General features: G+C 51.5%; 3 protein-coding genes across 9 annotated transcripts; 1 reads left to right on the top strand and 2 right to left on the bottom strand.

Moving 5' to 3' along the window:
- Nucleotides 1–332: 332 nt before the first annotated feature.
- PDE8A (phosphodiesterase 8A) lies at nucleotides 333–66596 on the top strand. The gene is made up of 24 exons (XM_045573437.1): nucleotides 333–432; nucleotides 465–690; nucleotides 36926–36982; nucleotides 38410–38600; nucleotides 40520–40576; nucleotides 41745–41796; nucleotides 43389–43477; nucleotides 44804–44882; nucleotides 46693–46830; nucleotides 47921–48003; nucleotides 49466–49508; nucleotides 49587–49629; nucleotides 54639–54716; nucleotides 55626–55696; nucleotides 55877–56041; nucleotides 57034–57082; nucleotides 57254–57407; nucleotides 58454–58652; nucleotides 59021–59238; nucleotides 61210–61342; nucleotides 61848–62015; nucleotides 63078–63207; nucleotides 63957–64071; nucleotides 66174–66596. Coding segments are annotated over exons 2-24 (2529 nt in total). The 5' UTR covers nucleotides 333–432; nucleotides 465–474; the 3' UTR covers nucleotides 66175–66596.
- Nucleotides 66597–80881: 14285 nt separating this feature from the next.
- On the bottom strand, nucleotides 80882–84256 carry RPS17 (ribosomal protein S17). The gene is made up of 5 exons (XM_036415672.2): nucleotides 84096–84256; nucleotides 83698–83849; nucleotides 83056–83161; nucleotides 82226–82291; nucleotides 80882–81007 (listed from the first exon to the last, which is right to left on the bottom strand). Exons 1-5 carry the CDS (start codon nucleotides 84096–84098, stop codon nucleotides 80927–80929), a joined length of 408 nt encoding a protein of 135 aa, XP_036271565.1. The 5' UTR covers nucleotides 84099–84256; the 3' UTR covers nucleotides 80882–80926.
- Nucleotides 84257–87469: 3213 nt separating this feature from the next.
- Nucleotides 87470–139359, bottom strand: CPEB1 (cytoplasmic polyadenylation element binding protein 1). 7 transcript variants are annotated; one of them, XM_036415652.2, is made up of 12 exons: nucleotides 137972–138190; nucleotides 125654–125828; nucleotides 110856–111047; nucleotides 99849–100072; nucleotides 97482–97758; nucleotides 95473–95586; nucleotides 95152–95256; nucleotides 94146–94282; nucleotides 91626–91824; nucleotides 90368–90462; nucleotides 89825–89905; nucleotides 87470–88662 (listed from the first exon to the last, which is right to left on the bottom strand). In XM_036415652.2, the coding sequence occupies exons 3-12, from the start codon at nucleotides 111007–111009 to the stop codon at nucleotides 88552–88554; spliced, it is 1497 nt and encodes a 498-aa protein (XP_036271545.1). In that variant the 5' UTR covers nucleotides 111010–111047; nucleotides 125654–125828; nucleotides 137972–138190; the 3' UTR covers nucleotides 87470–88551. The 7 variants fall into 7 exon arrangements, with proteins under 7 accessions (XP_036271545.1, XP_045429421.1, XP_045429423.1 ...); XM_045573465.1 differs by having other exon boundaries at nucleotides 110856–111044; nucleotides 137972–138189; XM_045573467.1 differs by lacking the exons at nucleotides 125654–125828; nucleotides 137972–138190 and adding an exon at nucleotides 139011–139359 and having other exon boundaries at nucleotides 110856–111044.
- Nucleotides 139360–141654: the final 2295 nt, after the last annotated feature.

The following is a 141654-nucleotide window of genomic DNA, read 5'->3' on the forward strand; positions in this document are numbered from 1 at the left end:
TTCCCTCAGCCCCGCGGCCCTCAGGGCGGGCGCGGCGAGGCGAGGCCGCCGCCGCCGGGGGGGAGGCTTCTTTTCGGGGTCGGAGCAGCGAGGTGACAGGAGAGAACGCGAATCTCCCGCCCGGAATCTCCCGGAAGCGCGGCCGGCGGCGAGTGGGCGATGTGAGGGCGGCGGGGCGCCCGCCCGGAGGAAGGCATGTCCGGCAGGGCGTCCGCGGCGCCCCCGCCCCGACGCCCGCGATAAAAGCCGCCGCCGCCGCCGCCGCGCTTCCTGACGGGACACACGCGCTCCCGCCGCCGCCGCCGCCCGCCCGCGCGCCCGCCCGTCCGTCCGTCCGTCCGTCCGCCCGCCCGCCCATGACCCGGCGCTGGCGGCGGCCGCGAGGCGCCGGGCGGGCCGTTTGCTGACCGTTTGCGGAGCCCGGAGAGCAGCCGCCGCCGCCGCCAGCGTGTCCGCCCGCCGCGCGCCGCCGGCATGGGCTGCGCCCCGAGCATCCACATCTCCGAGACCCAGACCGTGTACCCCGGCGCCCGGGAGGCCGAGGCCGCGCCGCAGGGCCCCGCCGTGGCGGCCGCGCTGCTGCCCCCCACGCCGGGCCGGCCGGGCGCCCAGCTTCCGTCCCCGGAGCCCGAAGCCGCCGCCGCCGCCGCCGCCGTCGCCGCCCCCCCCGCGGAGCCGCGCGACTCGAAGGTAAGGGCGCCGGGCGGGCGGGCGGGAACGCTCCCCAGCCCCGGGTCCCCGGTTCTGGGGGACTGACGGGGCGCCCCGCTGCCTGTCTTGCGGGGTGGCGACCCGGGCCTGGGCCCTAACGAAGGGTGTTTGGGGGTGAGGGCGCGTCCGAGCCGCGGCGGAGGTTTTGGGGAGACATCAGGGGTCCTCTGTGAACTTCTCTCCAAGGCGCTTGAGGCCGCTCGCTCCCTCCCTTCCGAGCGGGACGGGGGAGCCCCCTCCGCCCCCCAGGCTTGTCGGGGTGAACTTTGTTCTCGGTGGAGGGAAGCGAAGCGAAGGGAAGGGGGCGCCCCGCGGCCCGCGCGTGGCACCCGCTGTCCCGCGCGGGGACCATTGACTTTGGGATATTTGAGGTTCGCGTCTCTTAGCGCCCATGTGTGTGCAAAGTGCACGGGATCGCACAGTCCGGCCGGGAGCGCAGCTTTTGAGCCGTCAGAACAAAGTTGATTTTCTTCATGAAGCGATCCGGCTTGGCGGAACACATTTGTGACTTGTCTTTTTTTTTTTTTAATTGCATGTCTTCTCTCCAACGTGTGTTGCCTTGGCTGTGTTTTGTCAAAGTTTCTGGGCTTTAATCTTTGCTAAGTTTATTTTTTAAAGAATTATCTTTTTTATTTTTTTACCCCATTTTTAAGGCATTATATGTGTACATATATAGCTTACCATTGCCCCTCCCCCAACTCCCTCACCCCCCCAGTGTTTTGCGTCCATTGGTTCTGCTTATATCCATGCATACAAATCCTTCCGCCGATCTCTTATCAACCCCACAAGAATGATCTTTTTTTTTTTTTTTTTTTTTTTTTAAGAAAAAAAGCCGAAACCGGTGTGGCTCAGTGGATAGAGCGTCAGCCTGCCGACTGAGGGTCCCAGGTTCGATTCCGGTCGAGGGCATGTACTTTGGTTGTGGGCACATCCCTGATGGGGGGTGTGCAGAAGGCAGCTGGTCGATGTTTCTCTCTCATGGATGGCTCTAGCTCTCTTCCTCTCAGTAAAAAAAAAAAAAAATCAATAAAATATATATTTTTTTTAAAAAGAAGAAAAAAAAGTTCAGTAGGGCACGCAGCAGCAGTTTTCCAGGGCTCTGACTTGCAATATTGCAGCTGGAACGCATGCGTTGTTGATGTTTTACTAAACGAGGGAAGACCGATTGGCGCGTTTGGCCACAGGTGGTTGAAAGCATCCCTCTCTCCGCCACGCCCCTGCTCGAGTGGTTTGCAAACTTAACCTGCATTTCTTTGTAACGGAGGACTGCCAGACCTCCTGAGCCTGAGGACTGCAGTTCAGTTCGCTTTGTGTCTTAAGTTTGTATCAGGAGTCATGATACTTTTTTTTTTACCCCCTGTAACGTAGGTGGAAGTGATTTTCCCCACCCCCTCCCGTACATCACGTGACAACTCACCTTTTTCTCATCAGAAGGTGCGCGCTCTTTCCGTAGATGCTTCAAAGGCACACACCGGCAGTGGTTTTAATTGAGGCTGTTGACCCGAGCTGCTCTGAATATCCGCATCATGCTTATATATTAAGCCTACCTAACTGGCTTTAAAAAAATTATATATATATATATATATATATATAGTTGATTTTTTACAGAGAGGAAGAGAGAGGGATAGAGAGTTAGAAACATCAATGAGAGAGAATCATCCATCAGCTGCCTCTTGCACACCCCCTACTGGGGATGTGCCCACAACCAAGGCATATGCCCTGGAACCTGGGACCCTTCAGTCCGCAGGCCGACGCCCTATCCACTGAGCCAAACCGGTTTCGACTTTTCCTTTTCTTTTTAAAGCATTACACAAGTGAGGTTGAATCTGGAAACTTTGAACAGCTGGTTTATCTTAAAGCATTAACTAACAGTAAGCTTTTAGGTCATTACAGTAGTCTTTTTAGAAAGAGGCCTTTTTGTGGTGGTTTGGATGTCTTTAAATTCGCCTGGTGTCTGTCTTACAAGCTTCTCCAGTGCAGCAACTTACTCATCTGTTATCCAGTGTCCCGATGTTTCCTGAGTTTCTGTCCTACTGTCAGACCGTTGTCTTGATTTGGGACCCGCAAAAGTCCATTTACCATGACAGTGCTTAATCCAGCGGCATGCATATACTAGGTGCTAAATAAGTGTTGACAGAGTTTGTATGTGTTTTTTGTTTTATTATTATTATTATTATTATTATTATTATTGGTAACTGAATGATGAAACATTTTCAGTCACTGGAATTCGATTCTATGTAAAACCTCCAACACTAAAGGGTCCTGGGTTCGATTCTGGTCAAGGGCATGTGCCTTGGTTATGGGCACATCCCCAGTGGGGAGTGTGCAGGAGGCAGCTGGTCGATGATTCTCTCTCATTGATGTTTCCAGCTCTCTATCCCTCTCCCTTCCTCTGTAAAAAAAAAAAAAAAAATCAATAAAATATATATTTTTTAAAAACCCCTCCAACATAGGCTTTAAGACTGTATTATATTTTTATATCCAGAGGAGGGATCAAGTGGTAAGTAACAGCATCACAACCACGGAAATCCTAGTCTCATGCTTGCTCAGTGGATAGAGCATCGGTCTGCGGATTGAAAAGTCCCAGGTTCGATTCCGGTCAAGGGCATGTACCTTGGTTGCGGGCACATCCCCAGTAGAGGGTGAGCAAGAGGCAGCTGGTCGAGGTTTCTCTCTCATCGACATTTCTAACTCTCTATCCCTCTCTCTTCCTCTCTGTAAAAAAATCAATAAAATAAAAAAAAAAAAAAGAAATTCATTGGGGGAAGTTTTTATATTCCTATAGCAGTTCATCAGCATGCTTGGGAGAGGGATAATTAATTGCATTTTCAGATTAGTTATTAAGCAGCGTATCCCATATATTATAGTGTATCCCACATGTGTTCCCTGAAGCAAGTTGTGTGCTCTTAATAAATATTAGATTTAAAAAAAATGGTTCATGGTCAAATAAGTTTGGGAAATACTGGCTCAGACTAAGTTCTGCAGCATTCTTTCATGCAGGATTTGTCCTAAAACTGAATTTTCAAAAACACACTGTGAATCCCCAAGTCATTTAGAGCGTGCCACATTCCCCAAACTTGCTTTGATTATGGCACCCTTCTGTTGAGGTGCACCTTAGGCAGGCCGCGTATTGGGACACGAGTATTCAAAGTACAAGGAATATACCTTACAGTCAAGCTCCATAAACATAACATGCCCCTTAATGATTCCAAAGGTACTTTAGGATCTTGTAATCCACTAGGCTGGGTCATCTTTATGAACTTTATTTAAATATATCGATAACTAAAAACACTCTGTCACTGTTGATTCATTTCGGGAGTTACAGTCTATGTGGTTGCTGAACGCTGTGTTCAGTTTTGTTTTGTTTTTTATTGGAATGAGCATTCACTGTGACATTTCCGTGTTTTCTTGTCAGTCTTTGGATTTCCTTGGTTTCCCCTTTCCTTAGCTAGGACTTGAGTTGCCCTTAAAGGAGCCGAGTGTGGGGCAGGAGTGTCAGAGAGACCCTATGCTTACCCCCCCCCCCCCCATTTTCCCCCTCCCTGTCTCTAGTCAGCTGTCTGTTTCATTCACTGCTGTACCCGAAACCTCTGACAGGTCTTCCCAACCATTTGCTGAAGTGGAGACTTGAGTGCACCAGGCTGTCTGGTGGAAAATCCACCCAGCCCATAAAAAAAGAGAAATAGAAACCAGCGTTCACCAGAGTGGAGGCTGCAGAATTTGGATCTGATTTTGAGGAAATCTCTGGTTACTTGTACCCAGGGAATACTCTGTTTTCCCCTTGACAAGCAGAGTGGATTTTCCTATAAAGATTAAAATATATATATATATATATATATATATATATATATATATATATATATATATATATTTTATTTTTTTACAGAGAGGAAGTGAGAGGAATAGAGAGTTAGAAACATCAGTGAGAGAGAATCATCGATCAGCTGCCTCTTGCACACCCCCTACTGGGGATGTGGCTGCAACCAAGGTACATGCCCTTGACCGGAATCGAACCTGGGACCCTTCAGTCCGCAGGCCGACGCTCTATCCACTGAGCCACACCGGTTTCGGCTCCCTAAAAGGTTTAAGGGTTAGTGTAGTTGGCTGAACAGGATACAAACAGGTGACAGATAATAGCACAGCCACACACGAACCCAGGGTCACTGCCTCCAGCATGTGGAATCCTCTCAGATGGATTTCTGTTTGGGCCACGTCGAGTCTTTACTTCTGTCATTCTCTTTTCCTCGCCTCCTGTTCTCTCTCTCTTTTCCCCTCACCAGCTTCCCCATCTTCCACCCTGCCAGCCCCACCTGCCTCCACAAAGCTGGCCAAACTAACCATCTTAGTCAACCAACCTTGAGTAGTTTCTCAGTGTTTCTTGGCTACGGGATAAAAATCTCTTTCCTGCTCTTAAAATACCAAGTGGATTAATCAGATCTTTATATTTCCCTAAACTAAAGCAGATGTCTCTTTTTATGGGACCTGAGTGATCCCCCCTCCCCCAAGAGGTCATGGATCCTTGGTAGATTATATGGGAGTATAGAAAATTTCCCTCTGGAAATATAATTGAGAAAAGGAGGCACCCTCCTATTTCAGAAATAAGTAATTTATCTCTGGAGCTCATGGGCTGTGAGTTCTCTCATTATTGTGCACTTATACCTTTTGGTATGCAGACCAGGCGTAGTTATAGAGATTTGGCTTTTTATACGTATATTCTTCAATATCTATTATATGTATTTGTATTACATATTATTTTAGTATTATATTACCACCATAATTTTAACTCTGGCTTTTAAGATAGATGTTACAAATGCCACAACTCTTTTTTAAATTTTTTAATTTTTCATGTATTTTATTGTTTTTTTTACAAAGAGGAAGGGAGAGGGATAGAGAGCTAGAAACATCGATGAGAGACAAACATCCATCAGCCGCCTCCTGCAAACCTCCCACTGGGGATGTGCCCGCAACCAAGGTCCATGCCCTTGACCGGAATCGAACCTGGGACCCTTCAGTCTGCAGGCCGATGCTCTATCCACTGAGCCACACCGGTTAGGGCTGAATGTCACAACTCTTAGCAGCTCAGACCTGCCCAGGCTGGCCTTGCCCCTCTCCTCGCTGAAGGGGGACCACAGGCCCTTCTGGCACAAGTGTTCCCTATAAAGTGCTTAGGACGCTGGTTTTCCCTTGGGTGGCTTGCCCATTTGGCTTGGGTTCTTCCATAGAGAAGGTTCCGGATGTGAGGCCACAGGGTAAGGCAGACATCTCAGAATAACCTAGAATGCCTTAAAGGACCAAATATTTTTTTTTAATAATAAAAAAAGTAAATCAAAGAACAGAGAGAGAGGTTGCTTAGGACTTGAGTAATCCCCCGGTCTTTTCCAAGGTCAGTGGCTTCAGCCTGGTTTCCCAACGCACTGACAGCCAGAGGCACTGGACTTCGAAGTTCTTCGAGTGCAGACTCTTCGTATTAATAACACCCACCATTTCTTGGATGCCTTCTCTGCAGCCGCTGGGCTGGATGCCTTACAGATATGTTACCTCATTGAATCCTTGCCGCCCTGGGAGGCGGCTGCTACCACTTCCCTCTTGCAGGCCGACAGCTGATGTTGGAAACTCACCCAAGGCCACAGCCTTAGGCTGAGATTCAGACCCATTCTCACCCGCTGGGTTGTTGCTCTCTCTAATTACCTATCTCCACTCCATCTTCATCCTCCATCCTCCGGAGGGCCACAGATGTCAAAGGTCACCTGGGTTTTAAGCAGCTGTCCTCGTCTTTTTAAAAATATATTTTATTGATTTTTTACAGAGAGGAAGAGAGAGGGATAGAAAGAAACATCGAAGAGAGAGAAACATCAATCAGCTGCCTCCTGCACATCTCCTACTGGGGATGTGCCCGCAACCAAGCTACATGCCCTTGAGCTGAATCGAACCTGGGACCTTTCAGTCCGCAGGCTGACGCTCTGTCCACTAAGCCAAACCGGCCAGGGCAGGATTTTGTTAAGTCTTGACTTCCTGGGGAACTTGGTTCCAGCCCTATGTTTGTGGAAGTCCAAGCTGTATTCCGCCGTGTGCCAGCAGAGAGAAAAAGATAGAAACGTCGATCGTGTGCCTCCTGCATGCTCCCTGCCAGATATCCAGTCCGAAACCCGGAAATGTGTCCCAACCAGGAATTGAACTGGTGACTTCTTAGTGCAAGGGTCAACACTCAACCACGGAGCCACACCAGCTGGGCTTATGTTTTTTTTTAACAAAAAGCCAGTATACCCTAAGCCAGTGATGAATCTGGGGTGGATAGTAAAGTTTTGCCTCTAAAATTTTGGTCATATAAGGGTTGAGCATTCTTCCTACAAGTGGGGTTGAACGTGTTGTCAGAGAGCCGCTTTGACACGTTTTTTTTGTTTGTTTGTTTGTTTCTTTTGACACGTTTTATATGGCAGCTTCTCAGCTGCAGGCCCATCCACACAGACAGGAAGGATGTCATAAATTTCCCCCGACTTTGAGGGTGGCCCCGAAGAACCCAGTGCTTGCATTCTGTACGGGCTGGAAATAAACCTTCTGTGTGTTATATAGATCCACACTTCCTTCGTGTCTCTGTGTGTGTCTCCCTTTTCATGGGCCGCTAATGAATACAGCAGCCATTCAGTTCTTCTCACTCTGCTCCTGGGACAGCCCGGAGGGCTGGTGCCACATCAGTGTCCACTTTGTCTTCAAATGTTTGGAGCTGATGGCAGCTCCCCACAGAGCTGTGTTTGTAAGGATACAGGTGAAGGAAGAGCCAGAGACAAAGGTTCAGGTCCATCAGGCCTTGGTTGTGGGGTGTTTGCCCAGTTCTGACCGTTTTTTCAAGCTTAAAATGGGACTAGAATAGGTGGGTCTCGACGAGGGTCACTTAGGATAACCTGTGTGAAAGTGTATTTATTGTAAACCCCGAGGCACTATTTATTACGTGTAAGGATTGGTCCTTTCTTTCAGGTATCTTTCTCAAAGGCAAACTTGGTTCGAGTACATTTGCTTATTTAAAAAAAGAAAGTAAATTTTTTATTGTTTAAAGTATATTTGCTTATTTTTTTAAAAGCAGATCTCTTCCTTTTTAAAATGTATTTTTGTTGTGTGGCTAAATTAGCTGGTTCAATTCCCAGTCCAGGCACATGCCTAGATTGCAGGCTTGATATCTGGTAGGGGGTATGCAGGAGGCAGCAGATCCATCTTGGGCTCTCACATCGATGTTTCTCTCTCCAGCCTCTGCAGCCAGCAGTAAGGACATCTGACTGCTGGCTGCTGGTTTAGGCCTGCTCCTTGGGGGTATCGAGACTAAGCCATCAGTCAGACTCCCCTGAGGGCTCCCAGACTGCGAGAGGATGCAGGCCGGGCTGAGGGACCCCCTCCCCAAGTGCACGAATTTCATGCACTGGGCCTCTAGTTAAGAATAAAGCTGCTATGAATATTCTTACATGTGTTATTTTGTGGACATATGCTCTCATTTCCCTTGGGTAAGTACCAAGAAGTGGAATTGCTGGGTATAGGATATCTATCTATTTCGTGTTTTAAGAAATTGCTTGAACTTTTTCCAAGATGGTTGTACAATTTCAATTCCTGCCAACAATGTATAATAAAAGTTCTGTTGCTCTACATTCTTGCCCCCATTTGGTGTTGTTATCAGTCTTTTAATTTTAGCCATTCTAGTGGGTGTGTGATGGTATCTCGTGGTTTTGATTTGCATTTCCTTAATGGCTAATAATTCTGAGTACTTTTTATGTGCTTATTGATCATTTATATAACTTCCTTTTGAAATTTTAATTTTAACACTTTTTCAATTAAAAAGAAATGTAAGTATTGTCATGACCTCTGGGTACAGAAGGACTTATTGAACAAGTTACATAAACTATTTACCAGAAATAAAAGGGTTCATAAATTCAACTACCTTAGACTAAAGAACTTCTCATCAAAAGAGAGTGAAAATGAAGGAAAGCCATAGACAGGAAGAAGAAATTTGCAACACGTAATACCAATAAATATGAGAATCCAGAATATACACAGAATCCTAGAAGTCAATAAGAAAAAGACAGCCCATTTGAAAAACAGACAAAGACAGGCATGTCATTGAACAGGCATGTCAGTAAAGAGGAAGCCAGATGGCTAATGTATGCAAAGATGTTCATCCTCACTGGGGAAATCCAAATGAAAACCATGGTGATGTAACATTTCACACCCGTCAAATTGGCAGACATTAAAAAGCCTGACAGTGTTTTGAGGAACTCTTCAGCACTGTCAGTAGAAGTGTCAGTCAGTGCTACCACTGGGGGAAACCACTGTCATTATCAAGTCATGAATATTGGATAATTCTTATACGTATTATTATATGTATATGAGTTGAGCATATGACCTAGCAGTGTCACTCCTAGGACTGCTAGGTCACTTACACAAATGAACTAGAAACATGTATAAGAATGTTCATAGCAGCATTCCTTTTATTTATTTATTTATTTATTTATTTAAAATATTTAAAATATTTATTGATTTCAGAGAAGAAGGGAGAGGGAGAGAGACAGAAACATCAATGATGAGAGAAAATCATCTATCAGCTGTCTCCCCTCTTCCCCCACTGGGGATCAAGGCCCAGTTGGGAACTGAACCTCAACCCTCCCAAACCACATTGGCTGGGCAAGCAAACTTTTCGATTAAACCCAGATGTCCATCAACCACGTAAATAAGTTCTGATACACTTAAACAGTGGACTGACTAGTTTACAGCTTTGGAAATGAATGGATTGTAGCCACAGGCATCAATTTCAAAAACTTAATATGAGAGAAGTTACGTAAGAATTTATGAAGCATAATTCCTTTTATTTAATTTTTTTAATCTTTTTTAAATCTTTTTAATTTTAATTTTCAATTGTTTTTTCTTTTATTTAAATTTTAATAAACTATATTATGTGGGGTTACAGATAATATACACATAGATATTAAAGCTATAAAGAAAAAAATTACTACGAAATTCAGTTAGGTAAAGAAACTTTATTTCAGCCCTAACCGGTGTGGCTCAGTGGATAGAGCATCGGTCTTTGGACTGAGGGGTCCCAGGTTCGATTCCCAGCAAGGGGATGTACCTTGGTTGTTGGCACATCCCCAGTGGGGGGGGGGGGGTGCAGGGGGCGGCTGATTGATGACTCTCTCTCATCGATGTTTCTAACTTTCCCTCTCCTTTCCTCTGTAAAAATCAATAATATATATATATATATATATATATATATATATATATATATATATATTTTTTTTTTTTTAAAGAAACTTTATTTCAGGGACTAAAATGATTAGCAGGTTGATTTGCCTGCCTAGTACAGAGAGTATCTGAGGGCTGTACCAGGCCCTGCCTATCTTGGCAGTGATGGTGGTGCCACTGGCATGGATGGGTGCTCAGAGAGCAGCCAGGAGCTCAGTCAGGATTGGTCCTAAGGTACAGAGACAGGAGGGAGGACTGTGACCTGGGTAAGAAGGCTGGGGGACCTGGATGGGTAGACCAGTGTGGGGGTGGAGGGGTGGTTTGCCTTGCAGACTGGGAGGGGCTGACCAGGAACAGGATGGAGGGCCTGAAAGCCAGGTTGATGAGGCGTTTGAAGTCCATCCTGTAAACCTTAGAGAACTCGTGAACATATTTTTTTAAATATATATTTTATTGATTTTTTTACAGAGAGGAAGGGAGAGGGATGGAGGGTTAGAAACATCGATGAGAGAGAATCATTGATCAGCTGCCTCATGCACACCCCCCATTGGGGATGTGCCCGCAACCAAGGTACATGCCCTTGACCGGAATTGAACCCGGGACCTTTTAGTCCGCAGGCCGATGCTCTATCCACTGAGCCAAACCGGTCAGGGCCTCGTGAACATATTTCATGAAGATCAGGTTTCAGAGGAAATGGCAGTGCTTGGCGTGAGGACGAGCTCAAGGTGGGCCCTGCTGTAGGCGCGAGGCGTGACCAGGCACAGCTGATGCCGTGGGGTGGCTTGGGCGAGGAGGGAGCGAGGAAAGGAAAGCTGGCAGGCCGGAGGCAGAGCGGGTTTGGGGAGAGAGGGATGAGGTAACCGGAGGGCGACTGGGAGGCTGAGTTTTACCAGCAGAGAAGGACAGAGAGATAGCATGCCACAATTTGCGCAGCGCTTTATGGTTTACCAAGCGCTATTTTTATACAGCATCTCATTTGATGTTCCCCAAACCCCGGTGACGTAGGAAGGAGGGATTTGATTTTCCCTCTGGAAGACCTAAAGCAGCAGAAATTGAAGGAGATCAAATGACTTGCCCCGGTTTGCGGTGGCCGCTTCCAGAAACAGGTTCACTGTAATAGCAGAGGGCAGAGCCAAAGGAGAGAGGTTAGGGAGTTCTTTAAAAAGCCTTTCTGGTCTCTCGGTTCTGGGATCATTTTGTAAAAGTAAACTTTTAATTTTTTCCCCTTATTAAGACAGTAATGTTCATTGTGGAAAACTTGAAAAATACAGAAAGGAACAAGGATCACTTCAATTGCACAGTCACTTAAGCTGCGTATTCGGGAGAGAGCGTCCCATACAATGGTGGCATGCTTCCTCCCTCCATGTAGATTATTTTAAATAACTATAATTCAGAATGATTTTAAAAATTTGTTTTGTTCATTAGTTCTAGGAAACACTTAGCTGTTATTTCCTCAAATGTTCCCTTTCCATTTCCTCATTTTCTTTCTTTTGCAGCTCCCTCCAAATGATAGGGTTTTTTGTTTGTTTAATATATTTTTATTGATTTCAGAGAGGAAGGGAGAGGTAGAGATAGAAACAGCAATGATGAGAGAGAATCATTGATCGGATGCCTCTTGCACACCCCCCGCTGGGGATCAGGCCCCACAATACAGGCATGTGCCCTTGAGCAGAATCGAACCCAGGACCCTTCAGTCCTCAGGCCAATGCTCTTATCCACTGAGCCAAACCGGCTAGGGCCCAATGACACATCTGGGCCTGCCCTCCATGTCTCTGCACCATGATGTGAGAGGATTTTTTTAGTTCACTCTTCCAGCTACTGACTCATTCCTCAAGGTCTGCATAGCCTTCGAGCCCACTGAGTTTTAAAATTGGGCAGTTTTTGTGTTCAAGATTTATGGTTCTCTTTATAACTTATACTAGAGGCCCAATGCCCAAAATTCATGCATGGGGGTGTGTCCCTCAGCCCAGCCTGCACCCTCTCCAATCTGGGACCCCTCGAGGGCAGTCGGACATCCCTCTCACAATCCAGGACTGCTGGCTCCCAACCGCTCACCTGCCTGCCTGCCTGCCTGATTGCCCCTAACCACTTCTGCCAGTCAGCCTGATTACCCCCAACCGCTCCCCTGCCATCTTGATAGACTGCCTAACCGTTCCCCTGCAGGCCTGGTCACCCCTAACTGCCCTCCCCTGCAGGCCCAGTCACCCACAACTGCCCTCCCCTGCATGCCTGGTTGCCCCCAACTGCCCTCCCCTGCAGGCCATCTTGTGGTGGCCATCTTTGACCACATCAGGGTGGCTATCTTGTGTGTTGGAGTGATGGTCAATTTGCATATCACCTATTATATAGGATTATTACATAGGATTTTTGTTGTTGTTGTCTCTCTCACATCGATGTTTCTCTCTGTCTCTCCCTCTTCCTTCCATTCTCTCTCAAAATCAGTGGGAAAAATATCCTCGGGTGAGGACTAACAACAACAAAAAGATTAGGCTTCCTTTTGGATGATGCACTCATTGGAGAGAAGACTTGTCTCTAATTGCCCTGTCCCCCGATTGCCCGGGGCCGGCTCAGAAATCTGAACATACCGTTGACTGTGGTACAAAGAGGGCAGGGGAGGTGGAGTCAGACGGCTTGGGTTCGAAATCTGGCCTTGGTAACTTGTTTAACTGTGAGCTGGGCAAACCACTCGCCTGCCAGCCCCGGCTCCTTGGATGTAAGATGAGCATGTACACGAGGAGGTGCGGGAGGAGCCCACAGAAGTGTCCGACTTCCCCTGTCTTCCTGTGGTTATTAATCAGAATTGTTTTCCCACCGCCGGGTCCTTAGAGAAGGAAGCTCTGTTCCGCAATCCGTTCAGAGCGGCTAAATATACTGATAACGGAAAAATAAACAGGAGTGTCTGCTTCGCTGGCCTGTAAACCAGAAAACAGTCACCGGAGCCAAAGCCGGGTTTGTCTTGCGAGGCCGAGAATATTTCTGCCGTGTCGGTCAGCCCCAGAGCCCACGCTGACTCCCGGGTCATCGCGCGGTTTGGTATCGGCTCAGTTGTTCCCAGGGCTGGCTCTGCCACAGAGCGAGTTTGGTTACCGTGCTGTCTCTGCCGGAGAACAGGGGTGTGGGCCGGCCGGAGGCGGGCTGCTGGTCAGGGCTGCTGGTCAGGGCTGCTGTGGACTGAACTCGCACGCCTGCTGGAGCAGCCTGAGGTCCCACACTGGGCTCCTTCCCAGCAGGCTGCTTTGGAGTGAGCCGTGTCTAAATGAGGGCTTTGCCCCCGTCCTCAGGGTTCTTAGCTTTTGCTGAGAACAGCTGGATTGCTAAAGTGATCTATCTCATTGTTATTTCTCCCTCGTGAGAACACTTTTTAGAATGTCTACCCCACCTAAGCTATTCTTTGGAAAAACATATGTTTAGACCTAATTAAAAAAAAATTATTTATTTATTTGTTTGTTTGTTTATTTATTTATTTATTTATTTGAGGCCTGGTGCATGAAAATTCATGCATGGGGAGGGCTCCCTCAGCCCGGCCTGTCCCCCTCTCATGGTCCGAGGCTTGTCTTCACCTCGGGCCAGCCTTGGCGGCTTGGCAGCCATCATCAGTGGCTTGTCTGTGCCTGGGGCCGGCCCTGAGCATCTGGGCAGCTGCCATCTGAGACTTGCCTGTGCATCAGACTGTCCCTGGGTGGCTGGGAGGCTGAGGGGACTGGGGGACTCCGGAGGAAGGCACGTGAATCAGCCAGTCCCAGCTGGGGGCGGGCCTGGCTGTGCTGCATGCCTGCCACCCTGGTGGGGCTGAGGGGACTGCCATCTTGTGGCTGTGGGTGCTGCCATCTTTGAGGGTGTGGCATTCAATTAGCATATTCCCTCCTTATTGGCTGCAGGTGACATCTTTGTGAGGGTATGATGGTCAATTAGCATATCCCCGCTTTATTAGACAGGATATTATTGATTTCAGGGAGAAAGGGAGAGGGAGGGAGAGAAACATCAATGAGAGAGAATCTGCTATTGGCTGCCTCCTCCATACCCCCCACTGGGGACGGAGCCCACAACCCGAGCAGTGCTCCAACCTTGAATTAGAACATGACCTCCTGGTTCCTAGGTTGATACTCAGTCACCGAGCCAGGCCAGACCTCAGATTTTAGTTCCTAGACAATCGGACCCCGTATGCGAGAGGTCCAGATTTGCTGCTCTAGAAGCGGAGTTTCTAAGAAGGGGAGCAGAGTGATCAGATGTCCATCCAGCTGTGCCATTTCCTGCTCAGAGCCCTCTGCAGCTCCCTGCGGGCACATCCAGACCCCTTCCCTTGACCTTGAGCGCCCAGGCTGACATGGCTGCTGGCCCTCCCCAGCGTTCGCCCAGGCCTTACACACCCACCTCCTCCAGCACCCGCCCGTCAGGAACTTGGTGCCCTCTGGACTTTTGACTGGGCCATTTCCTCACCAGCGCTCCGCTGAGAATGTCTCCCCAGCGGAATCAGCAGAATTAGAAAAAGAACCCGGTGAAGGTGGAGTCTGAGAAGGGAGTAGGTAACTGCTGGAGGAAGTATTTTACGTGTGGAACAAATGCCCTCGGTTTTCTGTGTCTGTGGAATTCATTCCATTAAAAACAGATTAAGATAGGATGCAGGGTTCAAACGGTCAAGGTCATGCCTGCTCCGAGGATAGAGAGGTCCCTGTGGGCTGCTCTGGGACAGCGCTGACCCTCCCGGCTGTTCTCGGTGCCCTGAGGCCCCAGGGCGGTGAAGGACTTCCTTCCTTCCTTCCTTCCTTCCTTCCTTCCTTCCTTCCTTCCTTCCTTCCTTCGGCAGAGAGTGGACATCCTAGGGACCAGAGGAGCACGCTGGGGCTGGCACAGCTTCTCCTCGCTGAGCGCCCGGAGGGGGTCTGACTGCAGAGAGGTCACCCAGGACGGACGGAAGGGCTTCTGGGTTTGGTGGTGCCCGCCAAGTGCCCGGTTGTCTGGGCCAAGCAGGCTTTCCTTTGATCACCTGGACATCTATTTATGTTCATCCGGCTTGTTACACTGAAGCCCACAAAGACTGGTCACCAGCCTGGACATCTCAGATCGCTGTCACAAACAGGTGACCAGGTGTTGGGTGTTCACCACATACCAGGCACTGTGCTAAGCTACTGCCATGTGTTACTGCCATGTGAACCCCTAAGAAAACCCAGTGGGCTTGGTATTCCCTTAGTGGCTCTCCTTTACAACGAGAAGACGGAGCCAGTGGGGGTGGATTTGCCCAGGGTGTCCTAGCTAGCAGCCCGGTTTCTGAGTCCGCACTAGATTTTGCTATTTCTGTCGTTTTCATTTTACTTTTTGAGATGCATGAGATGCCATGAATGGTTTTGTTTGTTTTTTTGTTTTGAGACAGCTCTCCTGATTATATCGGCCAGGATGCTTTTTACCGCAGGTGACAGCGACCTAATCTAGCTGAGGCCAAAAGGGACATCTGTGGGCCACTACAGCCTGCCTCACGTAACCACACCCAGGGAAGGACAGGGGCCCGCCAGCCCTGGGACAGATGAGACCAGGACCCTTTCTCCATCTTCCTCTCTCACTTGCTGTCCTGCTCGGCAGGAAACTGCCCAACAGCAGCTCCCACTTCCCAGCTTCAGCGGAGAACCTCTTCCTTTCATTCCCCGTGAAAGTCCTGGGAAGGACCAGGACGGCCCAGCTTAGGTCACCTGCTCATCCGCGGCCACTGGTGGCGTCTGTGATGGGAGCAATGGTGGCGTCTGTGATAGGGGCAATGGTGGCGTCTGTGATGGGGGCAATGGTGGCATCTGTGATGGGGGGCAATGGTGGCGTCTGTGATGGGGGGCAATGGTGGCGTCTGTGATGGGGGCAATGGTGGCATCTGTGATGGGGGCAATGGTGGCGTCTGTGATGGGGGCAATGGTGGCATCTGTGATGGGGGCAATGATGGCGTCTGTGATCGGGGGCAGTGGTGGTGTCTGTGATGGGGGGCAGTGGTGGCATCTGTGATGGGGGGCAATGATGGTGTCTGTGATGGGGGGATTGGATGGGGAGGAGCTCTCAGAAGAAGGGAAGGTGCTGGTCACAGAACAACCCATGCTCCTGCCCTGGGGTTCAGCACAAGCCCCTAGAGCCATGGTCTGCAAACTGCGGCTCCTGAGCCACATGTGGCTCGTTGGCCCCTTGAGCGTGGCTCTTCCACAAAATACCATGGCCTGGGCGAGTCTATTTTGAAGAAGTGGCGTTAGAAGACGTTTAAGTTTAAAACATTTGGTTCTCAAAGGAAATTTTAACCATTGTACTGTTGATGTTTGGCTCTGCTGACTAATGAGTTTGCCAACCACTGGCCTAGACGCTTTTCATCTTAAGAATTTATACCACGTTTATGTGTAATGAGAGTTGCTCCTAATTCTGATGGTGAGACAGTTTGTGTTCTGTGTTATCAGAGGAACTTTCCATTTATTCTGTTTGCTAAGAGAAGAGAATTTCAACAAGTTTTGACGTAGAAAACGCTTCCCAGTTGACTCTCCCCCCTGTGTATTCTGCTTAAGGATGTTTAATGACTCTGTTGCGCATTACTTCTCTTTTGATCCGTTGCTTTCAGGGTTATCACTTGTTTTCAATTCTGTTTTTGCCTCCCAGTGGTGAGATCATCGCATCCTGTGTTTAGGGATTTCTTTTCATCTTGGTCGAGCCACCCAACCCGTGGGCCTTAATCTCTTCACCTGTTAGGATAGGCTGTGGGTCAGAGGTTCTTAGGGGCCAGCCGTGGCCGTGGCCGTGGCCGTGTGTTCCGTTGGACCCTTGGCCACGCCTGGTGCCCCTGAAGTCTGGGAAATGGGAGCTGTGCGTGTGCCCAGGGAGAAGAGGAACTGGGCTGAAACAGCCAGCCCGTCTGCCACCCTCTTTGGTAACTATTTTGATTCTTCCCCTTTCCCCCTCTCCCTGGCACAGCCTGTGTGAAGGTTGGTCCCTGGCAGTGTCTCATAACAGACACATAACCCAGGCCTGAGTCAGGCGTGAAATTCCTCTGCTCCCAGTTCCCAGTCCTGTTGAATCTCGCCTGAAGCTCACAAGATCTCACTCTGGGCTTTGCATCTTACATGAGTCAATAAACCCACCTTATGGCGCAGTAATTTGAGGTACAGATTTTTTAAAATATATTTTTATTGATTTCAGAGAGGGAGAGGGAGAGAGAGAGAAACATCAATGATGAGAGAGAATCATTGATCAGCTGCCTCCTGCACGCCTCCCACTAGGCATTGAGCCTGCAGCCAGGGCATGTGCCCTTGATTGGAATCGAGCCTGAGACCCTTCAGTCTGCAGGCCAATGCTCTATCTACCGAGCCACACCGGCTAGGGCAGGCCTTTTTTCTTTTGAAAGTGACTGTTAGAAAGTCATTTTTGGCTGCAGGTGATATCAAATGTTTTTAATCAGGCCAACAAAAAACTATACCTGCACGTTTGTTTTCTATGACCTGGGAATAAGGATGTTACCATCTCTTTTTGTAATGGAATTTATTACCCATTGTCAAATTTAGGCATTTTGAGTGGCAGATGATAAAATGCACCTATTTTCGGTGGTTTCAGGGTGGAGAAGGATCCTTAGCCATTGTTTTTACGTGGCCAGTTTTCATCAAACGTTTAGATTTTCTCCAGACAGTGGTGGGGTATCGTGTCTGTTGCAAAAACCAGCCAAACAACAAACAAAAAAAACAGATGTCACATGTATTGGTAGGAATGTAAATTAGTGAGGTTATTTTGGAAAACTGTTAGGCAGTATCTGCTAACATTGAACACACGCGTATTTTGTCTCCCACCAATTCTGCTCCTCAGACATATACCCACTAGAGGTGTGTACATAGGTTTGCCACAGTCGCATGCTGGAGTGTTCATAGCAGCATTATTCACAAGAGTGAAAAACTAGAATTCCAAAGTCCACTCAAGGGAGAATAAGTTGTGATAAAAGTATACAGTGAAATGCTCTGGAAATAGCAGTGGAAATGAAAGAACTATTGTTATAGGCAGCAGCATGGGTGAATTTCACAAGTGAAGTGTTGAATGAATGAAAGAAGCCAGACAAAAAACCATCCCATACTCCTACATGGTTTGATCTACGCCAAGTTCAAGTTCAGGCCTAGGTGGGGTGCTGGAGCTATGATGGCCCTGGTCTTTTGGAAAGAACACGAGGGCTTCCGAGTCTGGGAAAACTGTTTCTTGACCCAGATGGTCAAGCTACACACTTAGGATTTATATACTTTTTTCCCTGTATGTTAACTTCCAATGAAAGTGTGTGTTATAGCTGAGACCGGTTTGGCTCAATGGATAGAGCATCGGCCTGTGGACTGAAGGGTCCCGGGTTTGATTCCGGTCAAGGGCATGTACCTTGGTTGCGGGCACATCCCCAGTAGGGGTGTGCAAGAGGCAGCTGATCGATGACCCTCTCTCATCGATGTTTCTAACTCTCTATCCCTCTCCTTTCCTCTCTGTAAAATAAAATAAAATAAAGAATAAAAAGTGTGTGTTAGAAATCTCAGCATGTAGCATGCTGGAGCCAGGATTTTTCATGAATTTCCGCTTGGCCTCTGGAGGTGGCATGTGCCTTTCCCTGGATCTAAAATGTCTTTACCTGCTTCTCACTCAGTTCCTACTCATGCTGGGGGTCTCCCCTGAAAAGCTGTTTCCCTCTTGCCCCACACATGCAGGGTCTAGTTTCCTCGTATGTGCTCCGCCAGCACCACGTCCTGGAGCCCAGCACGGATTTTACATGTCTGTGTGTGCATGATGGCCTGTCCTGATACGTGTACGGTCCAGGAGAGGGACGGGGCCTTCCTTTGCCAGCCACATGTCTATACCTCCGGGTATTTGTCGAATGAATGAACCGGGTGGGCTGACTTCATAGGGAGCAGCCTCAATGATTCTCTCTCATCATTGATGTTTCTATCTCTCTCTCCCTCTCAAGTTCAGGGAAGTGTGAGCTAGCAGGAGTCCTGAGGTGGAAGCCTCCGTGAAGATGATGGAACATTCTGGAGAATATACATAGTGACTTTATTATTATTATTCTTTTATATATATTTTATTGATTTTTCACAGAGAGGAAGAGAGAGGGATAGAGAGTTGGAAACATTGATGAGAGAGAATCATCAATCAGCTGCCTCACGCACACCCCCTACTGGGGATGTGCCTGCAACCAAGGTACATGCCCTTGCCCGGAATCGAACCCGGGACCTTTCAGTCCGCAGGCCGACGCTCTATCCACTGAGCCAAACCGGTCCCAGCTATACGTAGTGACTTTAATAGCCTTAAAGTGTGGCCTGTAGGAAAACGTCCCGGCTGGAAGAGCGAGGCAGGGTCAGTTAATCGGTCAGTGTCCCTTAACCTAGTACTGTGTTCTGTGTCCACTAGTCATGTGCTTGAGAACAAACAGTTTATATGTGACTTAATTTGTTCTGCCTTTTCTCATGACAATTCTAAGGTCAAGCCTATTTTAAGCCTGAGATACACGCCCTGGAAGTTAGCTCCCGAGTCCCTACTTCCTTTTTCTTTCCTCGGCATGCAGATCTTGGCTAAACCCCCTCTCCCCTCCCCACGAAACTCTTCTCAGAAATAGCTCTGAAAGTAATGGATATATCTTCTAAATTCACTTTGTCTGCTCTTCCGTTGTTCTTTTCCACCTAAATACGGGAAAATGGCATGTTCTCATTTGCCATTCTGTCCTGATGGAATCAAGTGGAAAGTGGTCAGGAGCCATAGTTGGTGTGGCTCAGTGGATAGAGCATTGGCCTGTGAACTGAAAGGTCCTGGGTTTGATTCCCGGTCAGGGCATATGCCTGGGGTTGTGGACTCGATCCCCAGTAGGGGGCATGCAGAAGGCAGAGAATCAATTATTCTCTCTCATCATTGATGTTTCTATCTCTACCTCTTCCTTCCTCTCTGAAATCAATAATATATATATATATTTTTAAAAAGAGTGGTCAGGAGATGGGCTTTGGAGCCAGACAGTGTGGTTCGAGCCCCTAGCCCTTGACCTATGACAGGTCACATAACCTCTGTGGGCCCAAGCTTTTTATTTGTAAAACTAGAGGCCTGGTGCACGACATTTGTGCCCAAGGAGGTCCCTCAGCCCTGCCTGTGCCCTCTCGCAGTCTGGTACCCCCTTGGGGGATGTCTGCCTGCCGGCTTAGGCCCGATCCTAAACCGGCAGTCAGACATCCCTCTCACAGTCCAGGGCTTTTGTAGTCCAGGACTGCTTGCTCCTTACCACCCACCTGCAGTGGAGGCAGGAGAGGCTCCCGCCACTTGCACACTGACCACCAAGGGGCAGCTCCTGCATTGAGCGTCTGCCCTCTGGTGCCCAGGGCATGTCATAGCGACCAGCCATTCCACTACTTGGTCTATTTGCATATTAGCCTTTTATTATATATGATGGGTGTAGTCGTTAATTTGATTAAATTGTGAATATAAACAACTTGTTTGGTGCCTAAAAATTATAAACACTCAATGAATATAGACATAGTAATTATCTATAATGGAAGGTTCAATTTTGTTATGAGAAAAATAATGGCTTTAATATATAGTATTCATTATACTCTAAAAAGTATTTAGGGCTTTCTTATTAAGGATATATTTGGAAGTTAATTTTGGTGACTTAAACGATTATACAATACTCAGTCATACAATTTACCCATGGGAACGAGGAAGGAAATAGAGCATCATTATATTGGTTTGTATAACCCTTCACCTCCCCCCGCTAACTTGCAAACAGCAGAGTGGTGGAGAGTTTTGGAGACTCTGAAACCATTTCCTGAAGAACAGCCCTGTCCAGAGTTGCACAGAAATCTGGGATGTGAGCTGGAGCTTTGAGCTCCTGCCATTTTGTCTTCGTTTGGCAATTTCTGGCTGCTTAGCATTCACAGTGACGCTAAATGACGCTGCGTTTGTTGGTGGGAAAAGGGGAAGCAGAGAATTGTTTTGCAAGAGATGAGAGAGGTATTGACACCCAAAACTTACAGATTTAGACCTTAGCAACTTTGGTCCTGAAGGGCTGGATGGAGAAATGAGGTCAGAGGGCTTTGAGAGGTGACGGAATGAAGAGATTCTGTATCCAGCTTCTACCACTGTGTCACTTGAGCCAGTTGGTAATTTCTCTGAGCACCAATTTTCTCATTTGCAAAATAGGAATAAAGACATCCCACCATATAGATTTTTTAAATAGGATTAGCTGAGATATCATATAATAACTTTTTCCTAAGAGCCAGTGAGATATACATAAAAGAATGAGTTTTTATTAGCTCTTCCTTCCTCTCCATCATTTTAACCTCTTGTCTGTTCTGACAGAAATAAATGAATTCTATTTAACTGATTCTCTAGTTAGTTGGCTTATTGTTTTGAAATGTTTTATTGTGGAGAATTTATAATATGTACAAAAGTAGAGAGCACAGTGTTACATTTATTGCAGAATAGATTATTCCCAAATTCTGAGGATCAGGAATTAGAAAGTAGCTTGGCTTGGTAGTTCTGATCCACAGTCTCTTGCGGGCTCAATGTCCAGTGTGGGTGTGTGCAGGAGGCAGCTGATCAGTGATTCTCATCATTGATGTTTCTCTTTCTCCCTTCTCCCTCCCCCGCCTTTCATTTCTGAAATCAATTAAAAAAACACACAGAAAAGAACTCTTATGTTAGGGAAATTTGTGATGGATATGATATTAAGAGATCATTTTTAAATTTTATTAGTTGATATAATAGAATTGTAGTTGGGGAGAAAATTGCACACACACACACATACACTAGTATTTAGGGGTGAAAATGTTGATTTGCTTTGGAACACTATAGCAAAAAAAGGGATGAATGTAGCAAGTATGTTAGAATTATAGTAATTATTGAATCTGTGTGATGGGCATATGGAGATTCTTTATACTTTTTTTTTTTAAACATTGAAGAGAGAGAAACATTAATGAGCTGCCTCCTGCACACCCCCTACTTGGGTACATGCCTTTGACCGGAATCAAACCTGAGACCCTTCAGTCTGCAGGCCGATGCTCTACCCACTGAGCCAAACCGGTCGGGGTGAAAAACTCTTTTTAAATGTTGAAATAATTTCAGACTTACAGAAAAGTTGAAAAAAGTATAGTACAATGAATCCATGCATACTATTTATACAGATTGCCCAAAATCTCAACATCTCACTGTGTGCTTTTATCATTTATTCTCTATCCATATTTGAAAGTCAGTTGCAGACATGATGCCCCTTTACCCTTAAATACTGCAGTGCATATTTCCAAAAAACTGAAAATTTCTATAATCAATACAATGATCAAAGTCATGAAATTCACATTGCTACAGTACTGTTATCTAAGCAACTATCCCACTAATTTCCTTTATGACAAAAGAAAAAATGATTTTCTCATTTAGGATCCAATCCAGGATCACCCATGTTGTCCTGTACATCAGTCTTCCATGTGAGAAACCCCTGAGGTGTTTGTCTTTTGGGATCTTGGCATTTTTGAAGAGTAGAGGCCTGTTACTGTGTAGAATTTTCCTTATTTTAGGTTTACCTCTGTTTTCTTATGATCGATCCCAGCTGTGCATTTTTGGCAGGAATGCCACAGAATCGACGTTGTGTCCTTCTCGGTACATCAGATCAGAGGGCCCATTGTGTCTCTCTGCCATCTCTGGTGCTGTTCACTGGGATTCCTTGATTAGGCTGGTGTCTGCTGGGTTCCCTCTGAAATCACTGACTGTCTGATGGGCATCACTACCGTGTTTCCCTGAAAATAAGACATCCTCCGAAAATAAGATCTAGTGCATCTTTGGGAGCAAAAATTAATATAAGACACTGTCTTATTTTCGGGGAAACGGTAGTACTTTGAGTCTGTGTAACTATCCCTATCCTAATTAAATTTTCACCAATTAGTTTTATCATTCATTGATGACTTTTGCCTGAAACAGTTATTACCATGATGGTTACCAAATGGGGAGTTTTCAATCCTAGGTAGCATGTGTTTTTTGTTTAAATTAAAAAAAAAAAAATGATAAGAATTTATTTGAGCCAAACTGATGACATATGTCAGGAAGCAAGATCTCAAAAGCTCCCTTGGGTAATATGTTTTGACAGTTTGTTATTCAGCTACTCATAAAGCAGCTTCATGGAAAAGAACAGCTAGATCTCAGCGTTGGTCAGGACACAGGGTGCTTTGCAGTTTTCCTTCGAGACAACTTTCCTTCGGTCCATTTCTCACCCCTGCTGGTTTGGGTACCAGGTTGCTCTGCCTCTCTGCTGCCCTGTAGCTCCAGCACCAGTCCCCAGCCTCAGCAGCAGTGTCTGGATATTGGGAATGGTTTTGTGTAATGTCTGTGGCTCAGATGATATCAAATCAACTAGTATAAACCAGCTGAGGCTGCCTTTTCCAGAAAGGCCTATGGCAGGGTAGCATGTCATGGATTTGTATCTAATGGGCCAGAGGAAGATCTTGTCCTGTATAAGCATGTTGACATGCTAAAGGGAAAGAGGAGGAGTTAGTGATTAGGACATAAGGGAACTATTTTTAAAATATATATATTTTATTGATTTTTTACAGAGAAGAAGAGAGAGGGATAGAGAGTTAGAAACATCGATGAGAGAGAAACATCAACCAGCTGCCTCTTGCATATCCCCTACTGGGGATGTGCCCAAAACCAAGGTACATGCCCCTGATCGGAATCGAACCTGGGACCTTCCAGTCCGCAGGCCGACGCTCTATCCACTGAGCCAAACCGGTTTCGGCAAGGGAACTATTTAAAAAATATATATATATTTTATTGACTTTTTACAGAGAGGAAGGGAGAGGGATAGAGAGTTAGAAACATCGATGAGAGACTTGATCAGCTGCCTCCCGCACATCTAAGGTACATGTCCTTGACCGGAATCGAACCTGGGACCCCTCAGTCCACAGGCCGACGCTCTGTCCACTGAGCCAAACCGGTTTCGGCGGACATAGGGAACTATTGCCGGGATCCTTGAGGAGGGCCTAGGAGGTACGATTACCTGATTACCTGGGGCCAAGAGGGATGATTCTTTTAGGAAGACTGAAGGAAGGAAGTGAGCATGAGAATGAACACTGTTGTTTTTGTAGATTAGGAGTAGGTACAAATTTTAAGGAGCTATGGCCTGTTTGTCTCCTTTTTCATTATGAAATAGTGAGCTCATAATCCTGAGAGTTCAATCCCAAGAGGGAGGGGGTACACATGACAGAAGAGGTAAGAAGAAAATAGTTTGTGTTCTGTCTTTGTCAATTGCCCCAAATTTTCCAGCCTGCTTGTCCGTGCATTTCTTTCTCCCATTGGTTATTAATGGTCCCCGTATGCCTGGCAAAAATCGGGACTCCCTCTAGTTTCTCTGCTTCTAGTATGTCTCATGTGTGCTTATCAGCTGGAATGTGGGCACGGACTGTCCCTCCTTACCCATTGCCCCAGACACAGTTTTGCAGAAACCAGTGACCTGATTGCACTGCAGAATTAAAGAATGCATGACCAACATTAAATCCAGATTAAAAACAAAAAAACCCTCAGGTTTATCTGATATAATAGTAGAACATGTTCATTGATAAGTGACTAAATTAAGGTCTTTTTTAGTGGTTTCCAGTTCTCCTTTCTGGTTGGTCTTTCGAGGGGCCTTCCCTTGAACCCGTACCTTGAGATGACTGGCTCTCGTGAGGAGTGCTAGCTTAACGATCCTTCCTTCCCGCCTGGCCTGTGTTGCTCAGTGGTTGAGCATCAACCCATGAACCAAGAGGTTTGATTCCCAGTCAGGGCACGTGCGCAGGTTGCGGGCTCCATCCCTGGTGGGCTTATGCAGGAGGCAGCTGATCAATGATGTTTGTCTTATTGTTGTTTCTCTCTCACTAGCCCTGTCCCTTCCTCTCTCTCTAAAACAATAAAACATTTTTTTTTTAAAAAAGTTCCCTTCCTATGGGGGCTTCCCTCAGTGCTCCCATTCCAGGCTGTCCTTTCTGGGAGTCTTAACCTAGTCATGAATTTTCTGTTTTTCCCCCCTCAGGGCCAGTACTATAACATTAGCATAACTAGTGACTTTAAAATAAAGCAACCAAAACCCAATTAACCAATGAAGGTTAAGTTTCTGACCCCCAGGCCTGCTGGGAACTCTCCATCCACCAGAAATGCTTCTTCATTCCCACTCCCCCCCCCCCTTTTTTTTTTTTTTTTTAAGAATCTGCTAATCCTTAACAGATTGATCTGAGTTTTATATTTAGATGAAAGTTACCCATTAACAGGAAAGTTTGAAACTGTTGACAGGGCTGACAGCATTGAAGGATAGAAGTTAACAGGCAACCTTCAGACCGAAATGTCCCAGTGGGGCCTGGGCAGCTCACAGATGTGTTTTTGGCAGATGTTGGACCGTCCTTAGGAAGCTGGGAAACCACGGGACTCGGACCAGAACAGCCTGACCCACCTTGCACTTCCGAGTTTGGCCCCCGTGAGTTAAATGAAGCCTTTTACTCCACTTCGCCCATCCCATCAGTTGCCAGTTACGAAAATGTCCGCCTGGGTGTGCACAGACTCAGGGGGACCGTAACTTGGCAGGGTTGAGTGCCAGGCTCCAGGTATTGAGTCCGTGTCCCTGAACCAGTGGGTGTCAGACCGCCACGCCTGGGTCCTGACATCAATTTGGCAGGTTATGCCCAGCCCCGTCGTCCCAGTTACTGCTGTGTGCCCACCCTCCGTCCACTGAGCGCCAGCCTTTTTGTGATGCTCATGGATTCCGCACAGGAATCTGGACAGGACTAGAGGGGCTTGTCTCTGCTCCTGGACACCAGGCACCTGAATGCTGTGACTTAGAATTGTTGGGCGGCTCCTTCACTCACGTGTCTGGTCCTTGGGCTGGGGTGCCTTGAGGCTGATGGGATGGGATGGGTTTTTGACCAGAGTGCCTCTCTCTGCTTGGGCATCTCACAGTGTGGTGCCTGGGTTCCAAGAGAGAGGGTCCCAAAGGAAGTAGCTGGGGAGCAAGGTTCTCTATTGGTTGAAGAAGACAAGAGTCCTTCAGAACCTTTGCAACTGCCTTAAAAGCTACGATAGGTGACTTTTATTTTTTATTTTTTAAAATATATTTTATTGAATTTTTACAGAGAGAAAGAGAGAGGGATAGAGAGAAACATCCATGAGAAAGAATCATCGATCAGCTGCCTCTTTCACATCCCCCAGTGGGGATGTGCCTGCAACCAAGGTACATGCCCTTGACCGGAATCGAACCCGGGACCTTTCAGTCCACAGACCGATGCTCTATCCACTGAGCCAAACCGGTCCCAGCTCATCTATGGAACTTTCCATCTCAATCCCACTTAGCCATCCATTGTCTCTGAGCATCCTGGGTGGACATAATATTTGCACATGATATTTTCTCTTTCTAGAATGCTCCTTTCCCCCTTCAGACCTGACGGAGCCCTACATTTCCTTCAGATTCACCTCAGCGGGCATCACTCTTCTGAAAACTTTGCTGATTTCCCTCATCGCCCGCCCCCCTTACAGAGTTAATCAGTCACTTCTCAGTCACGCTCTGTACAAGCATTTGTTGTTAAACATTCACAAAGTGTTGTAATTATTTGTTAATATTTCTCTATCCTTCGATATTTAGTTTCCAGAGGATAGAATTCATATTTTTATTTCTATAACTTTAGCACTCATTATAGGTTTAGTGCATTTAAAAGTGCTCTACAAATATTTGTTGAATAATGAACAAATGACAATTTCACATCCAAACTTGCTGATTGAACAGCTATTTTCCTTACAATAAGAAATCTATATGTTAAAAGATTATCTACACTAATAAAAGAGAAACATGCAAATTGACCATCACTCCACTATACCCACCAGCCAATCAGAGCAAGTATGCAAATTAACCCAACTAAGATGGCAGCCGCCACAGAGCTGGAGCGAGCAGGAGGGTTGGGTTGCCCCCAGTGATGGAGGAAGCCAGGGCCTGCCTGCCTGCCCTGGCCTCCTTTCCAGGCTACAAAGTTTCCATTATAGAAGATAAATAGATCCCAGATACCTGCTTCCAGCCGGCAGTTGGGGGGAACCAGGGTTGCAGGAGAGGGCAGTTGGGGGCGACCAGGCCGGCAGGGGAGGGCAGTTAGGGGCAATTGGGCTGGCAGGGGAGTGGTTAGGCGGTGATCAGGCTGGCAGACAGAAGCAGTAATGGCAATCAGGAAGGCAGGCAGGCAGGCGAGCAGTTGGGAGCCAGCAATCCTGGATTGTGAGAGGGGTCCCAGATTGGAGAGTGTGCAGGCTGGGCCGAGGGACACCCCCCCATGCATGAATTTTGTGCACCAGGCCTCTAGTTTATTATAATAGTTTTTTGTGTGGAATCTTTAGGGTTCTTTCTATATAGTATATGCCATCTGCAAATAAGGACAGTTTTCCTTCTCCCTTTCTAGTTTGGATGTCTTTTATTTCTTTTTGTTTCTGATTGCTGTGGCTAGGACTCCCAACAATACCTATAATAATAAAAGTGTAATATGCAAATCTACTGAATGGCCGGCCTGTTGGCGGGCGATGGCTTGATTACTGTGAATAAATCGCTGGAGGCAGGTTGCTGGCCTTCTCCAGCTCCCGTTCTTCCTGTGCCTGGTTGCTTGTTGCTGACCCCGAGGCTGCCCGGTTTTGCAAGGAGCACACCCTAACTCAGAGGCCGCTCACTCATCCTCACGCACTTGTCGGAATGTGTTTGTGGATGACACTTGCGTAAAGTCATTGCACCGGGCACGTGCCACTCTGCCATCTGTGGTTTTGCTCATTCGTGTGGGGGATGTTTTGCTGGAAAAAAAATTGTTGTCTCTGTGGTCTGCTGAGACAAGGAACAGAATGTATTCTCTCCGCTTCACTGCCACAACCAGCTGCCAGGCTCGGTGCTTGCATAGCTCGAAGACTCTATTAATTAAGGAAGTGCATTAGAAAAGACAACTTAATGAAACTCAGACTGCGGACATTAGTGTATGTCCCGTCGTTCGGCTCCGTCGTACGAGCTCACGTCAGTTTGTAAAAGCAGCAGTCTGTACTTCTGACCATCCTCCTAAACATTGTCTGTCCTCAGAGTAAGGCTTGGATACTTTGGTTGTTTGGATTTCTCTGTCTTGTACATGAAAAGCCAGGAAAACACAGTGTATTTATTATACAAGGAACAAAGGTCGTGGAAACAGTAACTTTTAAAAAAGAAGCCTTAGTTACCTAGCTTTTCAAGACCCAGGCCTGCTTGTTGTATTTCTAAAAGCTGGTGGAATAAACCCTCCTTTTCTCTGGCTTACAAGGAAACTAAAATGTGGAAAATTTGATCTTTCGAGGGCATGACTTCTGGTTTTATGGGATTGTTTATTTTAAAAATTAAACATTCTAGTGTCTCATGAAGGAAGTTCTCATGAATATTGTGTAGCTACTAAAATCATAATTTAGATTTTTTTTTTCTTCTTCAAGGAAATACTCAGTTTTAAGTTAAAAAGGGCATGGGAAAAGGCTCATTAGAATATGTGCTCATGTGTTACACTGGGATCACTTTAGTTAATAAGATTTCAGGTAACAGCATTTTCCTTTTCTCTCTTCCACCCTTCTGTGCTGCCTGGTCTTTGGAATGATCATGTATTACTTTATATTCAAGGAGATTATAAAGTGGTTTTCTTTTTGGAGGAAAAAGAACTTAAGACATGAACATGAGGATGTTAGCCTTTCTCCATCCCGCCCTGGAAAATTATCCCGAGCATGTAGGAGAAGAAGAAACAGAAATGCAAACTTTATATTTGAAGAAATTAGATTTCTGAAACCCAAGCCAGGTTGAACTAGGCGTGAGGAGAGGAAGTGGATAGAAGTCACTTGCAGCTGCAGATCTTGGGAAAAGAAAAGAAAACAACAACAATAGGCAAATCACATTTTCCAAGGTGAGAGACACCCTGGCATTGTATTTGAAATAGTGGCCATGAGTATGTGTGAGCTGGTGGCAGAGCTGCTCAGGGTCCAGCTGGACCCCAAGAGGCAGAGGAGCCGGACTGAGTGAGGGCTTGAGCAGTGACATTAGCGGGAGCATCTGGCCTGAGGTGGCAGGAAGGAGAGACACACTCCGAAGCCTCATTTTTTAAATATATTTTATTGATTTTGTACAGAGAGGAAGGGAGAGAGATAGAGAGTTAGAAACATCGATGAGAAAGAGTCATCGATCAGCTGCCTCTTGCACACCTCCTACCGGGGATATGCCTGCAACCAAGGCACATGCCCCCGACCGGAATCGAACCCGGGTCCCTTCAGTCCCCAAGCCGACGCTCTATCCATTGAACTAAACCGGTTTCAGCCCGAAGCCTCATTTATCATCCAATCCTTGCTTTCATGGAAGCAGTGTACGTACGTCACAGACAGTAGCACACACGGGGATTCCAGTGTAAGTGACACATAGCAGTTTCTAATACTAGCTCCCCAGATCTTCAACTCGATTATTTGAGGTTGAAAATTTACGGCACCAGCCCTAGCTGGATTGGCTCAGTGGATAGAGCATCGGCCTGCGGACTGAAGAGCCCCAGGTTCGATTCCGGTCAAGGGCACAAGCCCGAGTTGTGGCTTCAATCCCTAGCGTGGAGTGTGCAGGAGGCAGCCAATCATTCTCTCTCATCACTGATGTTTCTGTCTCTCTCTCTCACTCTCCCTTCCTCTCTGAAATCAATACAAACATGTTTGAAAAAGAAAAAGAAAATTTATGGCCAGTCGGGCACTTTGTGGGTGCTGCTGTTAGTAACAGGCATTGCATTCCTTTCCTTCCTCCAGCTTCCCCGTTGCTTTTCATTCTCCATTCAGACCGCGGCTCTTGACATATGTCTGAGCAGTGGATGGAGATCCTTTCGTGGAGGTCCCTATAAGTAAAACGGGGTGCAAACAGAAGATACGCCAGACATTAAAGGACAGAGGTAGAGCCACCACCTGCCTGAAGCCTGTTGTGCTTGAAGCTGAATGGACCACCTTCCCTCCCACTAAGCACTCGCTGGCGCCAGGGAGCAGAGCTGTGAGCACAGCTGGAGGGGATGTGGACATGGAGCCCTTCTTAAAGGGTCCTTGCCCTAGATGTTAGCCTGCCAGGCAGAGGGGACCCCAGGGTAGAAAGGGAGGGAAGACTGGAAAAAACCTGGAAGAGAAGCGCTGCCCGTCTGAAGGGAGCTGCAGTGGGAGGGACGCAGCAGGAGCGACTCCAGAGAAACAACAAAAACGCTTTAAAAATCCTTCAGGCCCCAACAGGAAGAGCTTGTACCTCCCTGGTCCTGTCCGCTGCCCCTGCCTCAGACACAGGAGCCAGAGGGGCGCGGAGGGAGGGGGAGAGAAGCCGCCACCCCCTTCCCCAAAGGCGCTGCCCTGCCTGCCCCTGGCCCTGCTGCTGGAGAGAGGCCCTTTCTCCCAGTGAAAACCGAAGTGCCGATAAGGTATCTTTTGAAAGCAAATTCTTTTTGAAAGTTAATGCAGTTAATGTATAAATCATCAGTGTATAACTGTATGAATTTTTCTCAATGTAACCAGCACACAGGTTAAGAAATGGAACATTGCAGCTCTGCTGGCCTGGCTCAGTGGTTGGGCACTAACCTATGAACCAGGAGGTCATGGCTCGATTCCTGGTCACAGTGCATGCCTGGGTTGGGGGCTTGATCCTCAGTGGGGAGCGTGCAGGAGGCTCTCTCATCATTGATGTTTCTAACTCTCTCTCCCTCTCCCTTCCTCTCTGAAATCAACCTAACTATACTAATAATAGCCTATGTGACATCACACCCTTATGTCATCACAAGATGGCCGTCACAAGATGACCACATGCACAGCAGAGGCAGGGCCCGGCGGCCACTCCGTGCTCTGAGGCCTGGGGGGTCCCGCAGCTCTGAGCTGCGTGGAAGAGGCCGGTCCCAGTGTCTCCACCATCTCACATGGAGGAGGTGGGTGGTGGCAGGGCAGGGCAGTTATGGGCAGTCAGGCTGGCTGGGGAGGGCAGTTGTGGGCAGTCAGGCTGGCTGGGGAGGGCAGTTGTGGGCGATCAGGCCAGCAGGGGAGGGCAGTTGTGGGCGATCAGGCCAGCAGGGGAAGGCAGTTGTGGGTGATCAAGCCTTCAGGGGGGGCAGTTAGGCATCAATCAGGCAGGCAGGGGAGCCTTAGGGGGAGATCAATCAGGCAGGCAGGCAGGCAGAAGCAGTTAGGGGCAGTCAGGCAAGCAGGCAGGCGAGCAGTTAAGAGCCAGCAGTTCTGGATTGTGAGAGGGATGTCAGACTGCTGGCTTAGGCCTGTGGGATTGGGGTCCCAGATTGGAGAGAGGAACAGAAAGGCCTGAGGAACGGACCCCCGCCCCCGTGCATGAATTTTGTGCAATGGGCCTCTAGTATATACGTAAAACCTAAGTGCCGGTGATGACTGGGCACTGGATGGTAGCCATGACGTGCACTGACCACCAGATTCTCAACACAGGAGCTGTCTTCCTGGTGGTCAGCCACAGCCAACCTCCCATGGCCCCTCCCCCTGGCTGGCTGACCCTGATCGGGCACTGGGCGAGATGGGCTGATTGCCAGCCAGGCCGAGTGACCCCACCCGTGCACAAATTTGTGCAACAGGCCTTTAGTAAAAAAAATATATATATATTTTAAATAATAATAAATAGAACATTCCAGGACCCTATTTGGCCTTGAATTTTCTCTCAGTCCCTCCATCCCTACAACATATATTATAGATTGGTTTTGGCAGATTTGAGCTTTATATAAATGAAGTGGATTCATCACTTTTAATTACTTAATTGAGGATTGAGGTTGCACTTGTGACTTAGTGTACTGGGTCTAGTGGTATCCTCCCATACTTAATGTCCACTGGGCCCTCAGATTGTTGACCATATTTGGAAATAGAGTCGTTGCAGATATAAACAGTTAAATAAAGTCATACATAACGACATACGAGTGCATCCTAAATCCAGTGACTGTTGTCCACCTGTTCTCTTGCCCTTTTTTTTTAATCCTCACCCGGGATGTTGCATTTTTGAAATTGATTTTTAGAAAGGAAGGGAGAGGGAGCGAGAGAAGTATTGATGTGAGATGCATCAATCGGTTGTCTTCCACACACACCCCAACTAGGGATTGAGCCCACAACTTAGGTACGTTCATAACAGATTCCCTGAGTGGGACTCGAACCCTGTGGCCTTTTGGTGTACAGGACGATGCTCCAGCCAACTGAGCCGTCGGCCGGGACAGTGTTGTTCTCTGGAGAAGGCCTTGGGGTGCTGGGAATCTGGGTGCTTGCCCAAGTCTCCCAGCTCTCTGTTTACTGAGGACTTCCGGAAAAATCAACACGTAGTAAGCGAAACCAGCCACTTGCATGAGTGGTTTGCTCTATTTCATCCTCTGAGGGTAATTATAACTTCATGTTTTTTATTTATTCCTTATCACCGCCATGTATGTTTGATACCTCCTCTATTTCTAAGTCCTCTTTTTGTTAGGAAAAATTTTGCACACTATTAAATCAGCATGAAAAATTTGAGTTTCGTTTTGCTTGATAGGTAAAAACATTTGAAGAGTATATAGATGTACATTCAAAATTTATTGTTAATGTACAACATATTTTTGCTTTTATTTGTTGTGGTTTTGCTTTTTTTTTTTTTTTTTTTTTTACAAAATCACAAGATAGTATCCTTTTTTTTAATATATGAAAACTATACCTTTGATTGAAGTAGAAGGTTTACTTCCTATTTTGTGCATCATGCTTCATATCAGATTCAGTTATGTTGCTTAAAATCAGTTATAATTTAAGTGGGAAATATTTTTTCAAAGGAGGCACATTCTAAAATATCTAAACAAAACATGGCTGAAAATAGCAATTGATATGAGGAGCCAATATGTCCAAAGTATCAACAGATGAGAATCTAATCACACAGGATTTGGTTTGAATACTAGTATTTGGTTAATTGAGGATATACTCAACTGTAACTAAATTAAAAATTGCATCATTTCTTTGGAGACCTTTGAGCATGAGATAGAATATCTATTCACTGGAAAGATTTCACAGTGAAATGAGAAAAAGAGCAGAATGATGTATAATACAAACCAGTTAGGACACCTAGCCCATCTTCATTCTACTCTAACAATTTGGATTGTCCTTTTTCTTAGCTATTTCCTTTAGGAAGATATATTATCAAAATGTGAAGCAGCGTTGGGATGTCTATTACTCGGTAATGGGTTCATTCGGCCTTTACCAAACACTGGACTTTTGTGGGTGCCAGTTTTATGCAAGTGGATAGAACTCAGAAGCTCATTTCGATGGGGGAAACAGAATATGATTCTGATATATTTGTGCATCATATTAATAATTTCATGCACCAGTGTACAGTTTATCTGTTGAATCCAGGTAGTAACGGCAGAAGGCAGACTAAATTAACCTTTGTCTTATTCAGACAGGGAGTACAGGGCCTGCTTAAGTATAATAGATGTGAAATGAGCAAAAAATATTTTTAAGTATTTTGTGTTCAGTATTCTTGTACATCCTGTAGAAAAACCCGTCATTCACTGCATATTTTGAGGCACTTGTTAAATTGGGGGGTATGAATTCCATTTTAGGACTGTGTGGATGTATTCTCATGATTAATTGTTAGGGCAGTAAAGAGGAAATGATATCAGCAGATGTGCAGAGCTTTTATTCCCACTGAATACACCATTCACTTAGACAAAAAGATCATTTCTCAATTGAAATCGGAATATTCTAATTTAAGTTGTGTCATAATCTCTATGGAAACAAAGCGTTCCACTGTGCAGTCGTTGCATAAGTAACTCATTTCCCCCCATACGCACAAGGAAGAGGCAGATGCTGCTTTTTCCCTGTTTTTCTCAAAACTCTTACAACAGAGGAGACTAGCTGGTGACATTCATTTTGTCCGATTTAAAATATCTGTTCAGATTTCCTGCTTAAAACTTTCTTATAAAATTGTTAAAATGTAGAGAGATCGTTAATGAGTTCCCTTTCTTTTCCTGGCTGAATCTTGATGCAGAGGATTATTATCCTTCTAAGTCCTTAGATACTGGCGTTGTCTGCTTGTGTAAGGCTGTCTCCAGCCGGGTCGGTTTCTTCTTTTTTTTTTTTTAAATATATATTTTATTGATTTTGTACAGAGAGAAAGGGAGAGAGATAGAGAGAAACATCGATGAGAGAGTGTCATCGATCAGCTCCCTCTTGCACACCCCCTACTGGGGATATGCCCGCAATCAAGGTACATGCCCTTGACCGGAATCGAACCCGGGACCCTTCAGTCCCCAAGCCGACGCTCTATCCATTGAGCCAAACCGGTTTCGGCTGGGTCGGTTTCTTCTTATTGATCTTCAATCATTCTTTCTGTACTAGAGGCCTGGTGCATGAAATTCTTTCACTCGGGGGTTTCCTTAGCCTGGCCTGTGCCCTCTCGCAGCCCATGAGCCCTTGGGGGATGTCCAACTGCCGGCTTAGGGGGAGAGGGCATTAGAAAAAGTTTAAAAAATTTGACTCTCAAAAGAAATTTCAATCGTTATACTGTTGATTTTTGGCTCTGTTGACTAATGAGTTTGCCTGCCACTGAGTTAGGGTAATATATAAAAGGCTCATTGTAAATATTTGCTGTTTACATTGAAGAGAAAATCAGGAACAGGTGAGGGGAGAGGAGGAGAGACTAGGACACTAGGCATGGGTATGCAGCAGGGACCAGGGGCAGGGTGAGCAGCTTTGCCTCAGAGTAGGTGTTAGTGCCCTCTTGTGGCCGGATCTGGAAAGGACCAAGCAGACCACACCAGCTTCTATGAAGATGCCGTGGTGCAAAGCCCCAAATTTCTACGCGATAGTGATAGAAAACTGCAGGTCACAGTCAGCACTCTGGTCTGGTGTGATTGTGTCCTTTCACCAGCAAGTCCAAATCACTGTCCTCCATGGACTCTCCAGCCCCAGCTGCCACCCTCCGTTCCTGGGACTTCTCTGGAAGCCGCCTCGCCTCTGTTCCCGTGCTCCCACTGTCTGTGCTCCACCGTGGCCACAGGCATCTTTAAAAAGAAATAAAAGGTCATACTACTTCTTGTATAAAACTCTAGTGGCTTTTCAGGAAAATGGAATGAAACTCAAGTTCCTTGTCCTGGTATAGAAAGCTCTGCATCGCCCTCACTGGTGTTGCTCAGTGGATAGAGCTTCTTGACTCTCCCACCCCTACCATGATCAAGATTCATAACCTATCCCTTACTGGTGTGGCTCAGTGGATATAGCGTTGGCCTGTGGACTGAAAGGGCACATCCCCAGTAGAAGGTGTGCAGGAGGCAGCTGATCGATGTTTCTCTCATCGATGTTTCTGACTCTCTGTCCCTTCCTCTCTGTAAAAAAAAAAAAAAAAAAAAATCAATAAAATATATTTTAAAAAAAGATTCATAACCTAGTAACCTTGTCTTCTAGAGTTGCATCTAAATGATAGGTCAGTTAGGCAAAAGGAAACACACACAAAAAAGCAAAAAGCTGATGTGTTTCATCAAAACTTCTAATTTAGTTCATGTTTCTGTCAGCAGCATTCAAAGAAATTCCTTTAAAATTTTAAAAATACAAATGGACATCATCCTTATCTGATATTCCTAATTTTACAATCCTTTCCATAACTGAATCTTAAATACATAAATATCGAAAAATCCGAAAGACTAAACGCAACAACTTGTACAATTTACCTGCATCAGCCTGTGAACATACTATTTGTTTCTATATTACCTAAAAATGCCAGCTGCTTTTGAAGCTGAAGTATTAAATCCAAGCTACATTACTGAAATTAACTGAAAATGACTTTCCCTTCTGAATGTTAGTGTAGAAAGTAAATATTATTAAGAGCCGATTAGGCCAGTGTGACACTGGTTTTCATACACAAAGGAAGGCCTAAGAGGAGGATCCCGAGAGTTCTGATCCCCAATCCAGAGCCGCTGGGAAGCGGTTTATTCCCTGAGGAGCCACAGCTGACGTCCCCTCACCCAGTGATGTCATCACGTTTCCCGGTGGTGGTGGTTTTGGGGGGTTGGCCGGGGTAAGCAGCTGCTGGACTTGACCTGAGAGCCGGATGTCCCCCCCAGACAGGATGTAAGGTCAGAACGCAGTCTCATTGAGTAAATAAAGCGCTCGGTGGCAAACGAGAATCGCCAAAAAAATATCACTAAGCTTATTCTGAGGCAATATTCTTCTTCCTAAAAATTTACTCTGTGCCCAAACCGGTTTGGCTCAGTGGATAGAGCGTCGGCCTGCGGACTGAAGGGTCTCAGGTTCGATTCCGGTCAAGGGCATATACCTTGGTTGCAGGCACATCCCCAGTAGGGGGCATGCAAGAGGCAGCTGATCGATGACTCTCATTGATGTTTCTAACTATCTCTCTCCCTTCCTCTCTGTGAAAAATCAATAAAGTACATTTAAAAAAAAAAGTAATCTGTAGCTCCTGTTGTTTCTTACTCTGAATGCCGTGAGTCACTGTCATAAGTCGAGACAGAGCTGTGCCAGCTGTTACTTCACTTTCTGTGTAACATGTACAGTTACATGTACGGGGGGGTGGCTGTGGCCCTGAGTCGGCCACGCTTCCGTCTGGGCCCTCAGCTTGTGACCAACACCGTATACAAACACGTGTCTTTTTAAACCATCCTAGTCATTAGCATTTGACATGTTCATTAATTATAGCCTTTAGCTTTTTTTTTTTTTTCCTTCCTGTTTGCCTTAATTTTGTCCTGTTGACTTTCTCCAACGGAGGCTCGAAAGCTTAACTTCCTTAACTCGTGTTTCACACCGAGTCACACGCAGTTAGGAAAAGAGAAGCCGAGACCCCCTCACTCCCCACCCCACTCCCCACCCTCCACCCCTCGCCCCCGCACCCCGCTTCCCTGGGTTCCAAGGAGACCCCTGGGATCCCTCTGTGTGATAATGACTCACGCTCTGTAATTTCTCTCTGGAGCAGGCACGTCTGTCCTGTCTGTAGCTCTGATGGAGACAGACGTGGAAGCAGGTCTTTCTCTTACAGGCGTCCACGTCGCACGTGCAGTTTGGCCCCATGAGGTTTCGTGCAGACCCACCGCAGGTAATGAATTCCAGGCCACGCTGTTTCCTCATGCTGCTTTTCTTTAAAGAGGCGGGAGGGAGAGGGCCTCACGTTACACCACATGTGTCAAACACAAGGCCCGCGGGCCAAATCCGTCCCGCCAGGCCTTGCAATGTGGCCCGCACCGCGCTGTCATCACTGCACTCCGCTGCGTTTCCATCACAATGACAGTTTATGACTGTTCAGTAAACCATTCGGCCCGAGATTTAGGCTGGATTTTAGATTTTGGCCCCTTCTCTGATTGAGTTCGACACCCCTACGTTACACATTGAAATTGTCTTCTGTGTGAGATGACAGTGTCAGTACTAGAGTTATCTAAGAGAAATGCACATGGAACTATTCATAGATGAAGAAATGTCTGCGACCTACTTTAAAAAGTTCAGTAAAATAAAATCTGTGTATAATTGGGCATATGTGTAGTGGGGGAGGGGGGTGAGTAAAGGGGGCAGATTTTAATTTTTTTCTTATTTCAGAGAGGAAGGGGGAAGGAGAGAGAGATAAGTACATCAGTGCTGAGGGAAAATCATTAATTGGCTGCCTCCTGCACAAGCCCCATCTGGGGGTTAAGTTTGGAACCCAGACGAGTGTCCTGACTGGGAATCGAACTGTGATCTCCTGATTCATAGGTCTGTGCTCAGCCGCTGAGCCACACTGGCTGGACAAAAGGTGGCAACATTTTAGCGACTGATGAAACTAGAAGTGTATACTAGCGTCCATTATCATTCACAACTCTTCTGTAGGTTTGAAATTTTCTAATCTAAAAATGTAAAAGCATGTCCTTCCCCGTGTTTCTGAATAGCTGTCATCAGAGAAAAATACCTGTCAATTATTTAATCCAAAATATTAGACAAGAATAACCAGTTGAAATTGAGCCCCAAAGTTCGTTGGTGTTTCCAGCACACAAACACATGTTCACTGTTCCATGTTTTTTTTTTTTTAATGTATTTTATTGATTTCTTACAGAGAGGAAGGGAGAGAGATAGTTAGAAACATCGATGAGAAAGAAGCATCAGTCAGCTGCCTCTTGTACACCCCTACTGGGGATGTGCCCGCAAACAGGGTACATGCCCTTGACCGGAATCGAACCTGGGACCTTTCAGTCCGCAGGCCGACGCTCTATCCACTGAGCCACACCGGTTTCGGCTTGGTCAAACTTTTGTTGCGTTCTGCTAGGGGTTTACTAGCCAAAGGAGGAAATATGTGCTCCCTGCCCTGCGGCTCCCACGTAGAACAGCCCAGGTTTCCCGGCCCCCGAGTTACACGTGGGAGGCGGGTTTATATTTGCAGATTATGTTCACATCTGTGTGCTTGCCTCAAAACACATGGGGGTTTCCTGTGGCTTGTTAAGAAATGATATTCCAGCCTCTTTTTTTTTTTTTTTAAGTGTTTGTGCTTTTTTGATTCAGGTCCTTTTAGTGTTTGTCAAAGATGACAGCCAGTGTAAAGGCTTCCGAAAGGCGTGTGAAAAGGCGGGGTTTCCGTACACGGTGGTCCAGGAGGTCAAGGTCGTCCTGACCTGTTTCCTGGCTGCACATCACGACATCATCATCATCGACCACAGGAACCCCCAGCAGCTGGATGCGCCGGCGCTGTGCAGGTGAGCCCGAGGCCCAGGCCTGTGCCGAGGGGCCCAGGCGCCGTGACAGCAATGCCACCCAGAAACACGCCGAGTTCAATTTATGTCCTTTAACCTGTTAACCAGGCAGTTCCCTTTTTAATGACGCAACCTGTAACGGGCACGTACTCGTTCACCTGGACGTGTCAGTACGTCATGCCCGGAGGATGTAATCTCACATTATTATTTTTTTAATTTATACTTAATTAAAATAAATGATATATATATATTTTTTCGTTTATTTATATATAAAGCACAAAGGAAAATACAAAATTACAAACAAATAGAAAAGAATACCAACAAAAAAATGGAAACATCGAATTAAAAAATTATAAATTTTTACAAACAATTATAAAGATTACAAAAAATATATACCGTCCCTCTCAGGGTGCAACATATATATATTTCCAGGGCGTAGTCATACGTCCTACCCGTTCCCGATATTGTTTACGTTTGACATATTTATAGGTCCCGCTCGGTTAACAGGTTAAGCTGCTTTCATGCATGTAAATAAGACGCTAGATTACCATAGCGTTATGGCTAAGACTGATCTTTACTGTCTGGTCTTTGCCTCAGGCTTTATCTTTGCTTTGTTAAAAAAAAAAACAGTAAGAAAGCCGAAACCGGTTTGGCTCAGTGGGTAGAGCGTCGTTCTGCGGACTAGAGTCCTGAGTTCAATTCCAGTCAAGGGCACATGGAATGCGAACTGGGTTCTTACCCTGTGGTTTCCTAAGTCAGTTTTATCCTGATTCTGGCCCTTACCTGGTTTATTTCTCCTTACACTCTATCGGGTGCCTGTGGAAGGCCAAATATTCTGTCTGCTTTACTTCCAAACCTACCAGTTGAGGAACCCTCTCTGGCATGTCGCCTCATGTCTGGGCACTGCATTTGGTGTTAGAGCCACAGAAGTGAAGATGTGGGACTTGTCTCTGAGGAGCGGAGGCTGTAGTTGGCAGGACAAGTGAGTGAAGTCAGTACAGGGACATACACTGAGTGGGAAGATTATTATCATCTCTGAACACATGATAATCTGGCCATTCAGTGTCTATCCTATAGAATAAAAGGCTAATATGCAAATTATCCACTCAACCAGGAGTTTGACCAGCAGGCAGGCCAGCCAACGGTCCATGTCCCCTCCCCCTGGCCAGGCTGGCCGGACCCCACCCAGGCACGAATTCATGCACCTGGCCTCTAATATATATACATACGTTGAGTGGTCAGATTATTATGTGTTCAGAGATCGTAATAATCGGTGTATATGCCCAAAGAGGATGCACACACCAAGTGCTGCCGAGCCCACGTCAGGGCGGCTTCACATAGGACATGTGGGCTGAGTCCTGAAGGATGAGCAGGAGATTAGAAGGGTGGGGGGGGGGCATTCCAGGTAGAGGAAGCAGGTTCTTAGGGACAGGCAGGGTGTCTAGGGCTCCTCTGCGCCCGTGGGCTGGATGGCTGCTGGGCCAGGCAGGGATGGGATGGGCTCAGGGTGGGGCTGCAGGCATGAGCCGGGTCCTGTGTGCTTTGGCTGAGCCCAAGGCCTTGGACCTCACCCCTCGGCAGCGGAGACCCTGGTGTGTAGCGTAGGTGAGTGGCAGGAGCAGAAGGGAAGGTCCTGACTGCCCTTGGGAGGGCAGAGGCCGGTCAGCCAGTGTGCGGTGCCTGTCACGGCGCCGTCTCCTGGCTTCTCTCAGAAAACCCAGGAGACAGGACGGGCCAGCAGTCAAAGGGCCAAAGTGCAGCTGGCAGATCAGGCAGAAGCGGCCAAGAAGGTGGGTCCAGAGTGAGGGGCGCCTTTGCTACCCCCATCCTCTCCCAACGCCCACTGTTCCACCAGAACTTCTAAGTGCCTTTAGTTTTTAAAGAATTGTTTCAAATTCATGTAAAATTTGTCTTTTTAATAGGTCTATTCGATCATCAAAAGTTTCGGAAAACACGGTTATTGTTGGTGTAGTACGCAAGTAAGTCTTCTTTCTTTTCTTTTCTTTTTTTACTTTGAGATTTGTGTGCTAGCATCTGCTTGCTCTTAACAGAGGCAGACTGTCCTGCATGACCCTTCTAGTTTGAACCTTTTTTCTTTTTTCTTATTTTCTTTTGCTTTGCCAGTTAACTTCATGTGAGAGTTTCTACTCTCATGCGTGGGTGTGTGATTTTGGACTGCCTTTCGCTTTAGAGACAGGCCCAGCACTAGAGAATTGCACGTTTCCCAGGCACCTAACTCCAAACATGTGTATAAAGATTTAGAACTATACATAAATGGAAGAAATCTTACATTTCATCCTTAAGTTAGAGGTAAGGAAAGGATAAAAATATGTGAGAAGGGCAGTATTAAAATACATGTGTCTTAGCTTACATATTTTTATAGAGAGGAGAAATGTTGCTATGCTCTTTAAACTATTTTTCTGAGCCTTGTTGGGGAGAGAAGGGCTTTTAAGATTATTTATTTATTGGCTTATAACATTGTATAGATTTATGAAATTCGACATTTGTATGTACCACATCTTGCTCATCGCCAACTCTAGTTTCCTTCTATCAACATACAACTGACCCCTTTACCTGTTTTTCCTTCCCTGCGGAATTAAAAGAAAAACAATCAGGCAGCAGAATAAAATAGGAAAGAACTTAGTTTAAATTAAAATGTTTACATATCAAATAATAGTAGATAATGTGGCTACTCCTGTGTTCTGGCTGTTAGTAAAACTTTCTATATTTCAGCTATAAATACATACAGCCAAAAAGCTACATATGAAACTGAAACAGAAAACCATTTTTAACTGTATACTTTTGATTTGCATATTACTCTGATTTATCTAAAAGCACAGTTACAGCCAAAACCGATTTGGCTCAGTGGATAGAGCATCAGCCTGCAGACTGCAAGGTCCCAGGTTCGATTCTGGTCAAGGGCATGTACCTTGGTTGCAGGCACATCCCCAGTATGGGGTGTGCAAGAGGCAGCTGATGGATGATTTCTCTATCCCTCTCTCTTCCTCTCTGTAAAAAAAATCAATAAAAATATATTTAAAAAAATAAAAATAAAAGCACAGTTACTGTGTTACATCATCAGTGCGTACAGAGGCGAGCTGTCGTTGGTGAGAATCGTCTCTAACCGTTTGCTCTGTCCTTTGGAAGGCGGGATGGAGAGGAGTCTGTGATGCCCCTCATCAGTGCTGGCTTCACCAGGGTACGTACCCCTTCTTTATTACGCAAGCGTGGTTCGACATGAGGGAGTGTTTTATCTTAGTTCAGAGCGAGCAAGTGGATTAATGTAAAGAGAAAAATGTGTTGTCCTTGTATTGTTCCATTTTGGTTTAATTTTATAACCTGGTAATGATTAATTCTACAATACCTAGCTTTCTTAATCTGTCCGAGGTATGCTGTGGCCGTGGCTGTGTCTCCGTGGTGTAGCGTGCCGGCCCGCGCACAGAAAGATGGCGGATTCAATTCCTGGTCAGGGGCACATACCTGGGTGGTAGGCTCAACGATGACCCCAGCCCCGGCCCTGACGGGCCCACGTGGGAGGCAGCCAGTCGATGGGCCTCTCTCACATCGATATTTGCCTTTCTCTCTGCCTTGCCTTCCTTCTCCCTCTTCACCCCCTCCCTTCCACTCTCTACCTAAAAATCAATGGAAAAAAATACCTTCAGGTGAGGATTAAAAAAGCTAAGACAACACACCTACGCCTGATAAAGTCGTCTTTATTGGCATACTCATTAAAAGTTATACCAGCCTGGCCGGTGTGGCTCAGTGGTTGAGCATTGACCTAGGAAGCAGAAGGTCATGGCTCAATTCCTTGTCCAGGGCACATGCCCGGGGTTGTGGGTTTGATCCCCAGTGTGGGGTGTGCAGGACGCAGCCAATCAGTGATTCTCTCTCATCATTGATGTTTCTCTCTCCCTCTCCCTTCCTCTCTGAAATCAATAACAATATACATTAAAAAAGAAGGTAGGGAGGGAAATTCAGGGACTGCTGGCCTCGAACATGTAGGTCCTCATTCATGCCTGCAGGCCAGCACAGCCCTTCCCCCCCGCAGAAATCAGAGCGAGGTGACAGGCCCGCCAGCCCCTCCTGAGAGGGGAAGAGGGTGCTGGCCTGCTGTCCACGCCTCAGGCAGCCCTGACTGCACAGGGCCCCGAGGAGCCTGCTGACAGGTGCCCGCTGCTCACCGCGGGGAGGAGAGGTCCCTGGGCACGTTGCCTGCGCCCTGCCCACACGGAGTCAGGGCGCGGGAGGCCTGGGTGCCCTGGGGACCCCGGCCCGTCCCCGGCCTTGGCCGGCCTGCCTCCCAGGAGGGGAGATCTTGTGCACGCAGCCAGGGTCTTCACTGGTGAGAAGATCCACGCTGTTCTCCCTGGAGGTGGGTGTCCAGGTTAGAGTGAGCCCGTGGGAGCTACAGCCTCTGGCTCCCCCTGCTCTGGAGGGTGATCGTCTGTTGGCTCAGCGGGGCCGCGGTGAGCGTCAGTGAAGGAAAATACTGCCTGAGTGGGTTAGTTACCTCGTGAAATCCAGGTGCAGAGAGAGAGGCACACATTTTTTGTGCATTTTTTTGGTGTGTGTAACTTTAAAGAGGACACCATGCTGCTCTTAAGTGAGTATGCTCCGAAAGTTGATGTGGGACTTCGGTGAATTTCTTTCTACAGATTCCAGCCTCTGTGTACACGACCCACATCCTCTGGTTTCAGTGACCAGGCCGGGAAGCCTGTTGGGAGGAATCACTTTACGGTAGACGCGGTAACTGCTAGGCCGCACTGTTCAGCCACGCCCCTTCCGTTGCAGAGGTACGTGGAGAACCCCAGCCTCATGGCCTGCTACGCGGAGCTGCTGCAGCTGGAGTTCGGAGAGGTGCGCTCCCAGCTGAAGCTCAGGTACCTGCCCCGGGTCCCCACTCCGCACAGAGCAGGTGCAAGGAGCCCCTGCGGGGCGGCCCCCTTTGGGGGTAGCTGACCTCCCGCACGGCGGCCTGGGGTGATGGAGCAGCTGCTCTCCACAGACAGACGTTCAGAGTCGGCCTGGGTGTCTCAGTCAGTGGGCGTGTTGGTAACTGGAGACTCACTGTAAAGACGGGGCTGCAGCCCAGCCGGCGTGGCTTAGTGGTGGCGCATCGACCTAGGAACCAGGAGGTCACGGTTCGATTCCCGGTCAGGGCACATGTCCGGGTTGTGGGCTTGATCCCCCGGGGTGGGATGTGCAGGAGGCAGCCGATCAGTGATTCTCATCAGTGATGTTTCTCCTTCCCTCCCTCCTTCTCCCTTCCTCTCTGAAATCAATAAAAAAATATGTATTTTTATTTTTTTAGATCTATTTTTTTAAAAAATATATATTTTATTGATTTTTTTACAGAGAGGAAGGGAGAGAGCTAGAGAGCTAGAAACGTTGATGAGAGAGAAACATCGACCAGCTGCCTCCTGCACACCCCCCACCAGGGATGTGCCCGCACCAAGGTACATGCCCTTGACAGGAATTGAACTTGAACCCTTCAGTCCGCAGACCGACGCTCTATCCACTGAGCCAAACCGGCTTCGGCAAAAAATATGTATTTTTTAAAAATGGAAACACTGGGTAAAACAAAAAAAGAGAAAGGACATAGACAGTTCATAGGGGATGTACATTAATGGTCAAATGGCCAGTAAACAGGAAAAGGTATTCAACTTCACTAGCACTAAAGCAAATGAAAATCATACACCATGTCTTAGTTATCATATCTGTAGAAATTTAAAAAGAGTGATAAAACCAGTAGGGCTTCTCACAGATCCATCTTCTCTGAACTTGTTGCAACCAGAGGTGGGAACTCGTCCCTTTTTTTTTTTCCTGTTAATCCTCACCTGAGGATTTTTATTATTATTATTATTATTATTATTATTAAGAGAGTGGAAGGTAGGGAGGAGGAGGAGAGAGAAACATCATGTAAGAGAGACACATTGATTGGTTGCCTCCCGCACACGCCCCACCCGGGGCCGGGGTTGGGCCTGCCGCTAAGATACGTACCCCTGACTGGGAATCGAACCCGGGACCGTTGAGTCACGGCCGGACACTCTGACCACCTCACACACTGGCAGGGCCGCCATCCCTTCCTTTTTGAATTAGCATCCGTTACCTTTATAACCAGTCAGACACCGTGAGTAAGTGCAGGTAGCACCCGAGAGTGAGCTGGTTCTGTGGTGCGTGCGTTAACCCGCCTTCCCTCCCCAAAGGGCCTGTAACTCGGTGTTCACCGCGCTGGAGAAGAGCCAGGATGCCATTAAGATCACAAGTGAGAACAACTACATCCAGGTTTGTCGTTCGGGCGGCTGTCCAGGGTCTCGGGCTGTGGTTGCTCTCGTTTTTTAGAACCGAACCCCTCCAGGAAGATTTTTCTTTCTCCTTTTGAAGTTCAAGAGACCAGTTTTCCCCTAGAGGATGATCAGAACAAAACCCGTAAGAGATGCAATTGAAAACAAGGGCCCTGTAGGTATGGAGAGGCCTCCTGGTTGCTATGTGTTTAAGGAGAGCCTTTTGGGTTTGTGTGGGGGGGAGGGCACGCGGAGGGAGGACAACGCTGCAAAGGGAAATGGCTCTGACCATCAGGCCTGCGAGTTCTCACCTTTCTCATGGCTTTCGACTTACAGAAATTTCCAGGAAACTACTCAGAATAACCGGGTAATTTCCGAACAACCTGTCCATTATTAGCGAAGTGGGTTGCTGTCAGTGACGGGAGACACAGACACGTGTAGGTGACAGGAGAGGGAGTTGTGCCAGAGAATGTGCCTTCTGTCTGAGAACAGCCCCCTTCGGAGTAGCTCTGAGCGCCCCGGGCCTCTGTCATCCAGCTGTGACTTTCCTGCTAAAGAGCTGCTGATGGACATTCAGGAACGTTCAGCAGTCAGTGCCTCAGAGGCAGCACAGGGGCCAGCGGGTGAGGGCGCGGGCTTGGTGTCAGACAGGCCTCACCCCTTCCTAGCTGAGCATCTGACTTACTCTGTCTGAATCCGCTCTCTCATCTGTACGAATGAGAGAAGTATTAATGCAGACAGCAGCCTCCCTCTTGTAAGGGTGCTGAGGTCTAAAGGAGCTAATGTGTGTGAAATGCCTGCATAGGCCTTGGAAATAGGCCTTGAACAGTGTGATGATTCGTCGTCATCTTCACATTATTATTACTAGTGGCTGGTGCACAAAATTTGTGCACGGGGTGAGGGGAGAGGGGGGCCTGGCCTGCACTCTTTCTAATCTGGGACCCCTCGGGGGATGTCCAACTGCAGATCTGGGTCTGATCCCATTGGTAGTTGGACATCCCTCTCACAATCCGGGACTGCTGGCTCCTAACTGCTCGCCTGCCTGCCTGATCTTCCCTAACCTCTTTGCCTCCCGGCCTTCTCACCCCCAATTGCTCCCTTCCTCCCCCCCACCCCCCACTGCTAGCCTGACAGCCCCAAACTGGCGCCCCCCCCCCCCAGTCTGCTCACCCTCAAGCTCCCCTCACCAGCCTGCTCGCCCCCAACTGCCCTCCCCTCCTGACCTGATCACCCCTCACTGCCTTGGCCCCCCCACCATGGCTTTGTCCAGGTTTCCCGGTCTAATTAGCATATTACCCTTTTATTAGTGTAGATTATTACTATTATTATTAGCACATGTAAGCTTTCCCCATACATGTCTTCCAGGCCCTTTGGAAATCCAAGCATGAAGCCTTATATTTTCAAACCCTCCCCAGTCCACAGCCTGCTTTCCAAGCACATCACTCACTCCCCCAGGAGCGGGCAGGTGCTTCCTTCCCGTTACCCAGACGCGCAGTGGGCGGCTAGGAGGAGCCCAAGGGACTGGGAATGGGGCCTGGCTGCTTCCCATCCCAGTCCCTCCCCTCGCAGCCCTTTCAGCAGCCCCTGGTCTGTCTCCCCGGGCCCTGCTACCGGCCTGGAGCCTCCGGAGAACACGGGAGAAGCCACCAGCGAGCGGCAGCAGCGCCCCACACTCCGGGGCCCTTCGGGGGTTGTGTTCTCGCCCCCACAGGCCCTGTGGAATAGTCTTCATTGACTCTTCGCAGAATTTCTTTTCATTCACTTGATGCTTGCTTTTTTTTTTTTTTTTTTTTTTTTGTCTCTTCCCCCAGTATGTAAATCCAGCATTTGAAAACACAGTGGGCTATGAGGCGGGTGAACTGATAGGGAAGGAGTTGGCCAGAGTGTCTGTGAATGAGAAAAAGGGGGACTTGCTCACTACCATAAACTCGTGCATGAAGATGCGCAAGGTAAGTACGAGGTTAGTACCTTTTTCTCTTTCCTATCGCTCGTCGGGGAGGGAGGAGCCGGCGCGGCAGGTGGGAGGGGGGGGGGGGGCTCCGTCTGATTCCCAGGCTGCAGGTGAGGACACAGGCCGGGGAAGCACAGAGGACGATTCCCTGGTGATCACAGTCACCCTGACACTTAACCGTCATGGTTTTCATCTGTATGATGAGCTGATCTTTCTAAAACTGACTTAATGGTGGACATGGGCACGTGGTTCTGGGAGAAGGATGGCCAAGGAGGTGGCACATGCTCAGAACACCCCGAGCCCAGCATCCTCTGAGCCTCGCTCGTGCCCAGCAGCCCTGCGCGGGCTCAGCGTGGCCTTCCCGCCTGGCAGGCAGGTCCCAGCGGCTTCGCTGAGGCATCTGGGTGATGGTAGTTGAATTCCCTCTGCACTGGGCACTGAGGAGGGCCTGTCTGTGGTCGGAGAAGCCCAGTGGTGCGTGCTGGCGCTGAGGCAGGAGGGAGGTGCTGCCTTCGGCAGAGAAGAGTTCAGGATTGGCCAGGTGCAAGGGTCTGGGCAGGAGACCTGAGCCACCGCAGCTGCCCCACGGGGGGTCCTCTTCCGCCCGCTCAGCTCCCGATCCTAGGGGCTCCGGGCCGTCAGGGAGGCTGTGGGGCACCCTGGGAGTCGTTTATCCCATCATTCCGCCCCCCCACCCCCAACCCCCCAAAAATACAGAGGTTCCCAAACCCACAACCCTGAGGGTGGTGGCAGCCCACCATGCTAGTGGCCAGTGTTCCTCCTCTCTCCTTATTCCCGTCCAGTGCAGGGCCAGAGGCTCCCTCCCCTGCCCCTTTCCCTCAAGGCAGGTCGGGGTACTCTCCACTGGGGAGCCAGCAGGCAGCCACGGAAAACTGGCGGCCTGGCCTGTGTCGGCAACCTGGGAGGAGGTGGACGGAGGCAGAGAGGATTGGTGGATGGTCCCAGCCGTGTTTGGGGTGGGCGGTTTCTGTGCTCATTGCTGCAGCCGTGGTGATGACCCGGGACGGAGTGGGGGGCGCTCCGGGTGTGCCTGTGCACAGCCCAATGCTGCTGCGTTGCATTCACAGGAGTGGCAAGGCATCTACTGCTCCAAGAACGGCGATAACGTGCAGCAGAACGTGAAGATCATACCTGTCATCGGACAGGGCGGGTGAGTGAGTGGACAGTGCGCCCGTCGGCACGCTGCGGGTGGCTGACGGTACATGTGCTGTGAGTCCGTGTGTAAGTTCAGGGCTGTCTGCAGAAATGGGGACAGACGTGTGACAGGTGAGGCGGCACCCCATGGCCTTCCGGGGGGCGCTCCTCAGGGCCAGATTCCGGGCCTCGGACACTGCAGTCAGACTTGGGATCAGTTTCCTGAGCTGTGTGGCTGATCTAATAGCAGTGTTAGCGCTGCATGGACCTGCATATTACAATAAGGATAATGTAAACACCACCCTTTCTGGAAACCACCAAGCAGAGTGACCACGGGTTGGAAAGCAGCGTCTGTCTGGAGCCTGGAAGTCTCCTGTGGTTTGTCTCTGAATCTGGCTTCAGTGAGAGGAATGATGGGAAAGGAGGAGTACGTTCTACAACACCCAGCCGTGCACCTGTTAGAAGCTGTGCTGGCCAAGGGGATGACAAGGGGATGCTTATGTAAATGCAAACTCCCACCTCGGAGTGACAGGAAGAGGAGGAGGAGGAGGAGGTGTGGCTTCCCTCTGCGCCCGCCTCACACTCCGTCTCACCCCACCACGCCCTGATGTGGGCACTGACCCTCGCCACTTTCCAGACGAGGAAACTGAGCTCCGTGGTGGGGTTTCCGGTCCTGGGCCAACCTCCGCCCAGACCGCCGGCTCATGTGCGCGGTCCCAGGCTTCGCTGCGGCTGGCGATGCCTCGGGGAGACGGATCTGTTGGGCCCTCCATTCTGGTTCTTTGCCTTCTTTTGTCCTCTTCACATTTTTTAAAAATATATATGTATATTTTAAAATATATTTTATTGACTTTTTACAGAGAGGAAGGGAGAGGGATAGAGAGCCAGAAACATGGATGAGAGAGAAACATCGACCAGCTGCCTCCTGCACCCCCCCCACTGGGGATGTGCCCGCAACCAAGGCACATGCCCTTGACCGAAATGGAACCCGGGACCCTTCAGTCTGCAGGCCGACGCTCTATCCACTGAGCCACACCGGTTTCGGTTTCTCTCCACATTTCTGTGTCATAAGTGTACGGACTCAATGAGCGAGGGGACAGAAAAAGGGAAGAAACAGGCGGTAGGGAGAGCCGGCAGCTTCCGTGAGGGGCCCTGGTTACTTTGCCTTCGCTCCCACGAGTGACAGGTCCGATTGCTCAGGGTACCGGACGCGCTTCAGCATGTGGGTCGTGAGCACAAAAACACGCGAGGTGACGGCAGCTCGTTTAAAAAACAGGCATTTCTGTTTGTTATGACGACTTGGAAGGATTGTGTTGTTTTTACCGAAGAGTCGACCACCGTGCTGCAGGCACAGAGCGTGCTTGTGGAGACGCGCTCAGTGGTGGTTTGGCGTGGACCACTCCGGGCAGGCTGTGTATGTCGGAGGGATGCTCCTTGCACAATGAGACATAGCAATAACCCTTGTTCTCTACTTGCAGAAAAATTAGACACTATGTGTCCATTATCAACGGCAGCAGTAAGGTGCGTGCGGGCCTCGGGCCGCCCGGCGGGGTGTCCTCCAGCAGGCGGCAGCACTGACGGCGTCTGTTTTGTTTCCAGGATGAGAAGCTGATAGAGCCTGCTCAGGCTGACATTCACACAGGTACGGCGCTCCGTGTCCGCCCGCTGCCCGGCAGGCCCGCTGCCCGGCGGGGCCGTTTCCCAGGCGCTGGCCCGAGGGCGTTCCCACCGGCGTCCTACGGCGAGCGCATGGCCACCTCCGTGCGCGTGCTGATCTGTGCTCTGGGACCAGGTTCCCGGCAGGGACAGCTTGTCTCCGACAGGAGGGCCGGGCCCTTCAGACATGCCTCCCGGCTGGGTGACTGCCCGGGGCCCGTCCCGGGAGGAGACCGTCTCTGCCTCCCGTTCCTCCAGCTCCGGGACGTGCTCCCAGCACCAGCGGCTCATTCCCTCAGGAGCGGGCACCGTGCTGAGTGCCCAGTGGAGGCTGTGTCACCCCGATGGGGAGACGTTTTGCAGACAGAGTTCCCTTTCTCAGAGAAGGACACGGGAAGACCGGCTTCCTGCCCGGCACCCCTGGGCGGTGGGAGCGGTGCCCGGAGCACACAGGGCCGCGTGGGGTGGGGGCGCCCAGCGAGGGGTGAGAGGGCATCAGGTGGCGGACGGGCGGGGCCGTCAAGGCAGGGCTGGTGGATTGAAGAGGCGGGGAGCCCTGGCCGGGAGCTCCGTGGGTGTGAGTGTCGCCCCGATGCACCAGGGATGTGGGTGCATCCCCCCTCGGGGCTCACACAGAATCAGCCAGTGAGTCAGCAATAAGCGCAACAACAGATTGGTATTTCCTTTTCTTTTTCCCTCCCTCCTTCCCTGCTTTCCTCCTTCCTTCTCTCCTTCCCTTCCTCCCTCTTCTCTCTCTCTCTCTTCCTTACCTCTTTCAAAATCAATTTTAAAAAAAAAATTTTAAGAAGAGTGTGTGGAACGGAAAAGTATTCCAGGATAAGACAGGCACAGAAGACGGAAAGTCCCGTGTGTTCTGGAAGGAGCACGGGTTCAAGTGAGCTGGCGTGGAGGTCAGTGTGCGGAGAGGAACTGGGGTCACGTAGGATCCCCTGGGCCTCTGGGAGCCGGGGGGCAGGCGTGTGACTGACAAGCGGGGGGAGGGACCGGACTAAAGGCCAGCATCGCTGTAGGCGGAGCAGAGGATGGCAGCCAGCGATGGCAGGAGGGAGCCGATGGCAGGAGGGAGCCGGAGGCGGATGGGAAGGTGGTGGGACCAGAGCGAGGAAAGAAAGGCAGCGCAGTCCAGGCGGGAGGCCGGGATGGCGAGGCGTGTGGCGGGCTGGGAAGGTGGGTGAAGGCGTGGCTCCGGGTTTGTGTGAGCTCGTGCTTATCCATTAGACAGTGTCACCATGCTGCGTGCCTGCTGGGCGCTGGGCCCTTGTTCTGTGCGCTGCAGAGAGAGGGGCTGGGTGTAGTTTTGCTGCCAACAAAGCGTCCGCAGGCAGCTGGGATGTGGGTCTGAGGAGACTGAGCAGGGATGGAGGAGGGTGTGGAGATGGAGGGGCCCAGGAGGAGCTGGAGGGAAGGTGGGAACCTGAGGCTGGGTTGCTCAGAGAAGAGGGAGGGCTGCAGAGCCATGAGAGCTCACTGATGAGTAGAGAAGCGCAGGCTCAGGAGAGGGGCAGAGGCGGCCGACGGGCTGGAGGAGCGGGAGTGGAAGCTGCCCGCAGGCCCAGCGTGACCATAACCTCGCCCTGCAGGTCAGGGAGCCTTTACTTGGGTATCTATATAAAAGCCTAGGCGGCCAGCCAACCGAATGACCGATCGCTATGATGCGTACTGACCACGAGGGTGCAGATGCTCAGCACAGGAACTGCTGAGCTGTGGTGACTTGGCAGCTGAGGTTCTCAGGTGACACACCCTGAACCAGAGAGGAGGATGCCAGATTCCGGGCTGCGTCACCGGAGAACCGCCCTCTCGCAACCCGGGACCCCTCGGGATGTGGGAGAGCTGGTTTTGGCCCCATCCCGCAGGCCAGGCCGAGGGATCCCATTGGTGCACGAATCCGAGCACCGGGCTGCAGGTTCATAAATATGAACAGCCCTGGGAGGTGGGCAAAGAAGCTGAGGGTCAGAGGGTTGGATGACAGCAGGGAGGGGGCAGCCAGTGAGTGCAGAGCGGGGCTGAGCAAGCAGGTCAGGGCCGAGCTCAGAGTGTCCAGCTGGGAGGACCCGGGCCGCCCGCTGGGCTGCCATTTTACCAGGTGACACCCTCAGGCGCCTGCATCTCGCCCGGGTGAGCAGCTGGCTGTTCAGCCTTCCTCTCGGCATCTAACGCTTTTTATCCTAAGGCCCTGCTGGTTGTCTGGCCTTGGGGGGCAGTGGAGTTACAGGCAGTGGACCAGCCGGGGTCCTTGGTTCCACACCACAAACACCAGTTCTTCAGCAGAAAGAAGTTTATTAGGAGGAGATGGGGGCCCACGGTGGGCAGCGAAGCCGGAGCACCGTTCTGAGAGAGGGACCCAGGGCAGCTGGGCGCCCGCCCCTGTGGCCCCGAGAGCAGCATTCGGGCTCTGCCGGAGCCCGGCACAGGCGCTGTCCGCCCCCTCCCCTCCCGCCCCCCAGACGGAACGGCTGCCTCACAGCCTCTGCGCGGCCGTGGCTGGGGGTGAGGCGCTCACTGGCGGCTTCCTGATGGGGAATGAGGCCAAGGCTCCCCCCTCCAGTGGGAGGTTCAGGAAAGGAGCTGGGATCCTGGTTGTCCAGGAAACAGACGGGTCCCAGCACGTGTCCCCTTTAACTGTCCGTGCTGTTCCCACATGTCACAACGGACACTCCGTGTGACGAGTGTCTGGTCCAGGCCTGACCTGAACGCCGAGTGCTCTGTGATGAGCATACTGAGCACGTGGTGCTTTGTGCACCACACGGGGGACACACACACACACACTCTTCCCCGTGATGGCGATGGTGGGGATGGTGCTGAACAGACAGGGGCCAAAGGACAGGAAGAGCATGAGGAGGGAGAGTCCCTTTAAAACGCCAAGTAGCTGTGACCACCACGTGCGGCTCCACCTGCCGGTTCCTTTTCCTCTTGGCTCGCAACTCTCCTCTTCCTCTCCCCTCCCTTCCCCCCTCCCCCCACCGTCCTGGGGCTCCTGCACTTCAGAATCCTTTTCCCCCCCCGGCCTGCGACCCCTCTAGACCACACCTCGTTCCACTTCCCACCAGTGCCTGGCTCAGGGCCTGACGCGGTGCCCGGGCAGTGTGCTGAGCGGACAGATGAGGATGAAGGAATAGCCAGTCACGGCTCAGCTTTGGAGGAGCACACGGTGTGGCCTGAGTCCCGGGAGCTGCGGAAGGAGACACGGCTGGGGTGGGAGAAGGAGCGATGGGAGGAGGCAGTGCTCTGCCCGAGGCAGAGGCGGCAGGGGTCACGGCTGCTCCTGAGCCGGAGGGGAGCCGCTGGCCCAGCCCCGGGGGGTCCGGGCCGCTGAGGGGAAGGCAGGCTGCTGCACGGTGCTGACCGGATGTGAGGGAGGGCGCCGGGCGGCAGTGGCTGTATCCAGTGGCGCTCACCTGTGCACAGGATGAGCAGGTGTTGGGACGGCAGACGTGAGTCTGTTGAGCATCTGCTATATGCTGGGTGGTGCTGCCGCCTGGGAAGGGGACAGGAAGACCCGTGTGCTACTCATTCCCAGCTGGGGCCGGGCAGGGGGTAAGGAAACAGCGGTGTTGGGGAGATGAGGGCATTAGGGGGAGGTTTCTCGAAGGTCCCATGGACTGCATCTGCAGAGGAGGAGGCAGCTAACCAGGTGGAAGGTGGCCTGAAGGCTCGCTCCTCTGGAGGAATGCAGTCCGTGCCAAGACGTAGGGGAAGGGGGCGGGGGGTAGACCAGCAGTCACAGGGGCCGCTGGCGAACTGAGGGGTCCAAGAATCTCAGGGCCCTGGGCGCCACACGGGAGCTCAAGTCTTATCCTGAAAACCACGGTGAGCCGGTGAGCCACTGAGAGGCTCTGGTCGGGAGAGGGTGGGTCGGCTTATTTAGGATCGCTGGGCTGCCTTGGAGGGGGGAGGCAGGGGCCGTGGGACCGTGAAGGATCTGTGGTTATAACGGAGCATCGGGCAGATTACAGGGTGCTTAGGAGATGGAACCCAGACGTGCCCGAGCAGCAGCGGCCGTGGGAGGAGGAGAGATGGAGCTCCGTGGCCTGGGACACGGCGGGCTTGGGAGGAGAATGCGTTCCTTGGCGGTGCCTGGGGGGGAAGTGAGGATGTGAGCCCGAGCGGAGGAGTGAGTGACAGGAGGAAGGAGGGCTCCTGAGGGGATTGTTTTCCGGGAAGAGAAGGGCTGCCGGGCAGTGGGACACAGGGACAGGCCGGTTGGGAAAGAGGGACCGGGAAGAAGAGCAGGAGACGGGAGGCAGGCCAGGAGGTGGACTGTGTGAGCAGGAGCTTCCGGAAAGGGGTGTCTGGGATCACAGGCTGTCAGGTCAGAGTGGACTTGTGTCCTCCAGCTGCAGCAGCCAGAGGCCGGCAGGGACCTGACAGCCCGGTCAGTGCCCACCCGAGCAGGTGGCAGACGCATGTGATCATGTGCCTGAGGCCGGCCTGCAGGTCCTGCTTTCGGGCAGCCCCGGGCTCCTCCTCTGTGGGCTGGAGGGGCAGGAAGGCTGCTGCCTGGCATCCGTTGAGGGGGGGGGGGGGGAATCCCCTTGGAGCCCAGGAGAGTCCGGGTGCTGTTCACAGAGGGGCTTGGGGGGGGGGGAGATAACAGAGCCCAGCCCCGTGCCCTGTGCCCCTCGGGAGAGGCACGCTCCTCCCAGGACGTCAGACCTGGTGTTTGCATAAAGGGTTTCTCCCCTTTGGGCTCAAAAATCCCTCCCGTCCCCCTCAGTCTATGCAACCTGAGGAGTCCGGCTTCACATCTACTCGTCAGCACTCTCCCTGCCTTTGGGACGTGCCGCCTGGGAAGCACCCGTCCGGACGTCCACGTGGGGCTCCCAGAGGCCCTGCCGGCGCCCTGTCCGTCCTCCTGTGTACCGTGTGGGTTTCTGTGCAACCCAGACAGCGTCCCAATTCTTACATGTATTAATATTTTAACGGTGACTGGTCATTTCCACCCCTGATGAGGCCATCTACCGCTTGTTCCCACAGACAGCCAGTCAGGCAAACACAGAGACAAGAGGAAAAGCTCCCTGGACGTCAGGAGTGTCACCTCGCGAGCAAGCGAAGGTAGGTCCCCAAGACGGGGAGCCGGTACCCCCAGTGCTGCACACACGGACCTGGGGCTTCCCCTGCTCACCCCCTCCCCCCCCGTCACGATCACATTTTTAAACGAGAACAAGTCCTCCTGTGACCCTGTGGTAAAGTAGTGGTTGTTACTTTTGGTTTAATGGCCCCATTGGGGAAGGCAGCACCTATGCCAGCCACCAAGTGTAGACTGAGTTTTGTTGGTCGCCAGCATTTAGAGCGTTTGGGAGCCTGGGGTGGTGCTGCCCCTGGGCCTCCACTGGGGCACAGGAAGCCGCCTCGGGCTGGGAACACTGGGCCCTTGAAGGCCTGACAGTGGGGCTCTGAGGGGGACACACAGAACCCTGTGTGATACCCGTCTTCCTGCCTGCGCTCCGCCAGCTCCCCCAGCTCAGCCGCCCCCAGAGGCGCCCCATCTGGCAGGACCAACAACAGAATAAACGGGAGCCTCAGAGCTGCCGCCCGCTGGGTGGAGGTGTGGCCCTCGTTAGCCTGGGTTAGGCAGAACTCACGGGTCTCAGCTGACGGGAGCTGTGCTTTAGCTCCAGCGCGTGGGGCGCAGAGAGCCTGTGTGGCACTGCATCCCGGGAGCAGCGAGCTGCGCATACACACAGATCGAGGCTGTGGCCTTGGCGTGCGGATCGTCTCCTGTTTCTCTCTGACGTCAGACGTTCCGTCGGGCCAAGTGCATCCTGGTGCCTGGAACCGAGGGAAGCAGAGCCGGCTCGTTAGGATGGGAAGGAAGCTCAGCGGCCGGGTCTTTCTGCTCTGACCCAGCCCCGTGCAGCGGGGCACACGGAGGCCGGGGAGGAGGGGGACATGGAGCCCTGGCTCAAGACAGGTGCCCGAGCGGTGCCGGCCCTGACCTCTGCCCTTGGGCTCTCCCCACAGTGGCCACCCAGAGACGACACTCCTCCATGGCCCGGATCCACTCCATGGTCATGGAGGCGCCCATCACCAAGGTGAGGAATTGGTCTCCAGGCAGCGGTAGCAGCGCCCCCTGGCTGTGGAGCCCTCCTCAGGGAGGCCGGGTGGGGGACAGCTGGCTGGTCGGGGTTGGCCCCGAGCACCAGGCGGCCTGACTCTGGCTGCTTTCCGTGGTTTGAAGGCTGTGAGCTCGTGTCTTTTCTCCCTTGCTGTAGGTGATCAACATCATCAATGCCGTCCAGGAGAACAGTTCCGCGCGTGTGACGGAAGCCTTAGACCACGTCCTGGAAATCCTGAGAACCACTGAGCTGTATTCACCGCAGTTTGAGGCGAAGGACGAGGATCCTCACGCCAACGACCTCATTGAGGGTCTGATATCTGTAAGTGCGCTGGCTGGGCTGTGGGTGGAGCCCGCTGCTCCTGTTTGCCCCCCCCCCCCCCGCATTGTCTGTGCGTGGCTGCTACACGGGGCTCGCTGCCCGCCTAGGCCACAGCCTCCCTCCCACCTGCCGCCTCCGCCCAGGGCTTGGCGTGGAGCAGAGGAGGGCAGACAGTCTGCTGAGCCAGGACCCCATTTTTGCTTAAAGGTCCTACAAGCAATTTACTTAAATAAAAAATTGTTTTAAAGGTTTTTAAAATGGGGGCAGAAAAAAAGAAAAAAGCTCGATGCTGCCTAGAAACAGAGAGGCCCCAGGGTCGGGCCCAGCTTCCCTTGCCTTCCTGCCCGCCTGGCGGCTTCACGGGGAGAAAGGCCGTGGCCGTGGGCTCGTGAGGGTCCCCCGTGCCCTTGCGGCCCTTCTCGGAGAGAGGTCTCACACGGGAGGAACAACGGTGAGGAAAACAGACCAGTCCGCCACCATCTGACACCTCTGCGTTGGTCAGAAATAAAACTTGCCTTTCTGCTTTCTGAAGTCACCTGACATCTTAAACATTGGGCTTCAGGCAGGTTCTGGTACCGCCCCAGCCCCACTGTCAGGGCGCCAGGACTGCGGAGAGCCAGGTTCCCTGTGGTGGGGATGTGTGTGGAGACTAATGTCTGACGTGGGCCTGGCCCGTGGGGAGGGGGACAGTGGCACAGGACGGGGTGGGAGAGGGCCCGCAGGATAGGGGCGGAGTCGGGGGCTTAGAGGGCCAGGAAGATTATAGGTTTTTCCAGAGGACACGGGAGCCTGGTGTCCATTAGGGCGAGGAGGATGGGGACGGGGAAAAAGAAACCAAACGATCTGGAGTGCTGCCAGTGCCAAGCGATGGAAGGGACGGGCCTGGAGGTGCGTGAGGGAGTCTGCCCCACTGCCCTCTGGGAACAGCTGTCTGGGGTGGGGAGTGTCACAAAATAAAGAACAACTGTGACCTCTCTCTATCTTTTTATCAGGATGGTTTTCGAAGACTATCTGGGAACGAGTATACTCTCTCAACAAACGGTGAGTTTTCCTTGTTATTCACATTACAGTCCAGTTTAAATGGTGAAATTAGTTTTCCTCCTCTGTAAGGTGTTTCCTGGTTTGTCCTAAAAGCCCAGAAACAGCCCTGACCCCGCACTGCGCCCTCAGGAGTGGGCACGTAGAGCCTAACACCGTGCTCCCCACCCGCAGCAAGTCCCCTCTCCCCAGACCCGCAGCAAGTCCCGGGCGGCTTCTTCCCCTCGGGGTTCCTCCACCACGTCCCTCCGCCGATAGCCCAGGCCATGGAAAACGAGGAGGACTGGGACTTCAATGTGTTTGACCTGGAGGCTGCCACTCAGAAAAGGTGAGCCCGCTTGGTCCTCGCCAGCAGCTCGTGCCGAGGGCCGGAGCGGGTTTGCACAGAGCTGGCCCGGGCCTGGGTGGCGGCTCGGCGAGGAGGGTCCGCGGGAAGCCAGGGAGGAGGGCCTGGTCACGACTGCAGACTCTCAGGAGCATGAGACTGACTTCTCCAAAGAGCAGGCGTTTCTCCTGTGAAATACGGGTGTTGGTCCCTCCTGGAGGTGTGGTACGTTGGGATCGCAGCAGAGAGCCCCCCTCAGAGCCTAGAACCAGAAATGACAAATACACACACGTTGGAGAGGAGCTAGCCCGGCCTCGGTTGCTGCATTGGCGACAGGCATGGCGACGGGCCTGCCTTTACTTGTGCACCTGCTGGAAGGACTGGAACCAGCGGGCGGACGTGGCACACGGGCGCGTGGAGGGCGGGCAGTTGGGAGGTGCTCTCCTTGGGGATCTCCAGGGGACAACCGTGGGGCCGCACCCCAATCTGGGGGAACCTGCCTTGGCTCCTGTTCACTGTGAGGCAGCTGCAGAGACGTGCTCCTCCCACGCCCCTGGTGTGGCACAGACCGGGGGAAAGAACCCCACGGCAGACAGGCCTTCGAGCTCCTGCTGCCGCTCCGGTGGCCAGGCTTCCACGGGAAGCGGCCACGGCAGCTCAGGTCCGGCCAGCCCATCGCCTCGGCACTGCCTCGGCCGAGCCACATCGCTTGCCCTTCGAACCTAAAGCCAGGTCACGGTTGGCTGCTCACCTTCTAAGGGAACCTCCTCATGCGCAGTCCACCTGCCGATTGTCGAGACCATCGAGGCGGGTGACTGGCTCTCGTGGGGCCGTTGGGAACTGTTGCATATTCAGACGGGGTACCCAGCCAGTGGCACAAAGGACAAGGTTGGGTTCAAGGCGGCACCTGTGAGCTTGGCCGTAGACAGGCTGGTTCTGAGGAGCCGAGAGCAGCGGGCGTCTCGCTGCCTCGCCCTCTGACGTCGGACTCGGGTTTGCTGTTCGGGGCTAGCCTGTTGCCATCCTGCTGTGACTGCTTCTCCCAACAGGCCTTTGATTTTTCTTGGTCTCAAAATCTTCGCTCGCTTCGGGGTCAGTGAATTCTTGAAGTGCTCGGACACGACGCTGCAGCTGTGGCTGCAGACCATCGAGGCCCATTACCACTCCTCCAACCCCTACCACAACTCCACCCACGCCGCCGACGTGCTCCAGGCCACCGCCTACTTCCTCCGCCAGGAGCGGGTCAAGGTGCCTGTCTGCCCCGCCCCCCCCCCGCCCCCCAGCTCCACGCAGTGGGACCCGCTTGTGACCTGGAACGGGATGGCACTGGGCAGGCATGGGGTTGGTCCCCAGGGAGAAAGGCAGCGAGAACAGGAGGGGCTGATTCTTTCAGGCCTCTGCTGAGGGCGCCTGCGTTTGGGCAAGTCCTTAACTTGTGTGAGTGACAGTCCAGTAGCTTCCCTAAAAACTGCACAGACACAACTCTCCCAGTAGCGACAGGGAAGCTGGGTGTGCTCAACAGACATCTGAGCTCCTCTGAGCTTGCAGCCGGAGGGCAGGAGAACCACAGCCCCCGCTCGGGGCAGCGCGGTTCCTAAAAGCGCTCTCGCTTTCAGCGAACGTTAGACTCGGTGGACAAGGCCGCCGCCCTCATCGCAGCTGCCGTCCACGACGTGGACCACCCGGGGAGGACCAGCCCATTCCTGTGCAACGCGGGCAGCGAGCTGGCCGTGCTGTACAACGACGTGGCCGTGCTGGAGAGCCACCACGCCGCCCTCACCTTCCAGCTGACCCTCCGGGACGACAAGATCAACATCTTCAAGAACCTGGAGCGGTGAGCACCAGAGGAGGGTGTGGGTCTCCCTCACCGGGGGCTTTGTTCAGAGGACATTTCCATCCTCTGAAACTGTCACACTCAGCCTGGCCGTCTGGCTCGGTGCACAGAGCGTCGGCCTGTGGACGGAAGGGTTCCAGGTTTGAGTCCAGTCGAGGGCACGGACCTCAGATGCAGGCTCCTCCTCGGGCCAGGCCCTGATTGGGGCTCACACAGGAGGCAACCCATTGATGTGTTTCTCACATCAGTGTCCCTCTCTGTCTTTCCCTCTTCCCCTATTCACCCCAAAGTCAAAGAAAACACATCGAGTGAGGATTAAAATAAATGAAAATGTCAAACTCATTAGCAGTCACTCCTTACCCAGCCCTCGGCCACCACCGAGCAGTCCCGTCTCCACAGACAGACAGTGAACGGAAGTGCGCTCACTGCGTGGGCGTGGTGACTGCTGCTTCCACTCAGCTCAGCTCCTCTGCGTCCTGACGCTTGGCCAGGACGGGGGGTGCTGACGTCTTTAGACACTCAGAGCGCCTGTCCCGGCCTCGGACACGCCCTCTGCCCAGCAAGTGTCTCCACGGCTCAGTCCACACGCTACGTCCCTGGCCCCTCAAACTCATTCCTCAGGCCCAAGTCCCTTTTGTAGCGCTTACCACATTTTTCATTACTTGTCTAATGTCTGATTGGATTCTAAGTTTTTTACTGATTGACAAGATTGAAAAGTCATGCACTGTGGGGGAGTGTTTGGGGGTGCCCTCAGCCCGGCCTGCACCCTCCCGCAGTCCAGGAACCCTCGCTCCTTAGCGCTGCCTCGGAGGCAGGAGAGGCACTGGCCTGGCTTCTGGCTGAGTGGTGCTCCCCGTGGGAACACACTGACCACTAAGGGGTAGCTCATGTGTTGAGCATCTGCCCCCTGGTGGTCAGTGAGCATCATAGCAACTAGTCATTCTGCCATTCAGTCAATTTGCATATTACCCTTTTATTAGATAGGATAGGATTTTAAGAGAAACGTCGATTTGTTGTCCCACTTACTGATGCACTCACTGATTTTTTTGTCTGCCCTGACGGAGGATAAACCTGCGCCTGGCTTATGGGATGACGCGCTGACCAGCTGAGCCCCCAGCAGGGCCGAGCGGATTCCTAAGCCTGTGTTCACCACTGGCCCCTTGGTGTCCAGTGACAGGGACTGGACATCAGAGGGAAGGAAAAGTATTCTTGTATGTCTATTTGTTAATGATGGTATTATTTCCCGTATGAACAACTGTACTTAAAGTACATCTTCATTTGGATTTTTGAGAAAAGTTTTAATGTGGGATTTTATAAAAAAGACTCTAATTGTACTCAACTCCCTTTGCCACGTCCTAGCATTTCGAGTGGCTTTAAAGCAGGTTTTATTCAGTCACTGCGTGTGTGTCAGTCACCGCTGGAGAAGGACACAGGCCCTGATCACTGTCCGGGGCAAGGAACAGAGTGACGGAGAACAGGGGCAGAATGCAGGTTTCATTTCACATTTTCGAGTTTTTAATTCTATGGTTGCGTCCTCAGAAAATAGAAATTTGAGAGTAATTAGAAGCCGGTGCTGGGAAGAGGCGCAGAGCACTCCCTGGACAGGCTCAGCCATCAGGGCTGGGTTTCTGGGCACAAAGCCGCTGGGTCCGTGGGTGGGGCCAGTGCTTCACAAGCACAGGCTCTGGTTCCCCGAGACCAGGCTCCGCGCACCCCGCTACGTCCGTCCGTCCGTCCTTTACTCCGAGCACCGGCTGCTGACACGGGGGTGGCGGCGTCTGGTGGGGTTTCCCTCGCTAAGGATCGGGTGCTCGCCTGTACCTTGCCCGTCCTTCTGAAGTGCGCCTCCCAGGGGTGTCAACGCTAGCCCCAGGGGACACACGGGCCGGCTCACAGACGGGGTCCGGAGTCCCTGCCTGTCTGGTCCGGGGGTGCGATCTGCAGCGGCCTCTCGCTTGTTCCCTGAAACAGGAGTGACTACCGGACGCTGCGCCACGCCATCATCGACATGGTCTTGGCCACGGAGATGACGAAGCACTTTGAGCACGTCAACAAGTTTGTCAACGGCGTCGTCAAGCCCTTGGCAGAGCTGGAGGAGAGCGAGGTGAGGGGCCGGCTGCCAGGGAGCCTGTGCGGGGCTCCTCCCCCTGTGGTTGGCTCCTCGTTTGTTCTGTCCGTCCTCACGCCGGATCCAGGGGAGATTTTACAGAAAGCACCGATTCTTTCCTAGATCCTCTTCCTCCGAGGCCCCCATAGCCACCACCTCACTCCGGGCACTGAAGCCCTTGCTACCAGCTCGCAGCCTTTCCCACCTCGGCCAGCACCCCGTCCTGCGAGCTAGGACCCCAGTTTACTTCTGCGCTCCTGTCTCTCCAGCTTATTACCCTTCTCACGCCCTGTCGAGGATCTGGCTTCCCTCACTGGTCTCCTGTCAGCCCGCCCCGAGGATGCAGACGTCCTGCCCGGCCCCCAGGACAGAGCTGGTTGTGGCCTGTACCTGCCCCTGCCCCCTGCCCGCCAGAGAGACACCACGCACAGTGCCTCATGCTCACAGTGGGGTCGGGCGGCACCCGGGCCCACTCTGATCGCTCTGAATGTCAATGTCCTAGGACAGTGATCCAGACCCCGATGCCTTACACCTGATGCTCAGGACCCCAGAGACCCGGACTCTGATCAAGCGGATGATGATCAAGTGCGCCGACGTGTCCAACCCCTGCCGGCCCCTGGAGCAGTACATCGAGTGGGCTGCTCGCATCTCGGAGGAGTACTTCTCTCAGGTCAGACTGCCTCTCCTGCCTCCATTTCCACTTCCCTGGGGGGAGCCGTATCTGTGGGGTGGCCGGACATTCGCTCACGTCACAGCCTCTCAGTTGTGAGAGCTCAGCCACTGACCGGTCTCAGCACCGAGGAGCCCGTCCGTGTGACAGCCCTTCCGCTCTCGCTGGCGGCCTGAGGGGCATCGCTGTGACTGACAAGGTCGCAGGTCACCGGGACCCACCTTAACCGGTGGGAAGGGCCGCTGCCACTTCTCACGGACCTGCGGCCAGTGGACCCAGCCTGGCCCTGCACTTGGGAAGCGTTTTCGGGGTGTAACGCTGTAAAGCGTAGATAAGTTCCATTTCTCCCATCAGTTCAGTGCAGGAGAGAGCAGAGAGGATCAATGGAATGAAAAAGTTTAAATATTAAGTCCTCAGTCCTACACCCTCTCCATGTTAACGCCTTCCTTCTTAGGAATAACACAACATTCCTTACTCTGACTACTGTTCCAACACGCAACAAGGCCGTGCCAGTCCCTCCTGGTCCTCAGGCGCCTCCCTCCCTCCTGTCCGTGTGCGGGGACCTCGCCTCCCCCAGTAGCCACCGTCTCCTGGTCCGCCCGTCACTCCCATCAGCACCGGCAGCTGCCGTCCTGTCTGACGTGCGGCAGGAGGCAGGGAGGGGCTGTAGATGAAGTCTGTAGTCCGTGCAGGGATCACCGCTCACCCACAGCCCCGTGCCTGCTGAGTGCCCTGTCCACCTGTCGGCGGTCAGCACTCTCACAGTCAGGCACGCGGCTCAGGCTGGCAGCGCAGGGCGGGAGCCGTCACTGAGGCCCGTGTACACGGCTGTGATGTTCTAACGACGCGCGGCTGCACAGAATCTTAACTGAGGGGCTTCGGCAAGAGGCTCCCAGGGGATGAGGATGTGGGGGTCCTGAGGCCCTCTGGGCACGGCGCAGGCCCCACTCGGGGAGCAGCCGGGGGCAGGGGCTCCCAGCGGCTTCTCAGCACCGGCTCCTTTGGGCTCTGGGCGAGGGACAGGCACTGAGACTTGTACTTCTGGTATTTTCTGCTCTGCAGACTGAGGAGGAGAAGAAGCTGAACTTGCCTGTGGTGATGCCAGTTTTTGACCGAAACACCTGCAGCATCCCCAAGTCCCAGATCTCCTTCATCGACTACTTCGTCACAGACATGTACGACGCCTGGGACGGTGAGAACTCCAGAGGCCTTGTCCTCTGTGTCCTCCATGTCCTCCATGAACTGGCTGTGTCTGTACGTGACGCCAGGCTCTGCTGGGGGCTTAGCTTGTTCAGCTCCGTCTTTCTGGAAAGCCTATCGCTCGGGTCCCCGGGGGCCGGGCATGCTGTGCACATCAACTGCCCCCTCCCAGGGGGCGCTATACCCGCTTCAGAGACTTGAGCTGGGGCCACACAGCGAGCAGCAGAGAAACTAGGGTTCACAGCCTCGAACGCCGTTTGCTCCCAGCCGCGGGTCCCTGGCAGAGGCACATCCTTTCCCGCAAAGGGCTGCAGGGGGGAGGTCTCGCAGCAAAGAGGACCCACTCAGACCCCCTGGGAACCTGCTCTGCCCGCCACAGGCCGGCACTCGGGGGACGGGCTGCAATGCCAGGGGTGGGAGCACCAACAGGAGAGGTTCTCACAGCCTGCTGTCTCCTGGCAACACCACAAGGGGGGGCTCTCGATGCTCTGTCCTGACACCCCAGCCCCAGGTACTGATTAGGGTAACTAAGCAGAGGTGCTCCCCGTTTTACTGATCAGAGTGGTCAGCTGAGTGATGCTAGAGGAGCTGCTGCCGAGTGCAGGACTTGCCTTTAGTTCCCCTGGGCTCCTCGCGTTCTGCAGGTGCCAGTCCCACCCCTTCCTCCTAACGCGCTCTCCTTAGAAAGCCAGACCTCTCACTGAGGCTGAGAAGACCTCACGTTCCCCTCTGTCTCCTCAGACTTTGTAGACCTACAGGAGCTACTGCAGCATCTGGACAGAAACTTTAAATACTGGAAAGGACTCGACGAGAGGAACCTGCGGGGCCTCCGACCCCCTCCGGAGCTCTATCAATAGTATGTGAAGAACCCGCTTCCTTGTGTTTTTAAAATAATTTTTATTGATCTCAGAGATGGAGAGATAAAAACATCAATGACAAGAGAATATCATTGATCAGCTGCCTCCTGCACGCCCTACACTGGAGATTGAGCCCACAACCCAGATAGATGCCCCAACTGGGAATCGAACCCATGACCTCCTGGTTCTTAGGTCGATGCTCAACCACTGGGCCTCACAGTGTTACACAGAGTAAGAAAAGGAGGCAGTTGGTAGTCGGTGAGAGCCACATTCTGTAGCCAACACTGACCTCAGACTCACTGGGTTTTTAGTTTGCTGGGCAGAGGGTTCCTACCTTTACTGCTATCATGTTCACCCGCATCCTACTCCTCTGCCACCTCCATCCTCTCCACTTTCACCAGCAAAGTGTGGACCCGGTACTGAAGGTTGTGGTGAAAAGGGGTGTAGGTGGTAAAGTTGGTTCAGGTCAAGAAAGAGGTGGTGAAAATGGTGAATCTCAAGGTGCTGAAAATCATTGTGAAGGCCAAGTCGAAAGCAGCAAAGGTGATGGAGATGAAGTGGTCAAGGTTGCAATAGTGAAGGGGGTAAGTGGTGAAGGTGAAATGGAAAAGTGCAGTTGAGGGAGTAAAGGTGGTGAAATTTAAAATGAGGGTCATGTGGTGACTGCGATGCAGGTGAAGGAGTGGAAAATGAGCTGAAGCTGGTGTTGGTGAAGGCAGAGGTAGTGAATGTGATGTTGAAGGTGCAACAGTGAAAGAGGCGGGGAAAGTGGTGCAGGTCAGGGCAGCGAATCTCAAGGCGCAGGCGGAGAAGGTGAACTTTGCAGCAGTGAAGGAGGTGGCTGAAGGGCACTGTGGAAATGCAGGTGGTAAAAATGGCAAGGAGAAGGTGGTATGGTTAAGTTCAAAGTGAGGGGAAAGGTGGCCATGGAGAAGGCAGGGTCAGGAGGAAGGCGGAGCAGTGAAGGAGGTGAGTGAAGATCATGTAGCAGGTGGAAAAGATAAAACGTGTGAATATGAAGTTCAAAGTGAGGGTGAAGGCACAGGTGGCAAAGGTAGATTGCATGAGGGAAGGAGTTGGGTGACGGTGGTGCTGCTCACAGTGAGGGTAAAGATGGTGAAATGGTAAGGAAGGTGGTCATGGGGCAGGGAGGGGTTGAAAGAGAAGGTGAAGTTGATATGCAAAGATGAAGGCAGTAAAAGGTGAAACTCGGGTTAACAGCGGTGGAGTAGGTGGCTGAAGTTCCAAGTGAGGGTGAGGATGGTGGAGGTTATGAAAGTGAAGAAGGTGGGGGAAGGTAAAGGTGACATGGGTAAAAGATGTGTTGAAGCTGATGAAGTCAGAGTGTGTAGGTGGTAAAGGTGGTTAAGGTGATGGTGTGAAAGTCAGGTGAATGTTGTATCAGTGAAGGTAAAGCAGTTAATTTCAAACTGAGATGAAGATAGTGAAGGAGGTGACGGGTGCAGGTCAAGGTGAACATAGCCCTGGTGAGGGTGAAGGTGTTGAAATTGAAGGTGAAAGTCAAAGCCAAGAGTGAAGACGGTGAAGGGGGCGGACAGGTAAAGGTGATGTTCAAGGTTGAGGTGGGTGAAGATGGTCAAAGTGAAAGTTGTGAAGTAACTGAACCCTCTCAAACTTACCGTGAAATCCTGCATGTGCAAACAGTTTCTCACAGGGCTCAGCACTGAGAACACCTTATGGCATCCTGACCTTTCTCCACATCGTGAAGGTACAGTCACTCACTTCACCCAGTTTTTGAGGAGGATTACTAATAGCAATTATTAAAGTGTTTGTTACAACTCCAATATTTTTTAAGAGTTTAAAAATACTTCAAAGCCAACTTTAAATGGTATGATCAAAATTACATTATTCATATCCATTAAATATATAACATACTTATTTTCTTAACAAATTAATCCTCACATGCGAACTGATTTTAGAGAGGAAGGAGGAAGAGGGAAAGAGATATCTGCTGGTTGCCTTCCACCCCACACGTATCAGACCTGCAGCCTTTTGGTGTGGGGATGACGCCACACTCACCAGGGCCCTGCGTGTGGAATTTTATCCGGTTTACGCTCATCAGGAAACCCTGTTTCCGCAGGAGAAGGCTCCTTCTGATGGAATCCGGACCTCTAAACTGCTCTACTCACCCCACGTACTGTGCCAGTGATTCAACAAATTAAAAGAAATTAAATTAAAAGAAATTAAGACTGAACACTTTTTTCATAAAATTTTATTAATGACTTTTTCAGAAGTTTGCCTTATTTTGTAGAGTTTATACCAAATATTGTCATAGAAACATAGCAAACAGAATATTTACTAAATTGACTTTTTTAAACCAATCTGTTTTTATCTTCCATGGTAATTTTAAATTCTAGATATATTTATAAAGGTTCTGTATCTTCACACTTTCAATAAATGTAGTACCATAAAAAAATGATGACATACCCAAAGTACTTATTTCATTTTAAACTTACACTGCTTTTTTTCCAAGATAAAAATGAAATTAAACTATTTGTAAGAATTCACGTGTCACCTTTTCTTTGGTGTTTTATAAGACTGACTATATTTCATGTTTTTTACCCTCTGAATGAAGAAAATTCCTTTAGTGACAGAAAAGATTATAATAGTTTAATGACTATTTCAACTTCACAAAAGGTCATGAATAAGTTGAAAAAGTCCCAGAACTACCTTTAATTCACCAAATGGATGTCAAGCACCCTGAAGAGACGACAGGCCCCCCTACAGGAGTCTCTCTGGAAAGAAAAGACCCCTTTTTCCTGTCGGTAACTGCAGGCTGAGGTAGGGAGGTCAGGGCAGGCAGCACTACCTGGAATCTGCACCACATGTGTGAGGAGAGGGAAGGAGCAGTAGAAACTTTAAGGTAAGCCCACATAGTTTACAGAACGGGGAGGTTTCAAATAGACATTCTAGATACGAAGATCATCATCAAAACAAACACACCTTTACAGGTTTAACTGAAGATGAGGTTTTACTAAACAGAGAACCAGTGATCAGGAGGCATGTTTCCAAAAGGGGAGAATACGTATGGACAGGCACCACCCAAAGGAAACCTAAGAGGCCTTCAGGATTTGACAGGCATAACTCCTCAGATTTAAAAGGATCAATAAACTAAATCCACCTGACACACTGAGTTCAGAACATAACCTGAAAGCTGTGAGAAAAGACCTTGTTCGTTCTACCAACAAAGACTGCCGGGAGACTTCTCATCTAAATCCTGAAGGAGACGGTCAGCTAGCACTCAGAGAATTCCAGCCACACACACACACAGCTCATTACACACAGCCCCTGGGGGGAGAAAGGCCGAAATGTGTATAAAGTGAATCCGGGAAGAAGAGCATGAAGAGATGGGTAAGCACATGGGCAAAGCTAAAAAAGTACACTGAGTGACCAGATTATGATGATCTCTGAATGCATAATAATCTGGCCACTCAGTGTATATACTGAGTGGGAGAAATAACAGTGATGCATAATCGGGAGTAGGAGGAGCAGGTACCCAAAGTAGGATAAGCTAAATGTTAAGCTTATCCTAAAAGTTTTGTGTATTATAGATTAGACCCTCAATATGATGACTTACAAGTTAAGGGAAATTGTTAAAGGACCAAAAATATATGGAATGTAAGCCACTGGAGAGGATGTGGGGAAAATCCTCGTGGAACTGTCAATGGGTACAGGCACCAAGGAAAACAATGCGGAGGCTCTTCAGAAATTAAAAGTATAATAACTGTATGTCCCAGCATCCATTTCTGGGTGATTTATCCCAAGAAATTCAAAACACTAACTTGAAAAGACATAAGTACTTATATGTTCACCGCAGCAGCATTTACAACATGGATGCATGCAACCTCAGTGTGCACGGATGGATGGATGGTAAGAATTGATGTGTGTGTGTGTGTGTGTGTGTGTGTGTGTGTGTGTGTACATGAGAGAATGCTTGGCCATAAGAAGGAACAAAGCTGCCATTTGCAACAACATAGGTGGACCTAGAGGGTACACGTGGTGAAATAAATCACACAGAGAAAGAGGAACATCACAGAATTTCACTTAACCTGTGGGATCTAAAGAATAAACTCACAGATGCAGAGAACAAATTGATAGCTGCCAGATGGGAGGAGGGTGGGGGACTAAATGAAGGGGGATTAAAATACAAACTGGAAGGGAATGCAATCAGTAATACTGTAACAGCCCTGGCCAGTTTGCTCAGTGGGTAGTGCCCCATGGACGGAAGGGCCGCGGGGCTGGGTTCCCAGTTGAGGGCACATACTCCAGTTGCAGGTTCCCTAGCCGTAGTAAGGGCACGTGGGAGAAGCAACCAATGGATGTTTCTCTCTCACATGGTGTTTTTTTCTCCTCCCTTCTTCCTTCCACTCTATAAGCCAATGGAAAAATATCATCCAACAAGGATTAAAAGTAACAATACTGGACTAACTATGGGTGGTGTCAGGTGGGTACCAGACTTCTGAGGGGATGGGATCACATTGAAAGGTGTAGAGGTATTTAATCACTCTGATGTACACCTGAAAGTAATAACAATGTCAGCAGTAAATGAAAAAAAAATTTAATTTTGTCATGTAGGGCTAAGCTTTGGAGGACCATAGACCACTGTTAAATATGATTTCTCCCTTCCTCCAGACAGATGGTACCTGACTGCCTTAGGGCCACTGTTACACTGTAAACCAGCGAGCTGAATAGGGGACCCCTCACTAAGCCAATGTAGTCCTGATTATGCCAGCAGACTCAGAAATATTGCTTCCAGAGTCTGAGCCAAAACAATATGGAGGAGGTTTTCTTCTTATACTTTCCTAGGTTCTTTGACTCCCAAATATGGGGTTTTCAGACCTTCGTAGGCTTTGTTAAAAAAAAAAGTCTCAAGTGCCGGGATGAGGGCAGTGCTTAGAGGCTCAGTAGAACAGTTCTACAAAGGATTGTACTAGGATATTATGAAGGACTATTGCCACCAAATTCAGTAAGTTCCTAGAATTATATAACCTTCCTGGTCTAAATCATGAAGAATTGGAATATCTAAATAGACCGATCAGTAGTGAGGAAATTGAAACATCAAAAACCTTCCAAAAAATAAAAGTCCAGGACCAGATGGCTTCACCAGTGAATTCTACCAAATGCTCAAGGAAGATTTAAAACCTATCCTTCTCAAACTCTTCCAAAAAATGAAGAGGCAATACTTACTAACACATTCTATAAGGCCAACAAAACCATAATACCAAAACCTGACAAAGAAATTACAGACCAATATCTCTGATGAATACAAATGCAAAAATCCTAAAACAAACAAACAAAAACAAACAAACAAAAAATCACAATCAAGTGGGGTTCATTCCAGGGGCACAAGGATGGTTCACCATATGCAAATCAATTAATGTAACACACCACATTAACAAAAGATTAAAACTCATCAATAGATGCAGAAAAACATCTGATAAGATACCACAGCTATTTACAATTAAAACACTCAATGAAATCGGAATAGAAGGAAAGTAGCTCAACATAAAAAAGGCCATATATGATAAGCCCTCAGCTAATATCATACTCAATGGTGAAACACTGAAAGCTTTTCCTCTAAAACCAGGAACAGGGTAAGGATGTCCAATCTTATCCCTCTTACTCAACACTAGAGGCCCGGTGCATGAAATTCATGCATGGTGTGTGGGGGTGTCCCTCAGCCCAGCCTGCACCCTCTCCTATCTGGGACAACCCTCTCACAATCCAGAACTGCTGGCTCCCAACTGCTCGTCTGCCTCTGCCTGAGTGCCCCTAACCACTTTTGCCTGCTAGCCTGTTCACCCCCTAATCACCCCCTACCAGCCTGATCAACACCTAACTGCTCCCCAGCTGGCCCAATTGCCCTTAACTGCCCTCCCCTGCTGGCCTGGTCAACCCTAATTGCCCTCCCCTGCCAGTCTGGTCACCCCCAACTGCCTTCTCCTGCAGGCCTGGTCACCCCTAACTGTCCTCCCCTGCCTGTCTGGTCCCCTTCAACTGCCCTCTCCTGCAGGCCTGGGTCCCCCCACCAACTGTCCTCCCCTGCAAGGTCTGGTCACCCCCAACTGCTCTCCCCTGCAGGCCTGGGTCCCCCCCAACTGCCCTCCCTTGCTGGCCTGGTTTCCCCCAACTGCCTTCCTCTGCCATCTGGTCACCCCTAACTGCCCACAATTGCCCTCCCCTGCAGGCCATCTTGTGTCTTAGAGTGACAGTCAATTTGCATGTTACTCTTTTGTTAGAAAGGAGGATAATGCTGGAAGTCCTTGCCAGAGCAATAAGGCAAGAGAAAGAAATAAAAGGCATCCCAATAGGGAAGGAGGAAGTATCACTTTCTGGGGATTACATGTATATAGAAAACCCTAAAGACTTCACCAAAAAACTATTAAAAACAAATACAATAAAGTTGCAGGATACAAAATCAATGTGCAAAAATCGATTGCCTTCCTGTATACTAACAATGAAACCCAAGAAAAAGATATGAAAAAACAACAACACAATTCCTTTTGCAATTGCAACCAAAAGAATAAAATACCTAGAAATAAGAAAGAAAATGAAATACCTATATACTGAAAATTACAAATCATTATGAAAAGAGATTGAAAAAGACACAACAATATGGAAAAATACTCCACGTTCATGGTTTGGAAGACTCAACATAGTCAGAATGGCCACATTTCCCAAAACTACACAGTAGAACCTCGTTCCTCGAACTTAACACATTCCGGAAGGCTGTTCGAGAAGTTATCTGCTTGAAAACTGAAGTATTTTCTCCCATTAAATATAATGTAAATTGAATTAATCCATTCCAAACCCCCATATGATTCCGTTTTAACCTTCCTTATATATAGTACACATCTAATGTACTGTCTATAAATAAACACTTCTTTTCTTAAATTTATTAAACCATCTGTACTAACCTTAAAGGAAATTTTCATCTATCACTCAGAAATGCTATCACCAGCTAACTGCTTTTTTAATTATCCAATCAACAAGTTTTTCTAACTATTCAGTTGCCTGTGATTGTTGTTTTGTGAGCATTTTCACACACCCTTAGCAACATTAGCACGCTGCATGACCTCTTTGTTTTAAAATTGTGCTTATCATCTATTTCTATTTTGCCAGCAACTTCCAAGACATCTTTTCTGCGAACAACTTGGTTGAGAACTGAATTGTTCGAGATAGAAGATATTCGAGAAATGAGGTTAATGTAACCCCTGTCACAATTCCAGTCATTTTTTAAAGAAATAGAACAAGAAATCATCAGATTTGTATGGAACTACAAAAGACTCCAGATAGCCAAATCAATCTTGAGAAAAAAGAACAAAGCTGGAGGTATCACACTACCTTGACTTCAAATTATACTACAGAGCTATGATAATCAAAGCAGCATGGCACTGGCAGAGAAACAGATACACAGATATACTGGAACAGAACCGAGAGCCTAGCTATAAAACCACCTGTTTATGGACAGATAATTCTGACAAGGAGCCAGAAACACACGATGGCATAAAGAAAGTGTAATAATACAGGCGTAATAGGCAAATTGCCTGAATGGCTGAACAGTGGGACGACCATCCGGACAACCTTCTGGACCACCTTCCAGATGAAGCCGGGGCTTCGAGGGCCTATTATTGCACAAATTTCGTGCATCAGGCCTCAAGTCTTCAATAAATGGTGCTGGGAAAACTGGAAAGCCACATGCAAACATATGAAACTGTATTACAGTTTGTTCCCAAGTTGCACAAATTAATTCAAAATGGATCAAAGACCTAAAATAATACCTGAAACAATAAGTTACATAAAAGAAAATATAGGTATGAAACTTATGGACCGTGGTCATAGAAACACTTTATGAATTTGACTCCAAATGCAAGGGCAATAAAGACAAAACACACACACAAATGAATGTGACTACATCAAACTAAAAGGCTTCTGAACAGAAAAAGAAACTGACCATAAAACTAAGAGGCAGCCAACAAGATGAGAGATATTTGCAAACAGTAGCTCTGACAAATGTTTAATTTCCAAAATATATAAAGAACTCAAAAAACTCAATACCAAACAATCAAAAAGTGGGCAGGGGTCTTGAAAATACAACTCTCCCAAGAAGACATACGAACAGCCAATAAATATATGAAAAGATGTTCAACCTCACTGGCAATCAGGGCAGTGCAAATCAAAACTACAATCAGGTACCATTCACACCTGTACAGTGGCCATTAGCAACCAGACAAGCCACACGTGTGGGAGAGGCTGTGGGGAAAGGGAGCCCTCACCCACTGCCGGCGGGAGTGTAGACTGGCACAACCACTATGGAAAGAACTGTCTCACATAAATGTTTCTCTCTCCCTCTCTCTCTATCTTTCCCTCTTCCACTCTAAAAATCAATGGAAAAATATCCTCAGATGAGGATTTTTTAAAAATCCAGCCTGGACAGGGGGCTCAGTGGTTGAGAGTTGACCTATGAACCAGGAGGTCACAGTTCAATTCCCTGGTCAGGGCACATGCCTGGTTGCAGGTTCAATCCCCAGCAGGGGGCACACAGGAGCAACCAATCAATGATTCTCATCATTGATGTTCCTATCTCTCTCTCCCTCCTTCGTTCCTTTTTGAAATCAATAAAAATAGATTTTAAAAATCCAGTGTTCATATATACTAGAAATGAAATATCAGTATCCAAAAATATTCTCTTTACAATTGGAACAGAAAGGATAAAATACCTAGGAATAAACCTAACATAGGATGTGAAAGACCTATACATGGAAATTGTAACACTTGAGGGAATTTGAAGAAGACACAAAGAAACAAAGATATTCTGTGTCCACGATAGGAAGAATCAACATAATTAAAATGGTCATACTACCCATAGCAATCCACAGAGTCAATGCAATCCCTATCAAAATACCAATGACATTTTTCAAAGAAATAGAACAAAAAAATACTCAACTTGTATGAAACCGCAGAAGACCCCAAATAGCCAGAGCAATCATGAGGGAAAAAGAACAAAACCAGAGGTATCCCACTCCGTGACTTCAAATTATACTACAAAGCTACAGTCATCAAAACAGTAAGGTATTGGCAGAAGCACAGACACACAGACCAATGAAATGGAATTGAGAGCCCAGAAATATAATCACACATAAATGGCAACTAATTTTCTACAAAGGAGCTAAAAACATACCAGGGAGAAATAAAGCCTCTTCAATAAACAGCGTTAAGAAAACTGGAAAAAAGCATGAAACTAGACTGACATCTGATACCATACATAAAAATTAACTCAAAAAATGCCAAAACCGGTTTGGCTCAATGGATAGAGCATCGGCTTGGGGACTGAAAGGTCCCAGGTTCGATTCCGGTCAAGGGCATGTCCCCAGTAGAGGGTGTGCAAGAAGCAGCTGACTGATGCCTCTCTCATCAATGTTTCTAACTATCTCTCTCCCTTCCTCTCTGTACAAAATCAATAAGATATTTTTTTAAAAAAAAAATTAACTCAAAAAGATTTAAAGACTTGAATATAAGACCTAAGACACAAAAAAAAAAAGAAGAAAAAAAAGAAAAAATACATTTTTGTGAACTTAATTCCAAAGATAAGGGAAGTAAAAGCAAAAATGAATAGAATGAAACTACATCAAACTAAAAAAAACAAACAAAACAAACTACTGCCCAGCATAAGAAATCATCAACAAATCAAAAAGACAACCAACTGAACAGCAGATATCTGAAATCATTTCAGAAGAAGAAAAAATAATTTTCCTTCCAAAATGGTTTTATGAAGGGTGAAGACTCAAGTCTCCTGTAAAATTAACTTTTAAAAACTGAAAATTAAAAATACTTTTATTGTGCTTCATTCAAAAACTGATGGTTTCCAGAGCTTAACATAAGAGTAACCATGAAGAGAAAACAAAACAAAAACACACACACACAAATGAAGAGGAGCAAGCTAATACAAGGATAAAAGAAACTCGGAGTTCCCGAGTAGCTGAAGTAAAAACAGAACAAGATCAGTTAAATAACAACAAAATAAGCTAGCTGTCTAGAAGTGTCTTCTTTTTTTAATCTTCTCCAGAGGATTTGTTTTTACTGATTTTCAGAAAGCGAGGAAGGAGGAGAGAGAAACATCGATCGGTTGCCTCTCACACATGCCCTGACCTGGGATCAAACCCGCAACCTTTTGATGCTCCGACCAACTGTGTGACCGGGTGTAGGAAATTAGCCTCCGTGATCCAACTCCAGCATAAAGTAATGGAAACACTTACTGACTTCACCGGCAAACAGAATGTGAGGAGGAGGGGAGAGGATCCAGCACCGTGGTGGAAACGCCGAAGTGCCTGCCTCAACGAGACAGGGAGAGGTGGAAGCAACTAGAAGAGGCCTCAGCCCATTTTTTAAAATGGCCCGATGGGAGATAATACACACACAGACACACACACACACACAGACACACACACACACACACACACACACGCATGCACACACACAGTTACAATCCACTGATTACATTTCATTTACTTTTGCAAGAGGAAGAAGAGTAATTTACACTATTTTTTTTTCTACACAGACATCTAGAAAGAGCAACTTCACAGCAAGAAGTTTATTCGCTTCCCACACAACAGTACAGCCTCGCAGAGCAGGGGGGTAAATGGAACATGAGATTTTGAGAGAACACTGTTTTATTCATTGTTCCAAAATGTGCTGACGTCGTAGGAATTAACGATTGCGCCGCGAAGAAAACTGCACAGACCTCCTCCTGCCTCCCACAGCTCACACACCTTGTATGCGTCTCACGTCCAAAGGAAGAGATGCTCCCCTACAGCTCAAGTAAATGCTTCACCGAACAACAAGCACTGGCACATCCGTTTCTTTTCCCAAACCAAGCCGAGTACAGGCTCCCTCAGGGCAAACAGTGGCTCTTAATTAACTACTGTCTCTCTAGCACCTCGGGAGTAGCCAATAGATACTTAATAAGAATCCTACATAATTAATGCCCAGCAACCAAAACGGTGGAATGACCATAACGACGAGGCCAGAAGGACCGCAGCCCCTCGCCCCAGCCGGCCTCGGCCCCTAGCGGGGGCCCCCCCACCCCAATCAGGGGCGCGGCTGGGCTGCAAACCGCCCGCGGCCCCTCGCCCTGGCCAGCCCTGCCCCCAAGCAGGAACCCCCACCCCAATCCAGGGCCCCATCAGGGCAGGCCAGCCAGCCCCCACCTGTGCCCTGGGCCTCTCTCCTATATGATAAAAGGGTAATATGCAAACTGACCCTAACGGCGGAACGACCAGAATGATCACTTGACCAGGCACTATGAGGCGCACTGACCACCTCGGTCCCTTTCCCTGGCCACCAGGCTCCGACCGCCCGATGGCGAACAGGGAACTGGAGTGGGTGGCAGTGGGGTTGGGGCAGCCGAGGAACATGGTCTGATGGCAGGCCAGGCCCAGAGATGTACCCGGACATGAATTCTGTGCACCACGCCTCTAGTTCCTCAGGCAATGTGAACACCAGAAGTAATCAAGGGACACTGCTCCTCTCCCTGCATGAATCCCTGTATCGATGCAGAAGAAGAGTGAGATTACCCACCTTCTTTTACTTAAGAATATCACTGCCCTTCTCGGGAAAAAAAATAAAGATATTTCAGTGAAATCCAGACTGGCTGGATGAAAAAAACACCTAAAGCTTTTGTGAATTAAAGGACACTATCCAGAGAGAAAAACAGCAACACAGCCTTAGCTGGTTTGACTCAGTGGATAGAGCATCAGCTGCGGACTGAAGGGTCCTGAGTTTGACTCCAGTCAAGGGCACATGCCCGGGTTGCAGGCTCCATTCCCAACAGGGGCTGTACAGGAGGCAGCCAATCAATGATTCTCTCTCATCATTGATGTTTCTCTCTCTCTCCCTCTCCCTTCCTCTCTGAAATCAATACATATTTTTAAAAAGCAACACACAGAATGGCAGAAAATATTTGCAAATCATAGCTGATAAAGAATTGATATCCAGAATATACAAAGAACTCCCATAATTCAACAGCAAAAACACAAACAACCCAATTCAAACATGAGCAAAGGATTTGAACAGATATGTCCCCAAAGAAGATATACACAGGGCCAGTAAATGAACTAAAAGATTCTCAACATCATTAATCATCCAAGGTAAAGCAAATCAAAACATGAGATACCACTTCACACCCATAAAGACAGTGATTATTTAAAAAACAAACAGAAAATAATAACTGTTGACAATTATGTGGAAAAACTGGAACCCTTGTGCATTGCCGACAGAAATGTAAAATAGTACAGCTGCAATGGAAAATGGTATGGCATGTATTCAAAAAATTAAACACAGAACTAACAGATTACAACAAAACATCAGTTCTATGAATTTTAGTAAAATCTGTAAGAGCAAGTGAAATTCATTCTTAACAGTACTGTTCAATAACTGACAGATTTAGGTGTTTTCTTTTTAAAAAATATATATTTTTGTTGATTTCAGAGAGAGGGAGAGGGAGAGAGAAACATCAATGATGAGAGAGGACCACCAATTGGCTGCCTCCTGTAACATTAGTTCTGCCAATCCCCACTTAAGGTTACACTAAATTAGTGATTTCGCACCTTTAAAAATATTCTCACCTGTAGTGGTTCTACGCAGACTATTCAGAGGCTAATTCTTTAATCTTCAAACTTCGCATTGAGCCCTGGATAAACAACTGATCAAGTGCCAAGGAAAACTATTCAAAATGGTTTGCCCTGTTTTTAATTAACTATCGGTATTGTTTTCAATGTTCTCAACTTTTCAAGCAACCATTCTCATCCAAAGGCTAGTTGCCTTAAATAAGTTTATTTTCTCTGGGCATTTTTTTTTTTCTCCCCAGAGAAATTAACTCAACATTGGTAAACAGCTTTCCACTGTTAGGGAATGAATGAGCTGCTCATACCTTACAACATTCAAAGCCCACTTTTTTTTTATCATGTCGCTCTGCCCCAATAATTAAAAAAAGAAATAAAAAATCACACAAAAGACTTTTTAAAAATTGTTTATTGAGAGAGAGAGGAGGGAAAGAGGGAAGTAGAGAATTAATCCTAAATTGCTTGCCTCTGGGGGGTGCCCTGACCTGGCATCTAAAACTTGGGTATGTACCCCAACCAATTTGGCTCAGTGGATAGAGCGTTGGCCTGCAGACTCAGGGGTCCCAGGTTCGATTCCGGTCAAGGGCATGTACCTTGGTTGCGGGCACATCCCCAGTGGGGTGTGTGCAGGAAGCAGCTGATTGGTGTTTCTCCCTCATTGATGTGTCTTAACTCTTCCTCCCTCTCCCTTCCTCTCTGGGAGAATAAAATAAAACCTGGGTATGTGCCTGACCAGGAACCAAAGCTGGGAGCTTCTGGTGCAAAGGACAATGAATGCTCCAACCAACTGAGCCAGGGCTTGCAACACTTTTATGAAAGTTTGGCTTTTTTTTATTATTAAACTTTACCTCCCTATTTACATTATTGACTTATTCATGGGAGTGTATCATATTGTTATTTAAACCTTCAAACTTCTTTTGTTTAAAAATATATTTTTATCGATTTCAAAAAGACAGAAACAGCAATGAGAGAATCATTGATGGGCTGCCTCTTGCACAACCCTCCCACCCCCCACTGAAAATCAAGCCTACAACCCGGGTATGTGCCCTTGAGCTGAATCGAACCCGTGACCCTTCAGTCCGCAGGATGATATACTCTATCCACTGAGCCAAACCAGCCAGGGCGGAATGTGCCTTTTTTCATCAGAACAAAACAATCACTGTTAACAGAGCACGGTGAATATTTCTTACTATTATAGCTGACCCTCAATATTCTATTTCTGCCCCTACCCGTATTCCCTACGTCTCCTCTCCCCCTACAATGACCCCTTTTAGTCCACCCCAGCTCCCCCCACACACTTTTTATTTTAATATATTTTATTTTAATTGACTTTTTTTTTTTAAAGAACAACAGTTGTTGCTTTTAAAAAAATATATATTTTATTGATTTTTCACAGAGAGGAAGAGAGAGGAATAGAGAGTTAGAAACATCGATGAGAGAGAGTCATCGATCAGCTGCCTCTTGCACACCCTCCACTGGGGATGCGCCCGCAACCAAGGTAATACATGCCCTTGACTGGAATCGAACCCGGGACCTTTCAGTCTGCAGGCCGACGCTCTACCCACTGAGCCAAACCGGTCCCGGCTAATTGACTTTTTTACAGAGAGGAAGAGAGAGGGATAGAGAGTTAGAAACATCTAGGAGAGAGAAACATCCATCAGCTGCCTCCTGCACACCCCCCGCTAGGGATGTGCTCACAACCAAGGTACGTGCCCTTGACCGGAATCGAACCTGGGACCTTTCAGTCCGCAAGCCGACGCTCTAGCCACTGAGCCACACCGGCCAGAGCATCCCCCACACACTTTCTTTTATTTTTAATATATTTTAATATATTTTATTGATTTTTCACAGAGAGGAAGAGAGAGGAATAGAGAGTTAGAAACATCGATGAGAGAGAGTCATCGATCAGCTGCCTCTTGCACACCCCGCACTGGGGATTGTGCACGCAGCCAATGCACATGCCCTTGACCGGAATCGAACCCGGGACCTTTCAGTCCCCAAGCCGACGCTCTATCCACCGAGCCAACCCGATTTCGGCCCACACTTTCTTTTTTTTTTTTTTTTTTTCCCAGAGCCTGTGCGACAGGTGGAAACACTCTTGAGTTGTGGAGATGTGTCAGCTCATGCAAAATTGAAGACTCGGTCCTGGCGACCGCGGGATGCAGCCCGCCCGGCCGGAAGCAGCGGGAGCGGCGCGGAGGCCCGGGAGCTCCTGGCGCCCACCCGCCCGCGCCCCCGGGCCCCCCCCCCCCCCCCCCCGCGGGGCCGGGCTCCGGGCCTTTCACCGCTGCGACCACCGCCCGCCCCCGACCCCCTTCCCGCCCCAAAAGCCAACGAGGAACAGCAGCGGCCCCGAGCACAACCGGAAGTCCCTTCGTGTCCGTCCATTTGTCCATTCCCCTCACATCCCGTCACGCCCCCTCGCCCTCGGCTTCCCGGACCGTTTTCCTCAGCCCCCTCGTTGGCTGTTTTTATTTTATTTTAATGCTTAATGTGCCCACTTTCTACCCAACGGAGTCATTCCGCTTTGAAAAGTGACACAAACAACCGGAGACGGAAAAAACAAGCAAAAACACTGACCTGAGGCGCAGTCCCCTCGGCAGAGCGGAGTCCCAGAGTCCCGGAGTCCCAGGCGCCGGCGGAGAGCCCTCCGGTCCGTTTTGTGCCGGGAGCCCCGGGAGGGGGTCCCCAGGGCCCGAGGAAACTGGGGGGACCCCTGGGGGGGCGACACCCGGAGGGCGAAGCAGCTCCGTCAGGCGGCTCCAGCGCGCCCGGCCTCTCCCACCCGCGCGGCGCGCGTGCGGACACCTGCGCCGGCCCCGCCCACCGCCGCACGTGCGCGAGGCCCGCCCTCGGGGGCGGGGCTGCGCCGGCGTCCAATCAGAAGTTAAAGAGCGGCCCCGCCCCGCCCACATCTCCGGTGCACGAGGCCTCGGCCCCGCAGGTGAGGCGGCTAGTGTGACCGCACTGCCCCCTGGTGGCGAGCGTGGCGAACAGCATCGCCAGTTTCAGGGTTGATCTCGTTCACCTGGCTCTTTGGTCATCTACACCAAAAGGCCGCCTTTTCCTCACCAGGGACACCAAAAACCTAAGGGGAGTGGGGAGGCTTTTTTAAAAAAAGACAAACAAAAAATCCTTTTGTGCCCTGGCGGGTTTGGCTCAGTGCATAGAGCGGCAGCCTGTGGACTGAAGGGTCCCGGGTTTGATTCTGGTCAAGAGCATATGCCCGGGTTGCGGGCTGTTCCCAGTGGAGGGCCTGTGGGAGACAGCTGGTCAATGATTCTCTCTCATCATGTTTCTCTCTCCCTCTCCCTTCCTCTCTGAAATCAATGAAGATATATTTTTAAAAAAACAACACAGACGAAACCGGTTTGGCTGCGTGGATAGTGTCAGCCTGCAGACTCGAGGCAGCCAACTGATGTTTCTATCATTTCCCCGACTCTGAAATGCAAAGGGCACCTGTAGCCATGGCTGGTTTGGCTCAGTGGATAGTGTCAGCCTGTGGACTGAAGAGTCCTAAGTTTGATTCTGGTCAAGGGCACATGCCCAGGTTTCGGGCTTGGTCCCCAGTGGGGGAGGGGGGTGCGCCCAGGAGGCAGTCGATCAGTCTCTCTCATCACTGATGTTTCTAGCTCTCGGTCTGTGAAATCAATAAAAAGGGGGCACCTGTCTATGCATACACACATTCTCCTGAACCCTGAGAATCAGAAAAAACAAGTACATATAACAGAATATAAAGCAATTGGGGCAAAATGTAAACAACTGGAAGATCTAGGTACATTTTGAAGCTCCTCCGTACTATTCTTACAGATTCTTCCAAGTTTGAAATTACAAGGCATTTTTTGAACGTCTGCTGCACCTGCCTCACAGAAGCAGGTGTACAGGGGCCCCATGGACAGCCACACCTGAGCCCTCACTTCTGTGCAGACCACACACATGCACAGCGTGAACACATCATATCAGCACCAGCAGAACACACAACTGAACAGCTCCTTCCCCACTGCTCGAGGGACACGCACACACAGGGGGACCCACGGCCTCAGCAGATCCACCTGCCCAGAGGTCAGAGCCCCCGACCCCCAGGACACAGCCAGTGCGCTCCCCCTTTCTCGATAAGGAACTCCTGGCCTTTGCTCCACCAGCACCCAAACCCACACACACACGGGCAAAGTTGTCCAAGGTTTATTGAGAATATTACAGCATAGCAAAAGATTCAAACGGCTCCACGCGGTGTTTTGAAATTCATCCCCACTGTGGGCTGAGTGACCTGCAGGTTGGACAGACTGCCAAAGTCCTGGAACAACAAAACGGGTTGAGTGAGATCCGTGGTCGTGGCTCCAGGACCACCGCCAAGCCTCTACCAGCTGGCAGAGGGACCTCGAAGAATCCCAACAAAGGGCTTTCTCCTCCCCACACCAGAATGGCCTCAAGGACCCTGCACTCCAACGGGAAGCTGCTAGTAAACCGTCCCATGTGCTGTCAGATGCTTAGCAGCATCCCTGCCCTCTCTCTGGCCACTAGTGTCTGCTCGGATCCCCCAGCTGAGACAATGAAAAAAATGTGTCAGGCCCGGCCGGTGTGGCTCAGTGGTTAAGCACTGACCTTTGAACCCGGTCGGGGCACATGCCCAGGTTGTGGGCTTGATCCCCAGCAGTGGGGCGAGCAGGAGGCTGCTGATCGATGATGCTATCATCATTGACTGTTTCTATTGCTCTCTCATTCTCCCTTCCTCAATAAAACGACCTTAAAAAGCCCTAACCAGTTTGGCTTAGTGGATAGATTGTCGGCCTGTGGACTCAGGAAGCCCCAGGTTCCATTCCAGTCAAGGGCATGTACCTTGGTTGCAGGCACATTCCCAGTGTGGGGTGTGCAGGAGGCAGCTGATCGATGTTTCTACTCTCTATCCTTCACCCTTCCTCTACGTTAAAAAAAAATCAATAAAATATACTTAATAAAAAATAAATAAATAAATAAAAAAGGGTGTCCAGACATTACCAAATGTCCTGGGGTAGAAATGGAGATGTGGATCTCCCTTTTCATATAATTTCTCTAGGCACACACAGCACCAGCCTGAGGCAGCCGCCTTACAAATGGCAGGCCCTAAGCAATCAGCAGCTATGTAAAAAGTCCTAAGATCAGCCACAGCAGACACACTCATCAACAAGTACTGAAGACAGCTAAGCTCTCTAAGTAGTGCCCCCGTAATAAGCATCTGGAAATGAGACCACAGCTCACTCAAGTGGTCAGCATACAGACAAAGGAGGAATAAAATGGGGGTGGGGAGTCCAATGAGGGGGACAAAAGGCGACATTTGTAACACTTTCGCCAATAAAGATATTTTTTTTAAAAAAAGAAATGAAAGCCCACACATAACGAAAAAGGACCAGCTGGAAGGAACCCTGGGGGCAAGTGGGAGGAAGAACATGGCGTATGGAAAGCAGAGACACCTGGAATTGTTCCAGACAGAGGATGCTACTGGAAGCCCTACCTCAGGGGTGGCGCGCATGCTTACCAAGAGCTTCAGCATTTCCTTTGTGTCAGGATCAACCTCAATGATCTCCTGATCCAGGGCCGAGACCTAGAGGAACAAGAACCGGGACAAACACCTGTCAGTGAGTTCTCTTTCACCTTCCCAGCCCCTTCCCCCAAATTCTTGCAACAAAAAAGAGGGGCAACTTGCAAAGGAGACAGGATCCCCACTAGGTGAGCAGTCGGCTTAAGGATCACAGACCCCCAAAGATCACTTCTGGATCCACCTTTGTGAGCGCCCTTCGTTATTCTGACTGGTTTTCGGGGAAACCTTAAGACTCTGTTCATGGTTTGGGAAGTTTTGTGCTAAGGCAAGTAAGTAACCAAACCACAAGCCCTGGCAAGGCAAGCAAACACGACGGGAGGGCTTCTCAGGTGAAAACCAGGATGGGCTTAAATGGCCCCAACAGCCCTGGCCGGTGTGGCTCAGTGGATAGAGCTTCAGGCCGAGGACGGAAGGATCCAGGGTTCCATTCCAGTCAAGGGCACATGCCCGAGGTTGTAGACTCGGTCCCCAGGAGGGGGGTGTGCAGGAGGCAGCAATCAATGATTCTCTCTCATCGTTGATGCTTCTCTCTCACTCTCTCTGGAATAAATTTTAAAATTTACCCCCACCCCCCACCCCCACAAAAAAAATGCCTGCAACAAGGCAGAACAGAGACTAACACCCAGGCCAGGCAGGTTGCAGGCACCCGCAGCTGGGGTGAGGGTTTTGGGTAAAGGACCTCCTTCTCCAGCTCAGCTGAGGTCCCCAGAGAAGCCAGGCACCTGCTTCGCGGCTCAGCAGCAGCCCAGGCCCAGAGAAGGACTCACCTCGGGCACGTAGTTGTCTCTCCTCTCCCTCTCCTCCTCCTGCAGCTTGATGGAGATGCCTCTCACGGGGCCCCTCTGGATCCGCTTCATCAGGTGCGTGACATAGCTGCGGCACAGGCGCCCAGACACACACTGAGAACGGACACCCCGTGCACCCCGATCCGGACACACACACACACACACACACGAGCGGCAGGCTGAGTCCCGCTTCCTCCGTGGGGAGGAGAGAGGACCCCCGACTCCGAAAGCAACACACACACACAGCGCCCGCCTGCTCGCCTGTCACACCCTCTATCCAATTCTGCATCAAATCCTCCCCCCAAACTCCCGGGACCCCCTTTCCCAGGTCCTCATTTCCTCTCCTCCCAATGCACCGCAATGAATACTCAGTCCCCCCGAAGCCTGTCCCGGGCCAGGTGTCACCGCCAGGGATGACACAAACACGGCACGGTCCCAACTGGGGGGCTCCCTGCAAACGCTCACCCGCAGCGAGCGCCCTTCTCCGGGGTGTCGGGGCGGGGACGGGGGGAGCTCGCGCGGGGGAAATCCCCAGGACACAGTCCCCCATTCCAGGGGTCTCCCCGGGACAGATCCAGGCCCCGCGCCCCCAACCTCCCGCCGGGCCCCGGCGGCCCCCCTCACCCCGCGATCTTGTTCCGGAGCTTCTTGCTGGGGATGATGGCGATCTCCTCGCACACGCGCTTGTTGGTGTGGAAGTCGTTGCCCAGGCGCGTGTAGTATTTCTCGATGATGACCCGGGCCGCCTTCTTCACAGTCTTGGTGCGAACGCGGCCCTGCGGGGGGGGGGGGGGGGGGGGAAGACCGGGTCAGGAGCGCGGCCGCCCCGCCGGGGTCCGCGGGCCGGGGCCGGGGCCGCACCCGGGAGGGAAGGAAGGAGGGCAGGGGCGCAGCGGGGGCGCGGGGACCGACGCGGGAGCCACCCGCCCGCGGAAGCCCCGGCCTCACGGGTTCAGAAGCCGCGGGAAGATGCGGATGGAGGACGATTGCGGGAGATGACAGCTTCGGCCCAGAGCACCTACCATGGTGGCGGGTCCCCGGTGGTGAAAGAGGAAACAGGAAGCACAAGAGAGGCCTATAAGGCGCCGGCTAGACGGCCGCTTCCGCCCTCCCTGGACGCGGAGCCGGCGCGGGAGGCCGGACGCCCCCTGGCGGCGCGGGGTGGGAGCGCAGGCGGCAGGCGCCGGCGGGCGGGTCTCTGGTTTCCCAGCCCCGCCCCGCCCCGCCCCGCGAAGCCTTGGGCTCGCTTCTCTGAGCCGCAGGTTCTGGGACCAGGTCGCCTATTTGCGGTGCTCCAGGCCAGGGCGAGGAGGGGAGGGAGGGAGGCAGTCCTTGGGAAGCCATTCGAGGGCCTGGAAAGGTGACGAAGGATAGAGGGCGCCCTGCCCAGGACCCCCACCTGGTCCACCGGTCAGCGATGTGTCCAGCCAGCCTGTCGGGGGCCAGGTACACCTGGGACACAGCTTATCTCATTTTCCCCAGCCTCTCTGCTCAAACACCCTTACGGGAGGAGCTTTCCCTCCAACTTACCCTGTTTCCCCCAAAATAAGACAGTGTCTTATATTAATTTTTTCTCCCAAAGTTGCGCTAGGTCCTTTTTTTTTTTTTTTTAAACACAATCATTTAAGGTTATCTTTTTATTTATTTATTTTTATTGATTTTTTTTCACAGAGAGGAAGTGAGAGAGGGATAGAAACATCGATGAGACATCGATCAGGTGCCTCTTGCACACCTCCCACTGGGGATGTGCCCCAACTAAGGTACATGCCCTTGACCAGAATTGAACCCGGGACCTTTCAGTCCGCAGGCAGACGCTCTATATCCAGAGCCAAACAGGTTTCGGCTAGGTCTTATTTTCAGGGGATGTCTTTATCTTTCCATGCGCTAGGTCTTATTTTCGGAGGATGTCTTATTTTCAGGGAAACACGGTAGCATCACTGTCCATCCCCTTAAAGCTGCGCTCATGTTTCTTACCATTGTCACAACGATGTCTGCTGCATCAGGGGCGAGCTCCTTGGCCGCCAGGGCCCTTTGGTGTAGCCCACATGTGTCAAACACAAGGCCCTCGGGCCAAATCCGTCCCGCCAGGCCTTGCAATGTGGCCCGCACCGCACTGTCATCACTGCACTCCGCTGCGTTTCCATCACAATGACAGTTTATGACTGTTCAGTAAACCATTCGGCTCGAGATTAGGCTGGATTTTAGATTTTGGCCCCTTCTCTGATTGAGTTCGACACCCCTAGTGTAGCTGCTCCCTGTGCCTGCAACAGTGCCCGGCATAAAGCAAGCTCTCGGATATGTAAGCCAAGGGCCCAGCTCACCTGCAATGCTCCCGACAACTGAGTCACCTCCTCCAACTACCACCGACTTCAGGCTGTTTCTGCCATAGCCATCCCGAAACCAGGCCCTCTAAACGCCAGCGCAGGCCGCCCTGCCGACCTTATTAGCCTAGGCCCAAGAACAGGAGTCCATGCAACGTGTTTGTTTTTTTAAAGTATATTTTATTGATTTTTTTACAGAGAGGGAGAGGCATAGAAACATCAATGAGAAACATCGATCAGCTGCCTCCTGCACAACTCCTACTGGGGATGTGCCCGCAACCAAGGTACATGCCCTTGACCGGAATCGAACCTGGGACCCTTCAGTCTGCAGGCCGACGCTCTATCCACTGAGCCAAACTGGTCTCGGCTGCAACGTGTTTATTATGTGACAAAAAAAAAAAAAAAGTTATGGGGCACAACGCTGTGCCTCATTCCTCAACTCCTCTACCCATCACCTTGGTCAGTGCAGCCACGCTGAATGGAAGGCTGTAGGTCAGGAATCCCTCTCTGTGGAGGGGAATAAAGCCTGGCCGGTGTGGCCCAGTGGCTAGAGCGCTGACCTATGAACACGCCCCAGTTGTGGGCTTGACCCCCAGTGGAGGGTGTGCATGCAGCAGCCATAGGATCAGTCACTCTCTCTCTTCCTTGATGTTTCCACCTCCCTCTCCCTCTCTGAAATCGATATACAGATGGGCAGGGGAGAGGCAGACTCCCTCCGAGAGTTGCAGGAACTTATTTTGCCAGCAAACTTCAAACCGAGCCGCTGCCATCCAGGCCTCGAGTGGGCTCTTGCACCTGCCGCGGGAGGGCCGCTCCTTCAGAGGGTAGAGGGTTCCTGCGCCTCAAACTAGAAGGCAACCTTCCCAAGGACCAGCCCGGCACACGGGCCCGGCACGGTCTACCTGACGCAATCGGCAGGCCCTCTCAGATCCGGGAGTCTGCGAGGACAGGGGCTGGTGACAGGGCCCTCCGACAGAGGAGGACACGGGCTCAAGGCAAAGTGAGACAAAAAGCTGCCCAGCAGCTGTGTCCCAGGTCCTCCTAGCTGGGTGTGTGGCTGAGAGAGAGAAGCCCTAGCAGCTTTTCACACGTGGCCCCGTGGTACCCACCGGCCAGAGAGGCACCTCCATGGTGCCCTTGACCACAGAAGTGACCAAGAGTACTTAAAGGGGCAGGCCCCCCACCTGGTCCCACCATCCACCTGGGCTGGAAACTCATCCCCGAAAATCAGAGGAAATGCTTTGTTGTTGTTGTTTATTCATTTCAGAGCGGAAGGGAGAGGGAAAGGGAGAGAGAGATATATAGAAACATCAATGATGAGAGAGAAACAATGACTGGCTGCCCTGCACACACCCCCTTTGGGGATCAAGCCCACAACCCAGGCATGTGCCCTTGGCCGGAATCGAACCTGGGTCCCTTAAGTCCTCAGGCTGACACTCTATCCACTGAGCCAAATCGGCCAGGGCGGGAATGTGAGTTTTTTTGTTTTTTTTTAATTGATTTTTTTTTTTTACAGAGAGAAGGGGAGAGGAATAGAAACTTAGAAACATTGATGAAAGAGAAGCATCTATCAGCCGCCCCCTGCACACTTCCCACTGGGGATGTGGCCACAACCAAGGTCCATGCCCTTGGCCGGAATCGAACCTGGAACCCTCGAGTCCGCAGGCCGACACTCTATCCACTGAGCCACACCGGCCAGGGCGGAAACGTGAGTGTTTCACTCTGAGATCTTACTCCCCCACTGCCCCCTCACCCCGCCCCTCCGTCACCGAGACAAGAGACAAGAACGAACCGGAGTCTGCTGCAACGTGTTTATTATTATGTGCCAAAAAAAAAAAACACACCACCACAGCTGACTCCACACGTCTGGAGGACAGTGCAGTCTTGCCTGCATATACTACAATGAGGTAGAGACTCCACACACAGCTTCACGAAACCCACAGAGTAGCTGGGATAGGCAGCAAGGCAAGGTCAAGGTCAGCTCAGCGGGGGGTGGGGGGGAGGAGGGGGGGGAGACACTGGTTCTTTGGCACACAGCTTCCCAAAGAGGGGCAAGTCGATTTTTTAAAAAAAAGAAAAAAAAAAAGAAGAAAAAAGTCAAGTTTTCAAATCTCAGTAGCATTTCCACCCACCGCAAACGGTTGCTCCGTCCATTTCTCAAACCAAAGAAAACGAGGAAGACGGTGCTTGTCCCCTCTGAGAGAAAGGGCTCCTGTGAGCCTGCTTCTGCCCCCACCGAAAAGCAGCCCTTTGTAGCTCGGTTACAAAAAAAAGAAAGAAGTCTTGTGACTTTTGTGATTAAAAACGCCTATCAACCCTCCCCCCGCAATAAGTGCAACTTAGAGAAGGTGCGATAACCTATATACAGCAGCTGCTCAAACACCTTTTCACCCGGTCCAGTTTGCAATTCAAAAACATCTCTTTTTTCTTTTCCCTCTTCATTCACAACCGTGAGAAACGGTGACCGGCAGTTCCCCAGACACAAATCCGCTATCACGTTAAGAGCTGCCAGGAAAGAAAACATAAAGTTAAAAAAGAAAAAAAAAAAACAACTACTACTCTTGGCTCCAAATGACTTAAAAAACTATCTTAAAGGAGTGTAAAAACGAACCGGTAAAAACCCTTGAGCGTAAAATAGGAGATATGATTTTGGTTTAAATGAAGAGCAAAGTCTCCTTGTGGTTTACAGTAAAAAACGCCAGCTGAACACTCAGTTTATGCCGTTCAGTGGGGGGAAATCAATGGAAAGGCACTGTATGGCAACTGCAAGGATGAAACACCGACGAGACCTGCGCATCACCACCATCAGTATTGCGAGGAATGTAAAAAAACAACAACAAAAAAAGCGCTTTTAATAAATAAACCTCGATGTAGGCATCGTGTCGCTACCTTCCGGACACGTTCATTCTTTTTTTTTTTTTTTTTTTTGCTTTTTCATCGGCAAAAGGAAGAACTAAAATCTGGGAAAACTACAGTCACTGGGAGGGTGGGCCGGGGGGTCCTTGCCCCGGCCCCGCCCCTGAGAACAAACTGGACAGAACTCATTGTGCAGTAATTAGTGCAGAAACAAAGACAGACGCAGCGAGTGCAAAGGTGACTGCGGTCTTCCCTGGTCCGCGGGCAGCCGGCGCCCCGGCCGCCAGGCACGGCCGCGCCTCTAGCTGGCGTCGCGGTTCTTCTGGTTGCGCATCAGCGGGCTGTGGTGGCGCAGGCCCTCCGCGCTGTGCCGCCAGTGCCAGCAGGTCCGGCAGAAGTACTTGAAGCACACCTGCGGGGAGAAAGGGGCGGGCTCTCCGGTGTCAGGAATGGGGAGACCCGGGCCCCCGTGGTGCTGGGAGGGAGGGTCTCGGGGAACCTGGAACCCCTAACACGGGCCTGATCGACCCGGGACACCTGCTATGTTCCTGCGGCTGCCCTGACTCCATCCAACACTCAGGCCTCCCACTGTGTCCGGCTTCCCTCACCCCTCACCCCTCACCCTGCTCCCTGCAGGCTGCCCATGTGCAGGGACCTCTGAAGACAGTGACCCCAGGTCCCAGTGTAAAGGAAATGCTTCTTCAGCCACGTGAGGGCAGAGGACTGCACCCTGGGCTCTGTCCCACCTCCTGCTCTGGGCTGTGTAACCTCTGACAAACCTCTGACCTCAGAGCAACTACCTAAAAATGGAGGGCCCCCTCCCCCCAAAACCCGCAATGGAGGCTGATCAGAGAGATGCGCATCCTCAGTCCAAGGCACTGCACACCCTCTTCAGGGAGCCGTGGTTTAACCTCCGTCTGTCCGCCAGGGGCTCCGAGCCTGAGCGGCCACTGTAGACACTGGAGCAGACGCCCGGCCAGGCCCCCAGCTCCCACCAGAACATCGCGGACCAGCTGCCCGGGCACCGCCGGGACGCTGGGCAGAAACGGGGGGTCTCGGGCCCCACCCCAAACCCGCCGAGTCACAATCTGCATTTAGACAAGGTCCTCAAACCATGTGCACACACATTCAAGTGTGAGAAGCATTTCTGCTGAAAAACATCCCAGATGTGTGCACCGCCCCCCAGAAACCGTCCACGAGAAGCGGCTGTGCTGCCGTCTGCCTGTGTCTGACCCCTGGGGGTACAGACCGGGGACAAACACCCGAGGGGTCCCTGAGTGGGGGAACAGCAGCCTCGAAGGCCTGAGAACTGACGGCCCCCCCAGGCTCCTGTCACCCTCAGCACCCGCGATGACCAGCGGCAGGCCACGCGCCAGCCGACATCGGGTGAAAGGAGAACTTGAACTTGAGAGCTTGCCCAAGAGTTGTGGGTCAAACCATCCTAGTGTGCCCCTGGCCTGACCACCAGCGCCTCCTCTGTGCTCAGACACCCCAACACTCTCTGTGAGAACCTGGTGAGGCCGTTTTTACTAAGGGGGGACTTCCTAGACACCCCTGGGGCCCAGGGGACGCACCTGATCTCGACAGAAGAAAGGGCCTGGCTGAGAGTTGCAGAAGTGGCACAGAGCGTCCTCCAGGTAGGGGTCGATCTGAACCTGCACAGAGCGAGACGGGAGAAGGAAGTTGCTGGGAGGGAGGGTTCACCACGGGGCGCTGTGTGAATGCAGGGCACTTCCTGGGTGAAAGGGGCGGAGTGTGGAGACCCCAGGGGGCAGGGGAGCTCCCCACGCAGGGCCGGGCTGGCAGCCTCTGCAGTGTGGGGGACCACACACATTCCTGCCTGGTCCCCAGCACACTGCGCCCCCCGTCTCCCACCCAGATCAGGAGGACACGGGTCAGGAGAAGAAAGTCAGGCTCCAGCAATGCCGCCCAGTAGCCCAGCCAGGGAAGGCCCCCCAGCAGCCACAGCCCCCTCTCCTCGGTCACCAGGGCCAGGCTCCCCCCCCTCACCCCCGGACCTGAACCCCGTGAGTCCCCGGGCACACCTGGCCCAGGGACGGCTCCGTCTCAGCGGCCCGGAGGTACCCGCCCGGAGGAAGGGACAGGGCAGCCCTCACCTTCTTGGTGAACTTGGTGGTTTTGATCTCCACAAAGGCAGCACTGACGGCCTTCAGGTAACTGCGCTGATTGCTGAAGGTCACGCGCCCGGAGCCTGTGGTGGGAACAGCAGAACAAATGCCCCCCTCTGATGGCGGGAACGCCCGGCCCCCAGGCTGTGCAGCCAGAGAAGCCATGGGGTCTGGCCCGCCCAGGCACTGGGTGAGTTAACTGTTTGACCCATGACAGCAGGCTAACTTTTAAGCCGATAACTTAGCCAAATTCTCCCAAATGTCACTTGTCAACACTCAGGAAACCCTGTTTCTAGGCCAGTGATGTCCAGTGGAAATGAGTTGTGAGCGACTGATGTAATTTTAAGTGGGGGGTTGGTGGAATTAACTATTATATTTTATTTAGCCCCATATACACAGAACCTTATCGTTCTAAAGTGTGGCACTAGCAGCCACCGTCAGTGGGTGGCTAGTTCAGACCACAAGGCACCAGCCCCACAGGAACACGGGCCCGGGAGGGAGTGCCCTCTGGTGTGGGCAGGGCACAGGGAAGACCACAGGGCTCGGAGCGAGGCTAGGATTCAGCGAGAGCCCCTCCTGAAGGTGGGCCCACGGCCACGCCCTCGTCCGAGGTCCCCGAGACCAGGCAGGGAGCAGGGAGAGCCTTGTCCTGCCAAGGCCCCCCTTCCGCTGGCACCGCAGGCGGCCGCTCTGTCTGGGGTGTGGCACGGGTGGCCCCAATGCACACGGCTCCCTCCCGACCAGGCTGTGGGGAGAGGGTCAGCCATGTCCCCATCACCAAGTTCAGGCTCTGCTCCACCCCCAACCGGCCCCCGAGATTCCTGTGCAGCGTCTGGAGGTGACCTGCCTGCGCTGGGGTCACCCGCCGTTCTCCCTCTGGGCCCTGCCCCTGCCCAGGACCACTTAATAAAGGAAGCCTGGGAGTCCAGGAAAGAGCTGGCCTCTTAGTGACACAGGACCTGTTGTCTGTCCCAAACCGTTTGGCTCTGAGCGTCCCACCCATACTCTTCTCCCATTTTCACCTCCTAGGTCCCTGTCTCTGTGTTTCCCCCTTCACGAGGGGTGGGGGAGGCGGGGGAGGGTGGGTTCAGAGGGTGCTCAGTTAGAGAAAGGCGCTCTGCTGCTGGGACGCGTCTGTCGGCAGGCAGCCCCGGGCCAGGCCTCGCTCTCGCTCCCACGGGAAGGATCAGGATCCTGGGAGACCTCCCGGGGCCGCACGCCTCCCCGCCCGGAAGCGGGCACTCACCGATGGGGTACTTGTGCTTATCGGTGTCGATCCCCGCGTACACCACGCCTCCGAACAGGTCGTTGAGGATGGCCGCCAGGGCCTCGGCGTTGAGCATCCCGTGCAGGGCGCCCACGAACACCGTCCTGCGGGGGTCCAGTCTGTGGGACGGGTTCCGCAGGAAGTTGCTGTCAGCCAGAACCCAGGGGATCACCTGCACCTGGAAGAGCACGCAGAGGGATGTCATGCTGGCGGGGATCCGGGCCGGCTCCTGCGGGGGAGGAGGGGGGGGGCACGGCCTCTGGCCTTGCTGGACCGGGCGTGAGGCACCCAGCCTCCCTCTCGCAGCCCAGCCAGCGCCGACGGTCACAGAGCCCGTGTGTCCAAATGCAACAGCACGAGGCCCAAGGGCAGCCGCTCATCCTGGGGAGCAAGCGGAGCAGAACCAAACCGCCACCCGTGTGGTCCAACAGAGGGCTGTGGTCCCCGGAGCAGAAAGGGTTCACAGGGAGACTCAAGGACAGGAGCGGGAGGCAGAGGCTGGGGCGCTTAAGGTATGCGATGGCTCCTGGCCCCGGTGCCAGCGCCGTGGGCAGGAGCTGACCACGCCTCTGCCTCGGACACAGCCTGGCAGGGCGGGCAGAGAGCCGCAGTGAAGTGCAGACTCCAGTGTTCGGGAAGATTAATGTGTGAGGATCTAAAAGGCTGTCTCGGAGCAGGAAGAGATGAGGCGGAAACCAGCCAGAGGCAGAAGCGAAGGAGGCTCAGAGGACGGAGAGGCAGGCCTGCAGGGGCCCGGGCACCGGGAGCACGGGCACGGGCAGCCACGCCTAGGAGACCCGCCACAGAGCCCGGGGCTGGGCGTGTGGGACTGCCAGGAGGAGCCTGGCCAGGGTCCAGGCCTGGAAGAGAGGGCCTGGGAGAAGTTACCCAGAGCCAACTCCACTGGAGGTGCAAAAGCCCACCCCATGGGAGGTGCCACCAGCTTGGTCCACATGCCCAGGGCCACAGGGCTCTCCACGCTTTTTCTTACACTAAACAGACGCCGAGGACCACAGGACATTCCCGAAGGAAGGCCCGGGGAGGCGGGCCAGGCAGGCAGGAGCCTGGAGCGTGAGTGAAGGTACTGAGTCTGAAGGTAAGAGCAGAACCCCAAGGTGAGTCATGAATCTGACCCGGAAAGGAGAGAGGAGGGAGTTAGAGGCTGACCACACGGGGGCGGGAAGGGACCTGAAGGCAGTAGAAGAGGCAGAGGACAGGGCAGCCCACGGTCAGCGCACCCAGACGGGGCTCAGTCACTGCAGGGCAGCGAGGGAAGGAGGGACAGGATGGAAGTGGCAGGGCACAGAGGGGGCGGAGGGGCCCGGCTCCGTGGCCTGCCCCTGGGAAACAGGACTGGCAGAGGAGCATGCTCCCCACGTCCTACATACAACAGGGGGTCACTGCATGGGCGCCCCGGCGGGGAGAACAGAGAGGAGGGGGCGCTCTGGGTCACTGAGGGCAGCCAGAGGATGAACCTGCCCTGCGACTAAGACAAAAACGTGACTGGACACCAGGAAACAGCTATTAAAAAAAAAAAAAAAAAAGAGCCAGCTTCGTGAATGCCTTTTTTTCTTTAGAATGTATACATAGTAGAGGCCCGGTGCACAAAATTCATGCTCAGGGGAGGGGGGCTGTGTCCCTCAGCGCTGCCTGCATGCACCCTCTCCAATCTGGGACCCCTCAATTTAGGGCAGTCGGACATCCCTCTCACGATCCAGGATTGTTGGCTACCAACCACTCGCCTGCCTGCCTTCCTGATTGCCCCTAACTACCCTCTCCTGCAGGCCTGGTCACCCCCAACTGCCCTTCCCTGCAGGCCTGGGTACCTCCCTAACTTTCCTCCTCTGCCGGCTTGGTCATCCCTACCTGCCCTCCCTTACAGGCCTGGTCCCTTCCAATGTTTCAGAGATGCTAAACATCGAGTCCAATGTCACAACAGGGACATGTCCTGGAACCAGAATTTTAATAACAGCCGACTGGTCCCTAAGCTCAACAGCCCCCTTGGAGATATGTGAGGTCATGATGGGCCCTCGTGACCTAAAGGGCGTTCAGGAACCAGTGCTGTTTTCAAAGTCTGTTTCTCAAACACTGTCCACCTGCTAGAGCCACTTGGGGAGCTCGGCTGAGGAGGAGATCCCTGAGCTCCCCCCATACCGATGCAGGCTGATCCAGAAAGGGAGTGAGAAGAGAGATCCCCATGGGGGGGAGCCCCACGCTAGCAAAGGGCAGGAGAGAAGCAGGGGCCCCGGTGGGTGTGGGCTGCAGACTTACCCACCACGGTCGGAAGGTGGCCGGGAGTCGGTTTGACCTCCATGGGCAGGAGACACACATACCAGGAAGACCCAAAGGTCACTTTCTTTCTTTCTTTCTTTTTTTTTTTTTTTAATGGAATGGGGAGTGTTTTGCTGTCTCTGCTGTGAGGCAGGAGGAGCTTCTTGCCTCAGCCGTGTCCTCCCGGCCCAGGGAAACCGGCCCCGAGAGGCTGCAGTGCTTGCTCACCTCCTTGCAGCGCATCCTGCGGCTGGACATCTTGAAGTAGTACTCGCTCAGGCCGTCCGGGCTCAGCGGGTCGTGCGAGCAAGCCTGCAGCAAGGCCCGGACCGACTTCTCCACTTCGAACACCAGGTACACGTACCCTGCTCCCGAGAGGAAAGAAAGGGTTTGGCACCCCTCAGCTCCTCCTCGGCCTCGGTTCTGCAGCTCTCGGTCCCAGGAGAGGTGGCCTTGTGCGTACGACACAACTGCGTCCTGCTCCTGGGGAGTCTTGTTGACAGGAGCCCCTTGCTCTGCCTGAGCCCAGGCCGGCGGGAGAGGGGGTGGTGGCGGGGACCTCCAGACCTGAGCTGGACGGGGCGTGTCATACAACACAGCCCTTAGTCCGACCGACCGGAGCACGTGTTCCCGGCCGGGGGAGCTGGGGGAGCGGGGGCAGGGCTGCAGCCTGCCTCTCAGGCGGGAGGGGGCTGCTCTAGAAGCCCAGTTACCACTGGTCCAGGCCCCAGGGGCGTAGCCAGTGGAGACGGGGAGGGTGAAAATAGCACCTGCTCCTTTCTACAGGGAAGGGATCTCATTTCAGACCAGCGAGGGACCGTAGGCTCGGGCGGGCCTCATTCCTGCCAACCCCAAAGGGAGCTCAGAATGAGGTCGGCGGCGACAACATAACGGGGCAGGGAGGGGGGTAGGCAATGGGGGGAGGGGGTGGTGGCTTGCGAATGCCCTGCTCTGAGAGGGAAGCGGCTGGAGCCAGGTGGGGGAGGGCACGGGAAGTGTCACACGGGGGTGTCGGAGGCAGCTCCCACTGCAGGTCAGTTCGGACAGACGGACCGTTAGCTCAGGAGGACAGAGGGGTGACCGTGCCAGTTGGGGAGCAGTGCTGACGGCGGAAAGCTGTGTGCTCCCGGTGCCTACACCGCGGTCCCAGCATGCAGCAGTGACATCCCAGCACCCCTCAGTGCAAGTATGTGCCGGGGAGGAAAGAAAAAGCGCCTACCATGTCTGTTATTACCTTTAGGCATATTACCTTTGGGAGGACACCGGGGGTGCTTGCCATCCTTACCGGGCCACTCCACGCTCAGAGAGCCAAACACACGGAAGGTGTTAATCAATCCAGCTGCGGAGAGAGAGAAGAGAGAGTGGTGGGCTGAGGCACACCCTCTCCCAGGGGGCCCGGCTCTCCCAGGCTCATCCGGCCCCACAAACAATCCTGAGAGGACCCTGGTCTCAGGGGCAGGGCAAGTACCAACCAGAACCCCTCCCTCGGAGCGCCCTGAGTTCAGAGGTCACCCCAGCGCCATGCCCCTGACGCAGGCGGCTGGAGGCTGCTCACCTTCCGTAATGTCCCAGGGGACGCCTCCCAGGAACACTTTGCAGCAGTAGACAGGGTTCTTATAGTTCCGTGGTGGAAGCTGGCCGCTCCAGGTACAGGTAGCTTCATTCATAGCTTTGGTGGGAGAGAGAGGAAAGCGGGGGTCAGAGAATCCCTGCCCTGCCCTGCCCTGGGGTGAAGGGGTCCAGGAAGAGCTGGACAGGCCCCAGGTGCAGCCAGGCCTGTGCCAAGGAAACCAAGCCTCCTCACGTCCACTCGGACGAGGACATGACATGAAGCCGTTCCCTAAAAGGCCCGGGCCCATAGCCGGGAGAGGGCGGGAAAACTGACCCCTCACCATGTCAGCCCGGCTCTGGGCACGGATTCTGCCTCCACGAAAACGGAGGAATGTGTAGGTAAAAAACGGTCACAGCCCAAGATGTTTTCAAACGGGTAACTGGTAACTTAACCACAAAGCAGTTCTGTGTAGTCGCTGCTCACAATGCTCATTAAAGTAGAATGATGACCTGCATGTGAACAGAACCATTCTGTGTACGAGATCCCAGAGGCTGGCTGTCCCCATGGGCCTGATCCCCACACGTCCACACAGGAAATGTCTTCCTCTCCTTCCCCTGCCTTTGCCCTGACCTCACCCATCACGGAGTCCGGACCCTGCCAGGAAGCCCCCCACTAGCAGCCCTACAAGACCAGAGTCCCAGCCGTTCCCAAGCCAGACTGGTCTCCTCCCTCTGCCCCCCAAAGCTATCTGTGTGACACCCCAACAAACACCGGGCCTTCCTTAAACTATGGACCCAGCCCCTCAGCATCCAAGGGATGCCAGCCACAGCCTGTCCCAGCCCGCGGTGACATGTCTGACTCCGACTCCATGCGGCTTGGCTGCTCTTCTGTTCGCCCTACAGCTCCTGGGGGCTCCGTTCTTGGTCACCCACTCGGCCTTCTAGCAGTCTTTAATGCTGTTCCCACTCAGTCTGTGCTGTTCCGGATCAGGGAGTGACCTTGAGAGCGTGGCCAGGCCTTGCCCGCCGCACTCCCTGCCAGAGCACCAAGGAAACCAAGCCTCCTGCCCACCCGGGCGATGACATGACATGAAGCCATTCCCTCAAGGCCCAGGCCGGACATGCCAGCAAGAAACGGGCAACCGTCAGCAATGGTGTGTGAGTAACAGAACTCGCTAGAACGGCCATGTCCAAACACATGGGACCATCCCTGCGTAGGAAACAGTGGCATTGGAGAAAGAGCAAAGACAGGCGGCAGAGACTTCAAAGCAGACAGGGCAGCGGCACTACTGGGAGGAGAGCAGGCCCAGCTCTGTGAGCAGGAAGTCAGACACACTGCCGCCTCCGGAAACGCAGGAAAGGGAGACACTGAACGCCAGCCCCGTCAGCAGCTCAGCACCTCTGAACCAGGGTTGGTGGGCGCCTGACGCCTCGTAAACACTGACTGTGCGACTTCTGTAAACACTGACTGTGCGACTTCTGTAAACACTGACTGTGTGACTTCTGTAAACATCGACTGTGTGACCTCTGGGTACAGGCGGGAGATGATGCCCAGATGCAGTGTGTATTTCAGCTCAGGTCAAGGACGGAGCCGAGGTCTGTGGAGACCAGGACACCTGGGGACACCCCTTACCTTAGAGGCTGCCCACCCCAGTGTCCTCCAGTTTCCCCATCAGAAAGCCTCGGGGAAGAAAGCCCTGCCTCTGAGTTAGGAAGGGGAAGGGAGATGAAGCCCTGAGCACCACGCCCGGGGGGGAAGGGGGGTGTCCCGTGAGAGGATACACAGGGACGGCTGTGCACGGTCAGTCTCCAGGGAGAAGAAACACGGGTGAGAGGGACCCACTGATCACACAGGTCACTGTCCCTTCCCGACTGCCAGTGTGGCAGAACCCTGCCTGTCCCCTCAGCACCTACTCCAGAGGACAGACCATGATCTGCAGATCCGGGACTTCACGGCAGGGCAGCCAAGTCCTCCTGCAGTCAGGTCCCTGCGGGGCCCAGGCCCGCACTCACCTGCCGCCTGCCGGTGCAGCCGGGCCTCTCTCTCGATGTTGAAGGGGTCTTTGGGGGCCTCCAGGAGGTCCCAGGAAGGCCACACGGAAGCTCCGGGCCATCTCTTCGACGCACTGGTTGGGGAGGGGGTGATGGCGGCGGCAGCGGCGGCAGCGGCAGCAGCGAGAGCAGCTTGCTCTGGGTCCATCTGGGACCCAACCCCCATCTTTAAGGAATCTCTGGGGCCACCCCCTGTCAGAGACAGGAAGGGCAGAGGGGAGGAGATGCGGAGGCTTGACTGGGGGAGGAAAAGGGAGACAGGTTTTCAGAGGACGGTCTGGTATGAAGAGGAAACACTGCACTGCAGAAATTATGAAAAATAGCATTAAGCATTGGGTCTCTGCTTTCTTCCAGACTTTCTCCCTAAGCATTTTCTTAAAATATATTTTATTGATTTTTTTTTTTTTTTACAGAGAGGAAGGGAAAGAGATAGTTAGAAACATCGATGAGAGAGAAACATCGATCAGCCGCCTCCTGCACGCCTCCTACTGGGGATGTGCCCGCAACCAAGGTACATGCCCTTGACCGGAATCGAACCTGGGACCTTTCAGTCTGCAGACCGGTGCTCTATCCACTGAGCCAAACCGGTTAAGGCCCTAAACATTTTAAAGATGAGTTGTCCTACCCTAATTTAAACAAATGCTTTTGTCCCCAAGTCAACATTTTTTTTTTCATTTTGCCAACCTTTGTAAACATTTTTAATTAATTGACGTTATTCTATTTAGGGAACAAGCTACATTTCCCTGACCTATTGCCCAGTGATGAACCTTCCAATACTCCCGCCGTCTTCAGGGCTATAAATAAGCACTTTAAGATGTAGCTTCAGATATTGTGTTTTCTTTGGTCAGATTCCTAGGTCTAGAATCAACATGCTTTCTATTGGGGAGGGGGGAGGGTTCCATCAGAAATATCTAAGAACGCGGGTTTTACTCTAAGCTTGTGCCAAAGATTTAAATTCCACTGGTTTCAGTGGGTAAAATAATATCACATTATCATAAAAACAAACTAATCACTCAACAGAGTATGCTCTAAAAGTTCAAAATACTGCCTCTCTTCCCTCCACTGTGAGGGGGGAGGTATCTGGGAACGTTCTATTTTTTTTTATTTTTACGTTTTTATTGACTTTTAGAGAGAGAGGAAGGGAGAGGGAAAGAGAGATAGAAACACTGATGAGAGAGGATCATCATCGATTGACCGCCTCCTGCATGTCCCCTACTGGGGATCGAGCCCAAAACTTGGGAATGTGCCCTGATTGGGAATTAAATAGTGACTTTCTGGTTCATGATTTGATGCTCAACCACTGAGCCACACGGGCCAGGCCTGAGGAAATTCTTTCTACAAAACCCAAATGATTAAAGCTTGATGAGGCAAGTTTCCATCTAAAGGCCATAGCTAGAAGCACGTCATCTCACCCCATTTACAGGAGGAAACTGTGGCCAGGGGGAGCAGAGCCCACTGTGGGCGCCCCCCCCGCCCCCCTCCACGAGCAGCCTGAGCCAGGGCGAGGGAGCAGGAGCGCCGGCTCATGCTCTAGGTGAGCAGACAGGAGGGCAGGTGGGTGCTAACGGCCGGGCTATGAATGGGAAACTGTATCCACAACCGGGGTGACCAGTCCCGGGGATGGAAGGGAGGAGGTAAGCAGCCAGCCGTCCGTTCACCGACCAGCCAGTGGAAGGGCCCAGAGCAGAGGCTGGGATGAGGAGGCCGCATGGCATGGTGCTCCTCACCTAACCCACCCCAGCTCCACGCAGCCTGGGCGCCCTGAGGAGCCGGGGGCCACATGAACGCTGGGCAGCACTTCTGAGGTGCACAGCGACCCCCGATGGAGAGCCGACGCAGCTCAGGAAAGGCTTTAGGAGCCGGGCAGCCAGGTCTGGGTTAAACCCTGGCCCTGCCAGCGACGGGCACACCCAGGCGGAACGGCGGGTCTGGCTACAGACACTGCAAGGAAGCGAGCCATCCCCTCTGTGGCTGGTAAAGGGTCTTGCCTTCGTTTGTCAATAATTGCAACCCCTGGGTAGCGCAGTAAAACAGAGCCTGCCCATCATTTTAAAAGCCACCACGTAAGAACTCTGAGCTGTCATACAGAAAGGCTCATACACGACGCTGTGTGGAGGCCAAAGAAGACCCCGTGTCGGCCGGGAAACGGAACTCGGCCAGGAGAATTGCATCGCCCAGTGGTGGGGTACAGAGCACCCCCTATTCTGTCGAGGACGAAAGCTCTGTGTGTGCCCACAATGGCTTCCATACCTCCCAGCATCCTAGTGGGCACGTGCCCCCTGCCAGGCACGCTGGCCCTCCCACCCCACCCCCCGACAAGCGACATACAATCAAGTCTGAGAAGTGATCTGATCCGGAGCTGAAGCCACTGGTGTCCGAGTCCGAGGGGCTGCAGGAGCGGGAGTCCAAGATGGGCCTCGTGTCCATGCGGGCGCCTCTGACCGAGGGCGCCGGGAACTTGTCCACGTCGCATCCAAGGGGGTCCAGTGGCAGGAAGCTCAGGGGGGGCTTCCCCAGGACACTGCCCAGTGGGTTGTGGAGCATGCTCAGTACTAGGAAGGAAAAATAAAGGTGGTCCTGTGACTTCTTCGTTTTCTTCCCTCCCTTCTCCTCCCGCAGCCACGCAACGGGACACGCTGAGGCACAACCACCGACAGCACGACAGAACCACAGCTGGCGTGTCCCGAGCAGACACACGTCCAGTACCGACACTGGCCACACAGGGCCGGGGAGAGGCAGGTACAGGGCAGCTCTGTGAAGCCCGGAGGTCCTGCTGCCTCAAAGCAACAAAACTCCAGCTCCTGCCTGACCAGCGGGGCTCAGTGGTGGAGCGTCAACCTATGAACCAGGAGGTCACGGTTCGATTCCAGTCAGGACACATGCCGGGTTGCGGGTTTGATCTCCAGTAGGGGGCGTGCAGGAGGCAGCTGACTGATGATTCTCTTACATCACTGATGTTTCTGTCTCCCTCTCCCTTCCTCTCTGAAAGTAATAAAAAAATATTTTTAAAAAGACTAATAACAACAAAGCTAAAGCAATCTGACACTTAGGCTTAAGGGGTCAGTACCAGCATTTGGGGAACTCTGTGACACTGGGGACCCTGGTCATAGCTATTTTAAAAAAATATATCTTTATTGATTTCAGAGAGGAAGGTTAGAGATGTAGGGAGAAGGATAGAGAAACAGAAACATAAATGATGACAGAGAATCATTAATTGGCTGCTACCTGCATGCCCCACACCAGGGATCGAGCTCACAGCCTGGTCATGTGCCTTGACCAGAAATGAACTGTGACCTCCTGCTTCATGGGTCAATGCTCAACCACTGAGCCACGCCGGCTGAGCCATACCTGCTATTAGTGCACATGCCCACGTAGCCACAGGAGACCCCTTGAGCGCACACCATGCTCCTCCCTACCCTAACACCCCACAGCTAGAGAGAGAACTCGGGCCACACCCCGAGGCCTAGGACAGTGTGAGCAGGCCTCTCCTCCGAGCACTTCTGAGCAAGGGGCCAGCAAACTCGGGCTCTCTGCGCTGCACCCCCAATGCCAGGCATTTGGGATGGAAGCAGAGTGACATTCTGGCCACGCCCGCTCTGGCTGCGTCACCCCCGGGCGCAGCCCTCGGTCGGCCCTCCTCTGTGTGGCCATGTGCTCTGGGAGGCTCTGCACGTCTCCGCTCATCAAAGGGGATGTCAACCCCTTCACACCACTGCCGGTCAGCACACAGGCAATGTTTACACGTGAAATCGTCAAGAGAGCGGCGCAGAGCCCAGCAAAGACAAGGGAGCACCCGCCAGAGACCAAGCAGGCGGAGGGCAGTGGTTAGCCCTAGAGGAGGCGGCAGAGGGAGGGAGCACCCTCAGTCCTCAAGGGAAGCCCAGCACAGAGCAGCCGCATGACAGCGCCCGCCAACAGCCCAAAGGGAGTATGGGCCACAGCTAGGTGTTCACCCAAGGTTTTAAGGAGAAGTGTTTCTATCTCTCTATCCCTTTCCCTTCTCTTTCTCTCTAAAAAAAGTCAATAAAAACATATTAAAAAAAAAAAAAAAGTGTGTTTGAAAGAGTTCAAAAGCAACAGGGACCCCTTCACTCATGAATCCATCTGCGTTCACTACCATGCTGGTACATCTGTGCTACCAGGCACAATTCCAAGTAACCTGCAAGTTTTTATTATTATTATTAAATTTTTTTATTTTATTTTTTGCAATGTCCACCAAGAAATGCTGAGGCTTTGTCAGATTCCTGTGAAAGCTAGGAAGGATCCCTACCATCTCCTCTTCTCTGAGAAGCCTGTCTGAACAGCAAAGGGCAGGGCAGGCCCCTGGCTGGTAGTCATCAGCCTAGGACCATCCCCTGCCGTGCTCACCATCCCCGGCCAGTCCCCTGCTCTCTCCGGACCAGGCTCAGCCACACGCCTACCGTTTGCTGCTCACCCAGCACGTGCCAGACGCCGTGAGCAAGGAGCACTCCTGGTAAATAACCTCCGCGGAGCCCCGAGAAGTGGGCATTGTTACCCCGCCTTAACAAAAGGAAGCCAACACAAAGGGCAGTGCTTGTGTCGGTAACAGCCAGCGAGGGAGCGGGGGACTGGCTTCTCTCCGACTCCAGGCTGTCATTTCTGGATCGCATCTCTACTAGCAACTTAAAAATAAATAAATAAATAAATAAATAAATGCACAGAACTTGCATCTCGTCTTCATGGTCCCGACACCTCTCTTTTGTTCAAATCCATCAACTATGGACGAGCGATCTCACCACGGAGGTCAGTGCCCTGGGACCTATGTCATCCGGGTCTGAAACCTCCTCCAGGGCTGGCCACTGCAGAAACCTATTCACAGTGCCTCTCGGGCCCACGCCAGACCTTCTGGATCAGACCCTGCATCTTAACAGGCTCCCCGGGGGCGTGTGCACATTAATGCTGAGCAGTGCTGATGATGCAGACATACGCTGAGGTTCTCATCAGCTCCCTTCGCCACACCCGAAAACCTTCAGAACCGAGTTCTTCCCCTTGACTTAGGACTGCGGGTTATTTAGATGCGGCTCTCACAGCCGAATGCCAGCTAATGCCCGAGAGAGGAGAGAAGCCAATGTGTCTGCGTGGGGGCATTTCCCAAGGCGTGTGATCTCTGGGAACCCTGGGCAGGGTTCGGGTAGAGAAGAGAGGAAGAGACGGAGTCAGCAGGAATAACTGAAGAATACAAGGAAGCCGTAATAATGATTTCAGGAAAGCGATGGCCAGAATAAGCTGAACTTTGTAAGATAGACGCAAGGCAAGCAAAGACGTCTATAAGCTCACAAGGAGCAAAAACCAAGAGAGCAACAAAGTCACCGATCATACGATGTGCCCATTAAAACGACAATGTGGTGTCACCTCACACCTGTCAGAATGGCCACCATCACCAAACCAACAAACGCCATGTGCTAGGAGGATCCAGAGGAAAAGGAGCCCTCGTGCACTGCTGCTGGGAGTGCAGACTGGCGCAACCACTGTGGAAGACAGTATGGAGTTTCCTCAAAAACCTAAAAATGAAACTCCCATTTGTCTCAGTGATCCCACTTCTGGGAATATATCCTAAGAAGTCTCAAAACACCCAACAGAATGGATATATGCACCCCGGTGTTCATCACAGTGCAATGTGCAATAGCTCAGACTTGGCAATGGCCCAGTGCCCATGAGCAGATGAGTGGATAAAAAACGGAACACTACGCAGCGGTACAAAAGGAACTCTGACCATTTGCAGCAGCAGGGAGTGACCGTGCCAAGCGAAACAAGCCAGTCAGAGAAAGACAAGGATCACATGATCTCACTCATATGTGGACTCTTAAGTAACAAAACAAACTGATGACTAAAATAGATCCAGAGACACAGAAGCATGTAACAGACTGACCAATTTCAGAGGGAAAGCAAGGGTGTGTGCGTTGGATGCTCAGGGCAGTGGACGGGGAGAAATTAACCATGGAACTTACACACATACTAGAGGCCCCGGTGTATGGATCCCTGCACGAGTGGAGTCCCTTGGGGTGGCCTGCAGGGATTGGGCCCCAGCTTGCACCTGCAGCCCGGCCTGGTGCCGCCCGCTCACCTGCTCCACCATCCCACCGTGGTCCCGCTCTCCTCAGTGCCTCCACGGCCGCCTGCTGCCAGCGACGCCTCGCCCACGCCTGCCATGTTCCACGACAGCCCGTGGTGGTCAGCGCGTGTCATAGCAAGCGAACTCCCGGTCACTCTCCTGGGCAAATGGCCGCCCGAGGGGACAATTTGCATATTAGGCTTTTATTACGTAGGAGGCGATGCATCGCCCAGGACACAGACAACAGTGTGGTGAAGGCTGGGGAGGAGCCAGGGCATGGTGGAGGAGGTCAATGGGAAAATACACACACACACACACACACACACACACACACAAAAGGGGGGGAGGCATCTGTAATACTTTCAACAATAAAAATTAAAAACAAAACAAAAAACAAACAAACCAAGGGAGCAAAAACGCAGGGTGCTGTGAAGGGCACTGCTGGGCCCCCGGACAAAATCGGAGACGAACAGCAGTTTAAGGAGGGTACTGTCTCAGTTTTACATTAGCTGCAGTTGGTAGCTGTTTTGCTATGTTCTTAATGGTTCAGAACTCACACATACAGACACACAGAGAGAATGTGCGAGGGATACAGCAAAGGAGGTAAACGTAAATGATAAATCTGAAATTATTTCCGAAGTTTTTTTAAATGACAAGAAGGAAAACTAATTGGTTCCTATTCGACTTTCTTTGCCTTTCTGGAGGCAGCTGGTCTAACCAGAGCGTGAGTGAGAGGGACTAGAACCCCCTCTAACCTAGAAGAAGAAATAATCTCCTTTTGCCAAAACGGGTTTGGCTCAGTGCATAGAGCGTCGGCCTGTGGACTGAAAGATCCCAGGTTCGATTCTGGTCAAGGGCATGTACCTTGGTTGCGGGCACATCCCCAGTGGGGGGTGTGCAGGAGGCAGCTGATCGATGTTTCTAACTCTCTATCCCTCTCTCTTCCTCTCTGTAAGAAGTCAATAAAATATATTTTAAAAAGAGAAAAGAAATAATCTTTTTTTAAAAACAAAACAAAACAAAACAAAACCCTTAAATGTGTTTGCACAGAAACCTACAGGCACATGGGGGAAGTTCTGCCTTCTGGACCAAGCACACCGACAGGAGCCCACACCCACCGCCCAGGGAACACAGGGCAGGCTGTGCTGGGTGTGCCTCCAGGGACCGTCCCAATGTCTGAATGGGGACACACCTTCCAATCTGGGTGACCCAATTTAAGGACACAATGCTGACTTAGCTGCAATTCAGAGGTGGGGGGGGGGGAAACCTCAGTTTATCCCTACCCAGCCCATCACCCAGACCGACAGAAGTACAATTACTTGCCACCCCAAATGTGTGACAGTGCTTACTTCAAAGAGGACTGAGCACTATTGATAGATCTGGGCTGCAGTCACTTCCCGGCCCAAACCCCCTGAACACTCTACCCCACACTCAGGGAAACGGGAAGGGGCCTGGCCAGATGGCCCAGACAGGGGCACTGCCACTTGGCAAACAGGTAAGACTGGCGTGCCCCGGAACGAACGCCCCTGGTTCCTGTCAGCACCTTGTGCGTCAGTTTCCTGCAAATGTTAGATGGGACGGGCCAAGGACGCCGAGGCAGTAAGACACGGGGGAGACGAGAAAACCTCGTATCAAGGTGCCCGGAGTTTCTCAGGGTGTTTGACGTTTCCTTCAACCACAGAAGCAGCCAGGTTTCGGGAAACGGTCACCCGTGGTCAGACGCCTCCGGGTGACCTCACTGTTCCCCTGCAGGCCACCACCACTCGGGGCCTGGCCAGGTGGGTCTATGAGGATCTCCCGCTCAAAGGAAGGGGGAGCAGCAGAGACTGTGGGTCCCAGGGAGGGATCCACCTTATCCCAGCTCAGCCACGAAGAACCCTGCCTCCCTGCGAGTGAGCAGCACCCACTTCCTCCCGCTGGGAGTCAAGGGAGGAGGGATGCAGCTGGAGGGACCATCCGACGGGGACTCTCATTAAGCCACGTCTACACTGCAGGCCACAGAGCTGCGTCACGGCCAGAGGCCGAGCACTGACCTCGATGGCTTAGGGTGGGGGCTGTGGGAGGGAAGCCCCTCAGCCCCGCTCTGCGTGGCTCCTGTCCCTGGTGGCCAAGGACACAGGGGATCCACATCTCCCCACAGTGACTCAGGGAACAGCGTGCTCTTCTGGGGCGGGCACCCATCCCCACGCACATGCCGGCAGGAAGCGGCCCCAGCCACAGACGGGGAGTCACGGGAGGCGAGGGCCTGGCAGAAGGGCCCAGCTCATTAATGCCACCTCCGAGGGTACAGGAGACCACATCAGCAGTAATATTTTTAGACCGATTGTTAACGTTCACCCTCCTATGCCAGCTCCTGTGGGTTTCGCCGCTGAGTCACTGCTGGAATTTTCTGAAGCCTTGCCCAAGAGGACAAAGGCACCCGAGCCTGGTGACGGCGAGAGCCTCGCACCGGATGGGGCCCTGCGTGGAGGATGCCGAGCGAGAGCTCAGCTTGGGAGATGAGGCCCAGACACCCCGTCGGGTGCTGCCACATAACGGGAAACGTCCCGGAGAGACGCGGGCGGGAGCTAGGACTCCTGTCTGAGATAGGAGGCCGTGAGCCCTCCCTCCTCCTCCCAACCTTTGGTTCCGGCTGTCTGTCCCACATCACCCTGAAGGCCCAGGTCGGACTGGGAGCGCGATACTCCGCCCGGACCCCGGTCCTCAACTCTTCACCCACCCAACTCCGGGCGAGCTCCGAGCCTACCTCCTGCCACTGGCTCTGGGTCCCAGGTCCAGGTCCCTGACATTGCCTTCCCTGACCTCGACCCCTGGGGCAGTTTCATTCACAGTGACTGTCCTTGCAGCCACCACCTCACCCAGGAGGGCCCCACTGTCACGAGGCTTCCCAGAAGCCTCCCCCTCCCCACGGACCACCTGTCCGTCCAGCCGATCAGCACACACGGAGGTGGCAAGAGATGGGAGAGACCTTGTGGTGCAGTGATGCGGCGTCAGGCCTGCTACCCATCACTCAGGAAATACTTAACAAAGAGCCATGACCAGGCTCCATGCTACATGCTGGGAATACAGCTGTGGAGGCCTGGGTGGCCCGGGCAGACGGCAGGAGACCCTGGGCCCGGATGTCCATGCCACACACCGGAGCCCAGCCCCACTTTGGATGCTGTCCGAGGGGCTGTTTGGAAGCACAGCAGCGACAGAAGCAAAATGCAGAGGCCGTCCCTCCCAGCCCCAGCCATCAGCCTGCACCCCCGTGGGAGCAGCCCCGCAGAGCACCCTGGTCAACAGCCGGGCAGAGGCCAGGGTGTGCGCAGGCCTGTCTCCCAGGGGCCTCCACAGAAGGGGAAGAGACAGGACAGGCCCTTGGCACTGCTACCCAGGCACCTGGTCTGCCAGGCTTCTGCACAGGCATCGCCAGGAGCCTTGGTTTCCCAGGTAGACGCTCAGTCACCCACTGCCTGCAGAGCTGTGCCACATGCGGGAGTCACCTGGGGAAGGTAGGGGGACGATCCATCGGGCAGCACAGTGGTGAGCTGAGGCCTGCCTGTCACCTGCCCTGGCCTCCGGGGACCTCGGCGAGGCCACACGTGGCCTCTGGCTCAGGAGCCCGAGCTGTCCATGGAGACACCCTGACCGAAGTGCTCTCGCCCAGCACACGAGGGTTGTGCACGTGGGAACGCAGGTTAGAAGGGCAATGCAGAGCCCGGGCTGTATTCCGGCAGCTGCCGCTTTTGGCCCTTGGCGACGCCTGTGGGCCTACATCCTTGTCTCCCCAGCAGGAGCGGCGCCGGTACCCATTTCCCAGGGCTGTGGGGCATTCAAGTCAGGTGATGCACTCAGCGCAGGAAGCAGTGGGTAAAGCTGGCTGGTCATTGCCACTGCATCCCCATCCCCGATCCCATCCACAGGGCAGCCCTGTCTAGAAGGAAGGGACCCCTCTCCCCCCACCCCCCCAAAGCGCCACATGCAAACAACAGTGGCCTTGAAGGCACAACACTCAAAAGCAGACTCCACTCGGACACCTATGTGGCAGAAGGCCCCACCCAAGAGAAAGGCCCGGGGGCCCGGCTCAGGCTAAGACCCATCGGAAGCTGTCCCAACGCAAAACCCCAGCGCAGTGACCAAGCTGCGAGTGGCACCCTGTCTCATCTGTCTTCCTTTAATTGTCATGGGGATTTTTATTCCCTGAGGTTCCCTTCGGTGCCTAACACAGCGCCTGGCACACAGCAAGCGCTCCACGCTGGTTGCATGAACTTAACCAAGTTTTCCCAGAGGAGCCCTGCCACCTCCGACCCTGCCGCCCTCACGTGTAAAGCTGCCGCTGCCTGGGGCCACACAGCACCCCGCCCAGTCCGAGGAGGAGGTCTGTGCGGAGAAAGCAGGGCCCCAGGCTGTCTGCAGGGACAGCTCCAGGCTGCCCAGAGCCCCCGGAGGAAGAGGAGCTGCTGGTCCTCAGGCGGAGGCGTGTGGGCACTGAGTGGGCTGCGTGTTCCCGCACTGCTGGCTGCTGGCAAGCAGCTGGCGGTGGGAGGGCCACAGCCCACGGCAGCAGGCAGCACCCGGCATGGGCTTCCCAGGAGGCCGGGAACAGAGAGAGAAGGCACGGCCATCCCCACAGCTCCATACTCGAGGACACACGGGTCCAGGGACGGGTGTGTCTCCGGGATCAGGGAGAAAGGTGTGGGCATGCAAACCCTGCCTACAGCCAGACCGCACCCCGGGACCCTCCTCCCCCATCCCTGTGAACGCAAGGGCCACGCTGCAGTCCCTCCCGGATCCACAAAATCACTCTGTGTATCACCGAGTGTGTGTGGTGGGAGGAGAAGCAAACCCCACTCCCACTTCAGAGGCAGCGGCAGTACGGCCCGCTGGGGGGTGGGAAAGCTGGGAGGGCAGGCTGCACCCGAGCTATTTTTTATTAAAGAATAGTTGAGCCGAAACCGGTTTGGCTCAGTGGATAGAGCGTTGGTCTGCAGACTGAAGGGTCCCAGGTTCGATTCCGGTCAAGGGCTGCAGGCACATCCCCAGTAGGAGGTGTGCAGGAGGCAGTTGATGGATGTTTCTCTCTCTCATCGATGTTTCTAACTTTCTGTCCCTCTCCCTTCCTCTCTGTAAAAAAATCAATAAAATATATATTTTTTAAAAGAGTAGCTGACACACGCTATTATGGCAGCTTCAGGTGTACGACGTAGTGATTGGGCGTTCACATACCTTACAGCATGTACCTTCTATACCTTAATAAGTCTCGTACCCATCTGTCTCCACGCAGTTATTGCCATCATATTGACTATCTCCCCTGGGCTGCACATGACATCCCTGTGCCTTACTCATTTTATAACTGGAAGTTTGCACCTTTGTTTCCCCATCACCTTTTCCACCCATGTCCCAGCCCCCACCCCTGCCATCATCAGTGTGATCTCTGTATCTCTGAGTCTGTTCTGTGTTGTGTTTTAGAATACACATATAAGAGGGATCACACGGCATATCTGTCTTTCTCTGTCTGACTTTACTTCACTGAGCACAATTCTCTCCGAGTCCATCCGTGTGGCTGCAAATGGCAGGGTTTCACTCTTTTTTTTTTCTTTTTTTCATATTGCTGAGTAATAACCCAGGCTATTTTTTACAGCTCCATTTCACAGTCACTTTCAGGCCGAGGTCTCCCAGGCCCACGATGGCCCTCCTTCAGGTCTGGGTGCGGTGGCTACGTTGCAGGGGGACCCTCATAGCAAAGGCAACCCGGAGCCAAGGAAGGGCCACACCCCAACCCGACTCGGTGAAAGCCAGAGCCCCGGTCAGCCGCCAGCCACCACAGACAGGTGGCCACTTCCTGGGAGCTCTTCGGTCTTTTGCCCGGACACAGGGGAGCAGAGCACAAGGTCAGCTTTGCGGGCCACCCGGGCCGGCTTCAGAATACTCCACAAAAGCAGCCACCCCAGCCTCCCGGCCAAGATCTGCAAGCATAGAACCCAGCGGTGACACCACACTTCCTCCGCCGGCCTTTCTGGAAAACCCGAGCCGGCTGAAGGCCAGGACTTCAAGCAATCCTACCTTGACCCAGAGGCAGCCACTGAAGGCCAAGCTTTTCCCTACCCACAACCAAATCAAAAACAAAAAATAAAAACCCAACCCCCAGTCCAATGGGCTTTTACTGAAGTTAAGTGGGCATTATAATGTCAGCAGATGCTGCAGCACCAGGCCCTGCAAAGTATCCTAAGCAAAGAGCTGCACCAAACAGGGTGGCGGCCGGAGGAATCAACAAGACGGCACCTGGCTGCCATGGCGGCCGGTGTCGGAGGGGGGAAGGCTGGCAGCTCAGGGACTCCTTGGGCACCAGCAGCCAATGGCTGCCCCCCCTCCACCCTTGCAAAGTAGCTGCTGCCAGTGTTCTTGTGACTGAGGCATACCGTAATTCACAGAAAGCCAAACACGTAGATTTAAGGATGCATGCAGCATTTCTTTAAGTTCACGTTTCTTCCTGACTGCTCCAAGACTAGCATCTGGCCAGCCCTCCCCCTGATGCCCCTGGAGGGAAATAAACGGGCAGCGGGAGGGTCTGAGCCGAAGCTGTCCCAAGGGGGGTCAAGAAGCCCCTTCCTCCTGTCCCCGGGGACTCCCTCACAGTGATAGGAGGCCCTCAAGGGGAGTGGCTCCTCCTTGATCCACTGGGTTACCCTCAACACAAAGGGCCTCTCCCTCCATAGCCCAGTTACCCCAACCCCGCCGACCCCCTCCCGGGATCAATGCCCTGAACCTATGCGAAGCCAACGCCAATATCCCAGGACCACTCAGCCTCCCCTGCCGTGACTCAGAGGGCCACCCAGAGCTCCCTGCTCCTCAAAGGCGCTGAGACACAGAGCCGAGACCTTCAGCCATCAGCCCTGAGGTCCCCTCCCCCTCCCCCTCCCCCAAATGTTTTGCTTCATCATCTCTGAGACAGGCCTGGCCACCAGGGGGGCTTGTCTGGGTCTCCTCCTCTGCCTGAGGCTGGCACCTCGGGGACCTCTCTCGGGGCCACCCGAGACTGACAACTCCGGGGTGCCTGGCGGGATCAGTGAGGGGCCGTGCCTGCCGTTACGGGCGACCATCCGTCCTGCACGCTCACAGCCAGCGTTCCCAGCCCTCGCAGCACAGCTCCATGTTGTGCGTGTGCGGCGGTGGGGGACGCTGAGGGGAAGGAACAACTGTTGCTGCGGGCATCTCCGCTCGCCACCCATGCGCCCCCCTCCCCCCCTCCCCGCCCTGCCGACTCATTCCCGGCCACTCACCGGAGTGTGTGCTGCTCTGGGCTGAGGAATCTGCGTCCTGGGTGCTCCAGATCCGGTCCCAGCCCGTGAGGCTGAGGGACTGCAGGCCAAGGGACAAGTCATTTGCATCTGGGAGGCCCCGGGGAGAGTCTTGCGCAGAGGTGGGGAAGAGCATCCTGCTTGCGACTGCGTCTTCGGAGTCCGGGAAGTCTGCTTCGGACAGGAGGACAGCAAAACCCCAGAGTTAAGGGCTGTTTGGCCCCCAGGATTATCGCCAATAAATATCAATAAAATAATAATAACAGTTTCCCCAGGCTCAAGGGCCAGACATCCACGCGGGCTGGATGCTGCAGCGGCCGCCTCTGCACTTTTGGGGGCGTCAGAGCAAGAGCAGCGGCCATCCAGCCCCCTCCCCACGCACGCACACACCCCTATCCCGTCTGCATTACAGGCAGCATGTGACCAGGCTGCTGATGCTTCCCGCTGCCAGTGACATCAGCCGGCGGGGCGTGCATCGAGAGCGGCACCATCCCTCACAGAACGGAACGGAACGGAACGGGGAGGAGCGGGAGGGGGGACGGCAGGGAGGAGACTTGCCTCCCAGGGAGAAGGCGGCACAACAGCTACTTGCAGCAGCAGCCGGGCGTGGTGCGGAGCCGCCGGTAAGTCGGGGTCTCCGGCGATGGTGGCCGGTGGCCCTCGGGCAGGACGGAGTGGTCCTTGCCGCCGCCGAAGCTGCTGCGACTGCCGGCTCCTGTGGCGCTGCCCTCCTGCCCGCCCCTCCCGTTTCTTCCCTCCGCTCTCCACCCCTAAACCCAAAAACACTCTAGTCCTGGACTCCCTCCAGCTGCTTGCTCAAGCCCTGGCTTTGCAGCTGAATGCAAAGCGCCGGGATCCTGCTGGCAGAAGCCTGCGTGCCGCAAGTGGGCCTCCCCCCCCCCCCCCCCCCCCCCCGGCGGGCGGGCGGCACCCTGAAACAGCAGGGCTGCCACCAAGGGAGGGGAGCCTCCAGAGAAACACGGCACACGTGCACCGTGCTCCCAGCACCACCACCTGGTGCTCCAGGCGTGTCCACAGCGGCCGGTCACAGGGAAGAGGGTCAGTGTGGGCAGCGGGAGGGGGAGTTACCGGGCTGTTGGAGTTATCCCACAGCCCAGTAAGAAGATCTGCCCTGAGATAATCCGGTCCCGGGTCCCCTCACCCCAAAAGGGTGGGCACTGTCACAAGCACCTATATCCGGCCCAGTGCCTCCCTCATCCCACTAACTGTAGGCCTACGTAGGCTAAACACGCCCGCGTCTGACACACCAGAACACGAGACACAGGCTCAGAAGTGGCCTCACGCCCACCACGCCCGGTTCGGCACCTCGCATCGCCCGCTCTGCCTGTCCAGGGGCCTCATCGCCATCTGCCAGCTGTGGGCATCACTGAGGCCGCCGGCTGCCTGCGTCCCCTCTCCTCAGGGTGCTGCTGGGAACCAAGGCTCTACTCCCATGACCACTCACAGCTCCAGCCACAGAGGCTGGCTCTGCCCAGAGCTTTTAGACCCTCCGCCACCTCGTCCTCGACAGCATCCTCTTGGCATCGGTCTTTTTCCAACCAGACGTGGCAGGCCAACCTGGGACCGCCCGCCCGCCTGCCTGTGACAGGGTCCGAGGTGGGCAGAGACAGGCACGATGCTATCAGCCACGGGAGTGCCGGCCAGCGCCTCCTGGAGCCCACAGGCCCCGGCTCAGCCTCCGGGGGAATGGCCGGTCTGTGCGAGGGACTCCTCCCTGGGAGGGTTCTCTTACAGCTCTGCTGCTGTGTCATCCGCCCCGCTGTCCTGCCTGGCTCCCTGTCTGTGCCTGCGAGGCCCTGGTCCAGCACTGCAGAGGCTGCTCCCCCACCCAGCCTGTCTGCCCTCCACGGCCACCCTTCCCCCGAGCTGAGGACACGCTTTTAAAACAATCTGTGTGTGTTCATGACGAGACATCATGCTTTCTTCAAAAACGTCCACCTTGAAGGACCCATTCCTCCCTAAGCCAGCTATCTGTCCAGCCCCCGCTTCGGCCCCAATGGGAAGGCATCTTTGCCCAGAAGCCACTGGCCCCGCTTTCCCTAAAACCAGGGCATCTGTGCACAGGGTGAGCCCATTACCCGGGGGGTGGGGGTGAGGGCCCGGAGGGTCTAATCAGGGACTATTCTCTCGCAGCCCAAAGGCCAGGTGGCGCAGCAGCAGGCCCGGCCCGGCGTCCCTGGAGCCTGCTGTGCATACAGAACCTCAGGACCCACTTGAGGCCTGTGGAATCCATCCGTGTTCCAACCATTCCAACGTGAAGGAAGTTGGAGCATTACTGACCTGTACAGCCCACGCCCGCTTCCCCCCCGCCGGCCGCCCTGGGCCGCAGCGGTGGGCCTGCGGGAGGACGCTGGGGACCTACGGCCACGCTCACGCACCCAGGAGCCTGTGGGTCTGAGTTCACACCCCTCGGCCATCGCTGCGGCACCCCCACCGCAGATGCCACCCTCATTGTGTCCTTTTCCCTCGCCCTGCTTCTTCCACGCAAAGGATGCCTTCACTACAATCCTAGTCCTAACATCAAGAGGCCTGGGAAGCTGGAACCAGTGTGGCTCAGTGGATAGAGCGTCGGCCTGCGGACTCAAGAGTCTCAGGTTCGATTCTGGTCAAGGGCATGGACCTTGGTTGTGGACGCATCCCCAGTGGGGGGTGTGCAAGAGGCAGCTGATGGATGATTCTCTCTCATCGATGTTTCTAACTCTCTATCCCTCTCTCTTTCTCTCTGTAAAAAACCAATCAATAAAATATATTTTTTTAAAGGGGGGGGGGGGGCTGGGAAAAGGAACTCACTTTCTAAGTCTGATCGGCCCTGCTTTGCTCCCAGCTCCGCGCTGTGTGAGCTCAGCCGAGTCACTTAGCCTCTCTGGGCATCTTCTCCTCTGCAAAGCAGCCGCCTATCGGGTATTTCGTGAGAACTGCACAGAGCAGTCGGTACAGGGGCTGGCACAGGTATTTGTATCAGGATCTCCCTTCCGTCAGGGTGACCGTATAATTTACCCCTCGAACCAAAAGACACTTCGGAGAGAGAAGGGGGCAAACTCACGGCAGGACAGCAGGTCACACAGGACAGTCCTGGGTGGAAGGCAGGCTTGATCGCTCTGCAGCCATCTGTGGCCCGAAACGTTTTACTCAAAAACCTCCTTTCTGACGCCCCACTGGTCCTCTTTCCAAACGCGCCCGGTCTGCTCCCCTGGGACGGAGTGTGGGGAGTGAGCTGTCAGCACGGGCTGGCAGGCAGTGCGGTCAAAGGTCTGAGAGCGAAAGGCTGGCTTCACTGAGCAGAAGCCTGGGTTTGCTGCTTAAACTCCCATCTGATGCTGGGCGGGAACTCGGCCCTTTTTCCTGGAGAATATTCTTTATCATCTTTGCTGGGTACCAACGAGACGTGCAAAGCTATCTTCAATAACCAGCAGTCTAAGGCAGTCCGTCTGAACAATGTCTCACCTTGAATGCCATCTCCTGTAAGGCTCTCTTATTCAGACCTGCATGAAGTTTGTGATTTAAGTTCTTAAATCTGGTGAGCTGGGGACTCTGGCTCCAGGGCTCAGAGTGACCGTCTGCGTCCTCGGCATAAGACCCTGCCTGCCCTCGGATGACCCCTGCTGCAGCAAACTCAGCACACGTTTGGCTCAGGGTCCCCTGTAACCATCATTCTTGAGCTTCTGACAAAGAGGGGAAGTCAGACAAGAGAATGGTGCCTGTGAGGACAAACTCCATTTCAAAGGCAGGTGGTGACCGCACAAAGTCAGGAGGAGCCGGGAGAGCCGGGAAGAGCCGAGGCTGGAATGTCAAACTGATGCCGGGGCAGGCAGCGAGGAAGCTCTGTAAACTCTCAGACAGGAAATCCAGTGGTGGAGGCCCACGGGGAAGCAGAGATCAGAGCAGGGAGGCCAGGGAGGAGAGGCAGAGGCACAGCTGGGTGCTGCCCCTTAGGCCGTGGTTCTCACTGGGTGAAAGTTCTGTGTGCTGATGGGCAATGTTGATAAACAGAAAATATGCAGCTACTGTGTGGAAGGAGCAGGCTCTAATAGATTTATTTTCCTCTAGTGACTGCACAAACATTATAACAATACAAAATAAAACATGTCCTCTGCCTTTTTTTTTTAACCTTTTTATATTTTAAACACACGCACTGTTACAGTTTGTACAGCAAACGCACTTGAGCTCTTTTACAAAGCCTCAACCTCACCCCAAATTCCAGTCCCTGGGGACGGCAGAGATAGGACATGGGCCATGCGTCCCCATTAGATTCGTTCCAACACCTGACTTTACAATCAGCACTGACTAATTAAAGTTCTAACAAGTCCATAAAGTAGCATTTCTAAGACTATTTCTAAAAAGTCTGTTTAAAAGACCCCTTCCCGTCGGGACCGGTTTGGCTCAATGAATAGAGTGTCGGCTTGGGGACTGAAGGGTCCCGGGTTCGATTCCGGTCAAGGGCATGTACTTTGATTGTGGGCATATCCAGAGTAGGGAGTGTGCAAGAGGCAGCTGATCGATGACTCTCTCTCATCGATGTTTCTAACTCTCTATCTCTCTCCCTTCCTCTCTGTACAAAATCAAAATTTTTTTTTTAAATAAAAATAAAAAAATAAAAGACCCCTTCCCCCACCCCCACCCCCAAAATCAAGAAAACCCAAAGATGATTTTGAAAATCCGTTTGGCAACTGAAAGAGCAGACACACAGGAAGCCCGACGCCAGTCCGGGTCTCCCAGCTGCCATGCACCGTGGCCCCCAATGCCAGGGAGCTGCCTGTTCCCAGACTACCATGGGCACTCGGAGGACATGGGAGCCTCTTTAGAGCACTGATTCTCATGCAGTGGATCTCAGTCAGGCCCCGGATTTTGCATTTCTAACCAACGCCTGTGTGACGTCGACACTTGGAGCAACGAGAGTTTGAGACGGTTTTTCTGCCCCAGGCTCTCTCTTCCAGGTGATTCATCCCATTCTCACCCAACCTCTTTCTTCACCGCATTCATTCTCCTCAACAAGGCCCTTTCCGAGGTTCCCCAAGGTCCCTCCGATGGAAGCCCTGGCTCACCTGTCAACCTGCCTCTCACACCACTCACCGGAAGGAAAGGCTGTTCTCCTGAGATCACATCCCAGAACCACCTCTCATCTGTCTGTCTGTGTGCCCACACGTGCAACAGGGACTCATTAGAGGAGCAAAAAGGACATTTTAACTGTACGTTCAAAATCACATGGCAGGTTAAGGGATAAGAGAGAACATTAAGCCGAAACCAGTGTGGCTCAGTGGATAGAGCGTCGGCCTGCGGACTCAAGGGTCCCAGGTTCGATTCCGGTCAAGGGCATGGACCTTGGTTGCGGGCACATCCCCAGTACGGGGTGTGCAGGAGGCAGCTGATGGATGATTCTCTCTCATCAATGTTTCTAACTCTCTATCCCTCTCCCTTCCTCTCTGTAAAAAATCAATAAAACATATTTTAAAAAGAGAGAGAGAACATTAAGTGACCTTTGTACGGTACGTCCTACCATAAAAATATGATCGTTGGGTTATTTTAGTGCGACCACTTCCAATAATCTCCAAATGAGTACTGTCAATTATTTCAAAGCGATTTCTATAATGTTTCTTACAATAAATATTACAAATGAGTTAGGTTTGACAATGTCACATACCATGTTTGTGTATTGGAAGATTCAATATTGTTAAAAAGCAAATTCCCACCAAATTGATCGACACAGTCAATGCAGCCCTAGGAAGATACGGGTCTTCGAGCAAGTCAGGGGGAAACTTGAACAGATGGCATAAAACAGCCTATGGGCCGAAACCGGTGTGGCTCAGTGGATAGAGCATCGGCCTGCAGACTGAAAGGTCCCAGGTTCGATTCTGGTCAAGGGCATGGACCTTGGTTGCGGGCACATCCCCAGTGGGGGCGGGAGGGGGTGCAGGAGACAGCTGACTGATGTTTCTCACCCATCGATGTTTCTAACTTTCTTCTTTTAAAAAAAAAAATATATTTTATTGATTTTTAACAGAGAGGAATGGAGAGAGATATAGAGCTAGAAACGTCGATGAGAGAGAAACATTGACCAGCTGCCTCTTGCACACCCCCTACCGGGAATGTGCCCGCAACCAATGTACATGCCCTTGACCGGAATCGAACCTGGGACCTTTCAGTCCACAAGCCGACGCTCTACCACTGAGCCAAACCGGTTTCAGCTGATGTTTCTAACTTTCTATCCCTCTCCCTTCCTCTCTGTAAAAAAACAATAAAATATATTAAAAAATAAATGATTAAAAAAAAAAAAAACAACACACACACACACACACACATAAAACAGCCTATGGGAGAAACACGGCACTCGATCGGAGAGACCTGTGAGCGGAAGCTAAAACTGTAAAGCTTCGCTAGGAAAACAGAGCGTCTCTGTGACTTGGTTGCGGCGACTCAGCAAGCGGCAATCCTGAGGAGGAACCGTGATAAACTGGACCTGCCCAAATAAAAAACTTCTGCTCACCAAGATGCCATTAGGAAGATAATGAGGCGCACTACCCAATGGGAGGAAGTATCCGTGACCCTATCTGACTAAAGGCTAATTTCCACAATACATAGGAAGCCTTAATGAAAGTAGAGGAAAAGAACAGTTTCGAAAGGGCACAGCCTCTTCTTGCAAAGGCATTTCACCAGGATGTATAAATAGCAGATAAGCCCCTGAAAAAAAGTGCCCAGCGTCCTTCGTCATCAAAGAGATGCAAATTAAACCACAATGAGAACCGCCAGATGCCCCGTTAGAAGCACGGCAGGGAGCCGTGAACAGAGGACTTCACACCGAGGTTGGGGAAAATGAAGTCACTTACCCCCCCCCCCCCCCTTTCCCCTGACAAATAGCAAGCCTGATGGAACTAATTGGTTTGACAATAAGAACGAACTTGGTGAAATTAGATTGTACGGTTGACATCACCACAAGCAGATTAAGTTAAAAATCTATAGACCCGGGGTTTTGACACACAACAAACGTAAAGCAAGTAACAGGATAAAGAGTGCTTTTAAGATATCGTATTGGCAGAGGTGTGTGTTTAACAGTACTTCAACGTTCTCAATTCTTCAGGCAAACTGAGCTCAACGAGGTCTCAAAGTGAAAGAACAACAGACAAGGTTAGTAGTCACCTGAAAATTTTCACAAAGCATTCTTGGTATACTTCCCCCCCCCCCCCCCAAAAAAAACAACTGAGAAATTCGTGACAGCTGACTTAGTAACAAACCTTTTCACAGATTGGACAGTTTCTAGTTCCTTCTTATCAACAAACATGAGAAAGTGGAACCATAAGCATATACATGCCTAAAAATAAGGATGACCGATTTTTTTCCTTTTGCACAGAATTCCAGGTTCAACCAATGGAGCGATCCTGTTCTAGCAACGCCTGAATGTCCCCTGTGCTTATTTACGTGAACAAGTTTACTCAGAGCCCCAATCCATAAACAAATAATAGGAATATATCTGGTGCTTAAAAGTCTGAGTCATTCCAGCAATAAGTGAGTCATCGAATATTACACGATTTTTTTAAATGCTTCACTTATCTCATTATGAAGCATTTCCAATAAAGAATGATTAAATTATAAAACTGTATCAAAATCTATTGTATTTAGATTGTTTTAATCAATTGTCCTAGCAATCACAATCCTGATCATGTACAGCCTCTAGTCACAGGAAGTCATTTAAAATTTCAGATTTAGCCCTAGCTGATTTGGCTCAGTGGACAGAGTATTGGCCCTGAGGACTGAGGGTCCCGGGTTTGATTCCTGGTCAGGGCACATGCCTGGGTTGCAGGCTCAATTCCCGGTGGGGGGCGTGCAGGAGGCAGCCGATGAACGATTCTCTCTCATCATTGATGTTTCTCTCTCTCCCTTTCTCTCTCTGAAATCAATTTAAAAAAAATTTAACTTTTTTCAGATATACGTGCTATTTTTGTTGCAGAAAAGAACAGCACGATCAACAGAGATTCCATAAAATATTACATTAGGATAAAATTCTGCAGGAGAAGCAGACTGGAAATATGAGTAAAACAAGAAAAGGAATGATGAGAAAATTCCCACTGTTAAAAAAAAAGAGTTCACACATTTTAGAATAGATGACAGGCACCAAATCTCTACAATTTCTGATTCCACCGGATACATTTTCACTTACGATGAAAATTCGATGATCGGGTTAACGTGCCAGAGTACTTTACATAACATTTTACCATTTTTCAGGGCACAATTCTGAGCCGTTAAGTACACGCACATTTCTGTGCACCTGTCACCACTATCCAGCGCCGGAACTGTCTCACCTCAGATGAAAGCTCTGTGCCCATGAAGCACAAACTTTCCACTAGCCCCCAATAGCCCCTTTCTGTCTATAAATTCAATTATGCCAGGTACCTCACAGAAGTGGAACCATATAATATTTTTTTAATATATATTTTATTGATTTTTTACAGAGAGGAAGAGAGAGGGATAGAGAGAAACATCGATGAGAGAGAATCATCTATTACTTGCCTCTTGCACACTCCCTACTGGGGATGTGCCCGCAACCAAGGTACATGCGTTTGACCGGAATCGAACCGGGGACCTTTCAGTCCGCAGGCCGACGCTCTATCCACTGAGCCACACCGGTTTCGGCTGTCTTTTTTTTTTTTTTTTTTTTTTAAATATTTGTCTTTTGTGACTGGCTTACTTCATTTAGCACCAATGTCTTCAAGGTTCATCCAAGTTGTGGTTCAAAATTTCCTTGCCTTTTAAAATATATATATATTTTATTGATTTTTTACAGAGAGGAAGGGAGAGGGATAGTTAGAAACATCGATGAGAGAGAATCATCGATCAGCTGCCTCTTGCACACCCCCCACTGGGGATTGTGCCCGCAACCAAGGTACATGCCCTTGACAGGAATCGAACCTGGGACCCTTCAGTCCGCAGGCTGACTCTCTATCCACTGAGCCAAACCGGTTTTGGCTCCCTTGCCTTTTGAGGCTGAATAATATTCTACTATATGGAGGGACCACATTTTTGTTTACCCATTTGTCCACCTTTTGGCTATGACGAATAGCACCGTTATGAACATCAGTGTACAAATGTGTCTTCCCATCCTTGCACTCAATTCTTTTCATATAAACCTACAAGTGGAATTGCTGGATCATAATACTAATTCTATGTTTAATTTTTATTTATTTATTCATTTATTTTTAGCCGAAACCAGTTTGGCTCAGCGGTAGAGCGTCGGGCTGGGACTGAAAGGTCCCGATTCCGGTCAAGGGCATGGACCTTGGTTGCGGGCACATCCCCAGTGGGGGGGGGGGGGGGAGGTGTGCAAGAGGCAGCTGGTCGATGTTCTCTCATCGACGTTTCTAGTTCTCTATCTCTCTCCCTTCCTCTCTATAAAAAAATCAATAAAATATATATATATTTTTTAGGTACACCATGCTGTTTACCATGTGGCTGCACCACTTACATTACACAAAACCCAAATATTCCTATTTCTCCACACCCTCGCCCACATTTACCATATTGATGGGTTTTTGGGGGTCAACAACCATCCCAATGGGTATAAATTGGTATCTCACTGTGGGGTACATTGTTTTTATAAAAAAACAAGATGCATACAAACGTTTGAAGATGCTGCTGCCTACTTTATGAATCTCCAAGATCATGCTTTTAACCCTCCCCGCCCCCCGCCACCGAATTTTGGGGGAACTGTTTCTTCCTATGCCATCCAAGTGGACCTAAAGGCAAATGCCATGTTCTTGCAGGGTTCTGCCCATGATCACTGCAAAGGTCCAGAGATCTGACCCAGCCCCGGCCATAAGAACCCATGGCTATGGTTACAGAGACCCACCTGGCTATGGGCTCACTGCAAGCCAAGCTCATGGGCAGCCCTTCCTTGAGATTTTCCCAGTTGTATCTGGTGGAGGAAGATCCACTTCCTGACTTTATGGCACCAGGGGATGTGAGCAAGGCCCCTTTCTCAGGTGGTAGGAAACTGTGTAAAAGATGAACAGGAAACTCCCTCGGAGAGATGCAGCAAAGAGGCAGTCTTAACAAAAGTGGAGGCTACCAATTTAATTTTTCAAAGGTTTTTTGTGTGTGTTTTTTCTTACCCTGTGACCTATATACCAAAAGCCTTCCCGACACATCCCACATTTGGCTAAAGTTAGCTCTAATTAGGTGTTGGATCATTTGCAGGTAAGAGTGTTGTGTGTGTAATTCAGGTCCCTGGTCTCCTGCCTCTCTCTTCTGTCCTGCGGCACTTGCTCAGCCCAGGTCTACACTTACACCATCACACCTCAGACTTAAGAAATTAATCATGTCATAAAATTATTCACGGATCCTTTCTCTGTTCTCCACATAGGCCCCCATGGAGCACTACTGAATCCATCCTACCAGCAGTTCATTTTTTAATGCCAGCTCCTCCCCATCCCTACGACCCCCACCCCCTGCTTACTTAGCAGAATGTTCACTTCACATCCCAGTGCTTCCAGGATTCCACTGCCATGTGCATATCCCATGTACACCAGCAGAGAGCAGACAGACCCAATTCCAGCTCCACCTGACCTACGGCTCCCAGGATGGGAGTTTCTGAAGCAGAATGTCTTGAAGACTCCAGTCCTGGAATAGAGCATGCTGTCCAAATCCTTTCATAATAAAAGCCTAATATGCTAAGTGTCCCGCCGGCTATTCAACCAATCAAAGCGTAATATGATAATGATATGCTAAGGCCGTTCAACTGCTCACTATGACATGCCCTGACCACCAGGGAGAAGGCAGTCAACTGGTAGGTTAGCTTGCTGCTGGGGTCCTGCCCATCCAGACGGAGCAAGAGGGTCAGACACGCCCTGGAGTCATCCTGCAGTCCCTCCCCGGCTGGCCAACCTCTCGTGTCCCTCCCCAGCCCTGATCGTGCACTGGTGGGGTCCTTTGGCCTGGCCTCTGCCCTCTTACATTCTGGAACCCCTCGGGGGATATTGGAGAGCCTGTTTCAGCCCAATCCCACAGGCCAGGCTGAGGGACCCCGCTGGTGCACGAATTTGTGCATCAGGCCTCTAGTTTTTAAATAAAATTAGTATAATCCAAACACCTGGTTCTACAGTGTTCAAATGTCAGGTGTGCAGACATGACAGCAAATTCAAGACCCCTGACAGAGCCAAATCACAGTAGAGTCACAGAATAGAAAACTTAAGAGATTTTAAAAAGCAATGTTTTTTTCAAGTACTACAGAAAGGGAGTCAATTAGAACATTATTCATGGAAGGTAATCTCACAAGTGCACGAAAAGCATTAAAGATAAATCAACAAACAGTAAGTGCTGGTGAGGATGTGGGGAAAAGGGAACCCTGCACTGCAGCTGGGAATGCAGACTGGTGCAGCCACTGTGGAAAACAGCACAGAGTAGTGGGGTTATGTATAAATTTTTTTCCCTTCTAACTTGTTTTCTTCAAAATTTTTTTACAAGGAACATATTGTAACAAGAACACACACACACACACACACACACACACACAAAGATTTAACATCCCCTAAATGAATTTGAAAATTTTTCCTAATTTTTGTAAAGAAAGATTTTATACTGAAAGATTTTTAACTTGGACATGAGTTCACTAACGATATAAAATTAGGCTGTACTTCTGTTGTAATACAGTAAACCACAGAATAGAAGGGAACTGGGAGTCCATTTAGCTCAAGCCCCTCATTTCAGAGCAGAAACAGCCTTCCTAGTATTGATCCCAGAAGCGTTGGGCCTGGTTGGGCCTCTGCACGGTGCCCTCTCCCCAGCCAGTGTGCTCATTGCCTCTTCAGCCACAAAGACCTAAGACACCTGCACTCAGACGCTGAATGCACACACTCCAGTGGGAGTCACCCTACCTGGGGTTGGGGCATCAAGCCTGAAGCTCTCAGTGGCAGAGCCCTGACATGCCAGCAGGTGGGGATGGCACCACACAGTCCAGGGCGTTTAGAAATCTCTCATCACATTCCCTGCTCCTCAGGGAGTGAGAAAAGGGCAGAAGGACTAGAGAACGGTCTTCACGGGCTGCCCCCCCCGCCCCCCCCCCCCCCCCGGCAGGAGCTCTGCTGGGGGAACCTGGGAAAGCCGACCTCTGCTCTGGGCCAGGCCGCCTCGGAGCGAACATCTCCGGTGGGGATGGGGAGAGGGCTGGCCACAAGTGGGGGCAAAGTGTGTGTGTGAAGGGCTCAGATCATCAGCTACTTGACCACAGCTTTCCCTCCAATTCCGTGGGGTCCCTTGAAACTACAAGTTTCCAGCTTATGTGAAGTAACCCAGTGAGAATTAAGCCATTGTTGACTGTCATTCTTGCTGGAATAGAATTCGTACAATTTTCTCAAAGGAGAAAAACAGAGCATGTACATAGAACCAAGCAGATTCTCTGAATTCTTAACTCAGCCTAAGTTAGAGTGGAATGAGGTTTAGGCCATGACTTATTCCAATGAACAGAAAATATAACATATCTAGTATACTTCTTTGGAAGTTAGAAAAGACAGAATCCTCTGGTCCTCAGTGACATTCTCTCAATTGCCCTCCAGTATAATTTAATATAAACAAATTCTACAATTACCACAAGTCGGTCTCCCTCAAACATTTAGTAGTAGCTGCTCTATGTCCACATACTCCTGCATCTTCCTGGGAATTATTTCCAAGGACAAGTTAAAAAATAAAGCACTTATCACTAAACATCAGCAATCACTCGTCCTTTAAAATCCCTGTTGTTTCCACATTCCCCCCCTCCAAGATCACCTTACAAAATTAAAAATTTACATGTTCACATAAAATAAGTCAAAAAAACATTCCATCAGTGTTCTTAGAACATGCTGCACCTCCCACACACAAATATTATGAAGCACCAAGCCTCCCTGGGAAGTGTCCTCCTCAGGAGATGCAGAACTGCTCTGTGGAGTCATCCTAAATTCAGTATCATAAGAACCCATTTGCGTTGACTTGCACTCATATTTAAAAGCAACTAAAATATGCAAGAGCTGCACCATCCAATACAGTAGCCACCGGTTACATCTGGCTATTGAGCACTCCAAACGCATGCAGTTCAAACTGAGCTGTGCTGTAAATGCACAATATACACTGGATTTAGAAGTCTTTATATTAACAAAAGAAACAGTATTTCATTAATGGCTTTATATTGATTATATGCTATCAAATTTTTTGTATAGCCCTAACCGGTTTGGCTCAGTGGGTAGAGTGTTGGCCTGCAGACTGAAGGGTCCCAGGTTCGATTCTGGTCAAGGGCATGTACCTTGGCTGCGTGCGCATCTCCAGTTGGGGGGTGTGCAGGAGGCAGCTGATCAATGTTTCAATATCATCAATGTTTCTAACTCTCTATCCATCTCCCTTCCTCTCTGTAAAAAAAAAATCAATAAAATATTAAAAAAAAATTTTGTATATGTTGAATCAAAAAAATATTAATTTCACCCTTTGAACTTTTTAATTAAAAATGATTTTTAATTTTTTATTGATTTTAAGAGAAAGGAAGGGAGAAGGGGAGATAGAAACATCCTATCTAATAAATGGGGATATGTAAATTGACCATCACACCATCACAAAGGTGGCAGTACCCACAGCAGAGGCAGGGTTTCCGTATCACAAGATGGTTGCATCCACAGTAATGAGTCTTCAGGAGCAATCAGAAGGGACTCGAGGCTGTGTGGTACTGGGCTGGGGCATGGCACCTGAGCCTGCACCCTCCCCCACCCCAGTGTCAGGCCGGGGGAACTTAGGCTGCATCCCCTACCCAGAGGGGTTTAATGGGGGACCTCAGGCCACACACCCCCACCCCGACACTGGGCCAAGGGACCTCAGGCCATGCCCCCCACCCAGAGAGGCTTGATGGGAAACCTCAAGGCGCACACCCTGCCCGAACTGGGGGGGGCTGGGGGGCCTCAGGCCGTGTCCCCCACCCAGAGGGGCTTGACAGGGGCCCTGAAGCTGTGCCCCCCAACTGATGGAGCTTGACTGGGGACCTGAGGCTGTGGCCCCGCCCGGTGGGGATTGACGAGGGTGGGGCCAGCTAAGTCTGGATCTCACCCAGTGGGGGTGGGGCTGGCTGGGGCCAGGTCTCATGAGATTTTTTAGGTGCTGTGGGTGTACAGAGACTTGACTCAGGGTCCCGAGACATACCCCAGACTCTGACAGCAGGTAGATTTTCATATACATTTTACTAATTTTCTTTCATCTCTGACACTTCTAATATAGAGAAAGGGCAAATAGTAGTATTAAAACATTTCCTCTAATCAATCCCTTTTATATGGACGAATTTTGTGCACCAGATCACTAGTCAATGATGAGAGAGAATCACTGATTGGCTTCCTCCTGCATGGCCCCTCTTGGGGATTGAACCCCCAACCTAGACACGTGCCCTGACCTGGAAGTGAGTAATGACCTCTTGGTTCACGGGTTGAAGCATAACCATTGAACCACACCAGCTGGGCACCTTTTTAAAAATGGAGCTACCAGAAAAATCTATAATCGCTTGTGATATGCACTGTAATTCCCCATGTAAATAGTCCTGTCACTTCTGGCCTGTCCTTTCTTACCCAGTCTTCTTGAGCATCATAAAATTCTATATTGTAATCAAAGGCAGTCTTTGCTCAGAGGGGGACCCACAAAAGGAAACTAAAGGAGGGGCAAATGCTGGTGGAGAGTCAAGGCCGTTCTCCTCACAGGCTTCGCAAGGAGGTTGCCTAGAAACAGCGCCGCACACTGGCCCAGGGCATCCTGGGTGTTCAAACCCCACTCACATGGCAAATGATCATGAACTTCTTGGTTGGTGGGTGTGGTGCAGACGCCACTGAAATTCAGAGAGTTATCCAATATGGCGTTTATCTTCTGAAAGATACTGGCATTGCTGCATGTGGAGAGGGCCTGGGCTTCCTGGCGGTCGCAGCCGTCTTTTATACTTCCTCCTCCCTCCTCCTAGGCACAGAACAAAGATGTCCGGGTTTACGCTCCTTTAGGACAGAGAGAGACTTTCACCCCCTTTCCCTCAACCCCACAGCAGGAGCTACAGTAATAAGGATTGGGCCCTGGCTGGTGTTCCCAATGGTTAGAGCGTCGCAGATTCGCTTCCCGGTCAAGGGCACAATTGCTCGCCAGGAGCGTGCAGGAGGCAACTGGGCCATGTGAGATCTCACATCGAAGTCTGTCTTTCTGTCTGTCTCTCTCTCCCCACCTCCCTTCCACTCTCTCTGACAAGCAATGGGGGGTGAGGGGGAGTCTCTGGCGATGATTAATGAAAAAATAATAAGGCCTAAACGGGCAGTCGGACATCCCTCTCACAATCCAGGACTGCTGGCTCCCAACTGCTTGCCTGCATGCCTGCCTTCCTGATTGCCCTAACTGCTTCTGCCTGCCAGCCTGATAACCCTCCAACCACTTTCCTGCCAGCCTGATTGATGCCCAACTGCTCCCTTGCCAGCCTGTTTGACCCTAACTGCCCTCCCCTGCCGGCCTGGTCACCCCTAATTGCCCTCCCTTGCCGGCCTCGTCATCCCCAACCTCCCTCCCTTGCAGGCCTGGTCCCTCCCAACTGCCCTCCCTGCTGGCCATCTTGTGTCTATATGGGGGCAGCCATCTTGCATGTTGGAGTGATGGTCAATTTGTGTATTACTCTTTGATTAGATACGATACTTTAATTAGTGTTTACTGTGAGTAAGGTGCCCTGAGAAACTGCCTCAAGAGCCTTCTACAGTAAAGGGATTTACCTTGGCAAGGTAGCAGTGAGGGGAGTTTAAGAACCAGACAGATCTGGTTCAGAGCCTGGGGTATGTCTATGCAGTAGTATATTATTTCCCAATAAAAGGGAACAAAGTGTTGATACAAGTTATTGTATTGATAAACCTTGGAAACATTAGGCTAAGTGAAAGAAGCTAGTCATAAAGGACCATATATTCTATACGCCCATTTATACAAAACGTCCAGAATAAAAATAGCAAGTCTAAAGCAGATTGGTTGCTTTCAACGAGGGGGGGGGGAGAAATATTAGGTGGTGGCGGCTAATGGAGATGAGGTTTCTTTCTGAGATGATGAAAACACCTCATTGGATTACGACTGCAAAACTCTGTAAACATACTAAATATCATTGAATTGCACATTGAAATGTGAGCTTCATGGTTATGTAACTTCTATCTCAATACATTTGTTTAAAAAGCATGGTTCTGGCCATTTACTGGCAGTTAACTCCCGTGCCTCCGTTTCCCCGTTTGTGAAATGGAAAGAGTACCACCAACCTTCAACCACAGAGATTTCCAAACTGTAAAAGGCCCCCCTCCATATATATATATATATTTATATTCATATTCATATTCATATTTATATAAACCTAATTTTTATTTGCTACAACAGATCCTGGCCACACTTACAGGAAGGTCAGTGACAACAATATGTGAGTGTTACAAGGGACAATGAGCAGCCCCATGAGAGATGGAGGCAGGAGAGCCAGGGAGGGAAGTGCCCCGATTGCCTGGGGAAAGATGCAGACCTGGAGGCCTCTGGGAAAATCTTCCCCAGGGAGAAGGGAAGGTCTGAGTCTCTATCTGAAGCAGTCTTTACAAACCTAATTAGGAGTATGCCTGTCCAACAGTGCCCCACTCCCAATCCTGTTACTACATACACCACAACCTCCAAACCCAAAGCCAATGACATCTGAATAACTCCCTCCCTCCCTCCCCTCCTCTTATGTTCACAAGTGAGAGAGGCAGAGGACACTGGAATTAGAATAAAGGTAAATGAAGTATTCCATTTATACCCAAATTAGAGGCCTGGTGCATGAAATTCGTGCATGGGTAGGGTTCCTAGGCCTGGCCAGCGATCAGGGCTGATTGGGGCCTTCCTTCTCCGGCAGCCGGCTGTCAGCCAGGGCCTGCCTTCATTCAGCGCCATCCCCTGGTGGTCAGTGCATGTCACATCGAGCGATCAAACTCCCCATCTCCCGGTCGAGCTCCCAAGGGGACACTTTGCATATTACTCTTTTATATAGATAGATGGCATAATCACATCAGTAACTACCCAACTGTTTGCCTTGAGTAACCAATTAGGGATGGGAGAGCGAGGGGGGAGGGGAGACCAAAGCCAGCAATGTCAGATGGGAACAGTACTCCAACCTCCCTTATGTGTACAACAGGAATAGAATAGTAACGCCATCTCACAGGGATTTTGTGAATCCAGAACAGAACATGCTAGTCACAGTACCTGGTACATGATTATGTGCTGAACAAATGGAAGTTGGCTATCAGGAGTGTCATTATTATGACACCCAGGGGTCAGAGGCCACCAGGAGGGCCCCTGAAGAAAAAGGATCTATTGGCTCACAAAGGAGAAAAAGGCACCGAAGACCCTGGCCAACTATTCCTCTGTAGACCCCAAGTCTTTCCATGTCTAATCTTGCTGGTCCATTGATTACAAAAGTTTAACTCAAAGACTAGAAACACAGTAGACATCAGACTGCCTAAAACCTGAACCAACCACAGATTTCAGGGATCTTTTTTAAACTCTCCAGTGAAATGAATTCAGTTTTCATTTTCAAAATACACTCTTCTATCCGCCCCTCTACTTATAGACCCATTACTTTGTATAGTCTGTCTGACTTGGATCACTTTATAGGTCTGAGTTCATACCCATATTTTCCCCCAAGGTTATTCTATACTGCCTTATAGCTTTCTCTGGGATTTTTGGCATATCCTATCTTACATAATAAAAGCCTAATATGCAAATTGCCCCTTGGGCAGCCTTTCCACCAAGAGTTCAACCTCTCACTATGACGTGGGCTGACCACCAGGGGGTGGCACAGGCGGGATGGTGGAGCAGGTGAGGGTAGGTTGTCCAGCGGGGCTGCAAGGTTGGGGGCTCAAGCTGGGGCCTGAGCTCCACAGGCCACCCCGAGGGACCCCACCTGGCCATGCACGAGGCCTCTAGTATTGCCATTAAGTGAGACTATTTGCAACGTGTGTTGTTTTGTTTTGTTTTGTTTTTTAACTTTTTAAAACTTTTATTTGGTCTTTCACTACGGACAGGAAAGTAGGAGGCTTTAAGACAAAGACAAGAGAAGGCAAACCTTAGTGCTATTGTGAATCACGGATTAACAGGGAGAAATAATCCATCAGCAATGCTAGAGAAGTGAAACAACCATTCTTAAACAGTTACTGGCTTAAAAAATGACCTCAAGGTAAAACTAGGTGTACATGTCAGAAAGAGAATGGTTCAGGAGGAGTCTCTGCTAAGGCAAGCTATTATTTTTTAAAAATATATTTTATTGATTTTTTTACAGAGAGGAAGAGAGAGGGATAGAGAGTTAGAAACATCGATGAGAGAGAATCACTGACCAGCTGCCTCTTGCACACCCCCTACTGGGGGACATGCCCGCAACCAAGGTTCATGCCCTTGACCGGAATCAAACCTGGGACTTTTCAGTCCGCAGGCCAACGCTCCATCCACTGAGCCAAACCGGTTTCAGCAATACAAGCTATTATTTAGCAAGCATCCATTTTCTTCTTTTCCAGCAGATTATGACCCTCCCATCATGAAAAACAGTGGTTTCCTCTGGTAATCATCCTTGAAGGAGAAGGGAAGAGAGGGGAGACTGCCGTCTGAAAAAAGCACCCCCTTTTTCCACAGGGGAAGAATTCTCCCCAAAACTGTGACTCACTGTTTTTGCAAAACAGAAAAAACAAAACAGGCGTTGAAGTACGTACACTATGTTCACCACTTAGGTATCATCTCTGAGCCTTGGAATGCCTTAGGTATAGACTGAGTGCCACCTAGAGAAATATGCACAGCACCTGCATACGCTAAGGAGATAACATATTAGTGATAGATGTTCCCCGATTCCACACAGTTAAGTCGCGGTTACTCAGAAGCATGCTGTCAAGGTATTCATGGCTGTCAAGTTCAGCAAGAAGCTTATGTACGTACATGTTCAGAACATAACAGATGGCTTGGTTTTTTTGTTTGTGTTTGTGAAACACTCAGAAGGCTTAGCAGTAAGAGATTTTCTTAAACCCAGGCAAGAAAAGCAGGTGGAGCCCTAGTTCCGGTTTGGCTCAATGGACAGAGAGCATTGGCCTATGGACTGAAGGGTCCCAGTTTCGATTCCAGTCAAGGGCACATGCTCCAACCGCAGGCTAGATCTTCCTAGGGGGCGTGCAGGAGGCAGCCAATCCATGATTTTCTCTCTCATCATTGATGTTTCTCTATCTGAAATCAATTAAAAATATATTTTAAAAAAAGAAATAAAAGTTGCTGAAACTGGTTTGCCTCAGTGGATAGAGCGTTGGCCTGCGGACTGAAAAGGTCCCCGGTTCTATTCTGGTCAAGGGCATGGACCTTGGTTGCGGGCACATCCCCAGTAGGGGGTGTGCAAGAGGCAGCTGATCGATGACTCTCTCTCATCCATGTTTCTCTCTCCCTTCCTCTCTGTAAAAAAAATTCTATAAAAATGTATTTTAAAAAACAAGAAAAGTAGTAGGATGGTGGAGCTGGGATAACCTCCTGAGCAGCTAAATCCAGCCTCTTCCACGTCCAGAGCCCAAGGGACGTTTGTGTTTCATCTTAAAATTCCTGAGTTTCATCAAGCAACCCCCCAGAGTCATTCCGGTGAGGTGGGGGGTGGGCAGAAGGAGGGAGGTAGGGAAAGGCCCTCTCCTCCACTGCTTACCACTCAGCTTGGGGCATGCAACCCCCCATTCAGACCCAAGGACCCGGTCAGAGGGACGGTCTGGGAGCCGGCGGACCAGCAGCCTGGCAGAGCCCCACCCAGAGTGGTGGGTGTGACCAGACAAGCTCAAGGGGGGGCCTCTGGTGTGAAAAACAACCACCACCCCCGCCTCAGACACAGGTCATTCCCCAAAGAGGTCACTAGAGCATCGCTGGGAAAAAAAAACAAAAAACAGGAGACTAATTGGGTGGAGGGGATGACAGAATCAGATCAGCCCCAGGAGACGAAGCCGTTGGTTCTGCTGTCAGACCTGGTGGGTTTCTTGTGCCTCCGATACAGGGGGAGGCCCATCGGAACCAGGGGTCCGGAGAACAATCGGAGCACAAGAGCTCCACCTAACAATTGATCGGGGAGAGAGAGAGAGAGAGAGAGCTGGCGCTGCGGGAACACACAGGCCCTGTGTGTGAGGGGACGAGAAGGAGCCAACAGAAGGAGCCACAGGGAATGTGGCATTCAGGGGGAGGACGACGCGTGTCAGTGCCAGGGCAAGGAAAGATCTATCAGCCAGAGTCTTATGAACCGAGTGGGGATTTCAAGTAAAATGAAATAATCAAGAGACCAAGCTAGCCAAAGCTGGTTTGGCTCAGTGGATAGGGAGTCTGTCTGCGGACTGAAAGGTCCCAGGTTCGATTCCGGTCAAGGGCATGTATCTTGGTTGCGGGCACACCCCCAGTGGGGGGTGTGCAGGAGGCAGCTGGTCGGTGTTTCTCTCTCATCGATGTTTCTAGCTTTCTATCTCCCTCCCTTTCTCTCTGTAAAAAAATCAATTAAAATATTTTTTTTTTTTAAAAGAGACCAAGTTAAAGGTGGTCAAGGTGCATGCATTCTAGGAATTCTGGAAACAAAGAGGCCTGAGTTCTAAATCTGGGTCTATCATGTGCTCACCGCATACACGTTCACGCTAAAGCCTATTTTCTTGTCCCCATGAAAATAAGAGTCAGACATTACAAACTGGGCTTGGTGTCAACTCCAAGGTACACCTGGGAGACAGGTCTCTTAACAGCTTTCCAACTTCCAAAATTAAAGGTAAAAAAAAAAAAAAAAAGTCTCAGGAGAAAAGGGCAAACTCAAGAAACAGATGGTGTCAGAACCGGAAGCCCGGAGCACACAAAAGCAGAATGCAGAAAGCGCAGGTGTTTATGAAGAGATTAAGTGTCCTATCAAAACACACACACACACACAACAACAACAACAATAAAAACCCCAACCTGCCCTTCCAGGTAACTACTTTCTTCCAACAGAGAACTACTCCCCGCTTCAACCCCTCTATCCCCGCCCCCACCCCCCCTTTACCAAGGGAGCCCTCTAGCCCAGGGGCTGAGCCTGTCAGGATGGCACCGGTACCAGTGTATTATGCTGCCCAAGAATAAAGAAACCTCAGCACTAGGATAGTCAAGTTACTCAGAATCCACAGCTACCGGCAAGCGTGACCCATTTGAGCACACAGATCAACCTGCAGACCTGCCCTCTGGGGAGACTCCCGTTACCTCAAGGGAAGTCATCACAAAGCGGGCCTCAAAAAAATCAAAACAGTGTTAACGCACCATAACCTAAGAGGGTGCTCCAACCCAGGAATAAACACACACACAACAACAACAACAACAAACAAAGAAGAATTCAGAGGTTATCCATGCATGCCCAAGTGCTCTGCACAACTAAAAGCAAAGCCCATTTCGGCAAGAATGCCCCCACCACCACCCCTGGGCCTGACATTTTATTTTATTTTATTATTTTTTTAAAGTATATTTTATTGATTTTTTTTTACAGAGAGGAAGAAAGAGGGATAGAGAGTTAGAAACATCGATGAGAGAAACATTCATCAGCTGCCTCCTGCACACCCCCTACTGGGGATGTGCCTGCAACCAAGGTCCATGCCCTTGACCGGAATCGAACCCGGGACCCTTCAGTCCGCAGGCCGACGCTCCATCCACTGAGCCACACCGGTTTTGGCATGGGCCTGCCATTTTAAGCACATTATATATTAAGGAAGCAAGATAATCGCCACACTCGAGGAAGAAGAAATCTCCCTGGAAATTATGTCTACGATGTGAATGTAACAGTGAGATTTGGATGCTGACTTTTTTTTATGGGAAGCCGGATAATTTTCCTGTGAACGAACCACAGATGCCACGTACCTTCTAGTTCAGAATGTTCAGCTGGTTTATTGTAACAACCGAGAAATGCCTTCCTGGGGAGGGGGGGGGGGTCTCCTACGGAACCTGAAAACTTTCTGCCTTTAGAATCCGCGCTCACAGAAGATGACAAGTTCTCACGGCCCCGTGAGAACCAACAACAGACTCAACAATGGCAGAATTCCAAAGCCATAACGTGAGGGGCAAAAGGGAGGGAAACAGCAAAAGGCTTAATAAAACCTGACAGGGTTCATCAGTGCGTCCCGGTTTTAACTCAGAAAGAAGCAAAAATTATTTTTTAAAATATATATATTTTATTGATTTTTTTTTTTTTACAGAGAGGAAGGAGAAGGATAGAGAGCTAGAAACCTCAACTAGCTGCCTCCTGCACACCCCCCACCAGAGATGCGCCCGCAACCAAGGTACATGCCCTTGACCGGAGTCGAACCTGGGACCCTTCAGTCTGTAGACTGATGCTCTATCCACTGAGCCATACCCGTTTTGGCCAAAAATCCTTTATGTAACTTCCTCCACTCCAACCTCAAGGTCCAACCCCCCTCCTACTCCTCACTCCCTGACACACTCCCCGCCCCCATCCTTGGGGGCTTGCGGGCAAGTTCTCCCCAGAGTCAGCACGGCTTAGAGTCTGGCTAGGAAACGATGTGCAGAACAGGATGGAAGGGATTAGCATGGAGAGAAAGTAATTTGCGACTTGATCCCATGGTTCTTTTACTGCCTCCACCACTAGCTTCTTACTGAAGACAACAGCCTAAACGTTAATCTACAGGGCTGGTACACGTTCCTGTCCCAGACTCCCACCCGGAACTACAAATCCACTGATTAACTTGCCTTGTAAACAAACACATACTTTTATTTTATTTTTAAAAATATATATTTTATTGATTTTCCACAGAGAAGAAGGGAGAGGGATAGAGAGAAACATCGACCAGCTGCTTCCTGCACACTCCCGACTGGGGATGTGCCGGAATCCAAGGTTAGAAACATCCATGAGAGAGAGTCATCGATCAGCTGCCTCTTGCACACCCCCTACTGGGTTTATGCCCGCAACCAAGGTACATGCCCTTGACTGGAATCGAACCCGGGACCCTTCAGTCACCAAGCCGACGCTCTATCCATTGAGCCAAACCGGTCTCGGCTCATTGATGTTTCTAACTCTCTATCCCTCTCTCTTCCTCTCTGTAAAACATCAATAAAATATATTTAAAAAAAAACATTTTAATAATGTACTAATGTCTTTAACCTCAAGTCAAAACTTCTAGGTAAGGGTAATGCCTTACAGCAGTGATCGACAAACTCATTAGTCCACAGAGCGGCAAACCGAGGCTGCGAGCTGCAGTTTGCCGACCACTGACCTAGCACAGAAAGCATTAACACACCAGCGGAGAGCTCCTGTACCCAACCATCGCCTTCCCCTCCACCCTCACACTCCCAAACGCTGGGCTCAGAGCTGGGAGGCTCTGGCCTCTAAAGGTTGCTTCAGAAGCATCTGGGGACAGGTAACATTTTAAAGTTCCATCTTTCCCAAAACTTCCCTGACCGCAGGTTAAAAAAACAACAAAACAAAACAAAAACAAACAAACAACCCTCGTTTGTATGATTCTTAGAGAAATCCCTTTGGCAAAGGCTCTGAATATGCTTTTTACCGCTCTATGCTTTAACTCCTTTGGAAATAAGATACAGAAATAAAGCTTTACATCCCTGTTCGTGTGCTAGCGTGACTGTGTGCACTGCGGGGATGCTAAATTTTGCCCGGAATGACGGTCCAGATCCTCGGTTCTGGCGAAAGGCTTTCGGATGCCCTGGGAGCTCACCCCAGACTTTATCGGGGTGCTGCTAAGACCCTTATTCACTCTTCCTGGAAATCTAAGAAACGGGATTAGGGAAGTTTCCGCGAAGGCAGAAGAGGTGAGATTTAATAAGCCCCAATCAACCTTAATGGGTCTTAAAACAGTTACTGGTATGTAATTTCAAATGTGCCTTGTCTCAGAAGAAAAAAAAGTTGCCGAAACGGTCCTGAAAAAGGCAAGCCTCTGGCGCAGAGGCCTGGGAGGGTCACCCCCTAGTGTGGGAGGAGTCCTGCCGCTGGCTCTCATACACACGCCGTGGAATGATGGACACAGCACATTCCTCCTGCGGTCAACACTGCCACCCCAATGCCCAGAGGACCCACATGCCTCCCATGCAGCGGGTTCCAACCTGTGACCAGCCCGCAGACCACTGCCCACCGCCCTTGACCCCTCTGACTCCCAGAATAGTGTCCCAGGCTGAGCCACGGCACCAGAAAGACCTAGGTTTACCCCTCAGGTGGCCAGTCTTGAGAGACATGTTAACCTCTGATCCATACAAGGCTTGCACTTTTTTTAAATAATATTTTTATTTATTTATTTCAGAGAGGAAGAAGGAAGGAGGAGAGAGAGAGAAATGTCAATGATGAGAGATCGTTGATCGGCTGCCCCCTACTGGAGATCAAGCCCACAACCTGGGCACATGCCCTTGACTGGAATCGAACCCAGGACTCTTCAGTCCACAGGCCGACGCTCTATCCACTGAGCCAAAGCAGCTAGGGCTACACTTTTTAAAAATATATATATATTATTGATTTTTTACAGAGAGGAAGGGAGAGAGATAGAGAGTCAGAAACATCAATGAGAGAGAAACATCAATCAGCTGCCTCCTGCACACCCCCCACTGGGGATGTGCATTCAACCAGCAACCAAGGTACACACCCCTGATTGGAATCGAACTGAGACCCTCGAGTTCACAGATTAACGCTCCATCCACTGAGCCAAACCGTCAGGGCTACACTTTTTTTTTTTTAATCGTTTCATTGGGGGGAGGGGAGCTTAACTAGGGAAAAAGCCAAATTTCCATCAACTCTGGGCCCCACTTCTGCACGGCGACACCCCAACACCCGCTCCTGGCTGCTCCCTCCAGGGGGCCACCCTTCCTTCCTTCCTCCCCCTCTGGTCCTGTAAGCCGTTACCTCAGGCCCCTGCAGGGATTGGGTTTGCAAACCCTTTTAAGGATTCAAAGCAAAAGAAACAGCTGGAGAGCGTTAGCTCCTTTGCAAGCTTGGTGCTGAGCCTTAAGTCTTACCCCCTTGATCCCCTTCCTCCGAGCTCTGGGACCCTGGGGGGTGTGGGGCCCCCCCCAAGGGCCTCAGAGAACCGACCCACGTCCAGCACTCCAGCATCCCGTCCTCCGCATCAGCAGGCCCCGCTGCCCTTCCAGCTGGGGGGCCGGGCCCAGAGCGATGGCCACAGGACAGGACAATGCCAGCGAGAAGGGAGGGGGGGTCCGAAGGTGGCCTTACACACGGGGCTGTCAACGCCCGAATCCTAGTTCTGTGTAAGCGGGCGGGCACAGCCAGGCTGCCCAAGTGCCAGGGAGGTCACCGTGACCAGAACAAACCCAAGGGACACTGCAAAGAAAGCTATTAGTACTTGAGCCGAGGCTGGTGTGGCTCAGTGGATGGAGCGTCGGCCTGCGGACTGAAGAGTCCCAGGTTCGATTCCAGTCAAGGGCATGGACCTTGGTTGCGGGCGCATCCCCAATGGGGGATGTGCAGGAGGCAGCTGATCGGTGTTTCTCTCATCAATGTTTCTAGCTCTCTATCCCTCTCCCTTCTTCTCTGTAAGAAATCAATAAAATATAAAAAATTTTTGAAAAATAAGAAGAAAAAAGAAAGCTACTTGAGGCAGGAGAGACCAGGGCACCTGCCACCCCTCGAGAGCCTGCAGGCCTCCCCACAGAGCAGAGCTCGGGAACAGAATTCCCTTCCACCCCCACAAGCACCAGCGGACCAGGAACCACCGCGACGCCGACGCTTCCACGGTTTTGTTCTGCCTGTTTGGCTCGGTAGCCAGGGAGACAGAGGAGGCAGTTGCCCAGGCTGCGGGGTGGGGTGGGGGGCAGCGGCGGCAGGGCTGCTGGTTCCGGGGTCCCCAGTGCTGCAGGCTCCTCCCCCACAGGGCAGGGTGCGAAGGGGCAAGGCCTGCAAGGTGCATCCATCCGTGCAGGAAGAGCCTTTCCCCCGCGGCCCCTCGGGTGGCGCTGGGCCACTGGCAAGGATGAGGCCTGGCGCAAACCGGTGTGGCTCAGTGGATAGAGCGCCGGCCTGCGGACTGAAGGGTCCCGGGTTCGATTCCAGTCAAGGGCATGGACCTTGGTTGCGGGCACATCCCCAGTGGGGGGTGGGGGGGCAATGCAAGAGGCAGCTGATCCATGATTCTTTCTCATCGATAACAATGTTTTTTATGCAGAAACCGGTGTGGCTCAGTGGTAGAGCGTTGGTCTGCAGACTGAAAGGTCCCTGGTTCGATTCCGGTCAGGGGCATGTACGTTGGTTGCGGGCACATCCCCGGTAGGGGGTGTGCAAGAGGCAGCTGGTCGGTGTTTCTCTCTCATCGACGTTTCTAGCTCTCTATCTCTCTCCCTTCCTCTCTGTAGAAAATCAATAAAATATAAAAAAAAATTTTTTTTAATTTTATTTTTTAAAATGTATTGTTTTTTAAAATGTATTTTATTGATTTTTTACAGAGAGGAAGAGGGATAGAGAGTTAGAAACATCAATGAGAGAGAAACATTGACCAGCTGCCTCCTGCACACCCCCTACCAAGGATGTGCTCGCAACCAAGGTCCATGCCCTTGACTGGAATCGAACCCGGGACCCTTCAGTCCGCAGGCCGGCGCTCTATCCACTGAGCCACACCAGCTTTGGCTAATAACGTATTAAAAAAAAAAAAGGATGCGGCGTCGCCTGAGCCCTCCGGCAAGCGAGTCAGGGTCAGCCTGACCAGGGAGGACACCCACGCGCGGGGGGAGAAGCCGGAGACCGATGCCAATCGGGCGGGACAGCCCAACCTTCGGAACTTCCCTCAGTCTGAGGCCCCGGGGCCCCCCCGGGAATCACGGGGTGTGTGCAGCCTGCGTCCCTCCCCGGCCTGCGTCCCTCACCGGCCTGCGGGTCACACGCGGGCCACCCCTATGTCTCTGTCAAACCCGTGGCCGCCGCCATTGACCCGCCCCCCCCCCCCCCCCAACTGGGCCCGGGCTGAGGAGGACGGACTGACGGAGCCACCGCCATATGCACGCCTCTCGGCCCGCAGGCGCCACGCCCGCCACGCCCGCGCCGCTGCTGCCGCCTCCTCAGCCCGGGTGTCCCCCACGCGTGTCCCCGCGCCCCCGGGACCCACCTGGAGCCGCGGGTTCCACAGCGCGACGCGGAGCCGCACGTGCCCGGCCTCCCCACCCCGCGAGACGCACCTGGCGAGAGCGCGCGGCGCCGGGGCCACTCAAACGTGTGAAGCCACGTGACCTCCGGGCCCGGGAAGCGCGCGCAGCACGAGGGGGCCAATCCTTCCGCCTTAAAGGGGCCACGCCGCCGCTGCCTGCCGTCGTAGCGTTCACCCCACCCAGGCCGCTGGCCACCAGCCCCGCCCGCCTTCTGGGCACGACGACGACGTCGGAGACCAAGCGGGGTGGGGGGAACGCTGCGCGGGACTCACATGCGACGGCTAAGGGGAAGGAAACAGTGTCGGGGACGGGACTTAACTTCCGTGAGCTCGGCTCCCGTCTGGACAGGCACGCGCACGGCCGCCGGGCGTGAGGCCCCGCTGGCCGCCCCCAGAGGGCCGCGGCGCCTTTAAAGCCAGAGGCCCTGAGTCACGAGGCGACGCCCTGCCCCACCCCCACACCACCCCCCTGCGCCGCCGCCACTCACGCCGCGACGCAGAGGCCCTCCGCGCCCGCGGACACGTGACCCGCACCCCGCGCCCCCGGGACAGGGACCACGGAGGAGGGGGCCCCCCGCAGGCCGGGCTGAGGCTGCGCACGGACTGTTCGTTGCGGCGGCCCCGCCCCGGGCCTAGTTGCGGACAGACAGACGGCGGGGGCAGCGGCTCTTACCAGCGAGGACGCCATGGGGCCGGTGCGGGCCGGCGGCGGACGGCGGACGGGCCGGGGCGGCGAGGAACGCGCAGGCACGTGCGCTCCACAATTTGCAGCAAAGCCGCGAGCAGCGCCGCGCCCGCACCCGCTTATATAGCCCCGCGCGGCGCCTCCGCACCCCCCGCCCCCGCGGGATGAGGAACACCTGTGCCCGGACCCTCCGACCCCGCCCCCTCCGGGGCTCTGGGCGCCAAGGCCACACACCCACCTCCCCCCCTCCTCCCAGGCCCCAGGCCCAGACCCGAGGGCGCCGCTCACTGAGCAACCCTGGCCCGGTCCGCTCACCTCGCTCGGCTTGTTGACCCGTTTGCAACAGGGACGCGCGGTGGACGAGCCCCGCGAAACCTGGGGTTTCCAGCGGCCACGCTGCGCTCCTTCCGGGACCCCTTTGGCTTTGGGGCGAGGCCCGCCCAGCGCATCCCCCGCTGGAGCCTGCTCCTCGGTGCTCGCAGGCGCGGCCCCGCTCGGCCGGCTGATCCGCGCTGGCGGCACCGGGCGTGGCGCGGCGGCTGGGATTCAGGAAACTTCCAAAGACTCGGGGTATCTCTGGGGATCAGGGATCAGGGATCTCCGGGGATCGGGACCGCGCTTCCCTGGGGAAACCGCTTCCGACCTGCCAGACTGGAGGTTCCCGGAGGAGGAGGTACAGGGCGGGGTCCGCTGGAGGGAGAGAGGCCACCGTGGGGGCCGGCTGTGGTCGGGAAAGGTGTCCGGGGCGGGGTGGCTGGGGCCGGGGCGGGTTGCCAGGGGGTGGCCCACATTCCAGGCGGGGACCCCTGGGTTAAGGGGGAGAAGGGGGGTGACCCGGGGGCTCCCTCTGCCCCCCCGCGGAGGAGAACGCGTGCTGATGCCACTGGAGGGAAGCCCCTGTAGGCTGCAGGCAGCAGGGAACTGCTGAGGACGGCTGCATCAAGGTCTTTATTTTTAATATATATATATTATTGATTTTTTACAGAGAGGAAGAGAGAGTTGGAAACATCGATGAGAGAGAATCATCCATCAGCTGCCTCTTGCACACCCCCCACCGGGGATGTGCCGGCGACCAAGGTACATGCCCTTGACGGGAATCGAACCTGAGACCCTTGAGTCTGCACGCTCTATCCACTAAGCCACACCGGTTTCGGCTGCATCAGTTCTTTTGAGATGATATTGGAGGCTAAAGGTTGAACAGCCAAAGGGGAGAAATAAGGGACCGGAATGAGGAGGAAAGGGGTTTGTTGAGCGTGTCTGAGTGTTTTGCATGTGTTACCTCCTCGTCGTCGTCCTATCTAATAATCCTAATAAAGAGGGATCGTGCTAATGGACCATCACTCTGTCCCAAAGATGCCCTCCTCCCCCAAACAGTTGAGGCCAAGTTCCCATCAGGAGTCTTAAGAGCAGTCAGCAGGAACCTCAGGTTAAGCCCTCCCCTGCTCAATGGGGCTTGATAGGGGACCTCAGGCCTCACCAGACCCTGGAATCAGGCTGGGGGACCTCAGGCCCCACTCCCCGCCCCAGTGCCAGGCGACCTGAGGCCACGCCCCCCCCACCCGTTGGGGCTTGATGAGGGACCTCAAGGTGCGCTTCCGGTCCTGGTGCTGGGCTAGGGGACCTGAGGCTGCTCCCGCTGTCCCAGCACCAGGCCAGGGGAACCTCATGGCATGCCCCCCAACATGTGGGGCTCAATAGGGGACTTTAGGCAGCGCCCCCTAACCCCAGCACCAGGCTGGGGGGCCTCAGACTGCACCCCACTCCCCCCCATACACACACACAGTGGGGCTTGGCGGGGGACCTCAGGCCATAGCCCCAGCCCCAGCCCCAGGCAATGCCCCCTTCCTGGCAGGGTTTGACATTGGGTGGGACTGGCTGCATCTGGATCTAGCCCAATGTGGGGTTGGGGGGGGGCCACACCCCGGTCTGGGTCTCATGCAATTTTGAGGCAGGTGGGCGGGGACTTGACTCTGGGTCCCGTAGTGCACCCCAGACTCTGACAGGAGGATTGGTTTCATATACATTTTACTAAAGTTCTTTCATCTCTGACACTTCTATTACAGAGAAAGGGCAAACAGCCATATTAAATGATTTCCTAATGAATCCCCTTTTAATGTGCATAGATTTTGTGTACCGGGCCACTAGTAATAGAATAATAAGCTGGCCTTTCCTGAGCATCTACTATGTGTTTGGCACAATTCTAAGTGTTTTGTCGCTGTCGACCCATTTTGCAGATGAGGAAACTAAGGCTTAGAGAAGTTAACTAGCCCAGACTCCTGGCTGGAAGTAGAAGAGTGAGGTTTCAGGCTTCAGAGACTGAAGTCTTAACCACATAAAGACAAAACTGGCCAAAACCAGTTTGGCTCAGTGGATAGAGCCTTCGGACTGAAGGGTCCCGGGTTCGATTTTGGTTGCGGGCACATCCCCAGTAGGGGGTGTGCAGGAGGCAGCTGATCAGTATTTCTCTCTCATCGATGTTTCTGGCTTTCTATCCCTCTCCCTTCCTCTCTATGAAAAAAATCAATAAAGTATATTTAAAAAAAAAAAAAAAAGACAAAACTCACAGCAACCTTTTGTATACACTTAGTACTGCCTGACCCCAGGCTCACTCGGCAGTGAAGGAAAGTTGTGGCCGAGTTCACGTACAATCATGGCCTCCGGTGTGTGTGAGTTCTTGGCCAGGCCCACAGGGTTTACACTGGCAGGCGTCTTCAAACTACGGCCCGCGGGCCACATGCGGCCCGCAGAGGAGTCTGATCCGGCCCGCCAGGTTTTTGGGCAGTGAGCGCAGCCGAGGTGTTACAGTAGGAATTAGTAGTTCATATAGTCCGGCCCTCCAGCTCTCTGAGGGACCGTGATCTGGCCCCCACTTTAAAAAGTTTGAGGATGCCTGGTTTACAGAAATAACGGTACCCCTGGCCAGAAGGGCAGCTGTGCCGAGTGGCAGAGGTGCAGACAT

Source organism: Pipistrellus kuhlii, unplaced genomic scaffold (genome assembly GCF_014108245.1).
Source record: "Pipistrellus kuhlii isolate mPipKuh1 unplaced genomic scaffold, mPipKuh1.p scaffold_m20_p_50, whole genome shotgun sequence".
Lineage (NCBI taxonomy): Eukaryota > Metazoa > Chordata > Mammalia > Chiroptera > Vespertilionidae > Pipistrellus > Pipistrellus kuhlii.

Coding starts and splice junctions, on each gene's coding strand:
- PDE8A (XM_045573437.1), top strand. CDS start 475: ATGGGCTGCGCCCCGAGCATCCACATCTCCGAGACCCAGACCGTGTAC. Junction 54,717..55,625: donor CACCTCGCGAGCAAGCGAAG/GTAGGTCCCCAA, acceptor CTCTCCCCACAG/TGGCCACCCAGAGACGACAC. Junction 57,083..57,253: donor GTATACTCTCTCAACAAACG/GTGAGTTTTCCT, acceptor CCCCACCCGCAG/CAAGTCCCCTCTCCCCAGAC.
- RPS17 (XM_036415672.2), bottom strand. Junction 82,292..83,055: donor GAGACAACTACGTGCCCGAG/GTGAGTCCTTCT, acceptor TTGTTCCTCTAG/GTCTCGGCCCTGGATCAGGA. Junction 81,008..82,225: donor AGGAAATGCTGAAGCTCTTG/GTAAGCATGCGC, acceptor TTGTTGTTCCAG/GACTTTGGCAGTCTGTCCAA.
- CPEB1 (XM_045573467.1), bottom strand. CDS start 111,009: ATGCTCTTCCCCACCTCTGCGCAAGACTCTCCCCGGGGCCTCCCAGAT. Junction 94,283..95,151: donor CAAAGGTAATATGCCTAAAG/GTAATAACAGAC, acceptor TCTCGGGAGCAG/GGTACGTGTACCTGGTGTTC. Junction 88,663..89,824: donor CTTTCTTCTGTCGAGATCAG/GTGCGTCCCCTG, acceptor TTCTCCCCGCAG/GTGTGCTTCAAGTACTTCTG.